This window comes from Zophobas morio, unplaced genomic scaffold (assembly GCF_036711695.1).
Source record: "Zophobas morio isolate AGI-343-1 ecotype UQ-CSIRO unplaced genomic scaffold, CSIRO_AGI_Zmor_V1 ptg000005l, whole genome shotgun sequence".
Taxonomy (NCBI): domain Eukaryota; kingdom Metazoa; phylum Arthropoda; class Insecta; order Coleoptera; family Tenebrionidae; genus Zophobas; species Zophobas morio.
In genome coordinates, this window is record NW_026972110.1 from 13,350,490 (window position 1) to 13,473,865 (window position 123,376).

The window sequence follows — 123,376 nt, forward strand, 5'->3', positions numbered from 1 at the left end:
ATCCAATCAAGATTACTTAGCAAAATTGTGAGATGACGTCATCAAATGTCATACACTATGAAGACTACTATTACTTAGATTCATCTGAAGTTAAGTGGTAAATGTTATCTCCTATATTATCTAATGAATAAATACATCACTCAAATATGCAAATATCTGAAAAACTAGTTTTAGATGAATCTGTTTTTGAAAAATCTTGTAACTGCGCAATAAAGATGATATTCTTTATCATGCATTCTAATAATAACAGTATTGATTTCAATTTTTCTGGAAAATGGAGTGAGCCGTTCCTGATTTAATCAATAAAATAAATTGACTCATTCGAATCACCCTGTATAAGCAATTCTAAAAATATAAGTGCAATGATAAATTAAAATATATATTAGTCATATTTTTCAAAGTTTCGATAGGATTTAGTCGTAAAATTTTAAGATGACATCATCAGTTTTTTTTTTGGGGACAGAATTGATACATTTTGATTAAAAATTTATCATGTTTACGATAACTTTAAAACGTCTGCAAGATTTCAAAGCATTCAATTTTGCAAATTCAAAGTTAAATTGCAAAATATTATTATACAATTTTGATTTTTGTTTCAAAAATTTGGATATCTCGGGTAAAAACTCAATGAATTAAGACTCATTTAAGGAATTTAGTAATCGAGTCCATGGAGCGATTTATCAAACTACTTCCAAGTAACTAAGATATCAAAATGTATTTTATTCCAGGTGACTATGAATTAATGGGATCTTTAAACATACAATTACATTGCTATTTTTGTAAATTCTTTGGTTTCTAAATTATTGATTGACTCAGAATTATTTATATACAAAATAACAACGGGAAGTTGTAAATAAGTTAGTTCTAATTTATTTAGCGCCTAAGTGTGAAATCTGGCTATACTGATTTGGAGTTGTATTTATTTATTTATTAATTAATGTATCAACAGGTTTTTGCCAGAATTCCAAAAGCTACGATTTTTGTTACATTGCTAATAGGTAAAGAAACAACAAATTTTACGGAATAAGTAAAAATCGTCCAATATTTTCAAAATATAAGTAATAATTTAATACAAAATTAGGATCAAATTTAAGAACTATTTTTACTTGCCGAACGTAGGCTAAGGAAGTATCGTAATAGGGAATTTTATAATTATTTTAGAAATATCATCTAGATGGTAAAATGCTTTTTAAAATTTGTATGGTTAGCCCCACCAACAAGGTGATGACGTCATCTCAAAATTTAGCAGAGTAAATGGTATTTAAATTTTATAAAATAACTCCTATACTTGTGATCTATCAAACACTTAAAAGATAATATTTTCAGTAAAATCATTTTAAGAACACATACAAATTAGTGCGGATTTAAAAAATATAATCAAGTATAATAGATTTTCGTGTAATTGCGTTTCTAATTTCTTTTATAAATTTTGTTTTTTATTTTTTAGAAGAATATATTTATGTAGATAGTATATAGATTACAATTATTTTGATAATGCGTCCTTAAATAGTCGCCAGATTTTTCTAGAAAATCTTGATACATAAATAAACGAAAACAAGAGCATTATCAAAGCAAAACAACCCTGATTACGAGAATCTATTTATAATTTGTAATGGATCTATTACTCTCTAATTACTATTTTGTATACATAATTTACCACTAATTATAATAACGCAAAAAAATTAATTGCCGATCTTAAAAGAGGAAGATGAATAAAAGTAGCAGTATAACCTTCCCGCTGATTATTCATTTAGTTATTCATTATATGTTTATCACCACTTCCAGACAAAAAAATAAATGAATAATATTCTGGTTAATTATCGCCTTTTTCATTGTGCGAATAATCCATCATTAAACATAAAATAAATGCAATAACTGCCAATCAAGGTGCATAGAAGGGTCGAAACGAGCTTTCACCAGTTAGACAGAAGTAACTCGTAGCTGATTTGATAATAAAAATACCATGCAACGAACGATTTCTCCTCAATAAGCACTTGCAGTATAAATCTCATCCCAACAACGGTTAATAAATAAACTGGATTTCGCTCCTTAATCATTGCGTGCAGGGAAAGAAGATAATTGTCAATGTTAGCGGTTCCAAAAACTAGTTATCCGAATTCGACCATTAATTATCGAAACGACTTATGGCTCCGGAAAGTTCCAGAGTGTCAACCCATTTTGCCTAGTGCTATCTCAGAAACAACTCACTCGAACGACCGAATTCTCTCCATTGCATGCATTGTGGCCAGGAAGATGGTCGACTTTCATCTCGTGATGTTCCACTATCCTTGGTCCCATCGCTCCATCCAACCACCGATGCTTTGCAACTGGTACAGATAAAGATAAATAAAATAAAACAAAGTTGACCTAACGGTGGTTATCAGTGGCCCTGATGATGAGCACCGGTCCCCACCAGCACCTACGACAACGTTTATATGCAGGAACCATGGCGAAGAAACTCAGTGTTTAGTAAATAGCGCGAAGTGAACATAGCAGAAGCCAGTGAAGTAAGAGTGAGTTCAGACGGTCTTTCACGATGCTGAGGAAAGCATTGATCTTGGGCGCCTTGGTTACATACATTTCCTGCCAGAGGTTCAAGTAAGTTTTTTTTTGGAGCATGCATGCAAAAATAATGTGGTTGAAGAACGTACAACAAAAATAGACACTAACCCTGGATTGTTTACTGTAGATTTTAGGCAGAATGTGCTAAAATGGAATTAGCTAGTTGTTAGCACCTAATATTTACAAAGCATAGCAGCTGCTAAACCAATTTAAAATTGGAGGCCCAAACGTTGTATGATAGCAATCATGCAGAACATTAACACCACATAAATACGAGAATTTACCAGAACGTTTGAAATATTTTTCCATAGATAATAAGTTCTGTAACGGCAACATTCAATGTTTTCGCCTACAGTTTTAGCAAAAAAGCTGTTTGAATCATGAAAATATTTGCAAAATTATATTGATGCTAATTTAATTAGATGTAGAGGTATGAGCCTGTATATAGTGCGCGTATAAAAACTAAAACAACAAGGTCATTAGTTTTCGGACAAAATCTTGAAACAAGTCGTTTTTGATTTTGATTTTGATTTCAATACACACCTTCTTTGTGTCATAGTCGTATTTAAACACTCATTAATTTTTGAGACTTATTATTGGTGACTACTCTTTTTGTTATCTTGTACTAAAATTTTAATTATATACCTAATTTTGGTTAACCGTATTTTTTTTGACCGTGATTGATGCGTCTCAACCTAAATTTTGTGAAACACGAAGAAATTCATGACAAATTTGGGCAGTAATTTCTTGTTTCGCACGATTAGTTTACGCAACAAATGCAAAAAGCACAAAAATATTACACCATTTCATGAAAACTAATAATTTAATTTTTTTTTAATATACCTATGTATTTCAAAATTATTTAAAAAAAAAAACAAAACTTTTGAAATATGTGTCAGCAACAAATCGGAAATATTCTTATTGAGGTCGTCAAGCCATGTATACAACAATACGTTATTTAGGTTTTAAATGTAAACCACTTAAAAATTAAAATATGTTTCTAGATACCAACATGTTAATGTGTTAATGAACACAAATTTTCCTGTTTTTAATGACTCAGTGTCTTTTTAATGCCAGAGCGTAAGATCAGGGAAGTATTGTACCGAGAGAGCTATAAAAACACGATCAAAGCCAGCCATGGATTTTTCAAGATTAGTCTAATGACAAAATTTTTGTCTTAACTTAGATTTGAAAGTTTTAGTTGAAAATGCAACGATCAAAGACAAACTTTCAAAAACCCATAAGTGTCTTTGATTATGTATTTTATTGCTCTCTGGGTAGTAGAGTCACTTAAACATTCCACGTTTCTCGGTGCTTTTATCTTGTAGGAAATGTCAGTGTCTCGTTTTCGTCTGCCAATTTATCGTGTTGGTAATTGTGTCAGCAGATAATGTCTCAGTGTAAATCTGCGGAATTGATTACTTTGAATTTTTGTGTGTTCCTTAAAACTGTTATATATGGTAAAATCTTAAAGAAAATTTGTTTATTTAACGTAGTTTAAAAATGTTGCCAAGTAATCAGAGTTCTTTCAAACCCAGTGCGTTATGAAAGAAAAAAATCAATTTGATTATAATTTACTTAAAAAAAATTGTATAATTTTTCGAAGAAGCCGTATTTGTTCGACTGCGAGGGAAGTTCTGTCGAAATAACCTTCGCCAATTTTTTCCATAAACAACGCTGTGAACTAAATAACTCATGTTTTTTAAATAAGCAACAGTTGTTAAAACATTTTCTTATGTAAGATATCAGAGTTGTTTATTGCCATTTAAGTGAAAGACGCATCTAAATTATAACAAAAAATGCAGCTGACATTTAGTAACATGGTGGTGATTTCATTACGTAAAAAATTAGGATCAGAGATAAAATACACATTTAGGTATTACAGTGAGAGGAGTTGTTGCCTTTTTCAAACAGCTTAAGCGCCACCATACAAATTTGACAGACATAGAATTAGTCGAGTCCACTAGCAGAAAGAAGCGCAAAATTCAGAGCCATCTTATATAAAATTATTTTAGTTAACACCAGAAACAAATGAGAAGTCCATCAGGGTCATAAATTTCTATCCAAAGAAGAGCCATTTCGCCCCATTTCCTGTTTCCTTATTACCCTTCTGACAAATTTTTATCACAGTTATACAAAATTGGCCCCACAATTTAAATAAATTATTCAGTCGTTCTTTCTTTGCAAAAAACTAATCCTGCCTTTCGAAAATCCTATGATTAAGCAATTAGCATAATCGCTCTGCATTAATAATGCGGAATCGTTTTTTAGCCCAGTATCTAAAATTTGGCTGCAGTTGCCAAGTGAACGGCAAAAGGAAACGGCATAATGTGCAGTAACAGCAACCTTGGGAGTTCGTTTAGAGAATTTGCAGACTATATTTGTGTCTTAGTTTTATGGCACACAATAAACATACCTTCCTACGATTCTAACAATATATTCGCAATCCACCAAAACGTGTTGGCAAACACCTTGCGTTGGAAAGTTAATGTTCAAGTCTTGTAGACAATTGGTCACTTAGATATGATATAATCACGGCAACGAAAATAACACCGGATGTGCATAAGCAGGTAAAGGTAAATAGGTATGACACGGATTTGAAAGCATTTAGAAAGGTTGTTTTGTTTTTGTTATGTAAGATTTTTGGCAGATGGCCTGTTTTTATTATTTGTTGTGTTGTGAGAAATGTTCTGGGTCGCGGAAGACACGAGATGGATTTTAACATTTAATTTCGAAGTTGGATAATTAAACCAATTTATTGTTTGAATTACAACTAAGTATAAATTAGCCGGTGGGATCCTACTGGCCTCACTAAGAGTGACTCACAATTGGAGATTGTATTAACATACAATAAATATTTATAATCAATTACACAACAAAACGCTAATAAGACCGGCTATTCTTTAAACTTATCTTGGGCGACATTGTCTTTCCTGGTGTTTTTGCAATCAAGTTTCTTGAAATTATTGCTGTTTCGGTAAGCCGCAACTTCGTGACATTGTTGTATTGTGGCTACAGTTAATGTGATAATGTAATTAAAAAAATGTTTTATTTCAACCAGTACGCTTTTGCAAAGGTTATACACGATTTCTAATACACAAGGAATCCTAATTAAGGTTAAATAATCTCATTTTGTACTAAATCAGTCATTTTCACTTTAAACTCTTTAATCATGTTGCTGAATTAATTTTTTTGCTATAGTGAAACTCGTAATGTCAATAAAATGTTTAATTTATTGACTTAAAGCGGGTTTAAAAATTTACTGGATGTTTGGTTTAAAATGTTTATCCGCATTAGCGAGGTTACTTATTTGTTACGTATACGTTTCAAAATAAAACAGTGGGTATATAATTTGACACATTAATGGGTACTACACTCACTACTTTCTCTGGAAAGATTTAGTCCTAATTGAATTTTATTGTTAATTAATATTAAATTTAAAATATTGCTTGTTTATTTGAGTAAATTATTATTCGTCAAAATTTTAACGGAACTATTTTTTGGCAACAAGCAGTGATTTTTATAGACAATGGACCTAAAGGTTAAGCGTCTGATCTGTTATATGATATATGGGCATGACATAATCTGCTTCTATCTGGTGATATATCATAAATATTCATAAACACATAAATATTATCAGTTGAATTAATTAATTCTACAGTAGGACTTCATTACTTCTAGCTACAGTAAGTTGCCTAATTTTGTTTTTTGACATATTTTGATACGGATTTCTTTGAATTTTGGTAAAACTCTAACCCTTATTTAATGGTTACAGAATATTTTAATGAGAATGGTTAAAAAATGGCTGAAATTAGGGCACCACTAATGCTAATGTAACGATTATTTTAGAACGGTGTATCCAAACTGCGCCGATGAAAGCAATTATCTGGAAGAAGGGACCAAATTATGTATTATGAGTTTTGTGTTTATAATCGAGGAATTGACAACACCGTTTAACAAGAATATTAAAAGCTACTCTAAGAATTCCGTGAAAAACAATTAATATTTACATATGTATAACAATCTACTATAATTCAAGAAAATCATTTTTATGCATTCCGTATCAATTATTATTTAAAACATACTTTTTTATACATTCTATAAATATGTATAGGATTCTACTATAATTCAAAGAAAACATGACAACTGCTATTTTAAAATATGCAATTTTAATGATGTTTGGAACACATCTACTTTAATAGTTACATCAAGCTAATTATTTTCAGTTTTGGAAAATTAGATTTAACATGTTCAAACCTAGGTTGATCTACATAAGTAATGCCTTGAAATTAGTACGAAAGTGAAAAATTTCAGTGCTAAAGTGTTTAATAATATGGCAGGATTTTCGTGACTAGACTTTCCTGAGTGGGTTTAAGCTATAACGATCGCCCTAGTCGGATTCCAGGTGAATTGTTTGCCACTCACACGCGGCTTTATGTATGAAACCAGGGCGCAGGTTTTTGGGTGCTTCAAGATGGAATTATTAAAATGTGTTGCGTTACATCTGTTATCTAAATTTTCTGAAATCCTGGAACCACATTAAGAGGATTAATGTTAAATTGGAAAATCCTCACCATAATGGATCATGTTCTCAGAAAAAATGACTAAATAATTTTTTTTGAAAAATATAATTAAAGTGCGTGTCGTATTGATTATGTTTTAGAGGCGTAAATAATTTTAGAGTTTTTAGAATTATTTTCACGAAATTATAGAAATCTTTGTTGAAAATCGCTTATTAGAAAACTAGTGTTTGAATCAATTTATTACATCCATTAAAATTTGTATTAGTCTCAAAAGGTCTCCTAAAAAATTTAATGACGTCAATTTAAACATTTATTTTGTTTTAAAATACGATTTAAATAGGTTTGCATTGACACTTGACAACGGTTTTATGCTAACCTTTGTTAAAATTGAAAGATGGGATTGGCATCATTTGAATTTTGAAGCAGAAAATATGACTAGTGACATTTTGTTTATAAAATAGTATAGTGAGAACACGTATCATATAACCAAAATAATTTATAACCAAATAATCGCATGCATAAATTCAGGTTATAAAACAAACTATATTTCACTTTTCAGTTCCTAAATGATAGAGTTAGTAGATGACTATTTTGTTAATGTGTAATTTACTATCACAGTGAATATAAGAAACAAAGGAGAAAGTCTAGAAGAAATGAAAGCGCCTGTTGAATAAGGTAGCGCGTGCGGAATTAAAAATTAATGTACATTCCGAATTTTTAGGTAATATAATTAACGTTGAATCGAGACTTTCATCTGTACGTTTTTTTTTTAAATGGGTGCTTTATCAATCTTGCCCACATATTTTTGGCTTAGTATCTATTGACAACACGTTTACTTATGTAACAGATACAGAAGAAACTGCATCTCAAATGGGAACCTGTTTTCTATAAAATGTGACATGACCTTCTTAACTTACACAAAATATTACCTTACCACTCAGGAAAACATAAATTAAAGATAAAATCAAGTTAAAATTTGGGTTGGAAAAGGTCTTTTTTTCATTTTTTATGTGTCAAATATATCCTAAGATAATGAGTACAGTGAGCGTAAACCTTTCGCCGCTTGGTCGAAATAAGAACTGTAATCGAACTGTCAAATTGGTGCTATAGATTAGCTTCCACGTATAGTTAATGGTATTACGAAGTTGAGCGGCACAACTTAGAATTTAAGTTTCAGTGGTTAACCTAACGATAAATACGTTTCCAGGTTTCATAGTTAATGTGTGGTCTTCATGTCGCTTGGCAAATATAGGAAGTACGAAAAAAATCATTACAGCTGCATATGCTATTTGAACAGATGTTAAGTGGAAACATCCACATTGACAGTTTTCATTACATATCTGTTATGTAAACTGTTAAAGTTAGCATAAATGCCATAAATAATATTCCTGTAGACTTTTGTACCTTCGAGAAACTCGAGTTTCAAGGTAAACGTGGTAATGGTGGAACATGAAAAAATCTTCCTTGTTTCAAACAATAAAACTTGATTTTAAGAAATTATGGTCTTTTATTTTATCTTTCTATCAAATTTAGTAATATACTCCTAATTGATTAACCTATAAAGATACATATATACGTAGACAATAACCTTGCGGAAGCAGTTATACCATAATTTTTCCTTAACTGATGACACTGGGATACTTCACCATGAAATTAAATTCAAAAATTCTTCCAAAATTACAAAATGTTACACTACTTACCTACCTTAATTGCACAAACATAACCAAATTCACGCAGAATCATATTACTATCTAAATATATCGCAAGATAACGATCTATTTTATACATATTCAACAACCCATGATTCATAAGGCCAAAATTTAAATACCTCTCGTCACCATTATCAAGGCCATTTCGGTCCTACAAAGTCGTCAACAACTTCTCCGTATTAATAAACACCCTTTCTTGCAGCGAATTCCACTTCGCCGACCCTTTTGCGGAATCATGGAACTGGCATAGTCGACATAACTTATTCCCACAGGAACGTGACATTGAAGAAGTGACTGAAAGAGACCGTGAACCTTTGGGCCCGAATTACGAAGACCCCATTCAATCTGGAACCGATGAGAAACCGATACTCCAGCCCAAGCCCCAGAAGCCTTCCTACAATCCATCAGTGATCCCCGGAGGTGTCGTCGATGTTGAGGCTGGCGTCGGCCCAAGTCCGTTTCCGTCAGGATTTCCGGCACCGCCAGAATTTAGTTTCTCCTCCTTTGGAGGCGGGCAGTATCCTGGGGGTGGCGGCGGGCTACTGGGATTAGGAGGATTCTTCGGGTCGCTGTCTGAGGCGAAACCATGGTGGAAAGGGTGAGTGTCATATAGATGTATCTAGGGCTGAAAGAATTTTAGGACGAAATTAATGTGTTGTTGGTATTAAGGTGTTATTTCGATTTGACGATTTCACCCTATACAAATAGTAGAAATTAACTGCAATGAGTCTCTTATCGTTTTTGCAAGATGATGCATTCCATTATGCGAATACAAATCTGTGTCAGGTCAAAGTTTATTGTAGGCGAATTTATCATTTAACATCTGTTACTATAGTGCTTAGTAGGTTACACTATTATAGTTAAGTGTGGGGTTAGATGAGAGTAATCGATTGTTATAATGACGTTGATTTGTCCTTGTATTCGTGATAAAAAATACCAATAGATTTCAAAACAGTGCTATTGTAATACACACGGCACCAGGTGGTGAAGTTGTTATTAATTGATGAAGAGAAAAATGCAAGAATAAGTTTCTTTAGCATTCTTGGAATTCAAACCGTTACGATTTCTTAACTGACCTTAGAATCATCAATTATTTAATTAATTTAGTGCAAATATGCCATATGCTGCTAATAACTGTTCTTAATTGATCGTGACGCCATGACAAAGGTAGTATAAAAAACATACAGTTATTTGTAAGAAAAAAATTGTATATAATAGTTCACTATAATTTGTCTAAAATTTTTTGTCATTTAATCAATGATTTTTGCTGTGGAAATTTTAATTTTTCTCTTAAAGCTTGATATTAGAAGCACGTAGTTCATTTCACGTTTTTATCTGTCTTGTCATTATTGAAATCAGAATTGCAAATTATGACAACTTAATTTATTAGTAAGCATCATGATCATAATGCAACCGGTTTTATGACTTGAATTTACATTTCTTTGCAGAAAATGTGCTGTGTTAAGTTGTGTTAGTCGCAATGTTGCGTTATTTAAATGTGCATTCTAAATTTGCATCATGTTATTTATGAATTGAAAAAAACTGTAATAAGTTCTCAACTTTCCAATAAATTGCGAATTTTGAGTTAAATTTTTAAATTAAATGTTATTGTCAACCATGACAATTTTGAGTGACAGTTCTGCCAATTTCAAGCAAAATTTGTGGATACCAACTGAAACAGTAATTGTCGATCACGCTGTATTTTACCTTTGTATATTTACCTCGATGTTTATTTTATGTTGTAAATTTCGCTTTATCTATCACTATCCGAGAAACTAAATTCTGAATCAAAATCTGATTTATAATCAGAAGTTGGATTTGGTTTTCCATTCCAAAATAAAGTAAGAAATTTTTGAGGATTTTTAAACCCTTCAAAAACTACCCACAGACATTTTCTTGTAAACTTCTGATTGTTGAAGTTATTTTTTTAAATCCAACAATATTTCTAGAATGATGATAATATAATAATCAAAATTCATTTTCAAACCGAATTTTTAAAAAAATATTGGTCCGAGATTAACTGCACGTTATCTTTTTCGAATTAGTTCGTCGAAATATATTTCCCATAACTTTTTCAGGATTTTTAAAAAACTTTTCGAAATTGCCAAAAAACATTTTCTTCAAATTTTGGTTTGTTGAAGTTATTTTCGGCTTCCTTTTTCCGAAAATTCGATCAATTTTTCCAGAAGCAATAAAGATTCTTAAAAAATAGATTTTCAAACCGAATCTTTCAAAAAATTTTGATCGATCGTTAATATACATGTTAGGTTTTTCGAATCAGCTCCTCAAATGTATTTCTGAGAATTTTTTTGAAGAATTTTTACGAAATTTTTTAAAAATCTCAATTTTTTAATTCCGTATGTAGTTTTTGAGCGTTTTTCGAACTCCAGGGATATTTAAAAATTTTCGTTTTTGAATTTTTCCAAAATCTTGGTTTGAGACAAAAAACAAGCAATGTTTTTCGAATCAACTCGTTGAAATATAGTTTTTCCCTGAATTTTTTCGGGATGTATAGGCAACTTTTCCAAAATTTCAAAAGAAAAAAGACATTTTCTTTTAGATTTCGAATTGTCTAAGTTATTGTGATCTTCATTTCTTAAAAAATTATAACTATTTTTTCAGAATCGATAAAATAAAAAAAGACAATTTTCGAGATATTAAAAAATTGCACTTTTATTAAGCCGAATTTTTCGAAAATCTTGCTTTGGGACCATCAATACGTTGTTCCTCGAATTGGCTAGTTGACATGTATCTTCCAGAATTTTTCAAGGATTTTTAAGCTACTTTTAATTTTTCGAAATACTCGAAATCATCAATACATTATATTTCTGGAATCAGCTTGTCGAAATATAGTTTACACAATTTTTTTGAGGATTATTAGACAACTTTTCAAAAACCACAATTTTTCAATACTCCCCCGTATGATTTTTTTACCGTTTTTTGAGCACTTTCGAAAATTGCCAAAAATATTTTCTTCCAGATTTTGATTTGTTGAAGTTAATTTCGGTTTTATTTTTTCGAAAATTCCAACATTTTTTCCAGAAGCGATACAATAAAAAAGACAATTTGCAACATATGTATTTCAAAAAAATATTTTCAAACCGATTTTTTCTAAAATCTTTATCCGGGTTCATCGACACGTTGTTTCCGAATTATCGAAATGTATTTCCCAGAGTTTTTTGAGAATTGTTAGGCAGCTTTTAAAAATCTCATTGTTTTACCCTTTTTTGAGCTCTAGAGGTATTTAAAAATGTCTATTTTCAAACTGAATTTTTCGAAAATCTTTATCTGGGACCAAAAACACGCAAGTTTTTTCGAATCAATTCGTTAATATAGTTTTTCCCAGAATTTTTTGAGGATTTGTAGACAACTTTTCCAAAATTCCAAAAGAAAAATGACATTTTCTTTTAAAATTGTTTAAGTTATTTTAATCTTAATTTCTTCAAAAATTTCAACAATTTTGTCAGAAAGGATAAAATAAAAAACCACAATTTACGAGAAATTAAACAATTTAATTTTTATTAAGCCGAATTTTTCGAAAACTTTGTTCTTGGACCATTAATACGTTATGTTTTTCGAATCAGCTAGTTGACATGTATGTTTCAGACTTTTTTGAGGATTTTAAGCTACTTTCAAAGATCTCAATTTTTCAATTTGTATGAAGTTTTTTTTACCCGTTTTCTTTGAGCATTCTTCAAAAACTACCCAATAACATTTTCTTGTATATTTCGAATTGTTGAAGTTGTTTTTGGATTCATTTCTTTGAAAAAAACATTTCCAGAATGATGATCATCAAATTTCATTTTTAAACTAAATTTTTCAAAAAATCCGTGATCATCAATATATAATTATTTCTCGAATCAGCTAGTCGAAACATATTTTCAATATTTTTTTTTTCAGAATTTTTAGAGAACTGTTCAAAAACCTCAATTTTTCAATACTCCGCCATCCGAATTTTTTTATGGTCTTTCGAGCCCATCGTTCGAAAATTGCCAAAAAACATTTTCTTGCAGATTTTGATTTGTTGAAGTTATTTTCGGCTTCATTTCTTCGAAAATCCTAACAATTTTTCCAGAAGCAATAAAGATATTTCACGAATATACTTTCAAACCGAGCTTTTCAAAAATCTTGATCGAGGATCATTAATATACTCGTACACGTTGAATTTTTCGAATCTGCTCGTCAAATGTTTTCCCAGAATTTTTTGAGGATTTTCACTAAACTTTTAAAAAATGTCAATTTTTTAAGTCCGTATGAAGTTTTTGAGCGTTTTTCGAGCTTTGGAGATATTAAAAAAAAATATTTTTTCAAACTCAATTATTCGAAAATCTTGATCTGAGACCAAAAACACGCAGTGTTTTCCGAATCAACAATAGGCAACTATAGGCAACTTTTCCAAAATTCCAGAAGAAAAAAGACATTTATTTTTCTTTTAGATTTCGAATTGTTGAAGCTATTTTGATCTTCATTTCTTCAAAAATTCCGATTATTTTTTCAGAATCGATAAAAAAATGACAGTTTTCGAGATATTAAAAAAAATAATTTTTATTAAGCCGAATTTTTCGAAAATCTTGCTTTGGGACCATCAATACGTTGTTCCTCGAATCAGCTAGTTGAAATATATCTTCCAGAATTTTTTGAGGATTTTTAAGCTACTTTCAATTTTTCAACTTGTATGAAGTTTTTACTGTTGTCGTCGAGCACCCTTTAAAAATTTATTTTTGGATTCATTTCTTCAAAAAATCCAACATTTTCATAGTGGTTATCATCAAATTTCATTTTCAAACTGAATTTTTCAAAATATTCGAGATCATAAATACGTTATACATATTTCTCAAATCAGCTCGTCGAGATATATTTTCCATAATTTTTTTAATGACTTTTGGACAACTTTTCAAAAACCCAAAATTTTCAATACTCCGCTGCATGAATTTTTTTACTGTTTTTCCAGCACCTTTCGAAAATTGCCAAAAAACATTTTGTTGCAGATTTTGATTGGTTGAAGTTATTTTCGGTTTCATTTCTTCGAAAATTCCAACAATTTTTCCAGAAGCGATAAAATAAAAAAAAGACAATTTACAAGATATTTAAAAAAATATATTTTCGAACCGAATTTTTCTAAAATCTTGGTCCTGGGCTAAAAGCACAATGTCTTTCGAATCAATTCACTGAAGTATAGTTTTTAGTATACGCTTCCAAAAACACCTATTTTGCAGGCTCATTTAAGTCCGTAAAATGAGTTTTGTTCGGACTCAATCCAAAAAATAGTTATTTTTCGGACTAGTACCTAAAGCACAGTATGTTCGGACTACTACTAAAATACAGATTTTGCGGTCTACTCGTTGTTGTTTTTCGGAGCTTTAACTAAAAAATGTTGTTCGTAACACGCATCTAAAAAAAATTTTACGGACTCATCTGCTATTCCGGACTCGGCTGCACCTTGTCCGTAAACAACAATGAGGATTTATAGGCAACTTTTCGAAAATTACCAAAATCAATTTTTTTGTAGATTTCGATTTGTTGAAGTTTTTGAGGGTACTTCCAAAAACATTTTCTTATAGATTTCGATTTGTTGAAGTTATTTTCGCCTCCTTTTTTACGAAAATTCAAACAACTTTCCCAGAATCGATTAAAAAAAACTTTAACTATAGAGGTTATATCTTCAAATATGAAATATCAGAAGCAGAAAGGATTTTATTTTAATTTTTCTTTTGATACGATGGTTTAGTGCCTTTAACTGACCTAAAGGTTAACTGTTCTTACTTAACAGCCATTGAAATGACTTACACAAATCTATGGACAACCGTTATTAAATGAAGCATATTCGTTAAAAAATAAGTAACTGAAATGAAGAAAAATAGTCGGAGAGGTCAAACGTTTTATTACTGAACTTTAACTTAAAAACAGTTTGAAAATTAATGTTGTCAAAATTATGACGCTTATCAACCGGATACAAGACATATTGGGAAGGTGAAGTTCGGTCATATTTTTACTTCTCGAGCGTAAGCTAAGGAAGTATTGTAATCCAAAGATTGGCTTCTCGAGTTTTCATGACCTCTAGAATAAAAATAGGCCCCGTTTCCGTCCGTCCGTCTGTCTGTCTGCCGCCTGTCGTCTGTCGGCTGTTTTAATTTTTATTCGACTGATAGTCTTCGATTATTGTCAAATTGTATATGTGGTGTGTTAGGAATATAGTGTAAAACGATAACCAAAATTTGTCTGTCTGATCATCCCCACCCACACTGAAATGACGTCAGTTTAAAATTTTACTTACATAATGCGTTCCACTCAAAAGCAGTGGCGAAGTGTGGGTGATACATTAATGAATTCAGAAAAGCAAGATCTACAAGAATCTCTAATAAAATATATATTGAAAAATTGTAAAGTCGCTTAATAATACCTCAGTTAATAGTTTAGATAATTTATTTATTGGTCACTTGTAATTAACCAATTTGTTTCCAATTTGTTTTTTTTTTTCGTATATTGAAAGAAATTATCCTGGAAACGGGTCATTTAATTATGTTCTGTCCACGACTAGAACGACTTATTTTCTGGTGAAAGGTTTGTTCGGTTCGAGTGTTTCTTAAGCGAATTATTTTTACAAAGCATCACGATTTCGAAACTTTTTATTATAATAGCCAACCGTTTTGAAATTTTAATATCTTATATCTATCTGTGTTAATACACTCAACTCGAACCGTTTCCATTAGACCAGTAGCGGTTTATTAAATTTGCAGAACAGCACTACCGTCTGAATGTTAAATGTATGTTAAATAAATGTTTCTGTGTAATTAAACGTTCATGTCGAGCCACGTAACAACCTAGCAGTAAATACGCAAATGAGACACTTTGTGGGTTAATTGATTTGTAAACTTGAACCGTATCCTTGCAAGTGCTGTAATATTTCTGTGTCCATTACGCACGTCAATTTTCCGCACTTCGCTAATTGCTTTCTGTTGTTTCAGTTTCTTTCCATTGCATTGTTCAGATTAATATCTTTCTTTTTCAACGGTATGATTTTAAAACGGTGTTTTCACGGCAAGTGAGATTTGAAAGCGCCGCAGAATCGCACTATGTATTTTGATTCCGGCATTTCTATTTTGAGTATGTAATTATAATTAAATGGCATATGCACAAAGTCACCGCGTTTCTAACTTTCTATGCGAACTTTCGACCGGCGAAATAGAAAAATGGCGCCATGAACTATTTGCTTGCTCATCAAAATATAATAAAGTAAAAAGTAGGTCTTGTGTCGTTTTTATATGTGGATTAAGTTAATTAGGCTCAAGAGAGTTCAGTGAACCGAGTGATTGTCTTAATTGCATAAAAAATTAGCGTACGTGGAAGGTGTGAAATTGTCCACGATGCTGTTAATTTTGTAAACAGTGCGTCACTGCTACATTTTCGTGGAAGAATCGCTAATTGTCGTGAATGGAGAGCGAAAAAAATCACCTCAAAGCCAATTAATTTGTCTCAACTTAACTCGATTATTTTATCCTTGATTGGTTATTATTTTTAAAAACTTTTACTCTATTGTGACAAGGACGCCGATTTCACGGGTACGCAGATACAGATTTGTTTATTCCAGATGTTTCCTTCCTTAAATCCTGTTTTATTGCGGAAAGGTGAATGATTTATCCACTTACGGAGTGTTATGTCACGATAGAGAGTCAGTTACGAGATGACGTGTCTTCACGGTGGCTTAAAGTCATGTAAAAGTTTTTGCTTTGTTAATTTTTTCTTAAATAGTGTTCCTTTGTTGCGAATATTTTGCCCGTGGTTCGTACAAGTCGGTTAATTACTGACAGGAAATTAAATCGTACTATTAGTACGTCCTTTGCAGGGATTGATTGTATAATGGCTCATTCTCTTCTAGAACCCAATTTATTTTGATCGAGTTAATTTTAAATGAGTCATCCGCTACAAAGTTATTGTTTGTGTTTATCATTACAGTTAGCTCATCCGCGTGATATTTTAGAACACTCTAGAAAGTTCCACTGTCGCAAAAACGATATGAAAGATTGGAACTGAAGAGGTGACCTCAAATCCATTTTTTATTGTCAGTGACGTCTATCCTATCACTAATCATTTTCTAATTTATAACGCCACAGAGGATACTGAAACCGTTGACTTCCAGGAGGTACAAAGTACCATAAATGTCTTCGAACATTTATTCCATCAACACAGCTAGGTTTATTATAAAATTGTCTTAATCTTTCAATTTTGAATGAATAGAACCTTCAGATGGTTGTAAATTTTTTGAGGAACCATTTGTCGTTTGGGACTGGAGCACCAACTGTACTTTGCACTCTTCAGTTCAAACTGTCTCTATTTCGATACAATTCTTCTTTATTCTCTTCTCTTTAATCTTTTCGAAATATATACTGTGCGAACGGAAATAAAATGAATTAGAGTTGGCTGTCAAGCTTAAGATGGTATTGTCAGTTTGACGTTAATCAATATTAACCTTTAAAATCACTTATTTAATTTTTGTCACTGACAGAATGATGTGGTGTGTCAGCTGCATTTGTTCTTCCTTCAGTCAATATTTATCACCTTTTCTTTCATTTTTAAATTTGTATTTATGGGTCGTTTCCTCTTTACTTTACTTATCTCACTTTTTGCTTCTTTTCTGCTTGTGTTTATACACTGTTCGATTTTTTCACCACATTCTCATTCTCATGTTTTTTTAAATGTAGAAATGCTTTCCTCGTCCACTTAACCTTTTGCCCAATGTTGTTCTTTCCGTAATTATCTTTTTTCCTTGCTTGACGTTTTTTCTTCAGTTTTAATTAGTTCGAATTTGATCTTGCGTTATTCGTCGGTTGATTTGTGGCAGAATTGTCTATAACACAAGACAGGAAAATGACCATAATTAAAGATTTCACGGCTCAGTGACGCAGATAATTGATCGGTCATGGTCTATTTAAAATTTCAGTCCCAACGTGTGTATCGAGAGAGAAGAATCCGCCGATGACGACGACGACGAAGACGATGTCACAGTAGAAGACCCTCTAGAATCCAAGAAAAACGAAACGGAGACCCAAACCGAGAAAGTCCCTAACTTCTTCTCGACGGCCATCAGCCTTTCCAATTGCCGTCAATCCGCAAACAAGTACGAATGTGTCACCAAGTAAGTAATTTCGTCAGAGTAATTAAGCACACCTTCTAAGTGTCTCTGCGGCTCAGAATTAACAACCACGGCGTCGTAAAAACCTTCACGGTTCGTTACAAGTGCTGTTATGGGTTCCTGCGTACCAAAGGAACCTCAGGTTGTGAGAAACAACTGGAATTGAAGCCACTCTTGGACACCATCAACGACCTGGACGCCAAAGTCTTCAGGAGCCTGATCCAGACCACCGGCTTGGAGGACACCTTCAAGGATGGCAACTACACGGTGTTCGTGCCGACCGACACGGCTCTGAACGAATTCAACGAGAAGATGCTGGAATTGGTATGTAATCGGCGATTGCGGAACGAGGAAATCAGTTTGCGTGTTGCAGAATAATGTCGATTTGAGAGGCGATGCGAAGAACGCTCTTTCTAACAACGACCTGGTACTCAGTCACGCAGTTGCCGGTTTTATTGACCTAACGGATTACGCGAACGAAGACATTATCTACAGGTAAATGATCTGGGATGGCATCGCATTTTGCTGCAACTATTTGCTTTCAGCGAAAACAAAAACAGCTCTATTAGGATCAACACGTATCCGACACAGAACTACGAAAAGATGGTCACGGTGAACTGCGCACGAATTACTAAGCCTAACAACTTGGCCAGTAACGGAATTGCACACTTGATTGAAGGAGTTGCTGTTCCTGCCACGCAAAGCATTCAAGACATTATCAAGGAACACAAAAAGTTGTCTAATTTGAGACAGGTTTTGGAGAGCACGGATTCGTTCAAGAATTTGAGGGATAATGGACACTACACTATTTTCGCGCCGACTGATGAGGCCTTCGATAAGTTGACACCGGCGGTTAAGCAGAAGTTGCTGAGGGGAGATTCTTGTGCTGTCAGTAAGTACTTACGAGTAAAAGTTCTTTTCTAAATTAAGTAGGAAATGTGTGGCAAAAATGATGTTTTATGAGAAGACAAGTTTGGTGTTTTTAGGTCAAAGAGGAAGAAAGCTGAGACCACAATTGTAAAAAAATTGAGGTGTAATCGCATTGAATTAGATTAATTTTTGACGTGCAAAAATTTTGAAAAACAAAGACATTGTCGATCGTATTTACGTTCCAATTCTTCTTTAATGCGCTTTTTATATAGCATCTCTCAGCAATGAGTTTTAAGTGGAAGATTCCGTGGCGTGTTAGTTCACCACAAATATCGTCAACACTACCATAAATTTGTCATTTTGCAACTACTGATGTCAAAATTTAATTTAATCAAGAACATTTTCTACGGTTTAATTCATAGAAACAATCTTTTGTATTTTTAGTGATAAATATTTCAAAGGCATTTTTTGCAGGCATTTGACTGTTCTACATGTCAAAACGTTACTTGTTTTTCAGTTGAAAGTGAGGACAAAATTTTGACCTTGCTTTGTAACGTAGGAATCTTCTTGACCATTCGGAGCACGTCAATAAACGAAATACAAAAATTTTTATCAAAATTTCTCCAATCACGTTAGCATTATCTAGACAAAAGTAATAAACTGAGGGAAAATTCCAATTAACTCTTCTTTATAGTTACCTTAGCTAAAGATCCTTCTACTTCACCAGTGACATAATAGGGGTTCACCAGTGGCGTAGAGGGACAATTACAAGAATTAATTACATTTTAGTTTTGTCTACATAATGCCAACGTGGTTGGCGAAATACGCCGACAAAAATTTTGACAACAATTTTTTGTGTTTTCAGAATACATATTTTTAAAATGAGCCTTATTCCAGGAAAAATTTCACCAGTTTCTTGTGTTGTAGTCGAAACACATTTTTAAATTTGCTCACGTACACACATCGTTTTTTTTTTTTCTTTAAGAACATGTAACAATTTGTACAGATTTTTGTTTGCAATGCCAATTAAAAAATATACAAACTCTAATTTCCGAAAATGATCATTTTATTCAAAGTCTGAACCGTTATTCGTCAGACACACTAGAACGATCCTGCTACAAATTTTTCCATTGCTAATACCATATGAAGCAATAATTACCGTCCACCTCATTTTTTACGTCTTTATATATGCTATCAGTTGAAAAATCGTGTAGACGAAAATTTCTTCTTTGGCATAATTTTATTCGACATCAGTTACGGTCAATGAAGTTATAAAAACATCAGAATTTTGTTAATGACAAGAGGTTGACGTTTTTATAACCTCATTAACTTCAGCTGAAGAAACTGTGACATTTCTACATTACGGACGTGTAGTTACACCAACCAAACAAATTTTAATACTTCACTTTTTAAGTGTTACCAAATGTTGAGGCGTAAAAAAGCAGTTAATTGGAATATGGTTCATGGATTTTGGTGGTAATATGTTGGAAATAAAATATAATTATTATTATTGTTATTAGATAATTACAAAATATTCTGCCATCGAAAATAACATGAATCAGAGCTGGCGTTAGCCGTTGGGATTTGGGTGGTAACTCTGTCCTCAATTTGACTAGTCATTGTCACCATAACCTTCACTAAATATTTGTTTCACTGGATGTTGACATTGTTTCAAATTTTCGAAGAAATGCTGATTGACGCGGTCGTCTGACGGTACAGTATGTTACGCAGTTGTGCAAAAGTATGTACCATCCATACAATTGGTCATATAGTCAACTCTAATTCCTTTTATTTTCAATCACACCGCATTGAATTAATTTAAAAAATTCAGAACAGTAAAACATAAAAAAAACAACGCTACCATAATCTTGCCATTCACTGTAGTTACGATTTCATACTGAAATATAACTATGTTATAAGGAAAAAATTAAAACGTGGAACAAATTCAATTTATAATTCAAGAATAAAATTTTTCCAGCTAGCAATTTCTTGGCTGTTCCTTTAAAGTTGTGACGACAATTTTATTTTTACTTCCCAAGCTAAGGAAGAATTGTAAAAGGGTTCATCCCGTCAATCGCTAATTTCATTTTTCTTGACGTTTCATGACTTCTATAATACGAAAAAGTGGGTTCCCTACTTTCGTCTGTGTGGGTTTGTCGTCTACCGTGGGTTTCAATTTTTTTAAACAATTAATCTCCAAAACTAACAGATGCTTTTTGTCATATTTTAGATATATGGTAGGAATATCGTGTAGATGATAAAACGTTAACTAAAATTTGTCTAATAATTCCCACCAACAATTTGATGACCTCATCTTAAAATTTTAATGGTAAATGCTGTTTATTTTATTCATATTTAACGAGATATAGAACTGTGAACCTATGTGTGAAAAAAGTCGTTTTTACTTCTCAAGCGTAAGCTAAGGAAGTATTGTAATTGAGTCTCTCGAGCGACTGGCTACTTTTATATTTTGTCGACGTTTCATGACTCCCAGGGTACGAAAAAATAGGCTTCCGTTTCGGTCTGTCTGTGTCGATTTTTATTAGACAGATAATCTTCGAAACTACCAGACCGATTCTTGTCAAATTTTATATGCATGTTAGGAATATCGTATAGGTGATATAATTTCCCCAGTTCTAATTCGGTTTTATGATGTGTAAACGTTAACTTTCTTAACAATAGATTACTACTGCCAGTCATCATAATGGTAACGGTATGGAATTAGAGCTGGGGAAACTATAAAAGCTATAATAGTTAATTTTTATTAAAATTTAATGTAATAAGATATTTCTGCACTTGTTGTTTATGAATCCGATAGCTCTGAACTCTTGCAAACGCAAAGTTTATCATAAGCAAGGTAATGTTAACTAAAATTTATCTAACTCTTTATATTTTTGATAGAATTTTCATCTCATCATTAGATTATCGTCAATTTGAAATTCTGAGTTGAAATACATACAAAAATCAAGGACAAACTTTCAAAAAATTCATGGCTGTCTTTGATTATGTTTTTTACTACTTCTTCTGTATAAAAAATACTAATAAAGTCGAAATTTGGTAACGAGGACAATTTTTTTTCTAATGTTTTTTTTAAATCTGCCTTTCCATGCTTGCACATCGTTCACATTTACTTTACTTTGGCTCTCACAGTTTAGACTATTAAATTCAATTTTGTAACAAGGTTGTTGTTACGTAACATGTATATCGTAAATAAATTCACCTCACTTACAAAAAAAGTAGGATAAGTTAGATTGCTGCACTAGTTTTTTTACACTTCTACTTAATTAAATATCCTTTTCATGATTTAAACTGAAAAACACATTCTGAATTCTTAGATAAAATTTTTTGCATTACGCGAGAATTAACTCATTATTATCACACTGGTGTGATTTCACAGCTCGACTGGCGCCTCATTGTGAGAAATTTCACACTCATATCTTACTTGTAATGTGAAAAACTGTTGACTAAATAAGGTTAAATCTGTGTCGCCCAAAATATAACCAATGGAAACACATCTAAGTCGCAGAAAGTTTCATTCCAATAAATAAATGTCATATTATACCAAGAGAACAATAAAAAGCACGATCAAAGACAGATGTGAACTTTTGAAGATTTGTCTTTGATAGATTTTTTTCTTGTCAGATTATCTTGAATTTGAAAGTTTGAGTTGAAAATGCAACGATCAAACACAAACTTTCAAAAATCTATGGCTGCCATTGATCGTGTTTTTTATAACTCTCTCTAAGACAATAGTAGATTTACACCAAATTTTAAATTTTACCGTAGGAACTATTTTCTCATTTTTGGTCAGTGGAACTTTGCCGCATATCCATATACCAGTCATACTTATTGCCTCGATGACTCTCTTAAATGTTGTCTTCCCTTTTTGCTATTAACCACTTTGATAAAAAATATTTTCCCTAAACTCCATTTGTCTCTTTGAAGGTATCCTCAAACACCACGTAACTGCCCATACCGTATGTTCCGCCGCCATTAACGGCAACGTCACCACCCACAATATCGAAGGCGAAATCCTCAACCTGGAACGCACCTCAGACGACCAACTCATCCTCGAAGAAAAAGCGAAAATCACAGAAGCCGACGTAATCGCCACCAACGGCGTCATACACCTAATCGACACTATCCTCATACCGGATTCGGCTCTCCACATCAACGCTGCCCTCAAAAACGAGAATTTGACCAAATTCAACGACCTCATCGAGCAAGCGGGATTCACCGAAGACATCGACAATCTCAACAACGCAACAGTGTTCGCTCCATCGAATGAAGCTTTCGAGGATCCCAAGGTTGCAAAACTATTAGACGAGATCAAAGGCGACAGAGAGAAGCTAAGAGATTTGATCTTGTATCACACTCTGCCGGGGCAATTGCAGTCGTGCGATATGAACAACAATGCGGTTCTGAAAACAAACGATCACGATAAGGAGTTGAGACTCAACCTCTATTCTACCGTAAGCATTGTTTTAATACTAAAAAATGTGGTGTATATTGTGTTTTTTAGCTTCCATTGTTTACCAATGTTATAAACAGAGCAACGATCAACTGTGCTAGAATCACTGGGTTCGATGAAAAAGCTTGCGGGTCGGTGATCCATGAAGTCGACAAGGTTCTTTTACCTCCAAGTCAGAACATTCTTGACCTGATTCGGGACGATCCTAAGTACACTACTTTAAGTAGCATTATCAAAGATACTGAAGTCGAGAAAATCCTGCAATTGAATAACCGATCGGTCACGTTCTTGGCACCAACTGATGAGACTTTTGCTGCGATTGATGAAGCTGATTTGAAGACATTGAAGGAAGATAAGGAAAAAGCTAATGCTGTCTTGAAGAATCACATCTTGACGGGTAAATAATCGCTGTGAAATAGTGTACATTGTTCTATTCTTTTTTTTTGCAGAGGTACTTTGCTGTTCGGGTGTAGGACCACAATCTTGGGGCTTCAGCACATTGGTACCAACTCTTTCGCGACAACACCATCAAGTAGGAAGGACCGGAAGTCATCAGATTCGTATCGGTAGGGCTGTAGTGACAAGCTGTGATAATTTAGCTACTAATGGTGTTGTTCACACTGTTAACAAAGTATTATTCCCTCAAAGACCCACTTCTCCGAGCTTTGGGGGATTTTTTTTGTTTGATATTTAATTCGTTTTAATGTGTAAAATTAATAATGTGTAGGTCTAGATTATATTGCAGAGTGATATTTTAAGTTAGGTACGACTGAAGAATGTACTTTTGCTATCAATATTTTTACAAACGCACTATGTGACTCTATTTTACTTATTTATAGTAATTTATAACAATAATCATGTAGTAGCTGACATTTATAAATAAAATTACTTCGAAAAATCACTACAAATTTATTAAACTCGACGACACGTTAAAAATACATGGCTGGGTGAAATTGATGAAAGTGACAGCATTTTTCACATTGATGTAAGTTGTGACTAAAGTGCAAAAAACACTAAAAACTATTACGACTACGCAGAAGATTGCATTAATTTTCCTTCCCAAACGACTCTGTTTTTCCACTAAATTAACATAATACATTGACAGTTCACTACTTTCTTCCTCAGCCGTATACACAGCAACCGTAAACCTTTCCGCCGTTAATTGCTTCATGTGTCTACTTTCTAACAGCAACATCTTCAAGTAGAATAATGGTGGCAGAATAAAAATCAATGGTCCGGTTAGTGTGCCTCCAATCAGAGACATGACTAGATCAAATCGTGGTACGGATTCTGCGATCAATACAGCAAGAAAGGTCAATGTTGTTCTTAAAATACACCGGCGGTGATTAAAAACTGCAAATTATATGTTAGTCGACCAAACATTTTTCACAGTTTTACCTTGCCTCGAGGTATGCTCATACAATCTTCCACGTGTTGGAAGAGAGCGCTGTTGCTAACCGCCAGAGATAGGCACAGTTGAAGAGCCACAAAAAATGCAGCTGAATGTAGAGCAACGGTAGTCGGAAGTGTTTCTAGAAGGCTCGCCTCTGTCGATGTGCCAAATTTGATTGCTGCGATTGTGGTGACGATTGAAAACATTCCTAAAGAGGCTGTAGACAAATTGGAAAATTATAGGATTTAAGGTTTTAAGTGATATGTTACTTGCAAATGCACTTAGGACAGCTATATTCAGTTTTGATTTTTCCTGCATGTCAACCTGGATTGTTAAGACGCTGGGGTGGATATCATACTGGAAGGAAATAATCCCGTACGATATAAAAATTAGTTCCCAGAGAGGAAGTTCAGTTTCTGTGTTGTTGGTCTGAGGGGTGTCTTCTGTCGAACTGAATGTTAAGCAGCCAAAAACGAGCAGAAAAACTAGTATTACTATGGAGACGGAAATGGAACAGAGTAATCTACAATTAAAAAGTTTCGAGTACGTAAATTTGGCTTTAAGTTTGATATATAATTACTTCATATCTTTTGGACTTCCCAACCACAAAACTGGACACAAAATCGTTCCTAATGCAATTATCCAGTAACAAAATGATATATCAATGTTGTTGCTAGTCAGTCTTAATCCTAGCAGTTGTAGGTTTTGTGACGCTGAAATGCATTTTTAATCGTAATATTTTGATACGCACCACGTTCACAAATTTTAAATTAACAATACAAAATTGCACGAATTTCCATTAGAACCACTAAAAATTAAATCTGTGCAAATATTTAATAAATCAGAATATAAAATTGTGACCCATAAGTTCCAAAGCCAGTAACTAATAATATATGAAACATTAACAACAAAAAAAGTGTGGTATCCCGAGTTTAAATTTCGCGCTGAGAAAAAAACAACGCCGCGAAATCGCATTTGAAAAGAATAAAATCGTAGGCCCCCTATCGGCCACGTGGTGAGTTAGTTGTTGTTAGTTTAAGTTTAGTTGTTTTGGTAGTTAATAAAAGGGAACGACGACGACGCCACAGTTCCCCCAACACGTGTATCTAATTCTTGCGGTAATTCCAAGCGGAAATATGCGAATTTTCGCCCGACGCTAACACATGGTGAAAATTTGTTTTATTGTTTGTAAATTCACAGTTCATGTTAGGATTTTAAGGTAATCGTTAACTGGTTCTAACACAAGTTTAACTGTCAGAGATTGTTACTCACTTGCTAGGAGATTTCATGAGATTCACTTAGTCAGGACTCATCCTTTGTTTATCAAATTATAATTAATCAAATTATAAATAAGCTTTCTGGATGTCTATACTTAAGTATTACATTATAACACTTCTTAATTCCTCAGTCCTCACACAAGATTGCTAATACTTCATTAACGGCAGTTAAATTAACCTAACGTTGTCCCACTCTGGGAAAAGGACCGTGAAAGTGGGGTAGAATTCATAATATCGTCGACTGAGGCACGGGGGATTAAAAATTTCTCCCCTTAGGCAGTTATTATCATCATACCATCAGCACATCACCGATACATTTTTCTCGCAACGTGGAAAGCTATATCACCGAGAAATATTTTCTCGCAACCTGGAAAATTACATCACCGAGATGGTTTCCTCGCAACGTCGGATCCATTTTGTGTTTATTTATCATAATATTGTTTGGGATAAGCTGGGGACAGTGTACGATATAAACTCTCAAAGCTAATGGTTTTAAGTAATCAGTCACTTTGATCAGGGCATCATTTAACATAACGAAATTCATTGTTTGAACGATTGATAACGTGTGGCATAACGTAACATCAGGTAAATTCTTTGTTCTGACAGCAGCCATATTGAAAGAGTATTTTCAAATCGAGCACATGTTTGAACTGTAAAATCTCGTTGAACAAATTAATAACATTGTGGGTCATGTGGGACGTGCATTTTATTCCTTTGATTTAGACCATTATTTCAGCGCCACAGGATTGATCACATTTCTGGGAGATATATTTTTAGTGCTTTTTTTTCGACGCATTTTTTTTGTGTTTGTTTGGGAGCATGTAAAACGATGGCCCACAATGCAGCTGAATAACTTCACTTTTAAAAATGAACCAATAACTCGCATGTACATAAAATATTAACCTCATGTAATTTTGTTAGCTTTACAGTTTTTCACCTCACGTAATTTTTTGTCTGCACAAGTTTTACTTCACACCAGATCCTTTTTGTTTTATAAATCTTTGCTAGTTTTTTTTGACCACGTAAATATTTTGTTGATTAATGCTTCTATCATATAAATTGTCTGATGACCAATTTTAATCTCAGATAAGAATTCTTTGCTGTTCAAAATTTCACGAGAGTGTATGGCGAATTTAAATGTTGTGTATTATTCTTTTTGAAACTTTAAGACTTGTTCAATTATAGCTGAATATTAGAGTTATAGAAACTGAACATTTAAATGGAATTGAGGTAAATAACACACAAACACGTGGCGGAAGCAAGCGGAGTGCGCGGTTCCTTGTCGAGCTGGCGGTCGCGCCATCTGCACAAAAGACGCATATGGAATATAAGTCAGGGGAACGGTCGGGATGATGTGACGCTCGCGGCTTGGCCCAATAGCCGGGATTTCCAACCACGGGTTTGCGACCGTAAGAGCCTGTTTCCGCGCGGCACGTTTCTTGGTAATAGAGTGGGTGGCATATGCTTGCCGATAGAGTGGAATCACCGTCGTGGGGGGAGAACAGCCACAACCAGGACTCCCAAACTCCGCTCGTGCTACAACACCCCCTATGGGTAATTTTGCTGTGTTCTAGAATGAAATTGATATAGTTTTATTGTAGCTTTTTTTCTTTTTTTTTGTCAGTCGAGGAATAAATGATTTTGTGTCCTCCATATATTTTGTGTTTTATTTAGGTACTTTTCCAACCCCTGGGGGTTCACCACTTGCATCTGAACGCATTCCGCCACAAAAAAAAGGAAACACAATGTAGGGTTCCATTTTGTTAGACGATCGCAGCCAAGGCCAAATTTTTTAATTGTTTTGGTGTTTTCAATTTTTTTTTCACATGTCATTTTAAGGCTGGATGTTTGGGTTAGCACATCATCAATCAAATTGTGTCCTCCCATTTCATTTCACTTCATAATTTCCCATTCGATATTTTATAATAGTTCATTTGTGGTACTATTCTTAACCGTTGATCCATTTTGAGAGAAAGGACTTTAAAAATTAATATCCCTGTGGACTCGAAATGACAGGGGTATTTTACACTTATGTTGTCTTGCGCATTATTGTGCTATTTTTCTTATGAGTTTAATGTGATAACGAGATATTGAGAGTTGAAACGGTAAAGGATCTTGGTGTAGTGTTTGACAAGTCTTATACGTTCGAGTACCACATAGAAAGAATTCTCAATAAAGCTATGAGAATGTGTGGATTTGTTAAACGTCAATGCAAAGATTTTAAAAATATACCGGTCGTAATTAAGTTGTACTGTGCATTTGTGAGATCGTCACTCGAATATTGCAGTCTTGTGTGGGATCCTTATTATTCGTGTTCAAATATACGGCTAGAGAGAGTGCAAAGGAAGTTTGTCAATTTTTTGCTTTTTAAACTCAACATAAACAAAAATTTGTACACCTATGAAGAACGGCTCGAGTTAGTGGGTCTAAAATCATTGGAGTCACGACGGAAAAATGCCATCGTTGTCTTCGGCTACAAAATATTTAATAATTCAATTCATTCTCCTGAAATATTAAGTTCGTTTCGAATAAGGGTACCTAATCATCTTATCCGGGATCCTATACTATTCGAAATCGACTCACACAGGACCAACTACGGAATTCACAGTCCTTTTACTAGAGTGGCACGGGCTTTAAATTCTTTACCATCTACCATCGACATCTTTAATATTTCATTAAATAGGTTTAAACGGGAGCTTATGTATTAAGGTAGGTAGGTTAAGTAATAAGAATGTGTATTTTTAGTTATTTTCAGTTGGACGTTTGTTAGATGTTGTGTTTTTCAAATTTCTAAGATTGCCTGTATGGTGTAAACTGTTTTTGGCAATAAACTAAACTAATGTTCTCCATTTGAATTTGAACATTTATTATCGATTTATTATTTTGATTTAAACTAAATTAACCTCAAGTGAATTCTTGTTTGAAATTCTTAATCGAGAGTGGTATGATTTAATTTTGCTTCTTTTCTTGTATTTATACTTAATATATTTTTATAGATTTTAACTTCAACCGAAATAAGCGCATGGAATGGCGTGTCGAAGGCTGAATGACGGCACCACACATTCAAACTGAGAGCGTATTTTGAATAGGAGTGTTTACAACCCACAGCGTATCTTATGGCCTTCACGAGAAGATGCCCTTCGCGCCGTTGTCGCTACACTGTCCATCCAGTTACTTTAATGACGATTTTTCTTTTTTCTGTGTGTGTTTAAATTTGTGTTATTCAGATATTTGATTTGATTTGTATCATCTGATTGGGAAGCTGGAGACAGCTTTTGGAGCCCCGAAATAAGTCTGTTTATTTCAGTTTTTCCCTCTTAATAATGGGGGAATAAACAATTTGCCCTCCATATTTTGAGGGCATTTTTTCAACGATCATAGGTCAAATTTTGAACGTTTTGCGGGTTTTGAAAATTTTGTTCAGGTTTCAAATTTTGCGGGAAGTTTAAATGACTTTCGTGTTAATTCCATGATCAATGAATCCCAGAATTGTAAAAATTGTCTTCGTAAATTATTACAATGATTTCGACGTGTTAATGAAATAAATAACAAGTAAAAATCTGCACAAAACAAGTTTCATAATTGAAAATTTGTGTTTATCTTGTCAATTATTTCACAGCTTATTTCTTGGATTTTAGAACATACAACATAAAAAGTACTATATTTGATATATTTACTGCTTCATTTTTATAAACACTGAGAAAAAAGTCTTACCAACAATTAAATTGGGGATTCCACCACAAAATATCGTCAAGTTGACCAAAAACGAAACAAAATTCGAAAATGCCGGACCCCACGTGATTTCAGCCAAAGCTGAATATGGATATCTATTTTTCTTTTTTACAGATATATCAATTTTTTCAGCCATTATCCAACATCTGCCCAACAAAATGGCTGTGTATATTTGAACTGAACAAACTACGGTTATTACAAGGGCACCATATATACCTTAAAAATAAAAATTCCACATCTTAAAACAGAATATCTAAATATTATATATATTTTTTTTTGATACTTACCACAGTCTATGATGGCTTTTGGCAACGCTATTACAGGAAACACTCCAAATACATCCACAATACAAATTACAGCAAATAAAACGGATAATTTACTTTGTTTAGTTTTTGATTGATCTAACAATAAGTTGTTTTCACACAAATCCATTTTACCACTCACGTCTGAGCACTGTACAATATCGTGTGTCTTTGCTGCGGAAACGTTCTGATAGAAAGGTTTCGTAAACGACTTCACTGAAAAGGTGTCAGATTTCTAACACATATCTACTACAGATACATCAAGACATATTGATCTTTTTGCACAACATAATACGTGGTAATAGATCTTGTTGCTAACAGGGAAGGGTTCTAATAGAAAAAAAAAAAGACGGAATGTCTACAGCAATTATACTTTTGATCATACATTGTTCCAAGTAACATAAATCAAATCAGCCGATATTGGACACACTTTATACGCATATCAAAAATATTGATAAAATGTGACGAAATCGGTTAATCTGCAACAATAAATAACGATTTAATTTATCCGGAATAGTTGTACTCACTAGGTACTATAAGAGCTTATTAAGAGCACACCAAAAATTTTAACTGTTTTACCATGTTTTTACGGTATATTAAAACAGCTAAAACCCTATTTTTTAGGAAAAATTACTAAAATTTTTTGCTCTCAAAAACTCCCTTGATAATTAATTCACAATATGAAAATATCCCGTCGCCCGATGGACTCGATTACAATACTTTCTTAGCTTAGGCTCGGGTCGTAAAACCGAAAAAAAAAAAATGTATTCATTATGGACTGAAAATTCCTGTTGGAGTTGCGGCCAGTGAAAATATCAGAGAAATACAAAAAATTATATAATTGAAAAACTTTAGAATTTCCTCCATTGTCCGATTTTTATGATTTTTAAAAAACTTCACAAAATTTTTGGGAATTTTGCATTAATTATTATCAAGATAGTTTTTGAGAGCAAAAAGTGAAATCATCATTGAAATTTCTAGTAATTTTTGCTAAAAAAAATTGGGTTTTTAACTTTTTTAAATATGAGCCAACAGAGCAAAATCGCTAACATTTTTGATGTATGCTCAACAGGCGCTTATAATAGTGTAGGTACTTTAGTGTCAACAATATACGTATAATACAAAAATAAAAGTTTCAATTAAAAAAAATGGAACTATTATTCATTTGGCATTTTAATTTAATATCAATTTAAGACAAATAAAATTACCTACAGTTATACATCTAACAATCTACGACCTAAAAACAGTATATTGTCTTGCACTAGTTTTTAGCATTAAAAAAATCGATAACTGAGATGATAAAAATCTCCTTGTAATAGCTCTGCGAAATAACTATACTAACGTAGTTCCAAAGTATAGTTCTTATAGCAATATGTATGCAAAAAATCAAAATTTTCACCTAAACTGCGAGTATTGACTTTACCATTGACTAGTTTAAATTTTTATCCGTATTTGTTCATGTACAATAAAAACTTATTGCTGCTGTTAATAAATAACATGCTGAAAAATACAACATAATGGAAACGATCATTGCATATTAATACTGCATTTGAAGACTATGTACGGCCATAACATTCCCAAAAGACATAACAAAAATGCAACCGTCAAAAAACATTCCTCTTCCCCAATTTCACTAATTGACTAAGTTTAGGTTGGCATTAGGCAAGATTGTAGGACAGTGTTCATGTTTAATTATTTTACAAACAACAGGTTCTACAACGAACCAAAAATCAAAGAATCAAACAAATTGGTAGAAAAATTAAAATGACCAACTTTGAATTATACGACGATTATTACTTAAAAATTGCTACAATAATCTCAGAAGAAATGTATTTTTATCCACGTTTAATTCCCAACAAGGCTTCTGCAACTCCTAAGTAGTAAACCATTTGAGCAATACCAAATAGGGGTGCTATCACGATCATCCTGCAGGCTCCTCCTTTAAAGAACGCTAGTGGACCCTCGTATTTCATAATTTTGCTAGAATACACAGCGATCAAATTTAAGCCCTACTAAGTATTCACAAATTATTAGTACATTGTAGCGTCCATTATACCAGAATAAGCTCTCTCTCCCTCTGCCTTTGTTAACGCTTGTAGTCTGGTCTTTACAACGTCGCAAGGATTTACCGCTAAAGCTGCGAAAGATCCCGCAGCACATCCTGAGAGGAATGAACACCAAAACACAGCCTCGCCTAAAATACGGGTCATTTAACATTTCACGTATAGATAATGGTGGATTCATACCAGAACCGTCCTTTTTTCGTGGTCCTAGGTCATTAAGCGTAGCGAATAAGGGAAAATATACCACAGAAAACGAGACGTCCCTTACCATGGTCGCCCCTATACCCTTATATAACCCAATTATGCCGTGTTTTTTAAGCAAGTCTATAGCTATTTTAGTCGCTGTCATTTTAGGAATTACTTTTCCAGCTAAAATGGGAGAATTTTTCATAATACGACACTATTTTGTTAAATACCGTATTTTTGTATGTTAATAAAATTTTACAACCTAAAAGCAACTAAGCTCGTAATTCTATAGGTTAGAAATTGCAGTTGTCACACCGTGAACAGAGGCGGATTTGTTCCTCTCTGTAACGAATATAATTGAGGTCTGTAAGAGTGATGGAATATTAACTTATCTCGGCATTTAGTCAAGGTCTAAAGGACCTTAATCGGCTTTAAAATTTTATTAGTATACAAAGATAGAGTGCGAAGAATATATTACTGCTTTTGGCTTGTGCTGCTACACGTCCAGCATCCTGCATTTGAATCTTTAGGAGTTCCATGGGTGTTGTTATGATAATTTGGCAGAAGCCTGCTAGACCTCCGGCAGCCATTTGTCTTATCATTGGAAGAGTTCTAGTCACAAGAAAATGACGTTAAGATTTTATAGACACATGTAGTAGTCAAGTCGGGCCCAATTAATTTTATTTTATTTTGACAATTACCGCGTATTAAAGAATTGGTCGACGGTTATTTCCACAGAGCTTCCCTCGCTCCTGAACTACAGTACAATAAACCCAGTTTTTTCGAAAAATTATAAGATTTGATTTTGAGAATTTTTTTTTGACAAGTCAAAGTGTAATGTTAATGTAAAGGTAAAGAAGTGTGCAATACATTTGTCAGGTGAGTTTTACCATTACAAAATTTTGTGATGACGTCATCAATTTTTTGGGTAGAGACAAACCAATAAATTTTGATTAACGATTTACCATGATTATGATAACTTGCAAGATTTTAGAGCATTCGGCCTCTCAGTTCCAAAGTTAAATTGGAAATATTATTCAATTTTGATTTTTTTCTTAAAAATTGAATGTCTAGGGTGAAAATTCAACACTGATTCATACATCACAAGTGCAGGAGTATGTACCTTATTTTATAAAATTAAAAAACAATTATTACTAAGTAAATTTTGGAGATAACGTCATCCCTTTGGTGGCGGGGATGATTAGCCAAATTTTGGTTGGCGTGTTAGTATCTATATGATATTCTCAATACACATACAAAATTTGACAACAATCGGTCCACTAGTTTCGGAGATTATGTGTCTAATGAAAATTTGATACAGGCGACAGACAAATGGAAACGGGAGACCACCTTTTTGTAATCTAGAGGTTATGAAACGTCGACAAAACATGAAAGTGACAAGTCGCCCGATGGACTCTATTACTATACTTCCTTAGTTTACACTCAGGAAGTAATAAAAACAAAGTTTTTGCAATGAAGCTTTTGAACACGATTTAATTTATTTTCACAGCAATAAATATTAACACTTAAATTTCTCAGTTTTATGTAATTAAAACCTTTACATCAAAATCATTTGTTGAACATTAAAAGATGGCTAACCTGACGTGAGCAATCAATACATTTTTTTTTGTTTGTGCTTCTTGGGATTCATCAAATTTTTAGAAAGAAGGAACAAATGAATATTAATTAATAATTAGCGATTTGACATGTTTACGATAACCTTACAAAATTTTAGAGAAAGCGGCTTTGAATTTTCTAAATTAATTTTAAATATTTGTAGCACAATTTTGATTTTTTCCAAAAACCTATATGCGTTAGATTAACACTGCACAACATCCAACCGAAACAAGAGACCTACTTTTGCATATTTTAGGAACAATGAACGTCGAAAGACATATTGCCCTAGTTTACACCCGGAAGAAAAAAATCAGTATATTTTTTTAGGAAAAAAATAAGGTAAATTATAAAAAAACTATGGAAAAATTTCCCTAAACGTTCAAATAGTTATAATGAAAGCATTAGGTACATTTATATGCTTGAAAAATTAACAATAAGCTGTTAAAGTAATAAAATTATTCTTGTTGTGCTACTACTTTAACACTATTTAAATCTAACGGTAATTATACTTCTCTCACTTTACAATTTGCGAAGAATTGCATAATTTCAAGATTTATATTTTTATGTATGTTAAATTAACATTCATAAATAATTTTTATTGTGTGTGAAAGATATTTATTAAATAATTACCGGTTAATGATTAAATAAAATTTTTATGTTGGTAATTCTGAATTATACGCTTGCATGCAAGTACGTCAGTTCACAGTTGTCGATTTTAATATGAGCACGCCTAATAAACGTGTTGATCGCTTGAGACGACGGTAGCTGTCGTAAATGTCATTTTGACAATCAGGTATGCCATTATAAAATTTTAAATAGCTTACTACTTAGTAAGTGTGTTTTATTATAATGGTTTTAACTAAAACTGTTATATGAGATGAATATCGTGTAATCAACAAATAGTATTTGAGTTGGCAATAGAAATAACCAGTTCTGAGAAATTTTTCGTGCGCTACTATTGCCAAACCTGGTTCGAATGGTTGGTAATAATCAATAATAAATTTTAATTTACATTAAATTTCACTGTCAACCCTGTCAATTTTGACAAAACTAAGTAAGGTAGCGTGACAGTTGCATATAAAATTTGTTAATACCAACTGAAACAATAATTGTTGATCATCCCGTATAAACTAAAAATATTCTTTAACAATTTGTCTTTTTGGAAAAATGTGATAAAATAACCAAGTGAGAACCTTATAATAACGGACAAAGTTTGAAAATTAAAACTATAAAAATCAGTTTAATTTTAGAAAAGTGTACGAAAGGGAGGGAAAACCCGCCAGGCAACAAAATAGTGGGCAGTATATTTATAGCGATTTAGTTCTGATTTTATGTTCGAATTTACTGCAGCGGTTGCACACCATTTTCAGGTTCATTTAAAACGGCTTGATCCAGTTGGCACATTCTAATTAGTTTTTGACCAACAGTGTATATTAATTTATTTTTGCAATTTTTACAAAAACGTATTTAAAATTGATTCCATAAAATTATTTTTAACTGTTTACAATAAACCCAAACTAGCAAGACTCACCTTTTTAAGAGTTACCTACGTGAGTAATTATTACGGAAATAAAACCGCTGAATTTTAAAAGGGCTTTTTTCAAATTTTACAAAACAATTTAGATTCCAAAATATTTTATTTGTAGATTTCGGTATATAGTACCTACCTTCATCAGACAAATGAATTTTATGTATCAGTACTCCACAAATAATACTTTAGAACCTAAATTGTGTTTAAAGCAACAATGTAGGCCATCTTTGCGTCCACTTCCAGATAAGATAAAATTAGACTTCGATAAAATTTTAGCTCATACAAAAAATATGCTTGTTTCTAGGCTTCCTGTTTCTTTCCCGCCAAAATAAAATATTATCTTAGATAGAAAGTTACGTAATTCAATCACGCACAAACAAAATGTGCCACTTTAAAACGTTGGGTCAAGTTTATCCTTTACCACTCAAGGATTCTTTCTTTCTCTCACTTCATTAGATTGGCATGCTGATCTACTTAATGATATTCAATGATAAAATTGTTGGGCCGGACTCTATGTCAACAACTGTCGCCTTCGGAATAAAACTGTAATACATTTTACCCTTCTCTGGTTTGTAGATGATGTCGGAAGAAGTCATTAGCGGCCAACTTTATAGCTTTTTCCGGTGTTATTAGTAAGATATTAACAGCCGATCCTCGGTACATGCCGAAGTATCCTTCCGCTTTGTATGTTTTCTTGAAGCAGTCGAACCTAATACAAAAACATGAATAAGTGATCGGTTTAATTCAGTTGCTTTATTTGCTAACATTGATGTATACATCCGTTCTCCATTAGGCCCGATCTGTTGATTTTGTAGTCTGGTTTTAACGAGATCGAGTGGAAATACACAGGATACTCCAATAATGCCGGCGATACCTCCATTGATTATTTTGGGTAAGAGTCTGAAACAATATTGACTCGATACATTCACAGTCACTTGTAAATTTACAGCGTGCTAATATTGTTTGTTTAAACGATACATTATTTACCATGCAATTTATCCCTTTAAACATGCATAAACACAGGAAGCTCTTTTATTGGCTGAATGGAAAATAACTTACGAAAATTCGGTCTGTTTATCGCCCATTGATAGTTTCCACTACAAAGGTGACCCTAAAAACAACCACAACACTTAAGTCGAACCACACAGGATTAGTCACGAAGTTACTACTGTATAGTTGCTAGGATCACTCGAACTCGGGTTTACAACGAGAAATGTGCATTACTGTAGTGACACACTGTCTAAAGTCGGTTTATGTTATCGATCTCGAGAAATATGAGACAAGAGTGATATACATTGCACAATTGATACGTTATTGGTCTAAGTGATCAATGATCATCTTGTAATGTGACCTTCATTACTGAGAGTGGTTTTTGTTTTACTTGTGGGAGAGATAAATTGTGTTTGTGAATGCCGCGCTGTGAAAAAGATTTATAAATTACATTGTTAAATAGTTAAGAACAAGTAATAAAATAATAAAACACACGATAAGAACTTGTGCAGTTATTTATTCAGATGGGATATACAAAAATTTTAAGTGGCCATAGCTTGGTAGGTAATCCACGAGCCGTATGAAGAAAATTTTAAGCTTGAGTACCTACAGTAACAATAGACGTCGACGTAAAATTTTCAATTCCGAATTAATTTCTATTATATAAACGAATTCCTTATCAGTATTTTATCTATTAATGGAAACAATCATTTATTTGTTATTTCGGATTGTGTAAAAATATTTTTTAATAGTAACGAAGTTGTGGGAATTCTAGGTTTTGATTAATTTTCATTTTGACCTATCGATATATCAGATATGTCCGATATTGTTTTACAGGAAACAACTCCCATATCATGCCTAATTGATGTATGCGAAAAGCCATGATAAGTTGAAGTGTATACAAAAATAACGACAAAAATTATACTTATCATTTTTTATAATTACGCCTTGATTAAAAAAAATTAAAAAATGTAAAAAAGAAATTACTTGATTGTTTGGTAGGTAAGCAACTTTTTGGGTGAAACTATCAAAGTTTATTTCTTTCTGGCGTCTATTTTGTGTTTTAAAATAATTGTTCTACACTTTGTTGTGCTTGTTTAAATAATTACTGCATTTTTAAGGTCTTTTAAGACAGCTAAGGAACTTTAATTTTAAAATGCAGACCGTTATTTTGGTCAAATTTTGTTCCACTTTGAATGCATTTAGTGATTCATGAACCAATAATGAATAAAATATCCTTCTAGGAAATGGTAAACACCGCTTACGAGTGTTTTATCGTATCGCTGAACGTGTGTGTAATGTATGTTTATACTTCTAGTTGTTGAAAAAGTTATCCAACAAGTGTCTGTTGACATTGGCATGTATTTCGTAAACTTGTTAACTAAAAAAAAAATCAACAAATTGCCGGAAATTGTATTTTGTTTTCAACATGAAAGAGTAGTAATCTAAGTGTATATTTTCATATGCTACTGAATTTCTTTTTAAATTCAAAGTCAAAGTCACCGTTTATCTACGATCAGTTTTATTTGTTTAATAGAAAAAAAAACTGTTGTTTTTAAGTTATACGAAGCAGCAGCGCGACGCTGTTTATTTATAATCTGCTCAGTGCATGTGAATTATTTTTTTAACACACGGCATACTTTGAATTCTAGAATTTTCCATTCTATGTGCTTATAACTGTTTATTTTCGATTATTTAACACTAAAAAAGAATTCACGTAATAACAACGTCTTAATTGTGATAGCCTCATTTAGAAAGTGTTAAAAACATTACCTACTATTATTTTATCAATGTCAATCCTATTACCGCAATTATTTATTTAGTCTCGATTATATGTATTAAATTTATTTGTAATTATTTCAATTATGTTACCTAATTTAATTAGGATTTACAATATCAAATTATTGTAGTCAAAAAGAACATGCAATTGTGACAGAAAAAACAAGTAAAATAAGAAAAATATTCGAAAATGAAGGCATACAGTAAAAAAATAATCATTAGTATTTGATTTTAGTGGTAAGACAGTGGCAGAGGGGCTTGAAACGGTCGTCACACTACTTTATATCAAAAACTACATCTCTTTCTACTTTATTGCAGGTTCAGTAGGTCGTTCAAAGACTCAAAATATTGTTAAACATTCGAAAATTCGCGGTTACGGTGAATCCAAGACTTACAAATCCACGGATACACAGTTTTCCACATTTAAGGGACAAGTTTAGCTTCCCTCCGTTCCATAATTTTTCAACTTCTGCAAAAACCCGAAGATTTACTATGTTCACGACGAATCTAAAACACATGAATATAAAAAAGATTTTCTACGTTTGAAAAATATTCATTACAATGCATCCGCGCGTGGAAAACTGCAGCTACACAAAAACAAATTTTCGTAAAAATTGGCGTTGAGATGTTGAACTAGACGTAATTCCAAAATAAAAATATACACAAAAATTGATTGCAATTTTTTTTACTAATGCTTCACGGCATTACCAAACATATGCTATATGCTAAATAGAAAGCTTTTATACAACGTTGAGATATGTTCTCATTCATGAGGAGGACTGCATGTAAATGTCCTTATCTCAATGTCGACTTACCATATGATAAACACGTGGACACTACCACATATAGTAGATCAAATAGGTATGAGAAAGAAATAACAGATTTCCGGAGTATTTGGAGGATTATATAAAATTTTAACGACTGTGTTTCTACTGGTTTTAAACAGGAAACAAACAATCATTACCTGCTACAATCACGTTTTATGAGTGATTATGTATTTTTAGTTGGCATGAACATACCACACACACAGCAATAAGTATAAACCTATTTTAAAAATTTATTGAGTTACATAATTAAATTTAATTTTACTGCAACATTCAACGTTCGTTTTTATGAAAATTGTACATACTTATTTTTATTTTTTTGCATGCTATCCAAATGGTTACAAGGTCAATTAAATTCTTTTTAACAGGGTTAACAAGTTATATAAACGCAATAACAAATCGAAGAAACTTTTCTGAAACTACTTCATATGCGGCAAATGAACTACCAGACAGAAATATTGATTATGCCTCATTTTTTATCCAAAAAAAGCTAACCTTATTGATTCTTCCACCGGCGGTGTGTTTTCAATCACGTTGTGTGATTATTTTATTAATTATGCAGTGATAACAGGCTCACACTCAGTAGTATTCTTCTACTATAACTAGTTTGTAGCACTACGGTTAATTTTGATTATGACACTTATCACTATTAGCGGACTTTACATGAAGTATCTCGGGTATTATTTTTGGACAGTGTCAAAAACTGTACTACAAACAGCTGTTTTTGACAACAACGTTACTGCGTACAGGAATTCTGAGGAAACCCGCCACCGTTGGTAATGAGAAATTAAAGCGTAGATCGGTAGATGGCGCCGTGGTTTGTAGAGTGACCAACTTTACTTTATTAACACAACATCGACTAATAAATAAACAAATTTAAAAGTGTGATTATTATGATGCAAATTACCGCCATTACATTACATGGCTCGGTAATTACGTGTATTTTACGCCTTTTACAGCCATCGTGATAACATTTATTTTGTTTTGTAAGTAAGGTAGACTAGTAAAGAATACATACCCAAGACAACCCGTACCAGACGTTATTTTCAGTTAGTATCTACTCCACAAATATTTGGTGTGGCATCCTTGAGAACCACACCCTATTATTTTTTAGAGAAAATTTGAAATTCTTATGTAAATTTTATTCAAAGTTATCAATATACTCTTCGAAAATGTTAATTTTGATATACGACACTACTTACAATAGAACGGTGTGTGGTAGGACATTTGTTAACCCTTGGCCTCCCAAAAGTCCAAATGTGGTCCAGTTATTATATACATATTTTTGGGACTCACGTCAAGAAATAATACTTAAAGAAATGGTAGACAGCATTTTGTGCTGTTGTTACTTTTATTAAATAAATTTTTGTTGTAAACGTTAAAAGTGATTCTGTTTTAAAAATTGAAGTTTGCAGTGTTTATTTGATAAATCAACACATCTACGAATTCTTTATAAGTGTATTCTGGGTTGCGTTTCCAATTCCGTCGGTCTCATTATTGGTCATGAATCACCTTGTATTTTCAGCCGTTTTTGAACGCCAGGTTTTGAAAATAATAATTTTTCCGTGTTAATTTAAAAGTTTAAACCAAGAACTTGATATGAATTAAATGTAATAAACTAAATATGACAATGGGAAAATAAATGTTTGTTTTAAAATTACGCTCAAATCTTTTGTCGTGGACATTGTTAAAATCTTGTTATTATGAATTGATTAACCATATTCTATCAATGCCCTATTTCGAAAAAGTGATATTAAAAAACATTTATTTATATTAACCACTAATAGATTAAGATTACGTTTTCAGTATCTTTTTGAAATAGAAGACGATCTTCGATAGGATTCTAGGTCGTATGTTCTTACACATTTATTATAATCACCAGCAAATAACAGATTAGATATAAAATTGCCAAATTTAACAGACTGTACACGTTTCATCCTAAAACTACTTAATTAGTTGATCAGCAATGTTTAAGATCTGTTTTCTCAAATACCTTAAATAATGCGGTGTCTGAATTTGAAATTTAAATTTCGCGCCTAATGAAAAAACGCGTAAACGTATGTTAAAAATTGTTACGTCTAATTTATTTTGTAATTATACAAAAAATGTCCATTGTTTAAACGAAATGAATGGCATTCGACACTGTTTGCCTCCCCCCCCCCCAAGAGCGTAAATAAGAGCAGTTAATTAATGTTTTTCTACCGCCCACGTTTTTTGGTGTTCTAATAGAGCTATTTACGCACGCAAATGACGTCAGAGCAGTTCGTTAATAGCGGAAAGGCGTTCTTTAATAGATCTGGTGTAATTTAGATCGGTAAGATTGGTAGCCATGACGAGAAATGTCAGGTGAATGTCAGTGGCAAATGTAAACTTAAAATTTCCCATATTTCCGGACGCGTAACTTCTTCACAAGACATTTTAACCAATTTTAAATTACAAAAACTCGAATTGATTCGAATTACAGTTGTTGTTGTGAAAATTCGAACCTCAAATATTTCTTGGTTAGTGTCAGACCGACCCATCACCAACTACGACAAAAGTCCCCAGATTAAAAAAAATGCAAATTTCAATTAAATTTTGGGAAAAAACGTGTGCGGTAGAAAAAATATGTAGTATAAATAACTCGTTCATAAGGCCATTGAGGCACTCATCCTTTATATAACTCGCGGCTTCGCCGCTCGTTCTATAAACTTGGATTCGTGCCTCAATATTTGCCTTATGAAACTCGTTCTTTAATATACTATTTTCTAATCTGAAATGTGTAAAACTGTGACTAGTCCATAAACACGTGTAATTTTTGTTTTTATTGCTTATAAATCATATTAAGATAGTTAACTGCTCATGATTCTAGTACAATTTAACTGCAATAATGAAAAATGTTCCTGTAAAACATGTGGCGAAAATTCGTTTATATCGTTATATATAAACTTATTTCAAATTAACCATGCCTCTAAAATTTTGAATGTCTTTACGTACCTAAGTTATTACGTTATCCACACTTCATAAACTTCGCACCCCATTCACGTTGATCCAAAATGAGGACTTTGAAAATTTTCATCAGTCCAACTAATAGGATTGTGGATCAGTGGCATATCGGGTTTAATTTGTGTTTTTTCAAGCTGAATTTGGAGATTGTATTGTTTAGACGATGTAAATAGCTGACCTGCTATTTTCTCGACTATCGTAATTTAAATTTACCGCCATACATAGTAGTAACTTGTGTATTACATCCACGCACTTTAATTTATGTTTCTCTTTTTCCTTTGTGTATTTATATTTGTGATATTCGTAATTTGTAAAGTTTGACTTCATTTTTGAAAGCTAGGGAGGGTTTTTTCAGCTGGGAAATTATATATAAGTTCCTCAGTAACTTACAGTTTTTCTCCCTCAGTAGTGGAAGATTAAAATTTGCATTTTGATTTAACGGCACTTTTTCAACCTCGAAGTTGATTACTTTGCGTTTTGAACACATTCCGCCAAACAAAAAAAGGCCAAATTTTAAATTTTTCGCGGGTTTTAAAAACCTGTTCATATGTCGAATTTTGGCGGGGTTATCACAATACATCTTCACAATATCGAAAATTTTAATAAATGGTTCCCGATTTCAAAAGCTACGCTATGTTCTGCTCGGACTAAATTATAAACAAAATTATCGTTCTAGAAATAACAGCGTAGCGATAAGATTATTAAAATTTTCGCTGTCGCCTATATAACGTGTTTGCGTTATTCTTCGTAGAGTTGCAAAAATGATTTACAAAATTGCAAATATTGATACCTTGTAATAACCGAGACTTTGATACAATTGTAGACTAAATGAGTCATGAAATTGGCGAACAATGTTGACTTACCTTTACTTCCATGAAAATAGCAATTTTTATACTTGTTTTTAAATTCGAAATGAACTACGAAATAAACTGCCTTAATTATAAAGTTTAATAGTTTGTGAGAGCAGGATATTAAAGCCGGATGACTTTGGAATAAATAATTACTTGGCAATTAAAGACATGACAGCTATCTGCCCTATGTTGCCATGCCAGTAATTTAGGACATGCAGGCCCTGTGCGACAAATTTTGTTGAATCAATAGCGGGGTTTTTAACAATAGTGAAAGACATACGTAGGGAATTTGGATTAACGTTTATTTTTCACAAAATTATAAACTTCTTAACAAAAAGTTTATTAGTTTTGATATCTACACAGACGAAAATATATACATTACTAATAAAAGAGTCACTGCTTATATTCTTAGCTATTATTTGGTTGCATGCACTCTAACGATGATACATCGTTAGTTACCTGTAAAATATTGTAAGGATTAAATGAAGCGTGTTACAACAATGTTACCTTTTTTGATGAATCAAAAGCGTATATTATACCATCTCCAGGTTCGTTGGGAAATTCTCTAGGTTTGATATATTTTTTAACAAATGGAGCTAGTAGACGTGGATCGACATCACGAGGATCAGGAGAATCCAGTAATAAATTTATCGAGAAACCAACAAGTACTGATATTAAAACTCCAAGTAAAGGATGCCATAAATAAGACATTTGGAAAAATTCTTCTCTACAATATAATTTTTTTCGAAAAAATATTTTAGTTTTTAAAACTTACCCCAAAGTTAACACACCAGAGGTATTTGTCTGGTCTGTGAAAATCTGTTGTGGAACAAAGTGGTAACGGCATTCTGTAGTAGCCAGGGACTTCGTGGGACTTGTGAAATTATTGCCTGCCAACGTATTGAAAATTAACCAAGCCATGAAACATAAAGAAGATATTCCTCCGATGAAAACACCCTAATAATTTTATCTTTGAAAGTTTATACAAGTAAACGTAAAATGGAAAATGGTATACTTTTGTATTTATCCATGGAAACATTATGCCCATTATGAATAATCCTAGTGATGGACCTCCAGTTACGGAGAAAATAATGCTGTTTATCTGCAATGATACATACTGTGTTATTTAGCTATCAAAATCATGTATTATTTTCCATGGCCTCTCAAATCGTCTTAATTATGCGTGTGTGCAATATTCTGCCCTCGTACTGCCGCGCTAGCGACCGATTATATCTATTTAATCGGTAAATATAGAGTCGTTCAGACAGATCGACAAACAACTGGGTTCTCCTTTTTGGTTATAATCAGGCCCTGAGTGTATTACAAATAAACACTACTCTCTTAAAAACAGACAATAGATGTTGACCTACAGTGTACTCGTACCATCCAAAAATCGGTCTTACAGTCAAATCTAATCCGTTTTATTGTTTCAAAATAATGACATATTTAATTTGTGAGTAATATGAATACACCCCATATATTTTGTAATTAAATAAAAGAAAATAACTGTTGCTGCTTACCTTTAAAACCGTGTCCACATTGTTTACAGTGTAAGCTAAACATGCACATATTATGCCTAACACTATTGATGTAAATTTTGTTAATAATATAGACCATTGTTTTTCTCTAAACTGTGTTGTCGAAAAAATGGTATATATATCTTCAACCACAACAGCGGTTACACTGTTAAGGACAGTAGCCCAAGAACTACAAAGAAGTTAAGGTTTTATTTAAACACAGGTTTGTGAAAAAAAGTTGCAGGGCTAACTAACGACAACATAATTAAATTGATGGAACATGGAACGGATTTTATCTAATGGTTTATGTGCTATTCCTTCCTTACCTTAATGTTCCGCTCCATATTCCTGCTATAAATAATCCTGACATCCCGGAATATTCGCTCAAAACTTTCATTACAAATAGAGCCAAAACTTGATTCTTTTCGGCGGCAAGCTAAAAGCAATTTAGGACATGAAACGTTTAAAACTTATAAAACTTAATTACCTTGGTTGTTAATGGGTCGCACTGATGAAACATTGCATAAATTATAATTCCGCAGTAAGTACACAGCATAGTAATTAAACATAGAGTGAACACAAAAAGCCAAGAAGTCCTAAAATATTATAGTTGTTCGAAGTAGTACCTTTCGGAGTAAGTCAAACTTACTTTATTGCGTCCTTTAGTGAAGGGAGTGCTAAATATTTTTGCATTACGTTCTGATTTATTGCTGACACAAAGAGATAGTACATACATCCTCCAAATACTGAAGTCCACAGGGTGTTAGTTTCTGATAAGTTAAGGTTTAAACTGGGCTTCATTTTTATTCTGTCGTACCTAAATATTATTCTATAACTTACTTTGGACCTTCAATACGTCCACTTTGTAAATTTCGATCTACAATAACGTCTATATGTCCGATATCTAGGGTTCCTTTGACCGTTATTAAAAGCAAAGATGCGAATATGATGACCATATGAAATACGTCTGTCCAAATCACGGCTTTTAAACCACCCTGCAGTACATATGGTATAAAAATAACACTAACATTAAAGTATGTTTGATCCGTGGAACATTCTTTTTGTAAGATAATATAGGTATATCCCGTTTTTTTATTATTATACGGTAATGATTTTGTCTAGTATTTTTCCCTAGTACTTACCAGTGAGGTATAAAAGATACAAATTGTGCATAGTACTGGCGTTACAAAATTAATATTTAGTTCTGTAACTGCAAAAAATAGAAAAAATTAAATGGTTTTTCTTACAGGTCTACAAAACAAGTCTGTTGAAACAAATTAAAGTAATCTGTGATTAAAATAAAATAATTTCAAGATTGATCAGTATGGCATTTAATTGTAGGCTTTAAGGACATACTGTATATAAAATAATAGTGATTGAACACCTTGTCAAAGTTTTACAGACTTATTTTGAAATTGTTATTATGTTACAAGGGTCGTACCACTGACAAATGTTGTAGAAGCAATACAAATCGTGAGAGGTAGCCAACTTAACTAAAAAAACAAATCATACTGCTCTTTTCAAAATTAATTTTTTAATGTTTACCATGTAGATTATGTACAGAACAGCTCCAAACAGTCTTAGTTTCTTGTCAAAACGTTTTTCTAAATACTAAAAAGAAAACAATCGAAAAATAGATATCATTTTAATCGTTGAAATTTAAGAATTTATACCTCATAAACAGAAGTTAAATTTAAACGGTACAATACTGGAAGAAAAATATGATTCATTACTAACGTCATAGCAATGAATCCTATTATCAAGTAGACATGTTGTATTCCGTACAAATAGGTATCAGTGGGAATTTTTATCATTAAGAAGCCACTGATAAAACTAAAAATAAATTATATTAATGTTGTACAACATATAACTCTTGGCAAATGAAAGACGTTTTCTGGGCTTGGGCCGTGTTCAATTTGAAAACGGTTTCGACGTTTCGCTACTTCGTAAGGGCCCTCTTCAGGAAATGAAAGACAAGAAGAACGAAAGAAGCGATTTTTTACCCTCTGTGTCGATCGTCTCTTCGATTTTGACACGCTCAAAACCCGGAAAACATCATTACGTTAAGTATGAATTGTCCAATTTGTGTACTTTTCAGTGGAATAAACTTACCTTGCGCATATGGATAGACCGACGGGGATAATTTTCAGTTTTTTCTTACCCAAAAAATATTCTTTGGCAGTGACTGGAGTGTAGAAAAAACTGACGTATATTCCAATTACCATAGAGCATAATAACGTAAGGGCGCAGATCATGTAATCAGGCCATCTGAGAGTCTGAAATGCTGCTCTAACGTTTTCCATTCCGGGTACTACGAAAATTCTTTTTCCCATGTGATAGCTGTCACCTATCACATCGGATTCCGCCATCAAGTAATTAACTTTAACTTTATTTATCGGAAAGGCAAATTGCTGAATGAGAGATGAAATATGTATGCAATATCACTACACGGTGCACTATCAAAAATTTTAAGCACATTTTTCCACTTGCATTTTAATATGTTTCGGAAGTACTTCATAGTATGATACTGATGTGATCATGTACAGAACATAACGAATTAAACTAGGGCCTATTAAACCTTCATTCGCTGACTACCTATTAGCGTACTCGTAGTATGAAAGGGGCAATAAAGCAAATTAGTAAGCCGCCGTCGTTTAAACTTGTGGAGGAATTATTTATCTACTACGTGACCTTTCGTTTTCTTATAATCAGGTAGGTACCTACAGTTTTTCACTACATTAAATTGTATGTTGCTATCGAACAAAACTTGACAATTATATGAAATATAGGTGATAACTGATGACGTAATGGCGACAAAATGTTCTTGATGATTTAAAAAACTATCTATTGTCGTGCAATTATTTTAATCTTTGTTGTGCAAGAAGTGTCTCATTTACTTATTAACGACCACCTACCGAATGTTAAATATGATTTAACAAACGTTTCATTTTATATCTTGCTTAAAATCTAGCACTTCAAGTGGTATTGATCAAGGGAAAAATATAACAAAGAACTTTACTATAGTTACTACTGTGTTGCAAAAAAGTTTCGAAAAGAGCTGTGTACTGACACAATTTACTTTTAAAGTCGTAAAAAAGGTAACTATCTCAAATGGGATCTCATCGTGGTCGAAAGTGTTACGTAACAACTTAATCACTTATTCAAGGCTTTTGGCATTAACGATTACCAACAATACCAACGGAGGTTGAACTTGAGTTTACAATAATTGTATAATTTGTTGCATATGTAGTCACACTTCATATCAGCATTTAGCAAATGTTTCGTCGATTGTATTTGATTCTAACCCCCATAATTTATCAGTATGTCAGTAGTTTTATCTATTTTTTCCTTAGTGGTAAATATTTTTTTTTAAGAGAAATCTTGTAACATGGTTATTTTGACGTATGTTAACTTCGTGTTTAAGATGCTTCACAAATGTTCCATTATTATCTTTTTTGATCTGTTTATAGCTTAAGCCCAATAGATACTGCATCAGATTTCCATGAAAGTTTTGCGTTTTCACTTCTTCGATTTCAAACCATTTACACACAAAAATGTAGTATTTAAGTGAATATTCTGATCATGGCTGATTGCTGTTACCTTAAACTTATTGCATATTTGGTAAGTTCGTAAACAAAATATATTTTCCTTACAGATACAGTTATACGTTATTAAAATCTATCCACATATAATAAGTACAAGGTAATGTGACACTGATTTTTTTCATGTTAAATATACAAAAAAAAAATCATCGATAATTTCTGCTCTTTGTTCATGTGAAACATTGGTTTAGAGCCACTTATCTGTTTATTTCCATATTTGTCCAGTGTGTTCACACCGTGTCTAATGATATGTTAAATAGCGTGCAAAAATGATTTCAAAATTGGTTTTGTAATATATTTGGAACTAACACTGACGTACTTTAGATCGTTAAAATTCAGTGAAATCTTTGATGCAAGCTTTGTTTTTATTTTTATAGTATTTTTAACTTTAACAGAAATGAATATTCTAAATATACAATTATAGCTATTAACATACCTAGGAACCTAGGATGTAAAGAGTGCCATAACCGCCGCAGCCGTCCGTTTCAAATCCGAGCGTTAGCGAGACTTTTTTATCGGTTTCTGACCATTTTAATCCAATAATCCAAAAAATAATTAGAGGCGTAAAAAATAAACAAATTTGGTTGATCAGTTACGCATTAAACAGTTTAAATAAAACCGGTAAACGTACAAAACGCACAACATTTTATGACTATACTAAGACTAAGAATAATGTATATTTTTATTTTGCAGAGATATTTACACATACAATTAACTCTGTGAATTTATGTTGTGAAAGTGTTTAGTAAAATCAAAATTCTGGAAATGTTTTTGTTTTTAGGGTGAACGAGGAAGCTTAATTTAATACACTGCAAATGTGACACTATATTTTTTAATGTATCTTTACACCATTAAATTACGATTACGATGATATAAAAACTTAGGTGCTTATTACATATTCACTAATAATGCTTTTCAGAATTAAAAACTGCTTTCGATAGACAGCAAAGAAATACGTATTATTAATATTATTATTAAGACCCACCACTGACCCGGAAATGACCGGCATTCAGGCAAGACTTCTATCATTACGGGTACTAAGACCAAGTAATGATATGCATTGATTAGATTAACAGAACAACTTTCGAGATTCTAGAATTACAGCATACAAATTAGTCTGCTATTATTCTCTAATCTCACCCCATCCCCAAAAGTCTAGCCTAACTACCGACCATTTATCCGCGCATCACATAAAAGTGACCTACACTACTCTGACCTACTGGTGCTAATCTAATCTGACTGACATGATCAGACTGTTCAAGAAACTTACGAACAATATGACATGTTCCTAACAAAACAGCTTTTTGAATTTTGACAATTATTGAATCATTCAAATGCAAAGACTTTAAATTCTCAACTAAGCTATTTGGAACTACACCTACATTAGAGATAACTAGGGGTAGAATTGAAATTTTTTTAAGATTCAACATGGATTTCATTTCTATCGATAATTGTAGATATTTTGAAATCTTGGTGTCGTATGTTTGAATAATGTTGTTTGTGTTAGGAATAGCAATGTCAATGAGAATGGCTTCGTTTGTGTGTTTTTTGATAAGTATGATGTCTGGTCTGTTAGCTGTAATGTTTAAGTCTGTAAGTATTGTACGATCCCAGTATAATTTGTATTTGTTATTTTCAAGGAACGGAGATGGAATGTAAGTGTAATAGGGTGTCGTATCTTCGATTAAATTCATAAGTGTTGCTAATTCTTTGTGAATGATTTTGGCTGCGTTGTCGTGTCTAGCTTTGTAATCAGTTTGTGCTAGGATGCTGCAAGAAGAGATTATGTGCTGGATCGTTTCAGGTTTTGCTTTGCAGAGGCGACAGCAGTCGTTTTTTATGTTCGGATCTTTGATGATGTATTTTCTATAATTCTTGGTATTGATTACTTGGTCTTGAATAGCAAACACAAATCCTTCTGTTTCGGCATACAAACTTGATTTTTTTAACCAAATCAATGACATCTTCTTATTGACATGATTTTCTTCTAAGTCTTTGTAGAATTTTCCATGTAGTTGTTTTTGTTTTAGCACACTTATTATTTTATCTATTGTGTGGGGGGTGTGGATTTCTTCGGTGTTCGACAGATTTAAGGGTGTGTGGTTCAAATCTGCTCTTGTGATGGTGCGAAACATTTCATTTCTTTCCGCTCGTTTCAAGAAATACTTCTTCAAATCTGAGATTTGTCTCTGATATAAGTTTTCTAAGTTCTGGAAACCCCTTCCTCCATTCTGTCTTGGTAATGAGAATCTTTCAATCGACGATTTTGGGTGATGCCTTCTATACTGTGTGAAGATTTTCCTTGTTGCGATGTTTAAATTTTCAAGATCAGTTATTATTAATATTATTATTATTAATATTATTATTATTATTGTATTAGTCTATTGATATGTAGGTATATGGCAGCTAAAATATATCTATTTTCATATTTAGAAAATTTATAATATTTACAGTTAAAACAACCTTAATACAATACATATTAGTGCATTATATTATTATTAGTCATTTTATCCGCACATTTTGTTTTTGCGTCTGAGGCGAAGTACTGTGGCGTTAGTTTATCGTTTAATTAAATAAATCTCTCCTCTGTTTTTTTCCTCAATAAACCTACCCGTGGCCCGCTTGTCTGTTTTATAGTTAGTCACCCTGACCGGCCCCTGGGTGCTGAAGAATTTTGTCTCCCTGTTCATCCTATCTCCTGATAAACATGAGTTCATGTGCAAATCAATGCAGTGTTGATAACAAAAACGCCCCAACGATTCCATGCGATGTGTGCCAAGAGCTTCTCCATTTCAAATGCGCTGGGCTGCCTGACAATGATGTCAAATTTACTCGTAATAAATCGAAATCCATTAAAGTTGTATGCAACTCGTGCAGCAATAACATAGCTCAGTTCAAAGACATTAAGACGCTGATTTCTAATATTCGCAGTGATTTTAACACTGCTATTGATAACCTTAAAGCTAGCTTTGAAGTTCAAATTAATAATTTAAAATCGTCATTAACTCCTAAACAAGAAATAGCTCCAGTAGTGTTTGAAGATGTCGTTAGTGAAGTGATGGAACGACAAATCAGAAAACAAAATCTTGTCTTGTTTAACGTACCTGAACAACCGATTAATCTGTCTCGTGATGAAGCTCTGATACGTGACCGTGACTCTGTCAATAACATTCTCTTACATATTAATTCAGCTTACGACGTTAGCAGTGGATCAATTCAACGTATGGGAAAATATTTAGCAGGTAAAAATAGGCCTGTTAAAGTCCTTCTTAAGAATGAACAAGAGGTACAAAATATTATTCGTTTCGCTAAGCAACTAAAAAATTCGACTCAATATAAACATATCTTTGTTGCCTTTGACCGCACTCCAAGGCAGATTGAATACTACAAGCTATTGAAAGATGAAATGGATCTTCGTACTACAAACGGCGAAACTGGTTTGAAAATTAGATATGTTAAAGGCGTTCCACAAATATTAAACTAGTACAGACACCCATTTATTGCCGCAGTTCTTCACTTATACTCTACCAAAATGTTCGTGGTTTAAGGTCAAAAATCTCAGATTTCTGTAATACTGTTCATGAAAATGATTTAATCGCATTAAGCGAAACTTGGCTTATTTCTGATATTAATAACTCAGAGCTGTTCTCTTGTAATTACACTGTTTTTCGAAAGGACAGGAATGTACTCACTAGAGGTGGTGGTGTACTTTTAGCCGCCAAGAGTTCGTTTAAGTGTAACGAAATAGATGTCACTGATATAAATATTGCTTTTCCCTCTATAGATTTATTATGTGTGAAAATTAGCGATAATTGTAACAATAAATTATTTGTATTTGTGCTATACATTCCGCCTGCTACTTCTCTCCCTTCTTTTGAACTCTTCTTTGATGCACTCAATCGGCTAGCACCACTGCGTTGCAATAATCAAGTTATCTTTCTTGGTGATTTCAATGTTCCTGAATTCATAACTAGGAGTAATAGTGGATTTAGTACTACTTTGAATATATTTCAGAATTTCAACAACCTACAGCAATTTAATACTGTTGTAAATAGATATGGAAGGCTCTTGGACTTGATATATTCTAATCTTGAATGTTCTGTCGAAAATGCTATCTGTCCGTTGGTCGACGAAGATTTCCATCACCCAGCGCTTGAGCTGAATCTAAATTTCCAGTCTGGCAAACCTCCCAGCTCTTTCCGTATGAATAATAGTGTTTCGAACTACAATTTCAAGAAAGCAAACTTTCCTCTTCTCTATGAACTAATTACAAACGCTGATTGGTCCTTTTTGGAAAATATTAACAATGTCAATTTAGCATGTAAAAAATTTTATGATAAATTGTACAGTCTTTTTGATTTATCTGTTCCGAAATCTATTTATCGTGATCGCCGGTACTACCCACCTTGGTTCTCATCCGAAATTATAAGCAACTTACGCCTTAAGTGGTCTACATACAAACAGCATAAAAAACTCAGAAGTGACCAGTCCTATCACCTATTTAATACTCAGGGTGCAAAATGCAAGAAACTTATTAAAGAGGCACACAATCACTACCTTTCATCTATAGAAAATTCAATCATCAATGATCCGAGCAAATTTTGGGCTTACATCCAAAACAAAAAAGGTTCTACGCGTATCCCAGGAGTCATGTGTTATAACAACGAAGAAATCTCAAATCCTGCAGACATTGTTAACGCCTTTGGCAATTACTTTCATAGTGTTTTTATACATTCTACTCCCATCGACCCAGCTTCCCTATCACTTCAACAATGCGTCTTCAATAATACCGTTTCAGTCAATGAGATCTCCGTCGATGATGTTCGAAAACACTTGCAGCGATCCAAAAATTCGCAAACTACAGGTGTTGATGGTGTTCCCAGTTTTCTCCTACGTGATTGTGCTTCTGTTCTTGCTGCTCCCTTAGCTAAAATTTTCAATCGGATGTTGCAGTATTCAACTTTTCCAGATATATGGAAAAAAGCCTTTATATGTCCTGTACTTAAAAAAGGCAAAACCAATGACGTTACAAACTACAGACCGATCTCTTTGCTGTGCAATTTTGCGAAATCTTTCGAGTCAATTATTTACGAAACTATCTACAATTCAGTCAAACCTTTTATCTCTTCATATCAGCATGGCTTTATGGCTAACCGTTCAACGGTCTCGAATCTTGCTGTTTTCTCCCAGTATTTGTCGGATTCCCTGGATGATAAATGTCAGGTCGATGTAATATACACTGATTTCCAAAAAGCTTTTGACAGGATTGATCATTACGTTTTACTGGAAAAGCTCAGCCGTTTCGGTTTCTCTGAACCACTATTAAAATTGATTCAATCCTATTTATTTGATAGAGAATTCAGAGTTAGATATCGTAATTTTACATCTGTTGCATTTGTACCCACTTCGGGCGTGCCACAGGGTTCCAATCTGGGTCCATTGCTTTTTCTATTGTTTATCAACGATCTTGCTGAATCTGTATCTTGTAAAAAGTCATTGTTCGCCGACGATTTCAAACTCTTTTCAATCATCAATTCAGTCAGTGATTGTTTTCTTCTCCAACAAAATTTAAACTCGGTGACCCGCTGGTGCGACAGCAATCGTCTCCAACTCAATATTTCCAAATGTAGAGTAGTCTCTTACTCAAGAAAACAAGACATTATCACCTACTCGTACAATGTAAATGGTATTCTAATGGAGCGTTCACAAACATTCAAAGACCTAGGTGTAGTTTTTGACAGCAAACTTGCTTTCATTGACCACATTAATACAACCGTTAACAGTGCTTCTAAAATATATGGTTTTATCTATAGAAACTGTCGTCGCTTTTCCAATGTTGAAACTATCAGATTATTGTTTTGTTCGCTTGTAAGGTCGAGATTGGAATATGCTTCCTTAATCTGGTATCCTATTTACGATGTACACTGTCTTAGTTTAGAATCGGTTCAGAGACGTTTCCTCAAATTTATGGTATATCTAGAAGATGGTATTTACCCTCCGAGAGGTTGTGAGCAATCCCTATTACTGTCGCGTTATAATTTACTATCATTAGAAACTCGTCGTAATATAATTGCTGTTAGATTTGTATATAATCTTTTTCATAACAAAATCGATTGTGCTGAGCTTCTCAGCCAATTCAACTTACTAGTACCCCGCGTAAACTCCAGACAACAGATGTTATTTTACGCTAACTTTAGCAGAACCAATATGTCTATGCGATCGCCTATTATAATTATGTCCAATTTATTTAATAAAATTTCATATGAACCTTGATTCACTTCGACATATTGTTTCATGTGTTATAAACTTAGAATAACTTTTTTTCTCCTCCTGCATCTGCCTATCTTATTGTTCAGATGTATATTTATGTCGCAATGAAGCATGTTTATTTCTGTACTATTAATAGTTGTACAATTTATATTTTGTTAGTTTAGTACTGTTACTACTTATTTAGTTGATGTTTATTTGATCCTGTAAATGGGTGTCATACCTGTTGGAATCAATAAAGTTATTATTATTATTATTATTATTATTATCTCACTGAATTTAAAAATTCTGCAGAGGTTTATCTGGGACACTTGTATATTCACCAGTATGTACAAGGGATTAGTATTTTGGGTTGTGGAAAAAAAAATTCAGAAGTAATTAAGTAACAATAGTTTTATTTACAAATATACACAACAAGTTAAATTTACACAAGATATATACATCTATAATATACTTTCAACTATATCCCTCGACATCCGCAACGTTTTGTTCTTCCTCCAAAACTTCCGTCGCAGTTTTGCCAAGAAGTCCTTCATCCTCAGGAATTTCCGCAAGCACTTGAAAAGTACATGTCCAGTCACGATGTCACAGCAGGCCGTCTTTTCAACCCCTTTGACTCGGTACACCTTCCGTAAATTTTGGAGCTCTCGGTGGTTTTCCATGAATCTTTGGTATTCTCTGCAACACGCGCAATTCGGGCCACACCGCGCCGAAATCCTGACTATGCACCGGCAGGGGATGGGCGTGGAGGTCCTTGGGAGGTCCATGGCAAAGGGCTATTTGAAAAGAAGGAACAATTTTGATTATAATACAAACACAAATAAATTATATAAGTATACTTACAGTTTTATGGTGATGAAAGAGTCTGGTATGTTAGCCTTCTGACGTCAACATTAAAACTAAAGATCGTGGGTTTGTTTCGTCCTTATATACATAGCACCCCTACCCTATTCACCCCACCTCGTCACTCTTTTTTCTTCCCACCTTATTCCGGGGCGGCGGGATGCCACAGCTTCCACAGTTTGGGTAAGTTCTGGAACTCGAAATAAATAATAGTTTCTCTTTTGATAATTTTTGAAAATTCTAAGAAAAGGTAAAAAATTTCGTTGATTTGAAAAATTTTACTTTCGATAAAGTTGTATACAAATTCTCAAAAAATTTTGGGATTTGGGTCTCGACGCTTTCGGTTTGGAAGGTTTTAATAAGTTGTGCCGGGACACGTTTTTACGGGTTTTTAATTGGGAGAGCTTAATTTATGGGATGGTGTTGAGGGATTTTCAGTTTGAAGGATTCATTAAGTTTTTCTGGTGGTTGTAATCGTGGAGGAAAAGTCTGTGGACAGCTGAATGGAGGAATACTGTTAGTTCTGGGGTTCAGAAGGATTTATTTTGGAAATTCACGATGTAGTGTTCTAAAAAAAAACCAAAAACTTGGCTTTTTGTTCATATACAGCTGGATTACTGAACAGATGGAGTGATTACCAAAAGTTCTGGGATATAACATAAAAAACATGGGGTTGATAGTCGCAGATCAAGATTTACGAAATATTTGCTTTCAAACTAAACTTTTGAAAAATCACAGAAATTGACATTTATTTTGGCTGTTCTTGGGATAAGTAGGAATTTTTGGAAGAAATTAAACGAAAAACAAATTCTCGAGATCGAAATCAACAATAGCATCTGATCAAGATTGTGGAAATATTCGGTATAAACTAAAAGTTGTAAAAATTCCAAAAAGTGGCATATTTTACTTTGATGATACTGGAAAAGTAGTGATAGTAGGACTTTTTAGCTTTCAACTTAAGCTATGGTCGTTCAAACTCGAACTCCAGCTCCTCAACATTTTTTTGAATGATCGACTTCAGATGCATGGTTTTGTCTAAATAATTTTGAAGATTTTCGTCATTCAGTGGGAAAATTAAGGAAAATGACACAGTTTAAAGTTTTAAATTAAATACTTTATTTATAAAGTTATAATAATATGTAATTTATAAAACAAAATAACAAAATTTATGTACAAACAAAATGGATACATGAAATATCTAGTCTAAAACGAATATATAATCCAATAGGTTACTCCTGTGGTCGATGTCTCCTTATTATTGTCCGTCTGAGCCTCAAATTCCCAGAAATAATTCCTGGGAGGTGCCTGGATCCGACTCCTCTGACTGTCATTATTTTCGTCAAATCTTCGGGCTTTTCGAAATTTTTGACGAAATTTCTGTATTCCCTGCAGGTGGAATCGAGTTCCTCTTCTGGAAAAGTCTGCTCAGTGCGGGTTGGCGATGAACATCTCTGTAGAGCCATGGTTTGGAAATATCTGAAAAAGGCAACAAGAATTAGAAACAATTTATATAAATAAATGAAGGGTATACTTACAGTCTTGTGGTGTTGAAAGTGTCTGCTATGTTAGCGCTGTAACGTCAACATTAAGACTGAGGATCGTGGGTTTGTTTCGCCCTTATATACAGGCTGCAGCACCCCTACCCTATCCCCCCCCCACCCCCAAAAGGTTGCCGAATAAGATCGGGGTGCTACACTTTGCACAGTTTGGGTGAAGCGTTTTAGGAAATCTTTCTTTTTGTATTGTCGTTTAAATGACAATCAAGTTTTAAAAAAATCGGTTCAATTTTTTGAAAATAGAATTTTAATTTTTTCAAAAATGACGAACATCTAATGTCAAATTTCTTGGCGAAGTAGAGGTAGATCTCGATGAGCTGAACCAAAAAACACAGCATATTTACGGTCACGCAGCAAGATTTTGGGAATATGTATTCGTTTTCAAATTGAAATTTTTAAAATGACCATACTGGCTTTTAATGAATTTGTAAGGAGGCAAAATTTTCTAACTAAATATTTTTATCCCTTTCAAAACATAATGACATCATCTCAAAAATTATTAAGTGAGAGTTGCTTATAATTTTGATTGGATGGTTTTTATTTTTTTTACAGTGGTTTAAAAAAATTTTATAGATAAAGGGTGTGGTAATATATTATTGTGCTAAGCCGATTTTACGATAACGCAGGTAAAATTGGAAATCCCGCTGGATGTTTATGGGGTGATTACACCATACAGTAATAACATCTTTATTGTTCAGAATTGATAAATATATGTCTATGACAGTCAAAACAATAGTCACAAACAATTTAATTATAAATCAAATTTATATGTTCACTGAGAAAATTTTGTAACTGTTCACTTCTGAATTGACATTTTTAAAACACGTCAAAAAGTAACATATTTTATTTTGGCGATTCTAGAAATAAGACGAATTTTTGAAGAAATGAAACACAAAACAAGTTTGGAAGTCGAAATAATAATAGCATATCTTTTGGAAACTTTGAAAAGTCAAAAATTTCATACAGCGACTTGGAAAAACTGAAATTTGGGCAAAGCTGCCAAAAAATCCACCAAAAATTGTGGGATATTACTATCGATAACTTGAATCAAAAAACATGGCATTGATGGTCGCAGATTAAGATTTACGAAATATTTGCTTTCAAATTCAAGTTTAGAAAAATCACAAAAATTGACATTTAGTTTGACTGTTCTGGGGATGAATTGGAATGTTAGAAGAAATTAAACCAAAAACAAATTATCGAGATCGAAATCAACACTAGCAGCGGATCAAGATTGTGGAAATATTCGGTATAAACTAAAAGTTGTAAAAATTCCAAAATGTGCCATATTTTACTTTGGTGATTCTGGAAAAAGTAGTGGCAGTAGGACTTTTTAACGTTGAACTTAAGCTCTGCTCGTTCAAACTCGAATTCTAGCTCTTCAACATTTTTTGAATGGTCGACTTCAGATGCGCGCTTTTGTCTAAATAATTTTGAAGATTTTCGTCATTCAGTGGGAAAATTAAGGAAAATGACACAGTTTAAAATTTTAATTTAAATAATTTAATTTATAATGTTATAATAATATGTAATTTATAAAACAAAATAACAAAATTTATGTACAAACAAAATGGATACATGAAATATCTGTCTAAAACGAATATATAATCCAATAGGTTACTCCTGTGGTCGATGTCTCCTTATTAGCGTCCGTCTGAGCCTCAAGTTCCCAGAAATAATTCCTGGGAGGTGCCTGGATCCGACTCCTCTGACTGTCATTATTTTCGTCAAATCTTCTGGCTTTTCGAAATTTTTGACGAAATTTCTGTATTCCCTGCAGGTAGAATCGGGTTCCTCTTCTGGGAAACTCTCCACAGTGCGGGTTGGCGATGAACATCTCTGTAGAGCCATGGTTTGGAAATATCTGAAAAAAGAAACAAAAATTAGAAACAATTTATATAAATAAATGAAGGGTATACTTACAGTCTTGTGGTGATGAAAGTGTCTGTTATGTTAGCGCTGTAACGTCAACATTAAGACTGAGGATCGTGGGTTTGTTTCGCTCTTATATACAGGCTGCAGTACCCCTACCCTATTCCTCCCCACCCCACCAGGTTGCCGAATAAGATCGGGGTGCTACACTTTCCACAGTTTGGGTGAAGCGTTTTAGGAAATATTTCTTTTTGTATTGTCGTTTAAATGACAATCAAGTTTTAAAAAAATCCTTTCAATTTTTTGACAATGGAATTTTAATTTTTTCAAAAATGATGAACAGCGAATGTCAAATTTCTTGGCGAAGTAGAGGTAGATCTCGATGAACTGAACCAAAAAACACAGCATATTTATGGTCACGCAGCAAGATTTTGTGAATTTGTATTCGTTTTCAAATTGAAATTTTTAAAATCACCATATTTGCTTTTAGTGGATGTGTAAGGAGGCAAAATTTTCTAACTAAATTCTTTTATCTCTTCCAAAACATGATGACATCATCTCAAAAATTATTAAGTGGGAGTTGCTTATAATTTTGATTGGATGGTTTTTATTTTTTTACAGTGGTTTAAAAAAATTTTATAGACAAAGGGTGTGGTAATATATTGTTGTGCTAAGCCGATTTTACGATAACGCAGGTAAAATTGGAAATCCCGCTGGATGTTTATGGGGTGATTACACCATAGAGTAATAACATCTGTATTGTCCAGAATTGATAAATATACTGGCCGCAAGTGAAATCCGAACACCCACAAAATAGGAATTTTTGTTAACAAAGTTTTGTAGAAAGGGAGAATAATACTTAATTAAGGTAAAATAAACAAAAACCATCTAAAACAAAACATAACTTTGAAAAAAACTAATAATGTGTGGGACCGCCACGTAGGCGAATGCACTCCTGCAGTCGACGAGGGATGCTATCAATTTGGTTGTTGATGTACTCTAGAGGTACAGCATCCCAAGCATCTTCAACTGCATGACGCAGTTCATCCAAAGTCGACGGGGGCTGTGGTAAATTTTGGATATGACTACCCATCCAATCCCACACTTTTTCAATGGGCGATAAATCCGGTGATCGAGGTGGCCAGGGTAAGGTGGGGATACGTTCCTCTTCTAAGAACCCCATAGAAGTTCGTGCAATATGAGGGCGGGCGTTATCTTGCTGAAAAACGCCTTCTTCAATCCCCCTTACATACGGAAGAACAACCGGCCTTAGCACAACATCGACATAACGCACGGCTGTCATTGTGCCACGGATTACAATTAGAGGAGATTTGCTACCAAAAGCAATAGCTCCCCAAACCATAAGCCCTATGGTACGGTGGATGTGACGCTCCACAGCAAATGCTAGATGACGCCGTTCTCCTCGTCGTCGCCTGACTCGCCCTCTACCATCATGACCGCCCAAACAAAATCGCGATTCGTCAGAAAAGGCAATGTGATGCCATTCATCGCCCCAGTTCCTGCGTTCGTTGCTCCAGTCCAGACGTTGACGACGATGTTGAGGTGCTAAGGGGAGGACGAGACGCGGACGGTAAGAAGTTAGGCCCATTAAGCGTAATCTGTGATAAACGGTCCTAAGTTGAATGGGCCTTCCTACTGTTGCCAACCAAGCATCAGCAACTGACCGAGTAGACCTTTGCCTGTCTCTTAGGGCCATTAATTGAAGAAGGCGATCTTGCCGCGGAGTAGTCCTTCTGGAAGGTCCTGTGCCTCGAGCTCGCTGTGTTCGTCCTCCCTCAGACCAGGCTCGCCAAGCTGCCACCACGGTAGTTACACTGCGCCCCACAGCTGCAGCGACTGCACGGTATGAAGTACCACGTTCCCGCTGCCCCACAATACGGCCTCGTTCAAATGGGGTTAATTGCGTAAAGTTTGGCTCTTGTCGCCTGCGGGGCATGATTGCAACAAACTTATGTCAAAACAGACGATTTGCAGTCATTGCCGCCTATCAGTTTGCACAAAAGTTAAATTTCTTTTTCACATGTTAAAAAGATAATTGGTTTAAAAAAAACTGTAAACATTCTCCGAATCCAATGAAATTGTAATCGTTTGTTAGGGACGGTGTCCCCAATATTTCACCAAAATTTCATTTTCATAAAATCATTTTTTCGGGGTGTTCGGATTTCACTTGCGGCCAGTATATATGTCTATTACAGAAAAAACAATAGTCACAAACAATTTAATTATAAATCAAATTTATATGTTAATGAGAAAGTCAAGATTGTGGAAATATTCGGTATAAACTAGAAGTTGTAAAAATTCCGAAAAGTGCCATATTTTACTTGGGTGATTCTGGAAAAAGTAGTGGCAGTAGGACTTTTTAGCGTTGAACTTAAGCTCTGCTCATTCAAACTCGAATTCCAGCTCCTCAACATTTTTTGAATGGTTGACTTCAGATGCGCGCTTTTGTCTAAATAATTTTGCAGATTTTCGTCATTCAGTGGGAAAATTAAGGAAAATGACACAGTTTAAAATTTTAAATTGAATAATTTAATTTATAATGTTATAATAATATGTAATTTATAAAACAAAATAACAAAATTTATGTACAAACAAAATGGATACATGAAATATCAAGTCTAAAACGAATACATAATCCAATAGGTTACTCCTGTGGTCGATGTCTCCTTATTAGTGTCCGTCTGAGCCTCAAATTCCCAGAAATAATTCCTGGGAGGTGCCTGGATCCGACTCCTCTGACTGTCATTATTTTCGTCAAATCTTCTGGCTTTTCGAAATTTTTGACGAAATTTCTGTATTCCCTGCAGGTGGAATCGAGTTCCTCTTCTGGGAAAGTCTCCTCAGTGCGGGCTGGTGATGAACATCTCTGTAGAGCCATGGTTTGGAAATTTCTGAAAAAGGAAACAAGAATTAGAAACAATTTATATAAATAAATGAAGGGTATACTTACAGTCTTGTGGTGATGAAAGTGTGTACATGCTGCAGTACCCCTACTCTATTCCCCCCCGCCTTCCACCAGGTTGCCGAATAAGATCGGGGTGCTACACTTTCCACAGTTTGGGTGTCACGCAAATAAATTTATTCAAGCGTTCTTGGTTACAGTGTTTCCTTAAGATATATTACATGTCAATGGGGCGCTGCTGAGGCTTAGGGCCTTTTCAGCGCTGGGCTAATTTAACAATTGTTGGGTTTGAATTTAACTAACTAGTGCTTAAGATATTTCGGTGTGAAGTCCAGAACGCGGTGTCGTCGGCGAACATCCTCGTCTTGGTTCTGGGGGTGTCTACAAAGGCAAAGTCACTGCAGTATACGGAGTACAGAATGGGTGAAAGTACGGAGCCCTGTGGGACTCCGGCATGGATGTTTACAGGATCTGAGAAGGTGTTCTGTATTTTGATTCTGCAGGATCGGTTTTGTAGGAATGAGTCAATGAGGGTTATGAATTGGGGTTTACTCGAAGTTTGATAAGTTTGTGGATGAGTCCGTCGTGCCAGACCTTATCGAATGCTCGCTCTATGTCCAGGAAGACTGCGATTGTGCACTCTTTGAGGTTAGCAAAACGGGTGGAATCGGTGTGGAGCTCTAGTGTGGGGTTCATTGAGGAATGTTGCGAGCGAAATCCGAATTGTTGTGACGGGATAATGTGGTTTATTTCCAGGAAGTCTTTTATTCGGTTGGTAAGGATTTTTTCGGTTATATTTAAGAGAGAGATGGGGCGGGGTAGGAGAGCGGGCTATGGAGATTTTTTCCCGGTTTGGGGATAATAATGGTGGAGGCTTGCTTCCATGAGGTCGGAAAGTATGAAGCGTTTAGACAGTTGTTGTAGATAGTTGTCAGGGCTTGGGTGGCTGTTGACGGAAGGTTTTTTAATAGTATCGCCTTGATTTGATCTGGCCCTGGGGCTTTGGAGTTTTTTAGGTTTTTGATACAGGATGCAACTTCGTGGCGGGGGATTTATTTGTCAAGTCATTGTCATTGTCGGGTACATGCATGTTAAGGAGGGCTAGGGGATGAAAGGGTTGTTCGCGGAACTCTTGCACTTCGTGGGAGACGAAGTCGAAAAAGTCATGATCGAAGTTTGGGTTTTGGGGAATTTCGTGTATTTCTTGAAGTGTTTGAGCGAAGGTGTTGCTCTTTTCTTCGGGAGTGGAGAGAAAGGATCCCTTTTGGAGTAGATGTGTTGTTGTTTGTGTTTTTTGTCCGGTGATTGTTTTGAATTTGTCCCAAAATTTTTTACCGTCACGGTAGTCTAATTTTTCGCAAGTGTTGGACCACTGGCTTTCCCGGTATTGATTAATAACGAGTCTGATTTGGGCATTTAGTCCGTTGAAAATAAGTTTTAATTGAGGATTACGGGTTCGCGTGATTTCTCTGTAAAGGGCAGTATACGATAAGGTTCCAAATTCGGCCTGGCATTAATTACGGTTATATCTACACCTAATGAAGCAACTTGGCTCCAATGATTAATTTAAACCAAAACATCTAAAATAAACTCAAATTCTACGATTTACATCAACAAAAAAAAAAGAAAAATATATCAAAAATTCATTGAAGTCTGTACCGGTTTCGTGAAACTCCAGCATTTAAATACTTGCATTTTCACAACATTTTCAAACATGGGACTGACTATGCTAAGATCATTTAGGACAACACATGACAAAAAATTAATAATCTAAAACCTCCCGTTTTGGAGATCCAGAAGGTGGGAACTCTGGAATAAGTCTTTCTGAAAGAAGTGACTGCATATTCGCAGCATGATTTATATTTGCACACATGTTGCTGAGACAAGTTGGAATAACACATGAAAAAATTGAGGATTAGCCCTCTCTTGTTTTTAGAGATCCAGAGGGTGGTAAATCTGGAATTTGTCTTCAGGTAAGGAATGACTGCATACTCGCAGCATCATAGATGTGTGCACACAAGTTGCTGAAACAATTTAGAATAACATATGAAAACATTGAGGATTACCCCTCTCCTGTTTTATAGATCCAGAGGGTGGTAAACCTGGAATTGGTCTTTCTTTAAGAATGACTGCATACTCGTAGCATCGTAGAACTTTGCACACACGTTGTTGAGACAATTTGGAATAATATATTAAAAAATTGAGGATTAGCCCTTTCTTGTTTTAGAGATCCAGAGGATTGTATATCTGTAATTTGTTTTCTCGTAAGGAATGACTGCATAATTGTAGCATCATAGAATTTTGCACACACGTTGCTGAGACAATTTAGAATAACATATGAAAAAATTGAGGATTAGCCCTCTCTTGTTTTGGAGATCCAGAGCATTGTATATCTGGAGTTAGTCTCCTTGTAAGGCACGACTGCATAATCGTAGCATCATAGAATTTTGCACACATGCTGAAGGGACAACTTAGAATAACATATGAAAAAATTGAGGATTAGCCCTCTCTTGTTTTGGAGATCCGGAGGGTGGTAAATCAGGAATTAGTCTCATTTTATGAATGACTGCATACTCGCAGCATCGTAGAACTTTGCACACACGTTGCTGAGACAATTTAGAATAACATATTGAAAAATTGAGAATTAGCCCTCTCTTATTTTGGAGATCCAGAGGGTGGTATATCTGGAATCGGTCTCTTTTTAAGAATGACTGCATACTCGCAGCATCGTACAACTTTGTACACACGTTGTTGAGACAATTTAGAATAACTTATTAAAAAATTGAGGATTAGCCCTTTCTTGTTTTGGAGATCCAGAGGATTGTATGTCTGGAATTTGTGTTCTTGTAAGGAATGACTGCATACTCGCAGCATCATAGATGTTTGCACACATGTTGCTGAGACAATTTAAAATAACATATGAAAAAATTGAGGATTAGCCCTCTCTTGTTTTGGAGATCCAGAGGGTGGTAAATCTGGAATTAGTCTCATTTTACGAATGACTGCACACTCGCAGCATCGTACAACTTTGTACACACGTTGTTGAGACAATTTAGAATAACTTATTAAAAAATTGAGGATTAGCCCTTTCTTGTTTTGGAGATCCAGAGGATTGTATGTCTGGAATTTGTGTTCTTGTAAGGAATGACTGCATACTCGCAGCATCATAGATGTTTGCACACATGTTGCTGAGACAATTTAGAATAACATATTAAAAAATTGAGGATTAGCCCTTTCTTGTTTTGGAGATCCAGAGGATTGTATACCTGGAATTTGTCTCCTTGTAAGGAATGACTGCATACTCGCAGAATCATAGATGTTTGCACACATGTTGCTGAGACAATTTAGAATAACATATGAAAAAATTGAGAATTAGTCCTCTCTTATTTTGGAGATACAGAGGGAGGTAAATCTGGAATTCGTCTCTTTTTAAGAATGACTGCATACTCGCAGCATCGTAAAACTTTGTACACACGTTGCTGACATAATTTAGAATAACATATTAAAAAATTGAGGATTAGCCCTCTCTTGTTTTGGAGATCCAGAGCATTGGATATCTGGAGTTAGTCTTCTTGTAAGGCACGACTGCATAATCGTAGCATCATAGAATTTTGCACACATGCTCACGGGACAATTTAGAATAACATATGAAAAAACTGAGGATTAGCCCTCTCTTGTTTTGGAGATCCAGAGGGTGGTAAATCTGGAATTAGTCACATTTTACGAATGACTGCATACTCGCAGCATCGTACAACTTTGTACACACGTTGTTGAGACAATTTAGAATAACATATTAAAAAATTGAGGATTAGCCCTCTTTTGTTTTGGAGATCCAGGGCATTGTATATCTGGAGTTAGTCTTCTTGTAAGGCACGACTGCATAATCATAGCATCATAGAATTTTGCACACATGCTGATGGGACAATTTAGAATAACATATCAAAAAATTGAGGATTAGCTCTTTCTTGTTTTGGAGATCCAGAGGGTGGTAAATCTGGAATTAGTCTCTCTTTAAGAATGACTGCATACTCGCAGCATCGTACAACTTTGTACACACGTTGTTGAGACAATTTAGAATAACATATCAAAAAATTGAGGATTAGCCCTTTCTTGTTTTAGAGATCCAGAGGATTGTATATCTGTAATTTGTTTTCTCGTAAGGAATGACTGCATAATTGTAGCATCATAGAATTTTGCACACACGTTGCTGAGACAATTTAGAATAACATATGAAAAAATTGAGGATTAGCCCTCTCTTGTTTCGGAGATCCAGAGCATTGTATATCTGGAGTTAGTCTCCTTGTAAGGCACGACTGCATAATCGTAGCATCATAGAATTTTGCACACATGCTGAAGGGACAATTTAGAATAACATATGAAAAAATTGTGGATTAGCCCTCTCTTATTTTGGAGATCCAGAGGGTGGTAAATCTGGAATTCGTCTCTTTTTATGAATGACTGCATACTCGCAGCATCGTAAAACTTTGTACACACGTTGCTGAGACAATTTAGAATAACATATTAAAAAATTGAGGATTAGCCCTCTTTTGTTTTGGAGATCCAGAGCATTGTATATCTGGAGTTAGTCTTCTTGTAAGGCACGACTGCATAATCATAGCATAATAGAATTTTGCACACATGCTGATGGGACAATTTAGAATAACATATCAAAAAATTGAGGATTAGCCCTTTCTTGTTTTGGAGATCCAGAGGGTGGTAAATCTGGAATTAGTCTCTCTTTAAGAATGACTGCATACTCGCAGCATCGTACAACTTTGTACACACGTTGTTGAGACAATTTAGAATAACAGATCAAAAAATTGAGGATTAGCCCTTTCTTGTTTTAGAGATCCAGAGGATTGTATATCTGTAATTTGTTTTCTCGTAAGGAATGACTGCATAATTGTAGCATCATAGAATTTTGCACACACGTTGCTGAGACAATTTAGAATAACATATGAAAAAATTGAGGATTAGCCCTCTCTTGTTTTGGAGATCCAGAGCATTGTATATCTGGAGTTAGTCTCCTTGTAAGGCACGACTGCATAATCGTAGCATCATAGAATTTTGCACACATGCTGAAGGGACAACTTAGAATAACATATGAAAAAATTGAGGATTAGCCCTCTCTTGTTTTGGAGATCCGGAGGGTGGTAAATCAGGAATTAGTCTCATTTTATGAATGACTGCATACTCGCAGCATCGTAGAACTTTGCACACACGTTGCTGAGACAATTTAGAATAACATATTGAAAAATTGAGAATTAGCCCTCTCTTATTTTGGAGATCCAGAGGGTGGTATATCTGGAATCGGTCTCTTTTTAAGAATGACTGCATACTCGCAGCATCGTACAACTTTGTACACACGTTGTTGAGACAATTTAGAATAACTTATTAAAAAATTGAGGATTAGCCCTTTCTTGTTTTGGAGATCCAGAGGATTGTATGTCTGGAATTTGTGTTCTTGTAAGGAATGACTGCATACTCGCAGCATCATAGATGTTTGCACACATGTTGCTGAGACAATTTAAAATAACATATGAAAAAATTGAGGATTAGCCCTCTCTTGTTTTGGAGATCCAGAGGGTGGTAAATCTGGAATTAGTCTCATTTTACGAATGACTGCATACTCGCAGCATCGTACAACTTTGTACACACGTTGTTGAGACAATTTAGAATAACTTATTAAAAAATTGAGGATTAGCCCTTTCTTGTTTTGGAGATCCAGAGGATTGTATGTCTGGAATTTGTGTTCTTGTAAGGAATGACTGCATACTCGCAGCATCATAGATGTTTGCACACATGTTGCTGAGACAATTTAGAATAACATATTAAAAAATTGAGGATTAGCCCTTTCTTGTTTTGGAGATCCAGAGGATTGTATACCTGGAATTTGTCTCCTTGTAAGGAATGACTGCATACTCGCAGAATCATAGATGTTTGCACACATGTTGCTGAGACAATTTAGAATAACATATGAAAAAATTGAGAATTAGTCCTCTCTTATTTTGGAGATACAGAGGGAGGTAAATCTGGAATTCGTCTCTTTTTAAGAATGACTGCATACTCGCAGCATCGTAAAACTTTGTACACACGTTGCTGAGACAATTTAGAATAACATATTAAAAAATTGAGGATTAGCCCTCTTTTGTTTTGGAGATCCAGAGCATTGTATATCTGGAGTTAGTCTTCTTGTAAGGCACGACTGCATAATCGTAGCATCATAGAATTTTGCACACATGCTGAAGGGACAATTTAGAATAACATATGAAAAAATTGAGGATTAGCCCTTTCTTGTTTTGGAGATCCAGAGGGTGGTAAATCTGGAATTAGTCTCATTTTACGAATGACTGCATACTCGCAGCATCGTACAACTTTGTACACACGTTGTTGAGACAATTTAGAATAACATATCAAAAAATTGAGAATTAGCCCTTTCTTGTTTGGGAGATACAGAGGGTGGTAAATCTGGAATTAGTCTCATTTTACGAATGACTGCATACTCGCAGCATCGTAGAACTTTGCACACACGTTGTTGAGACAATTTAGAATAACATATTAAAAAATTGAGGATTAGCCCTTTCTTGTTTTGGAGATCCAGAGGGTGATAAATCTGGAATTTGTCTTCTTGTAAAGAATGACTGCATTATTATAGCATCATAGAATTTTGCACACACGTTGCTGAGACAATTTAGAATAACATATTGAAAAATTGAGAATTAGCCCTCTTTTGTTTTGGAGATCCAGAGGGTGGTATATCTGGAATCAGTCTCTTTTTAAGAATGACTGCATACTCGCAGCATCGTAAAACTTTGTACACACGTTGCTGACATAATTTAGAATAACATATTAAAAAATTGAGGATTAGCCCTCTCTTGTTTTGGAGATCCAGAGCATTGGATATCTGGAGTTAGTCTTCTTGTAAGGCACGACTGCATAATCGTAGCATCATAGAATTTTGCACACATGCTCACGGGACAATTTAGAATAACATATGAAAAAACTGAGGATTAGCCCTCTCTTGTTTTGGAGATCCAGAGGGTGGTAAATCTGGAATTAGTCACATTTTACGAATGACTGCATACTCGCAGCATCGTACAACTTTGTACACACGTTGTTGAGACAATTTAGAATAACATATTAAAAAATTGAGGATTAGCCCTCTTTTGTTTTGGAGATCCAGGGCATTGTATATCTGGAGTTAGTCTTCTTGTAAGGCACGACTGCATAATCATAGCATCATAGAATTTTGCACACATGCTGATGGGACAATTTAGAATAACATATCAAAAAATTGAGGATTAGCCCTTTCTTGTTTTGGAGATCCAGAGGGTGGTAAATCTGGAATTAGTCTCTCTTTAAGAATGACTGCATACTCGCAGCATCGTACAACTTTGTACACACGTTGTTGAGACAATTTGGAATAACATATCAAAAAATTGAGGATTAGCCCTTTCTTGTTTTAGAGATCCAGAGGATTGTATATCTGTAATTTGTTTTCTCGTAAGGAATGACTGCATAATTGTAGCATCATAGAATTTTGCACACACGTTGCTGAGACAATTTAGAATAACATATGAAAAAATTGAGGATTAGCCCTCTCTTGTTTCGGAGATCCAGAGCATTGTATATCTGGAGTTAGTCTCCTTGTAAGGCACGACTGCATAATCGTAGCATCATAGAATTTTGCACACATGCTGAAGGGACAATTTAGAATAACATATGAAAAAATTGTGGATTAGCCCTCTCTTATTTTGGAGATCCAGAGGGTGGTAAATCTGGAATTCGTCTCTTTTTATGAATGACTGCATACTCGCAGCATCGTAAAACTTTGTACACACGTTGCTGAGACAATTTAGAATAACATATTAAAAAATTGAGGATTAGCCCTCTTTTGTTTTGGAGATCCAGAGCATTGTATATCTGGAGTTAGTCTTCTTGTAAGGCACGACTGCATAATCATAGCATCATAGAATTTTGCACACATGCTGATGGGACAATTTAGAATAACATATCAAAAAATTGAGGATTAGCCCTTTCTTGTTTTGGAGATCCAGAGGGTGGTAAATCTGGAATTAGTCTCTCTTTAAGAATGACTGCATACTCGCAGCATCGTACAACTTTGTACACACGTTGTTGAGACAATTTAGAATAACATATCAAAAAATTGAGGATTAGCCCTTTCTTGTTTTAGAGATCCAGAGGATTGTATATCTGTAATTTGTTTTCTCGTAAGGAATGACTGCATAATTGTAGCATCATAGAATTTTGCACACACGTTGCTGAGACAATTTAGAATAACATATGAAAAAATTGAGGATTAGCCCTCTCTTGTTTCGGAGATCCAGAGCATTGTATATCTGGAGTTAGTCTCCTTGTAAGGCACGACTGCATAATCGTAGCATCATAGAATTTTGCACACATGCTGAAGGGACAATTTAGAATAACATATGAAAAAATTGTGGATTAGCCCTCTCTTATTTTGGAGATCCAGAGGGTGGTAAATCTGGAATTCGTCTCTTTTTATGAATGACTGCATACTCGCAGCATCGTAAAACTTTGTACACACGTTGCTGAGACAATTTAGAATAACATATTAAAAAATTGAGGATTAGCCCTCTTTTGTTTTGGAGATCCAGAGCATTGTATATCTGGAGTTAGTCTCCTTGTAAGGCACGACTGCATAATCGTAGCATCGTACAACTTTGTACACACGTTGTTGAGACAATTTAGATTAACATATCAAAAAATTGAGAATTAGCCCTTTCTTGTTTGGGAGATCCAGAGGGTGGTAAATCTTGAATTAGTCTCTCTTTAAGAATGACTGCATACTCGCAGCATCGTAGAACTTTGCATACACGTTGTTGAGACAATTTAGAATAACATATTAAAAAATTGAGGATTAGCCCTTTCTTGTTTTGGAGATCCAGAGGATTATATGTCTGGAATTTGTCTTCTTGTAAGGAATGACTGCATACTCGCAGAATCATAGATGTTTGCACACATGTTGCTGAGACAATTTAGGATAACATATTAAAAAATTGAGGATTAGCCCTCTCTTATTTTGGAGATCCAGAGGGTGGTAAATCTGGAATTCGTCTCTTTTAATGAATGACTTCATACTCGCAGCATCGTAAAACTTTGTACACACGTTGCTGAGACAATTTAGAATAACATATTAAAAAATTGAGGATTAGCCCTCTCTTGTTTTGGAGATCCAGAGCATAGTATATCTGGAGTTAGTCTTCTTGTAAGGCACGACTGCATAATCGTAGCATCGTACAACTTTGTACACACGTTGTTGAGACAATTTAGATTAACATATCAAAAAATTGATAATTAGCCCTTTCTTGTTTGGGAGATCCAGAGGGTGGTAAATCTGGAATTAGTCTCTCTTTAAGAATGACTGCATACTCGCAGCATCGTAGAACTTTGCATACACGTTGTTGAGACAATTTAGAATAACATATTAAAAAATTGAGCATTAGCCCTTTCTTGTTTTGGAGATCCAGAGGATTGTATATCTGGAATTTGTCTTCTTGTAAGGAATGACTGCATACTCGCAGAATCATAGATTTTTGCACACATGTTGCTGAGACAATTTAGAATAACATATGAAAAAATTGAGAATTAGCCCTCTCTTGTTTTGGAGATCCAGAGGGTGGTAAATCTGGAATTAGTCTCATTTTACGAATGACTACATACTCGCAGCATCGTAGAACTTTGCACACACGTTGTTGAGACAATTTAGAATAACATATTAAAAAATTGAGGATTAGCCCTTTCTTGTTTTGGAGATCCAGAGGGTGATATATCTGGAATTTGTCTTCTTGTAAAGAATGACTGCATTATTGTAGCATCATAGAATTTTGCACACACGTTATTGAGACAATTTAGAATAACATATTGAAAAATTGAGAATTAGCCCTCTTTTGTTTTGGAGATCCAGAGGGTGGTATATCTGGAATCAGTCTCTTTTTAAGAATGACTGCATACTCGCAGCATCGTAAAACTTTGTACACACGTTGCTGACATAATTTAGAATAACATATTAAAAAATTGAGGATTAGCCCTCTCTTGTTTTGGAGATCCAGAGCATTGGATATCTGGAGTTAGTCTTCTTGTAAGGCACGACTGCATAATCGTAGCATCATAGAATTTTGCACACACGTTGCTGAGACAATTTAGAATAACATATGAAAAAATTGAGGATTAGCTCTCTCTTCTTTTGAAGATCCAGAGGATTGTATATATGCAATTAATCTTCTTGTGCGGATTGACTGATGATCGTAGCATCATAGAATTTTGCACACACGCTGCTGAGGCTATTTGGAATAATATATTAAGAAATTGAGGGTTAACCCTCTCTTGTCTTAGAGATCTAGAGGATGGTAAATCTGGAATTGATCGCTCTTTAAAATTGATTGCATACAGGCAGCATCATAAAACTTTGCACACACGTTTTTGAGACAATTTAGAATAAGATATTAAAAGATTGAGGATTAGCCCTCTCTTAGTTTGGAGATCTTGAGGATTGTATGTATGGAATTAATCTTCTTGTACGGAATGACTGCATAATCGTAGCATCTTAGAACTTTGCACACACGTTGTTGACATAGTTTACAATAACATATTGAAAAACTGAGAATTAGCGCTCTCTTTTAGAGATCCGGAGGGTGGTAATTCTGAATTTGTTTCTCAGAACACGATATTGCATACTCGTAGCCTCAAGAAATTTTACAAAAGTGCTTCGGAAGCAATTCAAGACGAACTATTCAAAAATTGAGATTTCGCTCTCCTTTGTTTTGGAATTAAAGAGAGTGGAATAACAGAAATTAGTCGTCCTGAAATTAACGACGGCATCATCGCAGCATCAGTGAACTTTTCACAAATGTTTCTAAAGTAATTCAGGACAAAATATTGAAAAATTGTGAATTCGCCTTCTCTTGTTTTGCATATACTGGAGATGGTAATACCGAATTAGTCTTTCAGAATACAATAACTGCATACTCGCAGCATCATGAAAGTTTGCACAAGCGTTCTTTGGGTAATTCAAGACAAAATATTAAAAAATTGGAAATTCGCTATCTTTTGCTTTGAAGTTAAAGAGAGTGGAATATCAGAAATTAGTCGTCCTGAAATTAACGACTGCATAATCGCAGCATCATGAAACTTTGCATAAATGTTCCCGATGCAATTCGGAACAAAATCCTGAAAAATTGAAAATTCGCTTTCTCTTGTTTTGGAGATCCAAGTGGTGGTAATTCCGAATTAGTCTCTCAGAAAACAATTACTGCATACTCACAGCATCATGAAACTTTGCACAGGTGTTGTCGAGGCAATTCAAGACGAAATACTAAAAAATTGAGAATTCGCCTTCTTGTGCTTTGAAGAAAGTGAGTAGTCCGGTCAAAATCGACATAAAAATAGTGATCAAATAACAAAAACTCCGACATAGCTGAATTTTGGTAGAGACCTTGGGTACCCTAGTAGAAATAAAGTCCCAAAAGTCCCCATAGATCCCATGTGTGCTAAAAGTTATTCAAGGTCAAAAATAAAATTTTTGGTTTTGTGGATTTTTCTCGAAAACGGTAAACATTATCAAAAATATAGTTCATACAAAAATTATAGAGCATTATCTACAAAAATGGTCCTTATACTTTTTTCCCTATAAATCATCATTCCTAAGATATCGCTGTTCTAAAAGTTGAAGGAGTTACATTCTACATGATATGCACACATTTCCACACCACCTGTGGGCGCGGTTTTTTTAATGTGGTTTCCCCAGTAGGCCTACGATCTCTTATGACGGAGTTTCATGGGAAAATACTGTATTTACTGCATGATGATTATTGATTTTGATATTGATATAGTTGATTGATTTATTAAACTATAGTTCTAATTTCTGTTTCCATTTTAATCTGATTCATGCTCTTCAAATTCGACATCAACAGTCATATCTTCTTCAGTTTCTTCCTCTTCTTCCTCTTTTTCTTGCTGGATGTCCATAAATTGTTCAACTGAAGATGAATCAGCTGTCTTCATCGTTATCACATGAATCTTCGTCTGTTGGATTCTGTTGGACATTCGAGCAAGAGTGGCCTTGGCAATTAGTGCACGGTGGTGAACACAACAACCCTACTCTTCTACAGCCACATCTAGTACAGCAACCTTTTTTGCAATTGCAAAAAATAATGTTTAGGAGTTTTTTCGGAGTACCTATAGCTTGAATCCAAAGTATTATCTGTTAGTTTCCAACCCCAGTCTTCGAGGTTCATTTGTTAGCCTAGCCATGTCTGAACTTGATAGTATACTCGATACAAGTGTTGATGAGCAGAAGCCGATGTTGGAGGAAGACACGATAGTTGTACTTGTTTCTTATTTCGTGTTTTTTTACAAAAGTTAAATTGCTATACGTGTCGATACAATTAATTTTTTTGGAGCTTCATAAACAGCAAGGAGAAAGCGACTTCCTGTTGTGATCATCGTTTGAAGAGACGAGTCAATTTCTTCAAATACTTTAGCGCAATCAAGTTCTTTTTTTCAAATAATTTCAGTACTGATGTTTAACCCCTTCTGAACATTGCTGATGTAGTATCGCAACCGGTTATTGCAGGTAACAATAAAACATGGTTGTAGCATTTTGGATAAGCAGATAAACTTCTTGAAGAATATATTTCTGTTCGCTGTTGAGCCTTTCCAGGTTTTAAACAGTAAATAATTTTATCAATCTATGGTAGAAGGGACTGGCTAAGGGACTGAGTTTCTTTTGAGTGAATATTCTCAGAATTAGTTAGTAGTTATTTATTATATTGTTCGTAGTTATTTTACACATGTAAGAGACACGAATGGCATTTTTAGTTATATTAAGAGTCTGACTACGTATATACGTGGAATTTGTGTGCATATCATGTAGAATGTAACTCCTTCAGCTTTTATAACGGCGATATCTTGGGAATGGTGATTCTTAAGAAAAAAGGACCATTTTTGTAGACAATTTTATGGTCTACAATTTTTGTCTGTACTATATTTTTGATAAAACTTACTGTTTTCGAGAAAAATCCAAAAAAACAAAAATTTTGACTTTTGACCTTGAATAACATTTTTAGCACACGTGGGATCTATGGGGACTTTTGCCCCTTTATTTCTACTGGTGAACCTAAGGTTTCTACCAAAATTCAGCTCTGTCGGAGTTTTTGTTATTTGAAATGTCTATTATGACCGGACTAAAGTGGAATAACAGAAATTGCATAATCGTAGCATCATAAAAATTTTCACAAATGTTCTGGAGGCAATTCAGGACAAAATGAAGAAACTAATTCGAAATTACCACTTTCTAGATCTCCAAAATAGGAGAGGGTTTATGCCCTCTTTTTTAATATTATGTTCTGTACTGTCTTATAAGGAACATTTGTCTAAAGTTTTATTATATTATCACACTGCGATGATGCAGTCGTTACTTTCATGACGCCTGATTTGAGATATACCACTTTCTGGATTTCCAACAAGAAAGGAAAAACTCTCATTTTTTAGATTTTTTATCCTTAATTGCCGCGACAATCTTAATATATATAAATCTCGTGTCACAATGTTTGTCCTCAATGGACTCCTAAACCACTTAACCGATTATAATAAAATTCGCACACCATGTGCAGTTCGATCCAACTTGAGAGATAGGATAGTTTAAATCTCAAATTATAGTCGCAATTTTAATTTATTGCTAATTATTTGTCTGTTATTATTTGACAGTCACAATTATCTGTTAACTCCAAATGATTCTAACAGATGTCGATACCTTTCGACTGGGTTGAGTAAGTAATCAATAGATGGCGCTGCTATGGTAAATCTACGAACGTGTCATATAAGCTACATTTTAACAGCATAATTACCACGTGTTGTTGACGCTATAAAATTAATTAAATTTATTTTGTAGTGAACGAAATATTGTGTTCAACGTACTTCCCCTTCAAATCTCAATCCAGTGAATTTGTATACCAACATCAACATTTTCGTCTTTGTTCGTAAATAATTTCATTGTACTAAAGGGTTATAGTAGTAGAAAGTCAAATAAGGAGATCACCATATTTTTTTACAAATACCATCTGTGTGAAAAAGCATAGTGGACTCCGTGACTGATGTTCTCTTATTGTTCCTCTTAGATTGTTTACTATAATGTAATATAACAAAAACTTTAGCCACAGCAACGCGTGGCCGGGTCAGCTAGTATTTATATAAAGTTTTATAATATTCCGCTAATGCTCTCGTTACTATCAGGACGACTAACTTCTGATATATCACAAAAGAGGGCGAATTTTCAATTTTTTTTATAATTTCTGCTTAATTGTTTCATGATGCTGCGAATGTGCACTCATTATTTTCTAAGACCCTAATTCAAAATTACCACTCTCTGGATCCCCAAAACAAGAGAGGGCGAATTCTAAGTTTTTTAATATTTTGTTCTGCATTGCCGCGGGAATATTTCTGTGAAGTTTTATCGCTCTGCGATTTTGCAGTTTTTACTTTCCGGACGGTTAATTTTTGATAAACCACTATCTGAATCTCCAATAGAAGAGAAGGAGAATTCTCAATTTTTTCGAATTTTGTTCTAAATTGCATGAGAAAGATTTGTGTAATGTTTTATGATGCTACAATTATCCAGACCTCACTTTCAAGTTAGCTAATTTTTGATACCGCTCTCTGGATCTCCAAAGTGAGTCCTCAATTTTGTAATAAGCTAATAAGTTGTTCTTAGTTATTTTGGCAACGTTTTTGCAAAGTTGCAAAATTTCGTTTTTAAAATTATCCCTTTCTCAATCTAGTGAACAACTAGAAAAAATGTGTATAACTTATGTTTTAGAATTATTTTAGACATTCAACTAATCTACTTAGGAACTCGAACGATAAAATATAGTCGACGCACAATGAAAAAAACTACTTGGTAGTTCATTTTCGTATATACCCACAATGTAATTATAGATTTTGAACATGGATTTTAGTAATTTATTTTAGTAGACATTATGTCACTTAACATTCTGACATATCAAATCACGTTGAGTTTAACGTTGTTAAGATTGTTTTCAAGAACACAAAAGAAAAGATATTACGTACAAGCTCACTCACTGCTCAATCCTAACTGACGATGATTATCGGCAATAATTACACAGTCGAACAATTTTAGAAAAAATTCTTGTTACAAACATTCTGAAAATGTATTCTGAAAGGTTATTTTGTGGTGAATAACTATCTAATAAGACATTATGCCTACGTCGTCAAAAACTTTTTTGTTCATAGACAGTTCCAGTTAAAGGTGTACTATTGCATAATGGGAATAAATATGTAGTATTGCCGACTGCATACTCCATGCAAACTGCAGAAACATATGAGAATATTTAACACTTGTTAAACTGTATTAACGACAAAAAGTTTGAGTGCAATTTGATAGACGATTTAAAAATTGTAGCTTTAGTAACTGGCTTCCTATCTGGATATACCAAGCATATGTGCATGTTATGCAAGTGAAATACAGGAGAGAAAGCATTTCAACATCTGAAAACAATATTTCCTAAGCTTTCTGCTGCTAACATAAACCTAGGTAAAAACTAAAATATTACAGTGAATTTCAGTTTTCATATTATGTACGTTTTCTATATTTAGGAATTTTCATTGGACCTGAAATTCGAATGAAGTATCAAATGTTCTACGCCTATTTGAATGATACCGAAAAAATTGGAATCAATTAATTAGCTTAGTGATCAGTGAATCTTTAGGAAACAAATGTTCCACAAATTATGTCTGATTTAAATTTCTTTGCTGATAATTTTTCATCGAGAAATCAAGAAAGTCGAAGAAAGATTTAAGAGAAAGACCCAAGTATCCATTCTTTCCGAATACATGAGGCTTTGATAAAGAGTTAGATCCTTCTACATATTCTAGGCAGGTTAAATGTTCGTAGACGTAATTACATATCTGTCGACAGAAATCTGTGGAACATTTTTTTAGTGCTTCTTGCGCGTTTTTCTATGTAAAATTAGAATTTACTTCATTTTTACTAATGGTTCACCGGACGACAATAAAAATTTGAATAATTTTTTTTTGACGACATGGGTATATTATCTCTTTTAAGAGTTGTTCAGCACAAAATTACCTTTCCGACCATGTTTAGAAAATATATGTAACAAAAACACTCTTCTACTATGTTATCATTAATCCAAACTGTTGGCGGGAAAATATATCTTATCTGTGACTAATAACCTAAAAAAGGTGAAATTACTAGTATTCCATTACAATATAGAAGTAATTTTTTTCTTGGTTTTTTCATTGTGGGTTGAATTTATCAGGACTTATTTTTTGACGTACGTTTAGTTATTGAAAAAAACATTTGGTATTGAGTAGTCTAGCGTCACGAACAGAAAATGCTGGACCGGTCAACGCCATTCCATTGTCACAAAGTGTAAAACACCTTTAAGTATTGTAACTTTTTTTTGCATTTTTGTCACGGCGAGTATACTGGCACTGGATGCGACAAGATAATTCTTTTAAACTTCAAATGTCGAAGTGGCAATAAGGCATAGACTACATCAAAATTTTCAAAATGACAAAAAAATATTTTTATACTCACTTTTTCCCATTATTTCACTAATTTTTTAACAATATCATTGTAAAAATATCAAATGATCAACCGAGTGATTAAATGGTGTCTTAGGTACTTCATAATTATCTTAAGTCACAGTGTCGGTTAAGAAGATTTTTATTGTTTTGATTTTTTGCGTGACTTGATAATTTAGATACACATTTGGCATCAAAAAAAAAGCTATTTTAAAATTGTAACATAGTTGTTTGTCATATACTTCTTTATAAATATGTACTTAATTACTTTATTATAATAGATATAAAGTCTACTACATTTATGATTATCGCGAAGAATATCGCGACAGTCATTTTTGTGAGAAAGAGCAAGTGTTTATGTTACGTTGCCATGACAATGTTCATGACCAAACAACGATTATTAAAAAAAGAAAAATAACTCGTAAGTATTTTCAAAGATTTTTTATCAACACTGTACAATTTATACTTTAAACTGCCTTAGAGCCGGGACTAATTTTAGTACTAAATTGTACGCGAGAAATTAGAACCAGTTCTAAATTATTGTATACAAGCAATTTAGTTCCATGTCAAACGGCTCTTAGAGATAAGTCACTCTTGAACAAGCTGAACTCAACTCTTGTAGCCATTCCGGATAGTACCTATACACAAAAAGGACGGCAGTCAGACAAAGAGGCAAGAGGTTAGTGAAGGAAGCTTGGAAGGGTACAGAGGTAGGGGGTACTATCGACGGAGAGGAAACAGAAACAAGGAAGCTGGAAGGGGTGATGAAATGGCAGGGGTGCAACAAGGGATATATACAGGAATAGAGAAGGTTACAAGGGCAGGGGAGGAAATAGAGGCAGGAGAGAATACTTAGATCGGGAGCAAAGTAGAACCGCAGCGACAAATGAAATGAGGGTGTACGCTAGCACATTTAACGTTACTGTATACCACCATTTTTAAAGAAGATTTTTAATTCTGCTTTTTCTGTGTGTGTTTAATTTGTGTTGTGTTATTTTGCATTATTAAATAAGTACATTGAAATCAAACTAATTTTTTATTATTGTATTTAATTAACTCGGAATTACCTACTTTAACGACACTGAACCATGAGAATAGTCGTTTTTCTCAGGTAAATCTTTAATAGGGGAGAAAAGCACGATATGAATACATCTGTGGGATTATGGCAATACGGAACACATCTATTTCAAAAATATAACTATCTTTCTGGAAACATTAATTGTAAAACTAACTATTAATAGAAAATAATTATGTATTTGACGTAAAGAAAAATTGAAGTATTTTATCTACCGTTGTTAAAGTGTTATTTTATGTACCCTTGCAGTTTTGCATAGAATAAAGCACTCTTTAACGTTTGCTACAGAAAAAAACCTTCTTAGGCTTAATTCTTGTTTTAGAGAGTGTAGATTTGAACTATTTAAATGTGTAAAAGAATGCAAAATTTTTACATCACAGAAAAGGAATGAAATATTATGTTTTGTAAAAAAAGCATAATTATTATGTCATTTCATTATTTATAATGAAATACAAACACTGGTTTTTTGTATGGAAAGATTGTGTCGAAGATGGCAAATATATATGTATGTATATATCTTATTATTATGTACCATACTTTAAATAAAACACGATCAAAAACAGGCATGGACTTTTGACTGTTTGTCTGTAATCCTTGCATTTGCAATTCAAGCATTTAAATTGATGGTAATGTGTTGAATATTCTACTAAAAACAAATCTTCAAAAATCCTGGCTATCTTTGATTGTTTTATTGCTCTCTTGGTACTTTAAAATCTTAGTTAATCAGTACCACGATAAAGTAAATTCTTACAAATAAAAGTCATATGGTGGGTATAAAATATTGGATTTTTGCTACTGACTGTAGGTTTTAATACTGGAGTAAAAAATATATTTCAAGATTGTGCCGTTGCATGATCCGGCTCGAAGGACCAAAATGTAGCATCGCGCCGTGATGCGACTCAAAAGAACAAGATGTTGCGCCGTGATTCGACTCCTAGGACCAAATGTAGCTTCACGCCATCGTAATCGTAAATAAAAGAGTGGATTTTCTTATCATAATCACTACATTAATAATAAGTATGTAAACACAAGTCACAAATATATATTTGAATCGTCGCGCCCATATCGCTGTCGCGTACGGTACCCTTTCCAATCATGCCTGTCCTGTATACTGGAGATAGCGCCCTCCATCTAGTAGGTGGTCGGGTGGGGTGAGTACCTTGAGCGTAAAGTCCCTATATATATATATATATGTTAACAAATACAAGAAATAAATGAATCTTTGTCAGAATAAACCATATTCAAAACAAATGAGCTTGGTTGAAGTAAAAAAGCAACAGTGTTAAAACTTTACCAGAAGATGTTAATGAAAAAGTGTCAATAACGGCAATCAAGGGGGGCAACTCAGGTTTGTATTGTTTCTTGTTGTTTTAACACCACTTACTAGGCATATCAGTAATAATAAGATCTTTAAATTCCTGTATTTTCAAGCAGTCTAAAAACTGTTAAAAAGCCTGAAGGAACTCTTCTGGGTTCTATACATTTATTAAATTAACTTTCAATATTATCTTTTTGGGGTTCACGAATGAATTTAATCCTCAAATTAAGACCCAAATATCGAGTACAGCTTATCGCACCGCACTTTTTTTCATTTCATCACCATTACATGCAGATATTTTAACATTGCTGAATATTATGCTATTTTCTTGTGAATTAAAATCACGAGACAGTCTGTACATGCTCTATTTTCTAATTTAAATAACCCTTCCCAACTGCTAGTATCTATTCTAAAAATTTGTTGTTTTTTTTCCTGGGCCGAAAACTAGGCCTTATCGTATAGGGTCCTTTGTCGCTTCTGTTTTATTAAATTTGGGATGCGCGCAGGCAATGGTCTTTTGTTTTTCGGGATACGTTTGAGAGGTATGGCTAGTTCTTTCGCGGCTAAAATGGTGTTGGTGAGGTGTGTTATTTGATGGTCGATTTCGTTGGTGTCGCGCGTTATATTTATTACTGGCAAGTTTTCGGTAGTGTGTCTTTGGTATTTTGCCCAGTCGGCGTGTTTGTTGTCGTGGATGGTTATGTAGGTCGGAATTGGTGGTGAAGCTGGTAATAGGAGTTGGGCTGTTAGGGGTAAATGGTCTGAAGTGACCGTTGTTCCTATTTGACAAGAGGGATTGAATTTTGGAATTAGGTTTTCCGAGATTATTATATGGTCGGGTATAGATTCGCCGTGATGATTAATTAGGGTGGGTTGTCTGTTTTCGAGACGAATGATGGGGTGGTTGATTAGATGGTTTACTAGTTTCCTGCCGTTGGAGTTTGTGGAGTTATCGCCGAAGTTCGTGTGTCTGCAGTTGAGGGCGCCGCTCAGAATGGCATTGGGGAGTTGTGAGACGTATTGTAATAAGCGGGAGGATATTTTTTCGGTTGACGGATTGTAGTGGCAGATTACAGTGAGTGAAGTTTGGGGGATTAGGACGTTTGCGGCAATCACTTCTAGGTGTGCGAGGTTTTGTGAGAGGTCGTGTTTGGTGGATGGGAATTTATCGCAGATAACCGGGGCTGTACCGCGTGCGTTGTCCATGACTGAGGGCTTGTGGTATGTGATAAAATGAGGGATTTTGATGTTTCGTCTGGTTTTGGTTTCGGTAAGACCTAGGATCTGGATATTGTCGGTTTCGATGAGTTTTTTTACTATGTGCATTTTGTGTCTGATGAAATTGATGTTGGCTGTACAGATATTGATATGGGGTGGGTTTTGTGTGGCGTTTTGTGGGTTTGGGGGTAGAGGAGGGGGTGCTACACGCTGGGCTGTTCGGTGGATGGGAATTTATCGCAGATAACCGGGGCTGTACCGCGTGCGTTGTCCATGACTGAGGGCTTGTGGTATGTGATAAAATGAGGGATTTTGATGTTTCGTCTGGTTTTGGTTTCGGTAAGACCTAGGATCTGGATATTGTCGGTTTCGATGAGTTTTTTTACTATGTGCATTTTGTGTCTGATGAAATTGATGTTGGCTGTACAGATATTGATATGGGGTGGGTTTTGTGTGGCGTTTTGTGGGTTTGGGGGTAGAGGAGGGGGTGCTACACGCTGGGCTGGGGGCCCAGCGTGCAGCGAAGAGGGAGTAACATGCATGTTGTCCATCAAGCGTCAAAAGTGAAAAGGAGGCGGTGACCCGAGTGATTGAAGTGAGGGGTCATTATGAAGATGGCTTTGGAGGCGTCTTGGATGGCGGTTTGAGTTTTTTTTTTGTCATGAGGGAAGAGATCGAAAAGGATTTTGGTCGTAAAAGCTATAAGCGCCTTGGCATGGATTGATGAAGTGTTGGGTTCAGTGGATTTCGGCTCGTTGTCGTCGAGTGGGTCTTCGGGGTCCGCGAATTCTGCGGGTGGGTTTATTATATAGGTGGGAATTGTTGGGGTTTCTGGGGCCATTGTGAGTTTTTCAAACTCGGGGCACTTGCGGGACCAAGCTGGGTGGTTTCCCTTACAGAAGGAGCACTGGGGTTCTGTTTTGGGGCATTTGTTTGGGACGTGGCTGTTTGGACACGTGGGGCAAATTGGTTTTTTGGGGCATTCGTAGGTGTTGTGTCGCAGTGTGAAACACTTGGAACACTGAACGGGCGTGGGCGGAGGCGGGTTTGATGGCTCGCATTGATGAAGGCGGCCGAAGAGGTTTATTCCGAAGGTTAGGAACGAGTCGATTGTTGGAGCGTGGTCGGAGATGATGCGGATTAGGGGAGTGGGTTTATTGTTTTTTTTTTAACTATTCTCCACATTTTGTGGATTTTGAGGTTTAGGGAAAGGGCATGGTTTAGAACGTCGCGTTCTTCGATGTCGATGTCGATATCGCGGATAACGAGTGAGAAATGGGGGCTTTCCTTAGGGTTTGTTTGGGGCTTAGTGCGGCGATTGATGGGGCCGATGGTTATTGCGGCGTCTGAGCATGCCGTCTGAAGTAGAGCTTGGAAATTGGGGGGTAGTTCGCTCCCGGTGATGAGGAGCGCGGACTTATTGAAGTTGACTTTAAGAATTTCGATGTTTTTGATTAGGAGGTGGGTGGTGAGGATGGTGAAGAATTTCTTCTGAGTTGCAAGTCTTGCGGGGATATTTTGAATGGAGTATTTGAATTGGGGGTCGGGCTGCTCGGAGATTACGGAGACTGAGGATGTGTTGGAGTTGGAGCGTGTCCGAGGGGTCAGATAGGAGTCCTCGTCGACGTCGCTGAGGACGTCGGCGGATTTGAAGGTTGTTGGTCGGGATGCGGTCGTCTGTTTGGACTGGGCATGCATAATTATTGGGTTCGACTCACCTGGTTTTTTGTTGGAGGTCGGCTTCATGGTGGAGTTGTTTGTGTTGGAACTGGTGCTCGTGGTTCGCGCTGATCGTCGGAGACTCGTCTTGGAAGACATCTTTCCAGTTCGATGCGTCGATCGAGAATGGCAGTTTGGGTGAAGCGTTTTAGGAAATCTTTCTTTTTGTATTGTCGTTTAAATGACAATCAAGTTTAAAAAAAATCGGTTCAATTTTTTAACAATGGAATTTTAATTTTTTCAAAAATGACGAACAGCGAGTGTCAAATTTCTTGGCGAACTAGAGGTAGATCTCGATGAGCTGAACCAAGAAACACAGCATATTTATGGACACGCAGCAAGATTTTGAGAATATGTATTCGTTTTCAAATTGAAATTTTTAAAATGACCATACTTGCTTTTAATGGATTTGTAAGGAGGCAAAATTTTCTAACTAAATATTTTTATCTCTTCCAAAACATAATGACATCATCTCAAAAATTATTAAGTGACAGTTGCTTATAATTTTGATGGGATGGTTTTTATTTTTACTTCCCGAGCGTAAGTAAAGGAAGTATTGTAATCGAGTCCGTTGGCCGACTCTCTACTTTTACGTTTTTTCGATCTTTCATGACCCCTAGAATACGAAGAAATAGGTCTCCCATTTCCGTCTGTCTGTCCGTCCGTCTGTCCGTCTGTCCGTCTGTCTGCCGTCCCGGATTTTTATTAGACAGGTAATCTCCGAAAGTATTGGACCGATTGTTGTGAAATTTTGTACTTATATTAGGAATATCATGTAGATGGTAAAACGCTAACCAAAATTTGTCTAATCATCCCCACCACTAATGCGATGACGTCACTTCAAAATTGTACATAGTAAATGGGTCTTAAATTGTATAAAATAACATAGTCCTACACATGTAGTTGACGACTCCGAATTCAGTTTTTACCCGAAACGTCCAGAATTTTGGAAAAAAAATCAAAATTATAAAACAGCATTTTGCAATTTAATTTTGAATCTGCTAACCCGAATGAGCATCATAAATCTTTAGTCAAAATATATTTGGTTATCCCTTCCAAAAACTTGATGACGTCAGCTCAAAAGTTTGCCGAATAAATCCTATCTAAAATGTACAAAATATGATGCGTCTGTACTTGTGATATATCACTCCATTCATATTTTTTGGATTTGCATATACAGGGTGACTCAAAAAAATTAATGAATGCGCAAAATTTATTTTACTGATTTACTCAGGAACTACAGAACCGAATGCTTTGAAATCTTGAAGATGTTTTAAAATTATCATAAGCATGGTAAATTTTTGATCAAAATGTATTTGGTCGTCCCCCCCTAACAAATTTATGACGTCACCACAAAATTTTCCTGAATAAATCCTCTCTAAAATGTACAAAATATGCTGAGTCTCTTCTTGTGATTTATCATTCCATTCAAATTTTTTCGATTTGCATATACAGGGTGACTGAAAAAAATTAATGAATGCGTCAATTTATTTTATTGATTTAATCAGGAATTACAGAACCGAAAGCTTTAAAATCTTGAAGATGTTTTAAAGTTATCATAAGCATGGTAAATTTTTTTATCAAAATGTATTTGCTATTCCCCCCTAAAAAATTAATGACGTCACTCCAAAATTTTGCCGAATAAATCCTATGTCAAATGTACAAAATATGATGAGTCTGTACTTGTGATTTATCATTCCAATCATATTTTTTGGATTTGCATATACAGGGTGACTCAAAAAAATTAATGACTGCACGAATTTATTTTATTGGTTTAATCAGGATTTACAGAACCCAATGCTTTGAAATCTTGGAGATGTTTTAAAGTTATTATAAGCATGGTAAATTTTTTATCAAAATGTATTTGCTCATCCCTCCTAAAAAAATTGATGACGTCACCCTTAAATTTTGCTGAATAAATCCTATCTAAAATGCAAAAAATATGATGAGTTTGTACTTGTGATTTATCTATAATTCCATTCATATTTTTTAGATATTCTTAAGAGGTGGCTCAAAAAAATTAATGAAGTCAATTTATTTTATTGATTAAATTAAAGGCAACACTTATTATTAGTATTACATTGGACCAATCCAATTTGGTGGACAATTTTTTTAAAATATAAACTCGGTTGAAACATAAGGGTAGCACGCTTATTTACATCGACTTTAACATTACAGACGTGCATTTGTTTTGTGCGCTGTCTAGGTTCCGCGAATGTGGAATAGACATGTTTATAATCAACCAATTGTGAATTCCACCGCCAAAAATTAAAATAAAACCCAATGTTTTATATAATAAGCGGAAGTCGAAGCAATAAAACCGATGGTCGTTTTGTTTACAGTTTCTCTGTTTGACTCTCACGTATGCTGTTACGCTTGTCATCTTAAATTAAGAATGCTTATAGATAAACGATTTTCAGTTGCCTCTCACAGGGGCCGTACACGTGAGTAAATTGTTTCGTTATTTTATTGATTATAATAAATCAATATTCAAAACGACCCAATTCATTTTCCCAAAAATTTGGGAATACAATAATTTTATTCTTAGTATTACACTACATCTATCCCAACTGATATACGTGTCCTTGCAAAAATGTTGATGACATCATCGCAATTTTTTTTTTAATTCCACACTACAAAAATGTAATGAGAAAAAAAACACAATAGCCATGCAGTCGTCAAGTTTCCGACAGCGAGGGAAGTACTGTCTAAACTCTTTAGACCAATTTTTTTACAGTGGTTTAAAAAAAATTTATAGATAAAGGGTCTGGTAATACATTGTTGTGCTAAGCCGATTTTACGATAACGCAAGTAAAATTGGAAATCCCGCTGGATGTTTATGGGGTGAATACACCATACAGTAATAACATCTTTATTGTGCAGAATTCACAAATATGTATCTATTATAGTCAAAACAATAGTCACAAACAATATAAATATAAATCAAATTTAAATGTTTACTGGGAAAATTTTCTAACTGTTCTCTTCTGAATTGATATTTTTTAAACACGTCAAAAAGTAACATATTTTATTTTGGCGATTCTAGAAATAAGACGAATTATTGAAGAAATGAAACAAAAAACAAATTTGGAAGTCGAAATAATAATAGCATATCTTTTGGAAACTTTGAAAAGTCAAAAATTTCATGCAGCGAGTTGGAAAAACTGAAATTTGGGCAAAGCTGCCAAAAAATCCACCAAAGATTGTGATATATTACTATCGATAAGTTGAATCAAAAAACATGGCGTTGTAGGTCGCAGATTAAGATTTACGAAATATTTGCTTTCAAATTCAAGTTTTGAAAAATCACAAAAATTTACATTTATTTTGGCTGTTCTGGGGATGAGTTGGAATGTTTGAAGAAATTGAACCAAAAACAAATTATCGAGATCCAAATCTCCAAATCACCACTAGCAGCGGATTAAGATTGTGGAAATATTCGGCATAAACTAAAAGTTGAAAAATTCCAAAAAGTGCCATATTTTACCTTGGTGATTCTGAACAAAGTAGTGGTAGTGGGACTTTTTAGCGTTGAACTTAAGCTCTGCTCGTTCAAACTCGAATTCCAGATCCTCAACATTTTTTTGAATGGTCGACTTCAGATGCACGCTTTTGTCTAAATAATTCTGAAGATTTTCGTCATTCAGTGGGAAAATTAAGGAAAATGACACAGTTTAAAATTTCGAATTAAATAATTTAATTTATAATGTTATAATAATATGTAATTTATAAAACAAAATAACAAAATTTATGTACAAACAAAATGGATACATGAAATATCTAGTCTAAAACGAATATATAATCCAATAGGTTACTCCTGTGGTCGATGTCTCCTTATTAGTGTCCGTCTGAGCCTCAAATTCCCAGAAATAATTCCTGGGAGGTGCCTGGATCCGACTCCTCTGACTGTCATTATTTTCGTCAAATCTTCGGGCTTTTCGAAATTTTTGACGAAATTTCTGTATTCCCTACAAGTGGAATCGAGTTCCTCTTCTGGGAAAGTCTCCATAGTGGGGGTTGGCGATGAACATCTCTGTAGAGCCATGGTTTGGAAATATCTGAAAAAAGAAACAAGAATTAGAAACAATTTAAATAAATAAATGAAAGGTATACTTACAGCCTTGTGGTGATGAAAGTGTCTGGTATGTTAGCGCTGTGACGTCAACATTAAGACTGAAGATGGTGGGTTTGATTCGCCCTTATATACATGCTGCAGTACCGCTACCCTATCCCCCCACCGCCGCCCCACCAGGTTGCCGAATAAGATCGGGGTGCTACACTTTCCACAGTTTGGGTGAAGCGTTTTAGGAAATCTTTCTTTTTGTATTGTCGTTTAAATGACAATCAAGTTTTAAAAAAATCGGTTCAATTTTTTGAAAATAGAATTTTAATTTTTTCAAAAATGACGAACAGCGAATGTTAAATTTCTTGGCGAAGTAGAGGTAGATCTCGATGAGCTGAACCAAAAAACACTGCATATTTATGGTCATGAAGCAAGATTTTGAGAATATGTATTCGTTTTCAAATTGAAATTTTTAAAATGACTATATTTGCTTTTAGTGGATGTGTAAAGAGGCAAAATTTTCTAACTAAATTCTTTTATCTCTTCCAAAACATGATGACATCATCTCAAAAATTATTAAGTGGGAGTTGCTTATAATTTTGATGGGATGGTTTTTATTTTTTTACAGGGATTTAAAAAAATTTTATAGATAGAGGGTGTGGTAATACATTGTTGTACTAAGCCGATTTTACGATAACGCAATAAAAATTGGAAATCGCTGGATGTTTATGGGGTGATTACACCATACACTAACAACATCTTTATTGTCCAGAATTGACAAATATGTATCTATTACAGTCAAAACCATAGTCAGAAACAATATAATTATAATAGTTATTTATATTACATGTGGGATAGAGGCATCATTATAGTTACGAGTGCAATGAGTTACCAGACGAGGGCGTTAGCCCGAGTCAAGTAAGAGCACGAGTATTATAAGGCCACTATCCCACGTGTAATATACAAGGTTTTATCTACGACTTCTTAAAAGCAGGTTTTTTTTTTTGTTTCTTAATTCAAATTTAAAACATTTCCAGAAATTGCCAAATAAAAATCATAATAGTAGGTATTCACTGCCACGGTAACCAAACAATTTAGTTGTAAACAATGTGTCTTTTTTTGCAATTTTTGTCCAGTTTTATGATCCAGTGTTGAAATTATCCAAAAGATAATGAGTGATTCTGATACTCTTCCCGCAGACATAGAGGAGGCGGCGACAAGTGCAGTTTCGTCACTTATACCGGCGAAATCAAAAATGTTAGACGATCAAGCTTTTGAACGTTTTCACAAATGGTGCCTTGAGAAACACATTTCAAATGAAGCTGATGAGAAGGTATGTTGGCTTACTTTGAGTATTTGTCGAAGCGGTATAAATGTTCAAGCCTTTGGGCCTATTATTCTATGATAAGAGCGATGATATCTATGAAAAGAAATGTCGATATTAGCAAGTATGTCCAACTTGTTGCGTTTCTCAAGAGGGAGTCGGAAGGGTATAAACCCAAAAATCGAATATTTTCTCTAAAAAGGACGTGACCACGTTTCTGCAAGTAGCGGAAGATGAAAAATGGTTACTAACGAAGGTATTAAAATTTTTCTTGATATATATTCATATACTTGGAAATTAATTTTCAGGTGGTTTTGATTATGGGACTTGCGGGCGCTTGTAGGAAGGAGCAATTAACGAATTTGCTCTTTGAAAACGTGAAAGACGAAACACATGTTTTCTACGTTAGAATACCGAACACAAAAACGAAAATTTCTCCTGATTTTTTCATAACTTCGGGCAACATTAAAGGGCTTAATTTGGTGGAAGTTGTTCGAAAATACGTACACCTCGGTCCTATTCATGCCAAACACGGTAGATTTTTCCTAAGATATAGAAAAGGTAAATGCATAACACAACCTGTTGGTATAAATCCGATTGGTTGTATGCCGAAGAAGATCGCTTCTTTTTTAAACTTGCCAAATGTAGAAGGATTCACAGGACATACATTTAGACGATCATCGGCTTCACTTCTTGCGGACTCAGGAGCTGACCTTTTAACAGTGAAGCGACACGGAGGCTGGAGATCTAATACTGTAGCCGAGGGGTACATTGAAACTTCTAGTGAAAACAAAAAACAAATAGCATCAAAAATTTTGGGAAACGAAAATGTGCAAGCAGAGCCTTCAGTCAACAGCTACAATAAGAGTATCGAAATTATTACTGCAAATACACGAGAGTTATCTTCGTCAGGCATAAATTTGAAATTGTAAAAATGTTGTTGTTAATATTTATAAATAATTAAATACTATTAATAAATTAAGTTTTCATAGTTGACTGTTATTATAATACTAGTTATATAATGAAACATCATTATAAAACTAGTTACATAATGAACATCATCATCATTATGTAACTGATAATGAGTTATATAAGAGTAACTTTATTAACAAGTCGTAGATAAATCAAATTTATGTTTACTGAGAAAATTTTCTAACTGTTCACTTCTGAATTGACATTTTTAAAACACGTCAAAAAGTAACATATTTTATTTCGGCGATTCTAGAAATAAGACGAATTTTTGAAAAAATTAAATAAAAAACAAGTTTGGAAGTCGAAATAATAATAGCTGCATATCTTTTGGAAACTTTGAAACCAAAAACTTCATACAGCGATTTGGAAAAACTGAAATTTGTGCAAAGCTGCCAAAAAATCCACCAAAAATTGTGGGATATTACTATCGATAAGTTGAATCAAAAAACATCGCGTTCGGTATAAACTAAAAGTTGTAAAAATTCCAAGAAGTGCCATATTTTACTTTGGTGATTCTGGAAAAAGTAGTGGTAGTAGGACTTTTTAGCGTTGAACTTAGGCTCTGCTCGTTCAAACTCGAATTCCAGCTCATCAACATTTTTTTGAATGGTCGACTTCAGATGCACGCTTTTGACTAAATAATTTTGAAGAGTTTCGTCATTCAGTGGGAGAATTAATCAAAATGATACAGTTTAAAGTTTTAAATTAAATAATTTAATTTATAAAGTATATGTAATTTATAAAACAAAATAACAAAATTTATGTACAAACAAAATGGACATATGAAATATCTAGTCTAAAACGAATATATAATCCAATAGGTTACTCCTGTGGTAGATGTCTCCTTATTGGTGTCCGCCTGAACCTCAAATTTCCAGAAATAATTCCTGGGAGGTGCCTGGATCCGACTCCTCTGACTGTCATTATTTTCGTCAAATCCTCGGGCTTTTCGAAATTTTTGACGAAATTTCTGTATTCCCTGCAGGTGGAATCGAGTTCCTCTTCAGGGAAAGTCTCCTCAGTCCGGGTTGGCGATGAACTTCTCTGTAGAGACATGGTTTGGAAATATCTGAAAAAAGAAACAAGAATTAGAGACAATTTCTATAAATAAATGAAGGGTATACTTACAGTCTTGTGGTGATGAAAGTGTCTTCAATGTTAGAGCTGTAACGTCAACATTAAGACTGAAGATCGAGGGTTTGATTCGCCCTTATATACATGCTGCAGCACCCCTACCCTATTCCCCCCCCCCCACCAGGTTGCCGAATAAGATCGGGGTGCTACACTTTCCACAGTTTGGGTGAAGCGTTTCAGGAAATCTTTCTTTTTGTATTGTCGTTTAAATGACAATCAAATTTAAAAAAAATCGGTTCAATTTTTTGGCAATTGAATTTTAATTTTTTAAAAAATGATGAACAGCGAATGTCAGATTTCTTGGCGAAGTAGAGGTGAATCTCGAGGGCTATCTACGTAAGGGAAGAGATTAAACACTCTTCTTCTTACGTCCCCGATCTCCGACAACTGGAAGCGACGGCGGTAACCGTTGTGACTGCGAGAGGGCCTCTGCGCCTAATTGCTTGTTATAACAACTCCAACACGCTTCAGGTTGAAGACATCGCTGACTTCGTCGCATGCGACGGAGCCACCATCGCAGTTGGTGACTTCAACGCCAAGCACTCGGACTAGCACAGCCGCCAGAACAACGTGAACGGAAGGCGACTCCTAACCTTCCTCAAAAACACCGCGGAAGTAGACGTCATCTCAACTGAAGAACCGACGTTCTACCACCGAGCCCGAGGTGCACCAGGTGATGTCCTGGACATTGCCCTCGTCAAGAACCTCCGACACGAAGTGGACGTCAACGTCGTCGACGAGCTCCACTCTGACCACCTCCCGGTGATTATGCGCATCGGGAACGAACCCAACGATCCGGTTGCTCGTTGATAAATAATCACGACCACGGACTGGACGAAATTCGCCGAACACATCAAGGGCAACTTTGGTGAATTCGTAACGAATTTCCAAGACAGCGAGCAAGTCGAAAGAGCAACTCTGGACTACGAGAATCGTATCCGTGCCTCCATCGACGCGACCTCAGTTCGACGCCCTGTGCGGCCTTTCAAACGGCCCGCGATACCACAGCGTATCGCGAACCTCATCAGGGAAAAGAACAGAGCCAGACCAACTGCACGACAAACAGGGGAACAAGCCGACCGGAGTGCAGCGAACCACCTCCAATGGGAAGTTCGGCAAGCACTGCTCAATCTTAGGAACGAGCACTGGGAACAAAGACTAGTATCCCTCAACACCGTGGACGGATCGATCTGGAAAATAGCCAAAGCGCTGAGAAGCGACAAGAGACCACTAACACCGATCCACAGCGCGAACAACGGCATCGTCTTCACAGATGAGGACAAAGCCACCGCCTTCGCTCACAGTCTGGAGAACCAATGCCAGACGAACATCGACCCTGATGCAGACGACGAGCATCTGGACCTCGTCGAAGAAACCGTCGAAGAGATTCGATGGACAGAACCCGACGAAGACGAGCTGATCCGTGAAACCCATCCCGACGAAATCCGAGAAATCATCCGACTCCTCAAGCCCAGGAAAGCCCCAGGCCCAGATGGCATCCCGAACAAAGCGTTGAAGAACCTCCTCGACGAAGTCATCGTCGCACTAGCAAGTATAATTAATGCAATGTTCAAATCCCGATTCTTTAAAGCTAGATGGAAAGAAGCCCATGTCATCTTCATCCCGAAACCCGGTAAAAATCACATTTTTCCGGAAAACCACCTCCCCATCAACCTCCTCTCGTCCGTGGGGAAAATCGTTGAGCGAGTGATTCGGAAACAACTACCCGAAATCGTCAACGATCTTGGCGTCATCCCCGATGAACAGTTCGGCTTTCGCCCCCAACACTCCACCTCAGATCAACTCTTTCGAGTAGTAGAATTCGCCGCAAAATCAAATGAATGGAAACAATTGACTGGCGCGGTCTTTCTCGACGTTGCCAAAGCCTTCGATACCGTCTGGTATGATGGACTTGTTTACAAGCTTCATCTGGCAGGCGTGCCGCTGGCGATGCTGCAGCTCATTCAATCCTTTTTGGATGACCGCACGTTTAAAGCACGCATTGGTCACGCTTTATCTGCGGGACATCCAATTAGCGCCGGAGTCCCCCAGGGCTCGGCGCTCTCCCCGCTCCTGTACGCGGTTTTTACCGCGGACATACGCAAACCCCTTCGAACTAGCTTCGCCATCTACGCAGACGACACGGTTATCCTTGCACGCTCCAAATCGCCGCATCTCGTCACCTCCTACTTACAGGGGCCGTCGAAGCGCTGGAGGAGTGGTGCAAACGTTGGCTCATTACAGCCAATCCAGAAAAGAGCACGGCGCTTCTTATCTCGAAAAGACGTATTGGGCCAGCAGGAAATGTCACGATGTTTAACCGTGTCAATCCTTGGCGGAGCCAAGCAAAATACCTAGGTGTCATCATTGACAAAAACCTGTCTTTTATTCCTCATATTGACTACATCGTAGCCAATACGAACAGGACAAAGGGTTCGTTGTCTGCGCTAATCGGCAGGCGCAGTAAATTGTCGATCAGGAACAAGTTGTTACTGTATCGCCCAATCATTCGCCCCACCATGTCCTATGCTTCAGTGGCCTGGAGCTACCAACCGTCCAAATCACAGTTCCACCGTCTGGAAGTCATCCAGACAAAAACCCTCCGACAGGCTTTCCAAGCCCCCTGGTTCGTCAGAAACGCCCAACTGCTCCGAAAGGCAAGCCTCCGGCCGCTGAAGGAGTTCCTGCACGAAATCGCCCTCCGATCCTTCAGAAAAACTGAAGAACACCCCAATCCTTAGGTGCGAGAAGCAGTCGACTAGGAGTTGGACGAAGAACCCCCCCCTCCTCCAGTCTGAAGCTGCCCCGTAAGGCGCTGCTTGATGACCAAATCGACAAGTAACACCACCTGCCGTCTCCACCGACCGGCCTTCCCCAGCCTGCCCCACTCCCCGACCGTATCGCCTCCAAGGTGTTGCACAACTAACTCCAGCGCATAGCGTATATTTTCTGTTTCAGATCTCCACCGGCCACAGGAACCGCGAGGAAAAGCCGATGATGGGGGCCAACTCCTAGGCAATCAATAACTCAACCGAGCTCGGTAGCGCAGCTCACGCTGTCTACCGAGATGCGCGTCATGGGTGTAAGGGACAATGTCCTGGTACCCGAGCAGAAGGAGGAGGGATTTTAGGGCGGTAACCATTCCCCCAGTACCACCGTTGGTCGCAGAAGAGGCCAAGAACCATTACGGTGGTCTGCGTAGCCATTTTCCCTCCACAAAAAAAAAAAAATCGGTTTGATGTTTTGACAATGGAATTTTAATTTTTGCAAAAATGATGAACATGCTCGTTCAAACTCGAATTCCAGCTCCTGAACATTTTTTTGAATTTGTCGACTTCAGACGCACGCTTTTGTCTAAATAATTTTGACGATTTTCGTCATTCAGTGGGATAATTAAGGAAAATTACACAGTTTAATATTTTATATTAAATAATTTAATTTATAATGTTATAATAATATGTAATTTATAAAACAAAATAACAAAATTTATGTACAAACAAAATGGATACATGAAATATCTAGTCTAAAACGAATAATATATAATCCAATAGGTTACTCCTGTGGTAGATGTCTCCTTACTGGTGTCCGCCTGAGCCTCAAATTCCCAGAAATAATTCCTGGGAGGTGCCTGGATCCGACTCCTCTGACTGTCATTATTTTCGTCAAATCTTCGGGCTTTTCGAAATTTTTGACGAAATTTCTATATTCCCTGCAGGTGGAATCGGGTTCCTCTTCTGGGAAAGTCTCCTCAGCGCGGGTTGGCGATGAACATCTCTGTAGAGCCATGGTTTGGAAATATCTGAAAAAGGAAACAAGAATTAGAAACAATTTATATAAATAAATGAAGGGTATACTTAAGTCTTGTGGTGATGAAAGTATCTGCTATGTTAGCGCTGTAACGTCAACATTAAGACTGAAGATCGTGGGTTTGTTTCCCGCTTATATACAGGCTGCAGCACCCCTACCCTATTCCCCCCCCCCCCACCAGGTTGCCGAATATGATCGGGGAGCTACACTTTCCACAGTTTGGGTGAAGCGTTTTAGGAAATCTTTCATTTTGTATTGTCGTTAAAATGACAATCAAGTTTTAAAAAAATCGGTTCAATTTTTTGAAAATGGAATTTTAATTTTTTCAAAAATGACGAATAACGAATGTCAAATTTCTTGGCGAAGTAGAGGTAGATCTCGTTGAGCTGAACCAAAAAACACAGCATATTTATGGTCACGAAGGAAGATTTTGAGGATATGTATTCGTTTTCAAATTGAAGTTTTTAAAATGACCATATTTGCTTTTGCGAATGTGTAAAGAGGCGAAATTTTCTAACTAAATTCTTTTAACCCTTCCAAAACATGATGACATCATCTCAAAAATTATTAGGAGAGAGTTGCTTATAATTTTGATGGGATGGTTTTTATTTTAACTTCCCGAGCGTAAGCAAAGGAAGTATTGTAATCGAGTCCGTCGGCCGACTCTCTACTTTTACGTTTTCTCGTTCTTTCATGAACCCTAGAAGACGAAGAAATAGGTCTCCCATTTCCGTCTGTCTGTCCGTCTGTCCGTCTGTCCGTCTGTCCGTCTGTCCGTCTGTCCGTCTGTCCGTCTGTCCGTCTGCCGTCCCGGATTTTTATTAGACAGATAATCTCCGAAAGTACTCGACCGATTGCTGTGAAATTTTGTACTTATATTAAGAATATCATGTAGATGGTAAACGCTAACCAAAATTTGTCTAATCATCCCCACCACTAATGCGATGATGTCACTTCAAAATTGTACATAGTAAATGGGTTTTCAATTGTATAAAATAACATAGTCCTACACATGTAGTTTACAACTCCGAATCGACTTTTCACCCGAAACGTCCAGATTTTTGGAAAAAAAATCAAAATTATAAAACATTTTGAAATTTAATTTTTAATGTGCTAACCAGAATGCTTTGAAATGTTGCAGATGTTTTAAGGCTATAAAGAGCATCATAAATCTTTAGTCAAAAAATATTTACTTATCCCCTCCAAAAACTTGATTACGTCACCTCAAAAGTTTGTGGAATAAATCATATCTAAAATGTACAAAATATGATGAGTCTGTACTTGTGATCTATCACTCCATTCATATTTTTTGGATTTGCATATACAGGGTGACTCAAAAAAATTAATGAATGCGTAAATTTATTTTACTGATTTACTCAGAAACTACAAAACCGAATGCTTTGAAATCTTGCAGATGTTTTAAGGTTATAAAGAGCATAATAAATGTTTAGTCAAAATATATTTGCTTATCCCCTCCAAAAAATTGATGACGTCAGCTCGAAAGTTTGCCGAATAAATCCTATCTAAACTGTAAAAATATGATGAGTCTGTACTTGTAATTTATCACTCCATTCATATTTTTTGGATCTGCATATACAGGGTGACTAAAAAAATTAATGAATGCGTAAATTTATTTTATTGATTTAATCAGGAACTACAAAACGGAATGCTCTGACATCTTGCAGATGTTTTAAGGTCATAAAGAGCATAATAAATGTTTAGTCAAAATATATTTGCTTATCCCCTCCAAAAACTTGATGACGTCAGCTCGAAAATTTGCCGAATAAATCATATCTAAAATGTACAAAATATGATCAGTCTGTACTTGTGATCTATCACTCCATTCATATTTTTTGGATTTGCATATACAGGGTGATTCAAAAAAATAAATGAAAGCGTAAATTTATTTTACTGATTTACTCAGGAACTACAAAACCGAATGCTTCGAAATCTTGAAGATATTTTAAAATTATCATAAGCATGGTAAATTTTTGATCAAAATGTATTTGGTCGTCCCCCCTAAAAAATTTATGACGTCACCATAAAATTTTGCTGAATAAATCCTATCTAAAATGTACAAAATATGGTGAGTCTCTTCTTGTGATTTATCATTCCATTCAAATTTTTTCGATTTGCATATACAGGGTGACTCAAAAAAATTAATGAATGCGTAAATTTATTTTATTGATTTAATCAGGAACTACAAAACCGAATGCTTTGAAATCTTGCAGATGTTTTAAGGTTATAAAGAGCATAATAAATTTTTAGTCAAAATATATTTGGTTATCTTCTACAAAAAACTGATGACGTCAACTCAAAAGTTTGCCGAATAAATCGTATCTAAAATGTACAAAATATGATGAGTCTGTACTTGTGATTTATCATTCCATTCATATTTTTGGATTTGCATATGCAGGGTGACTCAAAAAAATTAATGAATGCGTGAATTTATTTTATCGATTTAATCAGGAATTACAAAACCGAATGCTTTGAAATCTTGGGAATATTTTAAAGTTATTATAAGCATAGTAAACTTTCCTTGTTCAAAATGTATTTGTTCATCCCTCCTAAAAAAATTGATGACGTCACCCTTAAATTTTGCTGAATAAATCCTATCTAAAATGCAAAAAATATGATGACTTTGTACTTGGGATTTATCATTCCATTCATATTTTTTAGATTTTCTTAAGAGGTGGTTCAAAAAAATTAATGAAGTCAATTTATTTTATTGATTAAATTAAAGGCAACACTGATTATTAGTATTACACCCCAACCAACCCAATTTGGTAGACACAAAATTTGTTAAAGGAAAAACTCGGTTGAAAATTAAGGGTAGCACGCTTATTTACATCCACTTTAACATTACAGACCTGCATTTGTTTTATGCGCTCACTTGCTTCCGCAAATGTGGAATAGACATGTTTATAATCAACCAATTGTGAATTTCACCGTCAAGAATTAAAATAAAACCCAATGTTTTATATAATAAGCGGAAGTCGTTTTGTTTACAGTTTCTCTGTTTGACTCTCACGTATGCGGTTACGCTTCTCATCTTAAATTAAGAATGTTTATACATAAACGATTTTTAGTTGCCCCTCATATTACTAGACAGCGGATTTCTGTCGGGCTACGTCACGATTATAGGGGGGGATGTGCTGGATCGCCGGGTGATAGATAATCACCGAATTTAATCGGTACTAATTCCATAAATATAATTAACGATTTATTAATCAAACGGCTAAGTAAATGAGAACGGGAATTAACAGCAGAGTGCAACGAAACAGCGTTATTCTAATCTCAAATAAACGAAGTGCAGTCCGCAACCGCAATGAATTCGCATCCCGTACGAGCCGTACCGAGTTTGGCCTTGCCTAGCCCGGCAGAAATCCGCTCTCTAGATATTACACACCGGCGCCGTATACGTGAGTAAATTGTTTCGTTATTTTATTGATTATAAGAAATCAATATTCAAAACGACCCAATTCATTTTCCCGAAAATTTGGGAATACAATAATTTTATTCTTAGTATTACACTACATCTATCCCAACTGATATACGTGTCCTGGCAAAAATGTTGATGACGTCATCACAATTTTTTTTTAAATTCCCACTACAAAAATGTAATGAGAAAAAAAAACACAATAGGCATGCAGTCGTCAAGTTTCCGACAGGGAGGGAAGTACTGTCTAAACTCTTTAGACCAATTTTTTTACAGTGGTTTAAAAAAAATTTATAGATAAAGGGTCTGGTAATACATTGTTGTGCTAAGCCGATTTTACGATAACGCAAGTAAAATTGGAAATCCCGCTGGATGTTTATGGGGTGAATACATCATACAGTAATAACATTTTTATTGTCCAGAATTGACAAATATGTATCTATTATAGTCAAAACAAAAGTCACAAACAATATAAATATAAATCAAATTGATATGTTTACTGGGAAAATTTTCTAACTGTTCGTTTCTGAATTGATATTTTTAAAACACGTCAAAAAGTAACATATTTTATTTTAGCGATTCTAGAAATAAGACGAATTTATGAAGAAATGAAACAAAAAACAAGTTTGGAAGTCGAAATAATAATAGTATATGTTTTGGAAACTTTGAAAAGTCAAAAATTTCATACAGCGAGTTGGAAAAACTGAAATTTGGGCAAAGCTGCCAAAAAATCTGTTAGTTATATGAGGCACGTGGAACGAAAACACGAACAACAATTAACACATTTATTATACAAACACAAGTAAATATACATTACAGTGAACTTAGACACAAGCGCGCGGACAACCGACCAGCCATTAGTTGTGACGTTCGTCTTCGTCATGGCTACGTCATCGCTGGCGCAGTCGCGCAGACTACCGCCGAACACGCACTCATTCTATGTTTCCTAACACTTTCCCTCGTGTTCAAGGGTCGCGAGTAACCGCACTTTAGTCCTCTAGCCTAGTACACTCAAAGCGCTAGCCCGCACGCACTCGACATGTTTCGCTCTCGACAGTCCTTTGGTCAGGAAATCCGCCACTTCTTCAGTACACACGTAGTCCAATTTCAACACGTTGTCTCTTAGGGCCCCGCGCACAAAGTTATGACGGATGTCAATATCTTTACTACGCGCGTGGAAAACAGTGTTTTCTGCTAGTTTCAACGCACTTTTATTGTCACAACGAACAGTATCGTCAGAAAGAGTCCCGAACCCTAGCTCTTGCAAAACTCGCTTTAGGCGCATTGCCTCTTTCACGCACTCGGATAGAGCCATGTACTCGGCCTCCGTGGAAGAGAGAGCCACAGTCCTCTTCTTCTTGACATCCCACGAGACCGGGCTACTATTCAGAAGAAACTCATATCCAGTGAAAGATCTTCTATCGTCGGGACAGTTACCCCAATCTGCATCCACGAATCCTGTTAACGGACTCAGTTTCGATCCGAAAGTCAGTCCCAATTTGGAGGTCCCCTTCAGGTAGCGGAGAACTCTTTTCGCAACATTCCAATGTTCCTCCCCAAAACAGTTATTGAACTGACCCCCAATCGGCTTACCGCAAAAGCAATGTCCGGTCTCGTTGTTGTTGATAAATAGGTCAGCGCACCCACCAATTCTCGGTATGGAAGCTTGAGATCTTCTTCGCTTTGATTGGCTGTCTTAAAAAGCTTTGAGCCTATGTCGACGGGTGTGGCAATAGGTTTACCATCGGATATGCCAAACCTGTTCAGGATGTTGTCAATGTGATCTTTCTGAGTCATTACCACCCAACCCCCTTTCTGCTCGAATTCGACTCCCAGACAATATTTGGCGTCACCTAAATCCACGATGTCGAACTCTTTTGTGAGAGCCCTATGTATGTCGCCAATCGTGCGTTGGTGTTTTGATGCGATTAAGATGTCGTCCACGTACAACCCAATTACGACTAAATCTTCCCCTTTAACGATATGATACAAACAGGGATCTGAATCTGTCGGTCGTGCGTCCAAATTTCGCAACACCTTGTCCAATCTGCGGTTCCAACTTCTTCCTGCTTGACGTAATCCGTATAAGGCCTTCTTCAGGAGTCAGACCTTGTTCCCCTTACGGTATGTCTTTAGCATTTTGTCGGCCTTTTCTTTAACCGCACTATCGCAATCGGACTCCAGGATATCAGCTATAATGTCTTCGAAATTCTTGGGCAGCTCCATGTTCACCGCCTCCTCAAGTTCGCCGTTTAGGTACGCAGTAGCAACGTCGAATTGCCTGATACGCATTCCATATCGAGCCGCTAAGGAGGCTATGAACCTGATTGATGAGAAACTGGCAACCGGGGCAAATGTTTGGGTAAAGTGGACACGAGGGCGTTGGCTAAAGCCCTGTGCTACCAGGGGAGCTTTTCTTCTCGCGAGTGTCCCGTCTGATTTCAACTTATTTCGTAGGACGACTCGACTGCCGATGGTTTCCTGTCCTCGGGGACGATCGACGAGCACCCAGGTATCATTTTTCAGAACGGATGCCATTTCAGACACGACGGCGTCCCGTAATTCATACGCGTCTGCACCGTTCAAAGCTTCCTTCATCGAAATTGCAGAAAGTAACCCGACTTCGCTCCATTCGATGACATTCGATTCGGGCTTCGGCACTTGATTGAATTCCCTCCTGGGTCGTCCCCTCTCTCCAGTTCTGACGATCTTAGGGCGACCGGGTCCTCGTTGTGTCTGGGGCTGCACCTGGGGTGGTTCGTCGCCGTCGTCGTCGATCGGGATCGGTTCGTCTCGCGTCACTTCTTCGATTTCCGCATTAATCTGAGGTGGGTTTTCTAGTATTGGATCTGCGCCTAAATTCTCGTCGACTTCTTCAGGAATCTCTCGCTCCTTGCGAACAGGAAATCTGATGTCGACAAATTTCTTCGTGTCGTTCACTTCCTCGCAACATCTATAGACTTCAATTTCGCGGAGTTCGTTTGAAGAATCTTCTAAAAACTTCACGTCTCTGCTGATGATGACTTTGTGTTTCTTAAGAGACCAAATGCGATACCCCTTGTGAGAGTCGTCGTATCCGAGGAAAATCCCCTCTTCTCCTTTCTCCTCGGGGAGAAAATTTTCCGTTATCCGGTTCGCGATTCAGGTAATAGACTTTTGACCCAAATACCCCAAAGTTCGAGATGTTCATCACCTTACCGGTCCACACTTCAAATGGGGTTTTGTCATCTAGACTTTTCGTCGGCAGCCTGTTTCTAACATAGTTCGCGGTGTTAACCGCCTCTGCCCAGAATGAGTCAGGCAACCTGGCATCCAAGAGAAGACATCTTGCCGTTTCCAACAGTGTCCGGTTCTTCCTCTCCGCGACTCCATTCTGTTCCGGGTTTTAAGGAACGGTCAACTTTCTGGTGATGCCTTTGGACTTAAGGTAAGCATCGAATTCGCCGCCCGTATATTCGCCTCCGTTATCGGACTGAAGGCACTTAACTGTCCTGTTTTTTTGATTTTCCATCAGCGTGATGAAATCCTTAGTCGCTTGAAGTGCACCGCTTTTGTATCTTAGGAAGCGAATTTCTGTCCATCTCGACTTGTCATCGATGAACTCGATAAAGTACCTCGCCTTGCCTAGAGATTCGGTTCGCATGGGCCCGCAAATATCAGTGTGTACCATATCCAACACCTCTGTGTTCCGATTCGACTTTTTGGGAAACGGGGTCCTTATCATCTTCCCCTGAAGACATGTCACACATTCGAAGTTGCCACTGTTAGGTTCTAAGCGAACTCCGCGTACGACATTTTGCGAGACGCCACTCAACAAATCCTTCGCGTTCGCGTGTCCCGGTCGCTTATGCAACAGCTCAAGCGATATGACGTAATCGCTGTCGATCGGTTTCGAGAATGCTACGCGAGCGTCGTGCTCGTCCTCGCTTACAAAGTATAAATCCCCAACCCTTTTGGCAACAAGGTGTATTTTACCTTTTGAGTCCGCAGTTGTTGCCTCGTTTTACCGAAAATTCACGCTGAAACCCCGATCCGCGATTCTGCTCACTGAAAGAAGATTCGTCCGCAGATCAGGCACGAATAATATCTCGTGAAGTGTCACCACAGTCTCTTTGCCGCCCACATTTGATTTGAACCGCACTAGTCGTTCGCCAGAAATGTCCGTTGTAGAGAAAGTTAGCGAGATTTAAAGTTCCGCGATTACGTTCGTTAAGTTTTTCGAAACTTCGCGCGTCACAACACAAGTGCGCCGTCGCGCCACTGTCCAGGCACCATCTAGCGTCGGCCGGAAAGGTTAACTTGTCCTTCGAAGCATTTAGATAGACTTTTGCCCTGTCATTTTTGTTGTGGCTACAACATTCCGCCGCTTTATGAGCCTTCTTCTTACACTTAAAGCAGCGAATCTCTTACCAGTCTCCCTGTTTTGCGCCATTCGTGCTGCCCCCATCAACTCTGTCCTTGTTTCGCCGCCACTGGTTTTTTGCCATCATTACGTCATGCTGTTCTTGCGCGCGTCACTCTCTTCTATAATTTTAATACGCAGAATCTCGGGGGTGGGGAGTTCATCATTCAACATTTCGAAATTCGCGGGCAAGCTGTATAACAATAGAATTGCTAAAAGATCGGGATTTATTGCGATCTCCATATCGCCAAGCTTGCCCACTGTATCAAAAAATTCGCGCAAATGCTCGCGCACGTCGCCGTTTTCAGGCATCTTACACAAAATTAAATTTTTCAAGAGAGTGACTTTCCTGGCTGGTCCCTTAGATTAATATATGTCCTCCAGTGTTAGCCATATCTCCCTAGACGTACCGCAGTTTTTTAACTGCTTTAACTCCGGCGGACAAATAGATAAAATAATGTCTGACCTTGCCTTAACATCGTTCTTCTCCCAGTCTGTGACGGCTGCAACATTCGAACTATCCGCCAATAACTTCGGCTTCGGCGTCTGCCCATTGACGTAATTCCAGGCGTCCCCTTTAATCATTACCGCTTCCATCTGCAACTTCCACGTGTCGAAGTTGTCCTTCCCCAAAGCTTCGATTCTGACCGCACCTGATGCCATTTTGTTTATTCACCGCACACATAATTTCGAGAACAGAGAAAAGAACCCGCAAGTACTAGCGCTACGTTGACACGGCACATGAAATTTGAGTGTTCGACTTAACACCACGTGTTAGTCCTCAATGGCCGACGCGCACAACTTCCGGTTCAACGTTTCGCGGACCGACATTTCCGCACGTGATTTGTAATTCGCTCACGTGGTTTCTCTGGGCCCATAACTTGTTAGTTATATGAGGCACGTGGAACGAAAACACGACCAACAGTTAACACATTTATTATACAAACACAAGTAAATATACATTACAGTGAACTTAGACACACGCGCGCGGACAACCGACCAGCCATTAGTTCTGACGTTCGTCTTCGTCATGGCTACGTCATCGCTGGCGCAGTCGCGCAGACTACCGCCGAACACGCACTCCATCAATGTTTCCTAACAAAATCCACCAAAAATTGTAGGATATTACTATCGGTAAGTTTAAAAAAAAATCATGGCGTTGATGGTCGGAGATTAAGATTTACGAAATATTTGCTTTCAAATTCAAGTTTTGAAAAATCACAAAAATTGACATTTATTTTGGCTGTTCTGGGAACGAGTTCGAATGTTTGAAGAAATTAAACGAAAAACAATTTATCGAGATCGAAATCAGCACTAGCAGCGGATCAAGATTGTGGAAATATTCGGTATAAACTAAAAGTTGTAAAGATTCCAAAAAGTGCCATATTTTACTTTGGTGATTCTGGAAAAAGTAGTGCTAGTAGGACTTTTTAGCGATGAACTTAGGCTCTACTCGTTCAAACTCGAATTCCAGCTCCTCAACATTTTTTTGAATGGTCGACGCTTTTGTCCAAATAATTTTGAAGATTATCGTCATTCAGTGGGAAAATGAAGGAAAATGATACTGTGTACAGTTTTAAATTAAATAATTTATTTTATAATGTTATAATAATATGTAGTTTATAAAATAAAATAAGAAAATTTATGTACAAACAAAATGGATACATGAAATATCTAGTCTAAAACGAAGAGTAATCCAATAGGTTACTCCTGTGGTAGATGTCTCCTTATTAGTGTCCGTCTGAGCCTCAAATTTCCAGAAATAATTCCTGGGAGGTGCCTGGATCCGACTCCTCTGACTGTCATTACTTTCGTCACGTCTTCGGGCTTTTCGAAATTTTTGACGAAATTTCTGTATTCCTTGCAGGTGGAATCGAGTTCCTCTTCTGGGAAAGTCTCCACAGTGCGGGTTGGCGATGAACATCTCTGTAGAGCCATGGTTTGGAAATATCTGAAAAATGAAACAAGAATTAGAAACAATTTACATAAATAAATGAAGGGTATACTCACAGTCTTGTGGTGATGAAAGTGTCTGATATGTTAGCGCTGTAACGTCAACATTAAGACTGAAGATCGCGGGTTTGTTTCGCCCTTATATACATGCTGCAGCACCCCTACCCTATTCCTCCCCTCCCCACAAGGTTGCCGAATAAGATCGGGGTGCTACACTTTCCACAGTTTGGGTGAAGCGTTTTAGGAAATATTTCTTTTTGTATTGTCGTTTAAATGACAATCAAGTTTTAAAAAAATCCTTTCAATTTTTTGACAATGGAATTTTAATTTTTTCAAAAATGATGAACAGCGAATGTCAAATTTCTTGGCGAAGTAGAGGTAGATCTCGATGAGCTGAACCAAAAAACACAGCATATTTATGGTCACGCAGCAAGATTTTGTGAATATGTATTCGTTTTCAAATTGAAATTTTTAAAATCACCATATTTGCTTTTAGTGGATGTGTAAGGAGGCAAAATTTTCTAGCTAAATTCTTTTAACTCTTCCAAAACATGATGACATCATCTCAAAAATTATTAAGTGAGAGTTGCTTATAATTTTGATTGGATGGTTTTTATTTTTTTACAGTGGTTTAAAAAAATTTTATAGACAAAGGGTGTGGTAATATATTGTTGTGCTAAGCCGATTTTACGATAACGCAGGTAAAATTGAAAATCCCGCTGGATGTTTATGGGGTGATTACACCATACAGTAATAACATCTTTATTGTCCAGAATTGATCAATATACGCCCATTACAGAAAAAACAATAGTCACAAACAATTTAATTATAAATCAAATTTATATGTTAAAGAGAAAATCAAGATTGTGGAAATATTCGGTATAAACTAAAAGTTGTAAAAATTCCAAAAGGTGCCATATTTTACTTGGGTGATTCTGGAAAAAGTAGTGGCGATAGGACATTTTAGCGTTGAACTTAAGCTCTGCTTGTTCAAACTCGAATTCCAGCTGCTCAACATTTTTTGAATGGTCTACTTCAGATGCGCGCTTTTGTCTAAGTAATTTTGAAGATTTTCGTCATTCAGTGGGAAAATTAAGGAAAATGACACAGTTTAAAATTTTAAATTAAATAATTTAATTTATAATGTTATAATAATATGTAATTTATAAAACAAAATAACAAAATTTATGTACAAACAAAATGGATACATGAAATATCTAGTCTAAAACGAATATATAATCCAATAGGTTACTCCTGTGGTCGATGTCTCCTTATATGTGTCCGTCTGAGCCTCAAGTTCCCCGAAATAATTCCTGGGAGGTGCCTGGATCCGACTCCTCTGACTGTCATTATTTTCGTCAAATCTTCGGGCTTTTCGAAATTTTTTACGAAATTTCTGTATTCCCTGCATGTGGAACTGAGTTCCTCTTCTGGAAAAGTCTCCTCAGTGTGGGTTGGCGATGAACATCTCTGTAGAGCCATGGTTTGGAAATATCTGAAAAAAGAAACAAGAATTAGAAACAATTTATATAAATAAATGAAGGGTATACTTACAGTCTTGTGGTGATGAAAGTGTCTGTTATGTTAGCGCTGTAACGTCAACATTAAGACTGAGGATCGTGGGTTTGTTTCGCCCTTATATACAGGCTGCAGTACCGCTACCCTATTCCCCCCCTCCCCACCGCCAGGTTGCCGATTAAGATCGGGGTGCTACACTTTCCACAGTTTGGGTGAAGCGGCAAGCTGTGTAACAGTCGGTTGTTCGCGGCGGGGTATTTATTTGTGGTGTGTAAAGTGTTGATGGCAATTGTGTTGTTACTGATTAGTGTCCGTTTGACGTAGTTTTGTTGGAGGGTTTTTAAACGGTCGGGGATTGGAGTCGCGTTTGTGCGTTGGTATATATGCATGGGTGGATATCTTGGGTGGAGTCTAAAGGCTTTTCGCAGGATTTTCCGTTCACATGCCATTATTTTTTGGAGGGATTTTTTTGGAAGTGTCGCGTATATGGGGGCCCGATAGTCGATAATTGGGCGGATGAAGGTATTGTAGGTATGTTGTAGGGTTAGGGGATTGCAGCCCCGGATGTGGCCGCGGATTTTGTAGAGTGGGTTGGTGCGATTGCGGATTTTTTTAAGGGTGTTTTGGAGGTCTGGGACTAGGGAGCAATTGTCGGAGAAAGTTAGGCCCAAATATCGGACTGTTTGGTGTTGTGGAATTTGTTCGGCATGCAGTGTTAGTCGCGTTTGTTTGTATTTGTATCGTTTTGAGGTTGCTCGTGGATAGGTCATGCATATTGATTGGGATTTTGTGGGGTTGGGTTTTACTCTCCAATTGTTAGCCCACGTCTCGAATCGCCGGAGTGCTTCCTGGATGGTAGAGGTGGCTCGTTCGGGGTCTCGGTGAGTAGTCCAGAACGCGGTGTCGTCGGGGAACATCCTCGTCTTGGTTCTGGGGGTGTCTGCAAAGGGAAAGTCGCTGCAGTATACGGAGTACACAATGGGTGAAAGTACGGAGCCCTGTGGGACTCCGGCACGGATGTTTACAGGATCTGTGAAGGTGTTCTGTATTTTGATTCTGCAGGAAGGTTTTGTAGGAATGAGTCTATGAGGGTTATGAATTGGGGATTTACTCGAAGTTTGATAAGTTTGTGGATGAGTCCGTCGTGCCAGACCTTATCAAATGCTCGCTCTATGTCCAGGAAGACTGCGATTGTGCACTCTTTGAGGTTAGCAAAACGGGTGGAATCGGTGTGGAGCTCTAGAATGGGGTTCATTGTGGAATGTTGCGAGCGAAATCCGAATTGTTGTGACGGGATAATGTGGTTTATTTCCAGGAAGTCTTTTATTCGGTTGGTAAGGATTTTTTCGAAGATTTTTCCGGTTATATTTAAGAGAGAGATGGGGCTGTAGGAGAGCGGGCTGTGGAGATTTTTGCCCGGTTTGGGGATCATAATGGTGGAGGCTTGCTTCCATAAGGTCGGAAAGTATGAAGCGTTTAGAGTTTAGACAGTTGTTATAGATAGTTGTCAGGCCTTGGGTGGCTGTTGGCGGAAGGTTTTTTAGGAGTATCGCCTTGATTAGATCTGGCCCTGGGGCTTTGGAGTTTTTTAGGTTTTTGATTCAGGATTCAACTTCGTGGCTAGGAATTTCATTTGTCAAGTCGTTGTCATTGTCGGGTACATGCATGTTAAGGAGGGCTAGGGGATGAAAGGGTTGTTCGCGGAACTCTTGCACTTTGTGGGAGACGAGGTCGAAAAAGTCATGATCGAAGTTTGGGTCTTGGGGAATTTCGTGTATTTCTTGAAGTGTTTGAGCGAAGGCGTTGCTCTTTTCTTCGGGAGTGGAGAGGAAGGATCCCTTTTGGAGTAGATGTGTTGTTGTTTGTGTTTTTTGTCCTTTCATGGTTTTGAATTTGTCCCAAAATTTTTTACCGTCACGGTAGTCTAATTTTTCGCAAGTGTTGGACCACTGGCTTTCCCGGTATTGATTAATAGCGCGTCTGTTTTGGGCATTTAGTCGGTTGAAAATGGGTTTTAATTGAGGATTACGGGTTCGCGGGATTTCTCTGTAAATTTGTCGCTTCTGTTTTATTAAATTTAGGATGCGCGCAGGCAATGTTCTTTTGTTTTTCGGGATACGTTTGAGAGGTATGGCTAGTTCTTTCGCGGCTAAAATTGTGTTGGTGAGGTGTGTTATTTGATGGTCGATCTCGTTGGTGTCGCGCGTTCTATTTATTACTGGCAAGTTTTCGGTAATGTGTCTCTGGTATTTTGCCCAGTCGGCGTGTTTGTTGTCGTGGATGGTTATGTAGGTCGGAATTGGTGGTGAAGCTGGTAATAGGAGTTGGGCTGTTAGGGGTAAGTGGTCTGAAGTGACCGTTGTTCCTATTTGACAAGAGGGATTGAATTTGGAATTAGGTTTTCCGAGATTATTATATGGTCGGGTATAGATTCGCCGTGATGATTAATTAGGGTGGGTTGTCTGTTTTCGAGACGAATGATGGGGTGGTTGATTAGATGGTTTACTAGTTTCCTGCCGTTGGAGTTTGTGGAGTTATAGCCGAAGTCCGTATGTCTGCAGTTGAGGTCGCCGCTTAGAATGGCATTGGGGAGTTGTGAGACGTATTGTAATAAGCGGGAGGATATTTTTTCGGTTGGCGGATTGTAGTGGCAGATTACAGTGAGTGAAGTTTGGGCGATTAGGACGTTTGCGGCAATCACTTCTAGGTGTGCAAGGTTTTGTGGGAGGTCGTGTTCGGTGGATGGGAATTTATCGCAGATAACCAGGGCTGTACCGCGTGCGTTGTCCATGACTGAGGGCTTGTGGTATGTGATAAAATGACGGATTTTGATGTTTCGTCTGGTTTGGTTTCGGTAAGACGTAGGATCTGGATATTGTCGGTTTCGATGAGGTTTTTTACTATGTGCATTTTGTGTCTGATGAAATTGATGTTGGCTGTACAGATATTGATATGGGGTGGGTTTTGTGTGGCGTTTTGTGGGTTTGGGGGTAGAGGAGGGGGCCCAGCGTGCAGCGGGGAGGGAGTAACATGCATGTTGGTTCGTATGTCCATCAAGCGTCAAAAGTGAAAAGGAGGTGGTGACCCGAGTAATTGAAGTGAGGGGTCATTATGAAGATGGCTTTGGAGGCGTCTTGGATGGCGGTTTGAGTTTTTTTTTTGTCACGAGGGAAGAGATCGAAAAGGATTTTGGTCGTAAAACTATAAGCGCCTTGGCATGGATTGATGAAGTGTTGGGTTGTTTGGGGCGTGGCTGTCTGGGCACGTGGGGCAAATTGTTTTTTTGGGGCATTCGGAGGTGTTGTGTCCCAGTGTGAAACACTTGGAACACTGAACGGGCGTGAGCGGAGGCGGGTTTGATGGCTCGCATTGATGGTGGCACTTGCGGGACCAAGCTGGGTGGTTTCCCTGACAGAAGGGGCACTGGGGTTCTGTTTTAGGGCATTTGTTTGAGGCGTGGCTGTCTGGACACGTGGGGCAAATTGGTTTTTTGGGGCATTCGGAGGTGTTGTGTCCCAGTGTGAAACACTTAGAACACTGAACGGGCGTGGGCGGAGGCGGGTTTGATGGCTCGCATTGATGGTGGCGGCCGAAGAGGTTTATTCCGAAGGTTAGGAACGAGTCGATTGTTGGGGCGTGGTCGGAGATGATGCGGATTAGGGGAGTGGGTTTATTGTTTTTTTTTTAAACTATTCTCCACATTTTTTGGATTTTGAGGTTTAGGGAAAGGGCATGGTTTAGAACGTCGCGTTCTTCGATGTCGATGTCGACATCGTGGATAACGAGTGAGAAATGGGGGCTTTTCTTGGGGTTTGTTTGGGGCTTAGTGCGGAGATTGATGGGGCCGATGGTTATTGCGGCGTCTGAGCATGCCGTCTGAAGTAGGTCTTGGAAATTGGGGGGTAGTTCGCTCCCGGTGATGAGGAGCGCGGACTTATTGAAGTTCACTTTAAGAATTTCGATGTATGCTTCAGTGGCCTGGAGCTACCAACCGTCCAAATCACCGTTCCACCGTCTGGAAGTCATCCAGACAAACACCCTCCGACAGGTTTTCAAAGCCCCCTGGTTCGTCAGAAACGCCCAACTGCTCCGAGAGGCAACCCTCCCGCCGCTGAAGGAGTTCCTGCACGAAATCGCCCTCCGATTCTTCAGAAAAGCTGAACCCTCTGGTGCGAGAAGCCGTCAACTTGGAGTTCGACGAAGAAGCCCCCTCCAGTCGCAATCGGCCCCGTGGGGCGCTGCTTGATGACCACATCGGCAAGTAACACAGAATTTTTGAAGAAATGGAACAAAAAACAAGTTTGGAAGTCGAAATAATAATAGCATATCTTTTGGAAACTTTGAAAAGTCAAAAATTTCATACAGCGACTAGGAAAAACTGAAATTTGGGCAAAGCTGCCAAAAAATCCACCAAAAATTGTGGGATATTACTATCGATAACTTGAATCAAAAACATGGCGTTGATGGTCACAGAATAAAATTTACGAAATATTTGCTTTCAAATTCAAGTTTAGAAAAATCACAAAAATTTACATTTATTTTGGCTGTTCTGGGGATGAATTGGAATGTTAGAAGAAATTAAACCAAAAACAAATTATCGAGATCGAAATCAACACTAGCAGCGGATCAAGATTGTGGAAATATTCGGTATAAACTAAAAGTTGTAAAAATTCCAAGAAGTGCCATATTTTACTTTGGTGATTCTGGAAAAAGTAGTCGTAGTAGTACTTTTTACCGTTGAAATTAAGCTCTGCTCGTTCAACTCGAATTCCAGCTCCTCAACATTTTTTTGAATTGTCGACTTCAGATGCATGCTTTTGTCTAAATAATTTTGACGATTTTCGTCATTCAGTGGGAAAATTAAGGAAAATTACACAGTTTAAAATTTTATATTAAATAATTTAATTTATAATGTTATAATAATATGTAATTTATAAAACAAAATCACAAAATTTATGTACAAACAAAATGGATACATGAAATATCTAGTCTAAAACGAATATATAATCCAATAGGTTACTCCTGTGGTAGATGTCTCCTTACTGGTGTCCGCCTGAGCCTCAAATTCCCAGAAATAATTCCTGGGAGGTGCCTGGATCCGACTCCTCTGACGGTCATTATTTTCGTCAAATCTTCGGGCTTTTCGAAATTTTTGACGAAATTTCTGTATTCCCTGCAGGTGGAATCGAGTTCCTCTTCTGGGATACTCTCCTCAGTGTGGGTTGGCGATGAACATCTCTGTAGAGCCATGGTTTGGAAATATCTGAAAAAGGAAACAAGAATTAGAAAAAAATTATATAAATAAATGAAGGGTATACTTAAGTCTTGTGGTGATGAAAGTGTCTGTTATGTTAGCGCTGTAACGTCAACATTAAGACTGAAGATCGTGGGTTTGTTTCGCGCTTATATACAGGCTGCAGCACCCCTACCCTATTTCCCCCCTCCCCCCCCCTACAGGTTGCCGAATATGATCGGGGAGCTACACTTTCCACAGTTTGGGTGAAGCGTTTTAGGAAATCTTTCTTTTTGTATTGTCGTTAAAATGACAATCAAGTTTTAAAAAAATCGGTTCAATTTTTTGAAAATGGAATTTTAATTTTTTCAAAAATGACGAATAGCGAATGTCAAATTTCTTGGCGAAGTAGAGGTAGATCTCGTTGAGCTGAACCAAAATACACAGCATATTTATGGTCACGAAGGAAGATTTTGAAGATATGTATTCGTTTTCAAATTGAAGTTTTTAAAATGACCATATTTGCTTTTGTGAATGTGTAAAGAGGCCAAATTTTCTAACTAAATTCTTTTAACCCTTCCAAAACATGATGACATCATCTCAAAAATTATTAGGAGAGAGTTGCTTATAATTTTGATGGGATGGTTTTTATTTTTTTACAATGGTTTAAAAAAAAATTATAGATAAAGTGTGTGGTAATACATTGTTGTGCTAAGCCGATTTTACGAATAACGCAGGTAAAATTGGAAATCCCGCTGGATGTTTATGGGGTGATTACACCATACAGTAATAACATTTTATTGTCCAGAATTGACAAATATGTATCTATTACAGTCAAAACAATAGTCACAAACAATATAAATATAAATCAAATTGATATGTTTACTGGGAAAATTTTCTAACTGTTCGTTTCTGAATTGATATTTTTAAAACACGTCAAAAAGTAACATATTTTATTTTAGCGATTCTAGAAATAAGACGAATTTATGAAGAAATGAAACAAAAAAACAAGTTTGGAAGTCGAAATAATAATAGTATATGTTTTGGAAACTTTGAAAAGTCAAAAATTTCATACGGCGAGTTGGAAAAACTGAAATTTGGGCAAAGCTGCCAAAAAATCTGTTAGTTATATGAGGCACGTGGAACGAAAACACGAACAACAGTTAACACATTTATTATACAGCCACAAGTAAATATACATTACAGTGAACTTAGACACAAGCGCGCGGACAACCGACCAGCCATTAGTTGTGACGTTCGTCTTCGTCATGGCTACGTCATCGCTGGCGCAGTCGCGCAGACTACCGCCGAACACGCACTCATTCTATGTTTCCTAACACTTTCCCTCGTGTTCAAGGGTCACGAGTAACCGCACTTTAGTCCTCTAGCCTAGAACGCTCAAATCGCTAGCCCGCACGCACTCGACATGTTTCGCTCTCGACAGTCCTTTGGTCAGGAAATCCGCCACTTCTTCAGTACACACGTAGTCCAATTTCAACACGTTGTCTCTTAGGGCCCCGCGCACAAAGTTATGACGGATGTCAATATCTTTACTACGCGCGTGGAAAACAGTGTTTTCTGCTAGTTTCAACGCACTTTTATTGTCACAACGAACAGTATCGTCAGAAAGAGTCCCGAACCCTAGCTCTTGCAAAACTCGCTTTAGGCGCATTGCCTCTTTCACGCACTCGGATAGAGCCATGTACTCGGCCTCCTTCGAGGAGAGAGCCACAGTCCTCTGCTTCTTGGCATCCCACTAGACCGGGCTACCATTCAGAAGAAACTCATATCCAGTGAAAGATCTTCTATCGTCGGGGCAGTTACCCCAATCTGCATCCACGAATCCTGTTAACGGACTCAGTTTCGATCCGAAAGTCAGTCCCAATTTGGAGGTCCCCTTCAGGTAGCGGAGAACTCTTTTCGCAACTTTCCAGTGTTCCTCCCCAAAACAGTCATTGAACTGACCCAATCTGCTTACCGTAAAAGCAATGTCCGGTCTGGTTGTTGTTGATAAATAGGTCAGAGCACCCACCAATTCTCGGTGTGGAAGCTTGAGATCTTCTTCGCTTTGATTGGCTTTCTTAAAAAGCTTTGAGCCTATGTCGACGGGTGTGGCAATATGTTTACCATCGGATATGCCAAACCTGTTCAGTATGTTGTCAATGTGATCTTTCCGAGTCATCACCACCCAACCCCCTCTCTGCTCGAATTCGACTCCCAGACAATATTTGGCGTCACCTAAGTCCACGATGTCGAACTCTTTTGTGAGAGCCCTATGTATGTCGCCAATCGTGCGTTGGTGTTTTGATGCGATTAAGATGTCGTCCACGTACACCCCAATCACGACTAAATCTTCCCCTTTACCGATATGATACAAACAGGGATCTGAATCTGTCGGTCGTGCGTCCAAATTTCGCAACATCTCGTCCAATCTGCGGTTCCAACTTCTTCCTGCTTGACGTAATCCGTATAAGGCCTTCTTCAGGAGTCAGACCTTGTTCCCCTTACGGTATGTCTTTAGCATCTTGTCGGCCTTTTCTTTAACCGCACTATCGCAATCGGACTCCAGGATGTCAGCTAATATGTCTTCAAAATTCTTGGGCACCTCCCTGTACACCGCCTCCTCAAGTTCGCCGTTTAGGTACGTAGTAGCAACGTCGAATTGCCTGATACGCATTCCATATCGTACCGCTAAGGAGGCTATGACCCTGATTGATGAGAAACGGGCAACCGGGGCAAATGTTTCGGTAAAGTGGACACGAGGGCGTTGGCTAAAGCCCTGTGCTACCAGAGGAGCTTTTGTTCTCTCGAGTGTCCCGTCTGATTTCAACTTATTTCGTAGGACGACTCGACTGCCAATGGTTTCCTGTCCTCGGGGACGATCGACGAGCACCCAGGTATCATTTTTCAGAACGGATGTCATTTCAGACACGATGGCGTCCCGCCATTCATCCGCGTCTGCACCGTTCAAAGCTTCCTTCATCGAAATTTCAGAAAGTAACCCGACTTCGCTCAATTCGATGACATTCGATTCGGGCCTCGGCACTTGATTGAATTCCCTGCTGGGTCGTCTAAATTCTCGTCGACTTCTTCAGGAATCTCTCGCTCCTAGCGAGCAGGAAATCTGATGTCGACAAATTTCTTCGTGTCGTTCACTTCCTCGCAACATCTATCGACTTCAATTTCGTGGGGTTCGTTTGAAGAATCTTCTAAAAACTTCACGTCTCTGCTGATGACGACTTTGTGTTTCTTAAGAGACCAAATGCGATACCCCTTGTGAGAGTCGTCGTATCCGAGAAAAATCCCCTCTTCTCCTCGGGGAGAAAATTTTCTGTTATCCGGTTCGCGATTCAGGTAATAGACTTTTGACCCAAATACCCTAAAGTTCGAGATGTTCGGCACCTTACCGGTCCACACTTCGAATGAGGTTTTGTCATCTAGACTTTTCGTCGGCAGCCTGTTTCTAACATATTTCGCGGTGTTAACCGGCTCTGCCCAGAATGAGTCAGGCAACCTGGCATCCAAGAGAAGACATCTTGCCGTTTCCAACAGTGTCCGGTTCTTCCTCTCCGCGACTCCATTCTGTTCCGGGTTGTAAGTAACGGTCAACCTTCTGGTGATGCCTTTGGACTTAAGGTAAGCATCGAATTCGCCGCCCGTATATTTGCCTCCGTTATCGGATTGAAGGCACTTAACTGTCCTGCCCTTTTGATTTTCCATCAGCGTGATGAAATCCTTAGTCGCTTGAAGTGCATCGCTTTTGTATCTTAGGAAGCGAACTTCTATCCATCTCGACTTGTCATCGATGAACTCGATAAAGTACCTGGCCTTGCCTAGAGATTCGGTTCGCATGGGCCCGCAAATATCAGTGTGTACCATATCCAACACCTCTGTGTTCCGATTCAACTTTTTGGGAAACGGGGTCCTTATCATCTTCCCCTGAATACATGTCACGCATTCGAAGTTGCCACTGTTAGGTTTTAAGCGAACTCCGCGTACGTCATTTTGCGAAACGGCACTCAACAAGTCCTTCGCGTTCGCGTGTCCCGATCGCTTATGCAACAGCTCAAGCGATATGACGTCATTGCTGTCGATCGGTTTCGAGAATCCTACGCGAGCGTTGTGCTCGTCCTCGCTTAAAAAGTATAAATCCCCGACCCTTTTGGCAACAAGGTGTATTTTACCTTTTGAGTCCGCAGTTGTTGCCTCGTTTTTCCGAAAATTCACGCTGAAGCCCCGATCCGCGATTCTGCTCACCGAAAGAAGATTCGTCCGCAGATCAGGCACGAATAATGTCTCGTCAAGTGTCACCACAGTCTCTTTGCCGCGCACATTTGATTTGAACCGCACTAGTTCTTCGCCAGAAATGTCCGTTGTAGAGTTGTTAGCGAGATTTAAAGTTCCGCGATTACGTTCGTTAAGTTTTTCGAAACTTCGCGCGTCACAACACAAGTGCGCCGTCGCGCCACTGTCCAGACACCATCTAGCGTCGGCGGGAAGGGTTAAGTTGTCCTTCGAAGCATTTAGACAGATATTTGCGAATTTCGCCCTGTCATTTTTGTTGTGGCTCCAACATTCCGCCGCTTTATGACCCTTCTTCTTACACTTAAAGCAGCGAATTTTTTTCCAGTCTCCCTGTTTTGCGCAATTCGTGCTGCCCCCATCAACTCTGTCCTTGTTTCGCCGCCACTGGTTTTTTGCCATCATTGCGTCAGAGGGGTTCTGTCGACCATTGCTGCCGGGCATTCTGTTCTTGCGCGCGTCACTTTCTTCTATAATTTTAATACGCAGAATCTCGGGGGTGGGGAGTTCATCCCGCGATTCAATCGCGCATCTGAACATTTCGAAATTCGCGAGCCAGCTGTATAAGAATAGAATTGCTAAAAGATCGGGATTTATTGCGATCGCCATATCGCCAAGCTTGTCCACTGTATCAAAAAATTCGCGCAAATGCTCGCGCACGTCGCCGTTTTCAGGCATCTTACACAAAATTAAATTTTTCAAGAGAGTGGCTTTCCTGGCTGGTCCCTTGGATTGATATATGTCTTCCAGTCTTAGCCATATCTCCCTAGACGTACCGCAGTTTTTCATCTGCTTTAACTCCGGCGGACTAATAGATAAAATAATGTCTAACCTTGCCTTAGCATCGTTCTTCTCCCAGTCTGTGACGGCTGCAACATTCGAACTATCCGCCAATAACTTCGGCTTCGGCGTCTGCCCATTGACGTAATTCCAGGCGTCCCCTTTAATCAGTACCGCTTCCATCTGCAACTTCCACGTGTCGAAGTTGTCCTTCCCCAAAGCTTCGATTTTGACCGCACCTGATGCCATTTTGTTTATTCACCGCACAGATAATTTCGAGAATAGAGAAAAGAACCCGCAAGTACTCGCGCTACGTTAACACGGCAAATGAAATTCGAGTGTTCGACTTAACACCACGTGTTAGTCCTCAATGACCGAACGAAAACACAACCAACAGTTAACACATTTATTATACAAACACAAGTAAATATACATTACAGTGAACTTAGACACACGCGCGCGGACAACCGACCAGCCATTAGTTCTGACGTTCGTCTTCGTCATGGCTACGTCATCGCTGGCGCAGTCGCGCAGACTACCGCCGAACACGCACTCCATCAATGCTTCCTGACAAAATCCAACAAAAATTGTAGGATATTACTATCGGTAAGTTGAATAAAAAATCATGGCGTTGATGGTCGCAGATTAAGATTTACGAAATATTTGCTTTCAAATTCAAGTTTTGAAAAATCACAAAAATTGACATTTATTTTGGCTGTTCTGGGGACGAGTTCGAATGTTTGATGAAATTAAACCAAAAACAAATTATCGAGATCGAAATCAGCACTAGCAGCGGATCAAGATTGTGGAAATATTCGGTATAAACTAAAAGTTGTAAAGATTCCAAAAACTGCCATATTTTACTTTGGTGATTCTGGAAAAAGTAGTGGTAGTAGGACTTTTTAGCGTTGAACTTAGGCTCTGCTCGTTCAAACTCGAATTCCAGCTCCTCAACATTTTTTTGAATGGTCGACTTCAGATGCACGCTTTTGTCCAAATAATTTTGAAGATTATCGTCATTCAGTGGGAAAATTAAGGCAAATGATACTGTTTACAGTTTTTAAATTAAATAATTTATTTTATAATGTTATAATAATATGTAATTTATAAAATAAAATAACAAAATTTATATACAAACAAAATGAAATATCTAGTCTAAAGCGAATATATAATCCAATAGGTTACTCCTTTGGTAGATGTCTCCTTATTAGTGTCCGTCTGAGCCTCAAATTTCCAGAAATAATTCCTGGGAGGTGCCTGGATCCGACTCCTCTGACTGTCATTATTTTCGTCACGTCTTCGGGCTTTTCGAAATTTTTGACGAAATTTCTGTATTCCCTGCAGGTGGAATCGAGTTCCTCTTCTGGGAAAGTCTCCACAATGCGGGTTGGCGATGAACATCTCTGTAGAGCCATGTTTTGGAAATATCTGAAAAAGGAAACAAGAATTAGAAACAATTTACATAAATAAATGAAGGGTACACTCACAGTCTTGTGGTGATGAAAGTGTCTGGTATGTTAGCGCTGTAACGTCAACATTAAGACTGAAGATCGCGGGTTTGTTTCGCCCTTATATACATGCTGCAGCACCCCTACCCTATTCCCCCCCACCCCACCAGGTTGCCGAATAAGATCGGGGTGCTACACTTTCCACAGTTTGGGTGAAGCGTTTTAGGAAATATTTCTTTTTGTATTGTTTTGTATTGTATTAATCCTTTAAATTTTTTGACAATGGAATTTTAATTTTTTCAAAAATGATACACAACGAATGTCAAATTTCTTGGCGAAGTAGAGGTAGATCTCGATGAGCTGAATCAAAAAACAGCATATTTATGGTTACGAAGCAAGATTTTGAGAATATGTATTCGTTTTCAAATTGAAATTTTTAAAATGACTGTAGTGTCCTAATGTACCGACATGTACGGCCGGGAATGCAGATTGGCATTGACAAGTGACAGGTGCAAAAATGTAGAAACACACTTGTAATAGTACGTTAATAAATACACGTTATTCCCCGATTCAATTCGCATTTATTAACACAACATTGACGACGAGGAAAAGGGTAAAGAAGATGAATGCCGACAAGACGGGTATCAAAACGTTCGACCCGACGGGGGACGAATCGGAAACAGCACAGAAATGGGACCGATGGCTACGATCGTTCGAGCTATTTCTGGAGGCAAGTGCGATTCAAAATGAAAAAAGAAAACGGGCGTTATTACTCTATTATGCCGGGGAAGGTGTACAAGAGGTCTGGTATACGCTTCCAGAATCGAAAACGGAGGATGAGCCGCAAGCACCACTGTATGATATCTGCAAAACAGCACTAACCGCAATTTTTCAGCCAAAAAAGAACTATACTAATCGAGAAATGCACTTCAAATGACCTGCGAAGGCAACTGCTAAAGGAAGGCGACAGTTTAACCGTAGACCGAGCCAAGGAGCTGGGAAGAATCTTTGAAGCCTCCGAGAAACAAGCCGGGCGAATGGAAGCCGGAAGGCAAGACATCCGGAGAGTAGAAAAGAAAGTGAACACGAAGCGTCCACCCAAAGCGTTCAAATGTTACATGCAACAAATGTGGGCTGATAGGACATCTGGGGAAATGCTGCAGAACAAAGAAGAAAACTACTGAACAAGGGAAAAGAATCCGAAACGTCGAAACTGGACATCCGGAAGACAGCGAGTATGCTTTCCAAGTACAAGACGAAGGCAGCGACCTAGACAGTATTCAAGTTTTACTCGGAGGGGTCAAGGCAAGATTTCTTATCGATTCAGGTGCAACATGCAACGTAATAGATAAGGAGAGTTGGGAAAACCTGAAAGCAAGTAAGAGAAAAGGCAGCTGTGGGGAGCCAGACACGAAGAAATTATACTCGTATGGGGGACAAGCACCATTGAAGACATTGGGTACGTTCCACACCACCGTAGAACTAGAAAATGGAAGGAAGCTAGACTCGATCAAGTTCTACGTCGTTGATGTCAAGGCTACACCAATAATCGGAAAGAGCACTGCTAGGACGTTGGGCATCCTGCGGACAGGACTCCCGCTACGAAACGTCAGCAGCATAGAGGTCCCTTCCATCAAATCGCTAAGCAAAAAATTTCCTAACGCTATGGGCGAAGGAATCGGGAACCTCCATATTACTCCTTGAAAATCGCTATTGATGAAAAAATTCCACCGTTGGCACAGACTGGCAGAAGAATACCGTTCCAGCTACGACCTTTGGTAAAGGGAAAACTGAGGGAGCTAATAGAAAGCGATATAATTGAGAAGGTCAACGAACCGGCGCGATGGGTATCACCAGTAGTTTGTACAACAAAAAAAACGAAGAACTACGCATGTGTGTCGACATGAGGGCAGCAAACGAAGTCATAATCCGAGAACGTCATCCAATTCCAACGATCAACGATTTGATTCTGAGCTTAAATGGAAGCAAATGGTTTTCAGAAATTGACTTAAAATCAGCTTTTCATCAAATCGAATTAGAAGAGAGTAGCAGAGAAATCACAACATTCGCTACATTCGATGGGCTTTACCGATTCAAGAGACTATTTTTTGGCATAAACTGTGCACCCGAGATATTCCAACGCATCATGGAACAACTTGCTGAAGACCTACACGGTGTAGAAATATATGTAAATGACTTCTTGGTCCATGGGAAAACCCTAGAAGAACATAATAGAAATTTACTCGAACTACTCAAACGACTTGAGAACTCTGGCATAACAGTGAACAAGGACAAGTGCAAGATAGCACAGAAGAAATTAGAATTTATGGGCCATGAGATCGGCGAAGAAGGTGTACGACCGCTAAGAAGCCGAATCGAAACAATCAAAAACTTTCGGGCTCCGAAAACAAAAACCGAGCTAAGCAGTTTCTTGGGCTTGGTAGGATTTTGCAGTAAGTTTATACCCGAATACTCAGCGTTAACTGCTCCGCTTAGAAAACTGATTAGAAAAGACGTACAGTTCCAATGGAGAAGAGAACAAAGCAAGGCGTTTGAACGACTGAAAGGGGAACTAATGAAGAGTAAAACCCTGGGATTCTTCAATCTACGTTGTAAATCAACGATCATAGCTGATGCAAGTCCGTATGGCTTAGGTGCAGTTCTCGTCCAAATGCAGAATGGGGGGGAGAAGATCATTGAATACGCAAGTCGAGCCTTAACAGACGCAGAAAAGAAGTACAGCCAAACTGAAAAAGAGGTCCTAAGTCTAGTATGGGCATGTGAAAGATTTCACCTGTACGTATACGGCGCTGAATTTGATATAATTACAGACCACAAGCCGTTAGAATTCATATTCTCACCCAGATCAAAGCCTTGTGCACGAGTAGAAAGATGGGTCATGAGACTTATGGGATATAACTTCAACGTTATATACCAACCAGGCAAGAAAAATATTGCAGACCCATTGTCCAGGCTAACTGACACGAATACAAAATCAAACATCGCCGATGATGATGAACATCACGTCCGATGGGTCGCGAAGGAAGCAGTTCCATATTCAATGAGCATTGAAGAGATCCGAGAAAAATCCACGGAGATGCAAGACCTTAGAGATGCGATCCGAGAAGATAAATATCCAGTGAGACTGCGGAAATACGAACTGATCAAAACAGAACTATGTATCATTGACGACGTTGTTCTTAGAGGCACAAGAATATTAATTCCGCCTTCATTACGGCAAAGAGTCTTAAAATTAGCCCATGAAGGTCATCAGGGAATCGTCAAAATGAAGCAACGACTGAGAACTAAAGTTTGGTGATTTGGCAAGGAAAAAGACGTCGAGACATTCTGCAAGCATTGCCACGGATGCCAGCTAGTGAGCGCTGCGCAACCACCAGAACCACTGACCATGACGAGACTCCCGGGAGGCCCCTGGAAAATGGTTGCAATGGACTTCCTAGGACCACTTCAAGGAGATACAAACATTTTTCTCGTTATAGACTATTATAGCCGCTTCTACGAAGCAAGAGTCATGAAATCCATCACTGCACAGAAGACCATTGAAGAATTGGAGGAAATATTTTCAAGATTTGGCCTCCCAGAGCACATCACTGCAGATAATGGAACTCAATTTACAAGCACTGAATTCCGGGACTACTGTTTGCAAAACGGCATCACGCTGAGAATAAACACCCCGAAATGGCCTCAAGCAAACGGGGAAGTCGAGAGACAAAATAAATACTTGCTGAAAAGACTTCGAATAGCGCAAGCTTCAGGAGAAAACATCATCAGAGCCTTAAGACAATACTTGTTTGCGTATCACAAAACACCACATTGCGTAACGGGGAAAACACCAGCATATCTCATGTTCGGGAGGGAGCTCCGAGATAAACTACCTAGTTACCAGAACAATTTCTTCAAGCCAATTACCGACACCGAGGTGTGAGATCAAGACTTGGAGAAGAAAGAAGCGAGCAAATCGTATGCTGACGCGCACAGACGGAGCAGGCCGTCTGAAGTTGAAATCGGAGATGAAGTACTACTGAGAAGAGACGTTATTTCCGACAAACTAGAGACACCGTATCTCCCGCAACCTGGTAGAGTGACGAATAAACTGGGCAACTCCGTGACTATCGAAACACCAGATGGGCGTAAAGTACACAGGAACACACCCCGTGTGAAGCCCTACAACAAGGAACGAGAAGGAGAAAACCCAATCCAGCCTTCAGTGGAAGATATCCAACAAGAACGACAAGAACCAACGGAGAGGCATTCGGCGAGACAAAGGCAACCGCCTCCGTGGACCAAAGATTTTGTTTGCTAATTGTAATTTTGTATCTTTTCATTTTGTTAAAAAAAGGGGGGAATGATGTAGTGTCCTAATGTACCGACATGTACGGCCGGGAATGCAGATTGGCATTGACAAGTGACAGGTGCAAAAATGTAGAAACACACTTGTAATAGTACGTTAATAAATACACGTTATTCTCCGATTCAATTCGCATTTATTAACACAACAATGACCATATTTGCTTTTAGTGAATGTGTAAAGAGGCAAAATTTTCTAAATAAATTCTTTTATCCCTTCCAAAACATACTGACATCATCTCAAAAATTATTAGGAGAGAGTTGCTTATAATTTTGATGGGATGGTTTTTATTTTTTTACAGTGGTTTAAAAAAAATTATAGATAAAGGGTGTGGTAATACATTGTTGTGCTAAACCGATTTTACGATAACGCAGGTAAAATTGGAAATCCCGCTGGATGTTTATGGGGTGATTACACCATACAGTAATAACATCTTTATTGTCCAATATGTATCTATTACAGTCAAAACAATAGTCATAAATAATATAATTATAAATCAATGTTTACTGAGAAAATTTTCTAACTGTTCGCTTCTGAATTGACATTTTTAAAACACGTCAAAAAGTAACATATTTTATTTTGACGATTCTAGAAATAAGACGAATTTTTGAAGAAATGAAACAAAAAACAAGTTTGGAAGTCGAAATACTAATAGAATATCTTTTGGAAACTTTGAAAAGTCAAAAATTTCATACAGCGAGATGGAAAAACTGAAATTTGGGCAAAGCTGCCAAAAAATCCACCAAAGATTGTGGGATATTACTATCGATAAGTTAAATCAAAAAACATGGCGTTGATGGTCGCAGATTAAGATTTACGAAATATTTGCTTTCAAATTCAAGTTTTGAAAAATCACAAAAATTTACATTTATTTTGGCTGTTCTGGGGATGAGTTGGAATGTTTGAAGAAATTAAACCAAAAACAAATTATCGAGAGATACAAAATTTGCTTGTTCGTTTATTTTTCTATTAACCCACTCACAAAAGTTTTGCTTACGTTAGTTTCCATAACTGAATTTTCTGGTCCTAAAAGGGGTACATTTGTTCTCTGAGTATCCTCCAAATACAACTCTCCGATACATCGTACTAGACAGTAACTTAGCCCGGTGCAGATTTAAAAGATCCATACTCTCGAAGATGCTGCAACGTTCTTAAAACTGCGCACATTTGGCAGACGATTTGGGAGGCTTTCTGAAAAAATTCTTTGGGCGCGAGTACCGTTTCCCCGAGCTTGACCGTACGTTAAAACGATATCGGTGCATTCCAGATTTGAAAACAATGCCATTTCAACACATTACGTCTATAAATTAGAAATCTGTGCG

At 36.4% G+C, this 123,376-nt stretch overlaps 6 protein-coding genes and 2 long non-coding RNA genes across 11 annotated transcripts; 2 read left to right on the forward strand and 6 right to left on the reverse strand.

Moving 5' to 3' along the window:
- The first annotated feature begins 2,443 nt into the window (after window positions 1–2,443).
- Window positions 2,444–24,163, forward strand: Mfas (midline fasciclin). The gene is made up of 9 exons (XM_064047254.1): window positions 2,444–2,598; window positions 8,997–9,392; window positions 17,733–17,927; window positions 17,984–18,248; window positions 18,298–18,419; window positions 18,470–18,816; window positions 22,740–23,266; window positions 23,317–23,662; window positions 23,715–24,163. The coding sequence occupies exons 1-9, from the start codon at window positions 2,537–2,539 to the stop codon at window positions 23,957–23,959; spliced, it is 2,505 nt and encodes an 834-aa protein (XP_063903324.1). The 5' UTR covers window positions 2,444–2,536; the 3' UTR covers window positions 23,960–24,163.
- On the reverse strand, window positions 24,164–30,252 carry Mah (mahogany). The gene is made up of 6 exons (XM_064047255.1): window positions 29,955–30,252; window positions 29,650–29,883; window positions 25,239–25,371; window positions 24,928–25,181; window positions 24,669–24,875; window positions 24,164–24,618 (listed from the first exon to the last, which is right to left on the reverse strand). Exons 1-6 carry the CDS (start codon window positions 30,097–30,099, stop codon window positions 24,167–24,169), a joined length of 1,425 nt encoding a protein of 474 aa, XP_063903325.1. The 5' UTR covers window positions 30,100–30,252; the 3' UTR covers window positions 24,164–24,166.
- A 69-nt stretch (window positions 30,253–30,321) lies between these two features.
- Window positions 30,322–39,691, reverse strand: LOC135122817 (mitochondrial glutamate carrier 1-like). 3 transcript variants are annotated; one of them, XM_064047261.1, is made up of 9 exons: window positions 39,455–39,691; window positions 38,531–38,642; window positions 36,426–36,477; window positions 36,132–36,266; window positions 35,926–36,075; window positions 32,697–32,830; window positions 32,216–32,401; window positions 32,007–32,163; window positions 30,322–31,949 (listed from the first exon to the last, which is right to left on the reverse strand). In XM_064047261.1, exons 3-9 carry the CDS (start codon window positions 36,449–36,451, stop codon window positions 31,805–31,807), a joined length of 933 nt encoding a protein of 310 aa, XP_063903331.1. In that variant the 5' UTR covers window positions 36,452–36,477; window positions 38,531–38,642; window positions 39,455–39,691; the 3' UTR covers window positions 30,322–31,804. The 3 variants fall into 3 exon arrangements, with proteins under 3 accessions (XP_063903331.1, XP_063903329.1, XP_063903330.1); XM_064047259.1 differs by lacking the exon at window positions 38,531–38,642; XM_064047260.1 differs by lacking the exons at window positions 38,531–38,642; window positions 39,455–39,691 and adding an exon at window positions 36,533–37,027.
- Window positions 39,692–43,119: 3,428 nt separating this feature from the next.
- Window positions 43,120–47,344, reverse strand: LOC135122816 (sodium-coupled monocarboxylate transporter 1-like). Of its 2 annotated transcripts, XM_064047256.1 has the most exons (14): window positions 46,425–47,341; window positions 45,986–46,145; window positions 45,858–45,923; window positions 45,754–45,805; window positions 45,455–45,522; window positions 45,153–45,307; window positions 44,962–45,102; window positions 44,800–44,908; window positions 44,639–44,748; window positions 44,316–44,502; window positions 43,811–43,897; window positions 43,571–43,752; window positions 43,303–43,522; window positions 43,120–43,254 (listed from the first exon to the last, which is right to left on the reverse strand). In XM_064047256.1, exons 1-14 carry the CDS (start codon window positions 46,679–46,681, stop codon window positions 43,204–43,206), a joined length of 1,845 nt encoding a protein of 614 aa, XP_063903326.1. In that variant the 5' UTR covers window positions 46,682–47,341; the 3' UTR covers window positions 43,120–43,203. The 2 variants fall into 2 exon arrangements, with proteins under 2 accessions (XP_063903326.1, XP_063903328.1); XM_064047258.1 differs by lacking the exons at window positions 43,120–43,254; window positions 43,303–43,522 and having other exon boundaries at window positions 43,577–43,765; window positions 46,425–47,344.
- An 8,779-nt stretch (window positions 47,345–56,123) lies between these two features.
- Window positions 56,124–56,602, reverse strand: LOC135122820 (uncharacterized). The gene is made up of 2 exons (XR_010279466.1): window positions 56,560–56,602; window positions 56,124–56,500 (listed from the first exon to the last, which is right to left on the reverse strand). It is a non-coding gene; the product is annotated as an uncharacterized LOC135122820 (long non-coding RNA).
- A 1,465-nt stretch (window positions 56,603–58,067) lies between these two features.
- Window positions 58,068–58,544, reverse strand: LOC135122818 (uncharacterized). Its single transcript, XR_010279465.1, has 2 exons — window positions 58,504–58,544; window positions 58,068–58,444 (listed from the first exon to the last, which is right to left on the reverse strand). It is a non-coding gene; the product is annotated as an uncharacterized LOC135122818 (long non-coding RNA).
- Window positions 58,545–107,523: 48,979 nt separating this feature from the next.
- On the reverse strand, window positions 107,524–108,958 carry LOC135145627 (uncharacterized). The gene is made up of 3 exons (XM_064077746.1): window positions 108,865–108,958; window positions 108,359–108,790; window positions 107,524–108,287 (listed from the first exon to the last, which is right to left on the reverse strand). The coding sequence occupies exons 1-3, from the start codon at window positions 108,956–108,958 to the stop codon at window positions 107,524–107,526; spliced, it is 1,290 nt and encodes a 429-aa protein (XP_063933816.1).
- Window positions 108,959–121,094: 12,136 nt separating this feature from the next.
- On the forward strand, window positions 121,095–122,009 carry LOC135145668 (uncharacterized protein K02A2.6-like). The gene is made up of 2 exons (XM_064077791.1): window positions 121,095–121,627; window positions 121,694–122,009. The coding sequence occupies exons 1-2, from the start codon at window positions 121,095–121,097 to the stop codon at window positions 122,007–122,009; spliced, it is 849 nt and encodes a 282-aa protein (XP_063933861.1).
- Window positions 122,010–123,376: the final 1,367 nt, after the last annotated feature.

Coding starts and splice junctions, on each gene's coding strand:
- LOC135122816 (XM_064047256.1), bottom strand. CDS start 46,681: ATGGCGGAATCCGATGTGATAGGTGACAGCTATCACATGGGAAAAAGA. Junction 45,806..45,857: donor TTCTGTACATAATCTACATG/GTAAACATTAAA, acceptor TTGTTTTTTTAG/TTAAGTTGGCTACCTCTCAC. Junction 43,255..43,302: donor CTTTTGATTCATCAAAAAAG/GTAACATTGTTG, acceptor AATATTTTACAG/GTAACTAACGATGTATCATC.
- LOC135145668 (XM_064077791.1), top strand. CDS start 121,095: ATGACGAGACTCCCGGGAGGCCCCTGGAAAATGGTTGCAATGGACTTC. Junction 121,628..121,693: donor CCAATTACCGACACCGAGGT/GTGAGATCAAGA, acceptor CAGACGGAGCAG/GCCGTCTGAAGTTGAAATCG.
- Mfas (XM_064047254.1), top strand. CDS start 2,537: ATGCTGAGGAAAGCATTGATCTTGGGCGCCTTGGTTACATACATTTCC. Junction 9,393..17,732: donor GCGAAACCATGGTGGAAAGG/GTGAGTGTCATA, acceptor TTAAAATTTCAG/TCCCAACGTGTGTATCGAGA. Junction 18,249..18,297: donor ACGAGAAGATGCTGGAATTG/GTATGTAATCGG, acceptor TGCGTGTTGCAG/AATAATGTCGATTTGAGAGG.
- LOC135145627 (XM_064077746.1), bottom strand. CDS start 108,958: ATGCATGTTACTCCCTCCCCGCTGCACGCTGGGCCCCCTCCTCTACCC. Junction 108,791..108,864: donor CCCACCCCATATCAATATCT/GTACAGCCAACA, acceptor GACAATATCCAG/ATCCTACGTCTTACCGAAAC. Junction 108,288..108,358: donor CACCCTAATTAATCATCACG/GCGAATCTATAC, acceptor CTTGTCAAATAG/GAACAACGGTCACTTCAGAC.
- Mah (XM_064047255.1), bottom strand. CDS start 30,099: ATGGATTTGTGTGAAAACAACTTATTGTTAGATCAATCAAAAACTAAA. Junction 29,884..29,954: donor AAAAGCCATCATAGACTGTG/GTAAGTATCAAA, acceptor TTTATTTTTAAG/GTATATATGGTGCCCTTGTA. Junction 24,876..24,927: donor TGTCCTAAGTGCATTTGCAA/GTAACATATCAC, acceptor ATTTGTCTACAG/CCTCTTTAGGAATGTTTTCA.
- LOC135122817 (XM_064047259.1), bottom strand. CDS start 36,451: ATGGGCGATAAACAGACCGAATTTTC. Junction 36,076..36,131: donor GAACGGATGTATACATCAAT/GTTAGCAAATAA, acceptor TTTTTGTATTAG/GTTCGACTGCTTCAAGAAAA. Junction 32,831..35,925: donor CATCTACAAACCAGAGAAGG/GTAAAATGTATT, acceptor TCTTGTGACTAG/AACTCTTCCAATGATAAGAC.